Source organism: Stomoxys calcitrans, chromosome 1 (assembly GCF_963082655.1).
Source record: "Stomoxys calcitrans chromosome 1, idStoCalc2.1, whole genome shotgun sequence".
NCBI classification, from domain to species: Eukaryota; Metazoa; Arthropoda; class Insecta; order Diptera; family Muscidae; genus Stomoxys; species Stomoxys calcitrans.
Window position 1 is genome coordinate 99,440,050 of NC_081552.1, and position 144,179 is coordinate 99,584,228.

Below are 144,179 nucleotides of genomic sequence, written 5' to 3' on the forward strand. Positions count from 1 at the left end.
CTAAATATAGTCCGCTCTGAACCATAGCAAGGTCGGATTTTGGGAGGATTAAAACAAAACACTGTTTCATATTTCGGCGAAATAGGGTAATAAATAAAGCTTTTATGGGCTTCAGACAGTTTAAAAACTTAACCTGCGTGCATCAAAAAGACGTATCTGTGTGGCAGCTATATCTAAATATAGTCGGATCTAAACCATACTAAGGTCGTATTTTGGGAGACTTAAGACAGCTTACTGTTTCAAGCCGGGTAATAAATGCAGATTTTATGGGCCTTAGACCCATAACTGGCAGATCGGTCCATATGGCAGCTATATCTGAATATAGTCCTAAAATATAGCCCTAAAACTACTCACTGTTTCAAATTTCAGCGAAATCGGATAAAAAATATAATTTTTATGGGCTTGAGACCTTTTATCGGCAGATCGGTCTTTATAGCAACTATATCCAAGTATGCTTCTATTTGGCCAGTTTAAAAACTTAGCCTGCGTGCATCAAAAAGACGTATCTGTGTCAAATTTTATCTCAATATCTAAATTTTTAAGGCTGTAGAGTGATTACAACAGACGGATGGACAGACAGACCTCGTCGAATCGTCTTAGAATTTTACGACGATCCGAAATAAATATACTTTATAGGGTCCGAAATGGATATTTCGATGTGTGGCAAACGGAATGGCTAAATGAATATATAGGAAACTATGGTGGTGGGTAAAAAACAAAATAACTTAACTTGACTTCTTTAGCAAACAATAAAATCATTTAAAACAAGCAAAGCTACATGAATCGGCTTGAACTGCTTAAATATCAGCATTTAGGATATATAAAGTATTTATTAGATCGCCGTAATATTCTAACTTATTTGTCCGTAGGTAGTAATTATGCCACAGCCTTTAAACATCATAATGTTGGGCTGACATTTTGCACAGACCCATATATTTGTTGTACGCAGTTGAAGTTTAAGTTTGAACGGGCAAAATCGTACCATAATAAGAAAGATCTGACATAAAAACCGCTATTCCGACTTTGGGGCTTAAGCCCATAAAAAGCGCCATTGTTATACGATCTTGCTGAAATCTTGCATTGTAACTTCTATAAGACCTCTCGATGTAGACGCCTAATATTGACCACATCCGGCCATTTGAAAAAAATGGACACAGGACATGATTGATATACGTTTAGTACGTTTTAAACGCTTTTTATATCCTCCACCATAGGATGGGGGGTATACTAATTTCGTCAATCTGTTTCGAAATATTCGTCTGAGACCCCATAAAGTATACATATTCTTGATTGTCGCGACATTTTATGTCGATCTAGCCATGTGCGTCCGTCCGTCTGTCTGTCGAAAGCACGCTAACTTTCGAAGGAATAAAGCTAGCCGCTTGAAATTTTGCACAAATACTTCTTATTAGTGTAGGTCGGTTGATATTGCAAATGGGAAATATCGGTTCATGTTTTGATATAGCTGCCATATAAACCGATCTTGGGTTTTGACTTCTTGAGCCTATAGAGGGCGCAATTCTCATCCGATTTGACTAAAATTTTGCACATACTGTTTTAGTATCACTTCTAACTAATGGGTTATGTATGGTTCAAATCGGTCCATAACCTGGTATAGCTGCCATATAAACCGATCTTGGGTCTTGACTTCTTGAGCTTCTAGAGTGCTCAATTCTTACCCGATTTGGCTGAAATTTAGCATGACGTATTTTGTTATGTAATCCAACAACTGTGCTAAGTATGATTCAATTCGCTTCATAACCTGATATAGCTGCCATATAAACCGATCTGGGATCTTGACCTCTTGAGCCTCTGGAGGTCGAAATTATTATCCGATTTGCCTGAAATTTTGTACAACGGGTCCTCTTATGACCATCAACATACGTGTTTATTATGGTCTGAATCGGTCTATAGCCCGATACAGCTCCCATATAAATCGGACTCTCTATTTTACGTCTTGAGCCCCCAAAGGGCGCAATTCTTATTCGAATTGACTGACATTTTATACGGTCTCCAACATATAATTTAATTGTGGTTTAAACCGGATCATATCTTGATATCGCTCTAATAGCAGAGCAAATCTTTTCTTATATCATTTTTTGCCTAAGAAGAGATGTCGGGAAAAGAACTCGACAAATGCGTTCCATGGTGGAGGGTATATAAGATTCGGCCCGGCCGAACTTAGCACGCTTTTACTTGTTAAAACTGATTTTTGACACACAAAAAAGAAGTTCCATGTATTAAAAAGGCCTGCTCTAATTTATGGACAGTTAGAATTTGTGAGAGTTCGAATTTCCAAAAGTCTACAGTGTATATAAAGTGCAAAACACATAAAATATGCGAATGTGAACTTTTATGGGCCTATAGGTTTTTATAAAAAACAAGTAAAAGCGTGCTAAGTTCGGCTGGGCCGAGTCTTATATACCCTCCACCATGGATCACATTTGCCGAGTTCTATTCCCGGCATCTCTTCTTAGGCAAAAATGGGATATAAGAAAAGATTTGCTCTGCTATTAGAGCGATATCAAGATATGGTCCGGTTTGGACCACAATTAAATTATATGTTGGAGACATGTGTAAAATGTCAGCCAATTCGAATAAGAATTGCGCTCTTTGTGAGCTCAAAAAGTAAAATAGAGAGATCGATTTATATGGGAGCTGTATCGGGCTATGGACCGATTCAGACCATAACAAACACGTATGTTGTTGGTCATGAAAGAATCCGTCGTACAAAATTTCAGGCAAATCGGATAATAATTGGGACTTCTAGAGGCTCAAGAAGTCAAGATCCCAGATCGGTTTATATGGCAGCTATATCAGGTTATGAACCGTCTTGTACTTTATTTGACATAGTTGTTGAAAGTAACAATAAAAAACATCTTGCGAAATTTCAGCCAAATTGGATAAGAATTGCGCCCTCTAGAGGCTCAGGAAGTCAAGACTCAAGATCGGTTTATATGACAGCTATATGAGGTTATAAACCGATTTGAACCATACTTGGCATAGTTGTTGGATATCGTAACAAAACACGTTATGCAAAATTTCATTCCAATCGGATAAGAATTGCGCACTCTAGAGGCTCAAGAAGTCAAGACCCAAGATCGGTTTATATGGCAGCTATATCAGGATATGAACCGATTTAAACTATACTTGGCACAGTTGTTGGATATCATAACAAAACACGTCGTGCAAAATTTCATTCCAATCGGATAAGAATTGCGCACTCTAGAGGATCAAGAAGTCAAGACCCCAGATCGGTTTATATGGCAGCTATATCAGGTTATGAACCGATTTAAACCATACTTGGCATAGTTGTTGGATATTATGACAAAACACGTCGTGCAAAATTTCATTCCAATCGGATAAGAATTGCGCACTCTAGAGGCTAAAGAAGTCAAGACCCAAGATCGGTTTATATGGCAGCTATATCAGGTTATTGACCGATTTGAACCATACTTGGCACAGTTGTTGGATATAATAACAAAACACTTCGTGCAAAATTTCATTTCAATCGGATAAGAATTGCGCACTGTAGAGGCTCAAGGAGTCAAGACCCAAGATCGGTTTATATGGCAGCTATATCAGGTTATAAACCGATTTGAACCATACTTGGCACAGTTGTTGGATATCATAACAAAACACGTCGTGCAAAATTTCATTCCAATCGGATAAGAATTGCGCACTCTAGAGGCTCAAGAAGTCAAGACCCAAGATCGGTTTATATGGCAGCTTTATCAGGTTATAAACCGATTTAAACCATACTTGGCACAGTTGTTGGATATAATAACAAAACAAGTCGTGCAAAATTTCATTCCAATCGGATAAGAATTGCGCGCTCTAGAGGCTCAAGAAGTCAAGACCCAAGATCGGTTTATATGGCAGCTATATCAAAACATGGACCGATATGGCCCATTTACAATACCAACCGACCTACACTAATAAGAAGTATTTGTGCAAAATTTCAAGCGGCTAGCTTTACTCCTGCGGAAGTTAGCGTGCTTTCGACAGACAGACGGACGGACGGACGGACATGGCTAGATCGACATAAAATTTCACGACGATCAAGAATATATATACTTTATGGGGTCTCAGACGAATATTTAGAGTAGTTACAATCAGAATGACGAAGTTAGTATACCCCCCATCTTTTGGTGGAGGGTATAAAACAAGTAAAATTGTGCTAAGTTCGGCCGGGCCGAATCTTTTATACCCTCCACCATGGATCGCATTTGTTGAGTTCCTTTCCCGGCATCTCTTCTTAGGCAAAAAAGGATATAAAACAAGTAAAAGCGTGCTAAGTTCGGCTGTGCCGAGTCTTATATACCCTCCACCATGGATCGCATTTGTCGAGTCCTTGCGACGGTATCTCTTTTTAGGCAAACAAACGATAAAAGAAAAGAATTTCTATGTTATTGGAACAATATCAAGTAGTGGTTCATTTCGGACCATAATTGAACTGAATATTGGAGACCATAGTAGAAGTCATTATGTAAAACTTCAGCCAAATCCGTTAGGAATTGCGCATTTTAGAGGCCGAAGAAGAAAAATAGGCAAATCGGTTTATAGAGCTGTATTAGGTTATAAACCGATTCATGCCATATTCGACACGTATGGTAAAGGATAGAGAGAAGCCGTTGTACAAAATTTTAGACAAATCGGGTAATACTTGCGCCCTCTAGAGGCTCAAGAAGTCAAGATCCCAGATCGGTTTATATGACAGCTATATCAGGTTATGAAGCGATTTGAACCATACTTGGCACAGTTGTTGGATATCGTAGCAAAACACGTCGTGCCAAAATTCATTCAAATCGGATAAGAATTGCGCCCTCTAGAGGCTCAAGGAGTCAAGACCCAAGATCGGTTTATATGACAGCTATATCAGGTTATGAACCGATTTGAACCATTCTTGGCATAGTTGTTGGATATTATGACAAAACACGTCGTGCAAAATTTCATTCCAATCGGACAAGAATTGCACACTCTAGAGGCTCAAGAAGGGCATTGGGGGCATATCTCATCATATATCTAGCGGACCACCTCATCCCAAAACGGTGATCAATTACAATGACCTAACGGGACACTGTGTGATTTAAGTAATGTGTAGGCCGCCATAGCCCCGAAATTATAACATTCAGCGGGAAAGCAGGAGTTGCAAACCTTAACGATAAGGTTGCAACCGTTTTTAGCTCACCGATAGACGAGACCAAACGACATGCTGGGTAACACTTTTTTGTTCAAGAGTTTTACATAATAAGAACTATCGCCACCGCTCCAAATATATAGACTGGCAAAATAGTTTTTTACCACAGAAAATCGTTTAATATGGCAATTTAATATGATTTAAAAACAAGTAAAAAGGCGTTAAGTTTGGCCGGGCTGAACTTTGGATACCAACCACTTCGGGCATATATGTAAGCCACCTTTCATCAAAATTCGGCGAAAATTTCATACCTTCCATAGCAGTTATACCGAAATATGTTCCGATTTGGACCAAATTCTAATAAACACTGGTCATTCAATTGTACATATCAAACGAGTGACCTTTTAAGTAGCTATATCTAAATATAAACCAATCTGAACCATATACGAAACGGATGTCGAAAAACCTAACATAAGTCACTGTGTCAAATTTCAGTGAAATCGTATTATAAATGCGTCTTTTATGGGGCCAGGACTTTAAATCGAGATATCGGTCTACATGGCAGCTATATCCTAATCTGGACCGATTTAAGTCAATTTGCAGAAAAATGTCGAAGGGCCTAACACAAAGCACTGTCCCAAATTTCAGCGACATCGGACAATATGGGCCCAAAACCTTAAATCAAGAAATCGGTCTATATGACAGCTGCATCCTAATCTAAACCGATCAGGGCCAAATTTAAGAAAGATGTCGAAGGTCCTAATACAACTCACTGTCCCAAATTTCATCACAATTGGATAATAAATGTGGCTTTTACGGGCCTAAGACCCCAAATCGGAGGATCGGTCTATATGACAGCTATATCCAAATCTGAACCGATCAGAGCCAAATTTAAGAAAGATGTGGAAGGGCCTAATACAACTCACTGTCTCAAATTTCAGCAAAATCGGATAATAAATGTGGCTTTTACGGGCCTAAGATCCTAAATCGGAGGATCGGTCTATATGGCAGCTATAACTAAATCTGAACCGATCTAAATTAACGAAGAAAGTCGAAGGGCCTGGCACAACTCACTGTCAAAAATTTCAGCAAAATCAGGCTTTTATGGGCCTAAAAACCTAAATTGGCGGATCAGTCTATATGGGGGCTGCATCAAGATATAGTCCGATATAGCCCATCTTGGAACTTAACCTGCTTATGAACAAAAAAGAATCTGTGTAAAGTTTCAACTCAATATCTCTATTTTTAAAGATTGTAGCGTGATTTCAACAGACAGATGGACGGACATGTCTAGATCGTCTTAGATTTTTACGCTGATCAAGAATATATATACTTTATAGGGTCGGAAATGGATAATTTGAGATGTTGCAAACGGAATGACAAAATGAATATACCCCTATCCTTCGGTGGTGGGTATAAAATAAGACTAAATGATGACTATTTAATATGTAGTCATATGGTAAGGTGGTTGTCTATGAATGACTATTCATAGACTAATAATGATCCCGTGGTGAAAATATGGTACAACATTTTTAGAAACGCCCTAATTTTTAGAAACGCCAGTTCTCGGAGATAGGTGGTGCGATTTAAGCGAAATTTCGTGTGCTTTCATATAGTATCCTAAACATAAAAATTTTGTATCCAAATTTCGGATGGGGTACCGATGGGGGACGCCCCACCCAAAAACCTACCAAAAATATATATAGACCAATCACGACAATGTGGGACTCAAATGAAAGGTATTTAAGATTAGAAAACCTATCTGATTTCCAATTGTCGGACCAAGTGTTTGTGGAACCACCCCAACCCCCAAAACACCCCTAAATCGGACATATTAACCAACCATGGCAATATGGGAATCAAATGAAAGGTATTTGCGAGTAGAATACGAATCTGATATCCAAATGTGGGACCACGTTTCTGGGGGTTCACCCCTTCCCCAAAACACCCCCAAACAGGACTTATTTACTGACCATGGGAATATGGGGCTTAAATAAGAGGTATTTGAACGTAGAATACGAATCTGATATCCAAATATGGGACCAAGTGTTTGGGAGGCCGCCTCTACCCAAAGGGGACAAATTTTCGCCCATAGCAACATGGGGCTCAAACGAAAGGTCTTTGGGAGTAAAGGACGAATCTGATATTACTATTCGGGAAAAGTGTCTATGGAGCCACCCCACCCCGAAAAACCACCTAAATAGAGAGTATTTGCTGACTATTGACAATATTAGGCTCAAATAAGAGGGATTTTAGAATAGAACACGAATCCGATATATATTTTCAAGGCCTACTCATTGAGTGACCGCCCATTACACAAAACACCCCCAAGCCGTTCATGTTTACCAACTATGGAAATATGGGGCTCAAATTAAAGGTATTTGGAAGTATACAACGTATTTGATATCAGCATTAGGGACCAACTGTCTAGGGGACGTCCCACCACAATAACAACCCCCAAATAGGACGTATTTGCTCACCAAAACAATTTGGGTCTTAAAGAGAGTGGAACTAAATATTTTTATACCCTCCACCATAAGATGGGGGGTATACTAATTTCGTCATTCTGTTTGTAACTACTCGAAATATTCGTCTGAGACCCCATAAAGTATATATATTCTTGATCGTCGTCACATTTTATGTCGATCTAGCCATGTCCGTCCGTCTGTCCGTCCGTCCGTCCGTCTGTCTGTCGAAAGCACGCTAACTTCCGAAGGAGTAAAGCTAGCCGCTTGAAATTTTGCACAAATACTTCTTATTAGTGTAGGTCGGTTGATGTTGTAAATGGGCCATATCGGTCCATGTTTTGATAAAGCTGCCATATAAACCGATCTTGGGTCTTGAATTCTTGAGCCCCTAGAGTGCGCAATTCTTATCCGATTGGAATGAAATTTTGCACGACGTGGTTTCCTATGATATCCAACAACTGTGTCAAGTATAGTTCAAATCGGTCCATAACCTGATATAGCTGCCATATAAACCGATCTGGGGTCTTGACTTCTTGAGCCTCTAGCGTGCGCAATTCTTATCCGATCAGAATGAAATTTTGCACGACGTGTTTTGTTATGATATCCAACAACTGTTCCAAGTATGGTTCAAATCGGTCCATAACCTAATATAGCTGCCATATAAACCGATCTTGGGTCTTGACTTCTTGAGCCTCTAGAGTGCGCAATTCTTATCGGATTGAAATGAAATTTCGCACGACGTGTTTTGTTATTATATCCAACAACTGTGCTAAGTATGGTTCAAATCGGTCCATAACCTGATATAGCTGCCATATAAACCGATCTTGGGTCTTGACTTCTTCAGCCTCTAGAGTGCGCAATTCTTATCCGATTGAAATGAAATTTTGCAAGACGTATTTTATTTTTACTTTCAACAACTGTGTCAAATAAGGTTCAAATCGGTTCATAACCTGATATAGCTGCCATATAAACCGATCTGGCATCTTGACTTCTTGAGCCTCTAGAGGTCGCTATTATTATCCGATTTGCCTGAAATTTTGTACTACGGATCCTCTCATGACCATCAACATACGTGTTTATTATGGTCTGAATCGGTCTATAGCCCGATACAGCTCCCATATAAATCGATCTCTCTATTTTACTTCGTGAGCCCCAATGGGCGCAATTCTTATAAGAATTGGCTGAAATTTTACACAGGTCTCCAACATATAATTTAATTGTGGTCCGAACCGGACCATATCTTGATATCGTTTTAATAGCAGAGCAACTCTTTTCTTATATCCTTTTTTGTTTTGCCTAAGAAGAGATGCCGGGAAAAGAACTCGACAAATGCGATGGTGGAGGGTATATAAGATTCGGCCCGGCCGAACTTAGCACGCTTTTATTTTTTTTTTTTTAGTTTTACGGCCAATATCCCAAACCCGACACATTTACTGACTTTTGTAATAAGGGGTTTAAATAAGATTAGAAAACGATTTTGATATTCATTTTTGAGGCCAATGGTAAAATGGTTCAAATAAATGATATATAGATATATGAGAATAGAGCACGTTGCTGATATATTTTCAGGGCTTAATGTTGGGGGACCATGTTGGATAATATTGGAGGCCACGGTAGCGCAGAGGTAAGCATGTCCGCCTATGACGCTGAACCAATTTTCTGGGGGTCTACCCCTTTCCCAAAATACCCCGCAAACAGCAATTTTTTACTGACCATCGCAATATGGGGCTCAAATAAAGGTATTTGGGAGTAGAATAAAAATTTGATATCCAAATGTAGGACCATGTATTTAGGGCATCACCCCTTCCCCAAAATACCACCCAAAGGTTAAAAATTTTTCGACCATACCAATATGTGGCTCAAATGATAGGTATTTGAAATTAGAAAACAAATTTGATAACTAATTTCGAGGCAATGAGTTTGGGGGACGCCTCATCTTGTAAACTTCCCTTAAATCAATGGCAATATGGGGTTTAAATAAATGGTATTTGAGAGAAGAGCACGATGCTGATATTTTTTCAGGGCCAAGTATCTGGAGGACCACCTTGCCCTCAAAAACACCCCTAAATCAGATAACATGAGAATATCGGGCTGAAATAAAGTATTTTAAGAATGAAGTACACCTTACATCCAAACTTAGGGATCATATGGGATTCAGGTAAAGGCACTTATATTGTTAAACTGTTAGTCAAGCGATATACTATTTTCGTAGCATGGTATTTCACTAAAAGCTCTTTAATTTTCGAAAAAAAAATATTCCAATTAAAATTTTGTTCCATATAAAGTAAAAGAAGGCGCAGCGGAGCGGTCTAAAACGCAGCTATACCCAAAAAAATTAAAAATGCCACCTATGTGGGGTCCAATTTGCTAATTTAAATGCAATTTTTAAGCCGAAGACCTAAATGATTGATCAATATAGACGCTAATCGAAATACGAAATGAGCTCAAAAATATAATCAGAAAATCAGTCTATATGGAGTCTATACCATAATCGTAACCAACCCATGTGTCTGGGGGCCAAAATTTTTTTAGAAGCAATAAAATTAGCAACATTTTAAGAATCGCATAGTAGGATAGAAATGGAAGAAAATTGTAAAATAGCTGCCATTTAAGAATGGCTGGTCTAACTCCTTGTAGTTCTAACCGGCTAGAGCTGAGGTGTAAACAAGATTATGTGCAAAATTTCAAGGCCCAACTGGTCCGGGCGGCTTTTGGCAGGCTCCTAAATTTATTCATCTCAACAATTCAAAAATCTGTGCCAAAAATCCTTGGAAAAAAATTCGCTATAAACTTTAACCATAAAAAATTTGTGGGTCGGATATAAAATATTTCAATACATTGCAAACGAAATAGGAGTTAATTGAAATAAAACAATTAAAATTGTGCTATGTCGGCCGGGCCGAATCTTAGGAACCCACCACCATGGATTCTGCTAAAAATTTATACAATATAAATTTTGTTGAAGGACAAAATTTTATTCTGCATACCAAACCTCTGTTAAACCAGTAAACATTAAAGCTTCTAGGAACTGAACAAGGATAATCGCTTTACATGGGTGGTCAAGAGACCGGCTCAGGTTATTGACCGATTTGAACCGTACTAGGCACAGTTGTTAGAAGTTATAACAGAACACTTGTAAGGACCCAAGAAGTTAAATCGGGAGATCGGTTTATATGGGAGCTATAACTTAATCTGAACCGATATGACCCATTTTCAATCCCAAACGACATCAATATTTAGTATCTGTGCAAAATTTCAAGCGGCATGCAGTACGCGTTCGACCACTATCGTGATTTTGACAGATGGACGGACATGGCTAGATCGACTCAGAACGTCGAGACGATCAAACATTATGGGGTCTTAAAAGAATATTTCGAGGTGAGGTGTTGCGAATGGAATGACTGGAGAAGTATACCTCCATCCTATGGTGGTTGGTATAAAAATAATGCCGACAATGGTGTCAAGCGTTGCCACTTAAATTTCTTTTTGCCATTTTCCTCACTATAAACGGAGTACCCGTTTTCCTCCAGCGTTTCGCCGACGTTTTTATACCCTTCACCATTGGATGGGGGGTATACTAATTTCGTCATTCTGTTTGTAACTACTCGAAATATTCGTCTGAGACCCCATAAAGTATATATATTCTTGATCGCCGTGACATTTTATGTCGATCTAGCCATGTCCGTCCGTCCGTCCGTCTGTCTGTCGAAAGCACGCTAACTTCCGAAGGAGTAAAGCTAGCCGCATGAACTGTGCCAAGTTTGGTTCACATCGGTCAATAACCTGATATAGCTGCCATATAAACCGATCTTGGGTCTTGACTTCTTGAGCCTCTAGAGTGCCCAATTCTTATCCGATTGGAATGAAATTTTGCTCGACGTGTTTTGTTATGATATCCAACAACTGTGCCAAGTATGGTTCAAATCGGTCCATAACCTGATATAGCTGCCATATAAACCGATCTGCGATCTTGACTTCTTGAGCCTCTAGAGGTCGCAATTATTATCCGATTTGCCTGAAATAATGTAAGACGGATCCTCTCAAGACCATCAACATACGTGTTTATTATGATCTGAATCGGTCTATAGCCCGATACAGCTCCCATATAAATCGATCTCTCTATTTTACTTCTTGAGCCCCCAAAGGGCGCAATTCTTATTCGAATTGGCTGACATTTTACACAGGTCTCCAACATATAATTTAATTGTGGTCCAAACCGAACCATATCTTGATATCGCTCTAATAGCAGAGCAAATCTTTTCTCATATCCTTTTTTGCCTAAGAAGAGATGACGGGAAAAGAACTCGACAAATGCGATCCATGGTGGAGGGTATATAATATTCGGCCCGGCCGAACTTAGCACGATTTTACTTGTTTTATATAGAGTTTGACAACATTCCGCTTGAAACGAACAGAAAATTTGGCAGTGAAGGCCAGAGTACTGCCGTCAATAAACTTGGTTAACCTGAAGCCTTTCTGGTTAATGTAGTCCGAGTTAAGGTCGTGGATAACGAACAAGAGTGTAAGACTGTGGAACAGCGAAACATTCGCTAGGATGACGAAAATCCTATGGGAAGATCCGGATCGGGAGAAGGAGAGGCTATTACTGAAAGGAAGAACGAAGGTCTGTACAGCTTTCGGTATTAAACAGGACACATAGGTCTACGAGCAAAATCGGTGCCGTCTTCAACCGAAAGCTCGCTCTCCAATAGGGCAATGTCCTGATCGCCATTGAAGACATATCCGTCCGGCACATACTCCTTCGCCTCATCTTTGGTTTGTAGTCGCGCCACGCCAGCGCTCTTCCACAGACTTCAGTCACGATCCATGCGGGGGGACTCGATGCCCAACACAAGAAATCCTTCGACTCATTGGCGTAACCGAAAACTTTGAGTTCATTCTTTTAATAGGTTTCGACCAACCGGTATCGTATGTTTTGGGCGTCTTCCTTGTGCTCTAATCGTTAGTGGGAATCATGCCTCCTGAAGAGCCCCTACCCACCCCCTTGGATATATATGTAAACCACCTCTCGTCAAAATCCGGTGCAAAACTCTTACCTTATGCTCCATAGCAGCTATATCAATATATGTTCCGATTTGGACCAAATACTAATAAGTAAAAGTCATTGTTCAATTCTATATAACAAAATATTGGTCGTTTTAGTAGCTATATCTAAAAATAAACCGATCTGAACTATATACGACACGGATGTCGAAAAGCATAACACAAGTCAGTGCAATCGGATTAAAAAAGCGCCTTTTATGGGACCAAGATTTTAAATCGAGAGATCGGTCTATATGGCAGCTATATGCAAATCTTGATCGATCTAGACCAAATTCCAGATATATATGGAGGGGCTTAACTTAACTCTTTGTCCCAAATTTCGGCAACATCGGACAATAAATGCGCTTTTTATGGCCCCAAAACCTAAAACCGAGAGATCGGTCTATATGGCAGCTATATCCAAATCTGGACCATCTGAGCCAAATTGACGGAGGATGTTGAAGGACACAACACAACTCACTGTCCCAAATTTCCGCGAAATTGGATAATGAATGTGGCTTTTATGGGCCTAAGACCCTAAATTGGAGGATCAGTCTATATGCCAGGTATATCCAAATCTGAACCGATCTGAGCCATATTGACGGAGGATGTCGAAGGGCCTAACAAAACTCACTGTCCCAAACTATAGCAAAATCGTATAATAAATGTGGCTTTTATGGACCTAAGACCCTAAATCGGCGTATCGGTCTATATGGCAGCTATATCCAAATCTGGACCGATCTGAGCCAAATTGACGAAGGTTATGGAAGGGCCTAACACAACTCACTGTTCCAAATTTCAGCAAAATCGGATAATAAAGGCAGCTTTTATCGGCCTATGACCCTAAATAGGAGGATCGGTCTATATGGGGGCTATATCAAGATATAGTCCGATATAGCCCATCTTCGAACTTAACCTGCTTATGGACAAAAAAAAAAAAAAAAAGAATCTGTGCAAAGTTTCAGCTCAATATCTCTATCAATTTGGCTCAGATCGGTCAATATTTGGATATAGCTGCCTTATAGACCGATCCTCCGATTTAGGGTCTTAAACCCATAAAAGCCACATTTATTATCCGATTTTGCTGAAATTTGGAACAGTGAGTTGTCTTAGGCCCTTCAATATCCTCCGTTAATATGACTCAGATCGGTTTAGATTTGGATATAGCTGCCATATAGACCGATCCTCCAATTTAGGGTCTTAAACCCATAAGAGCCATATTTATTATCCGATTTTCTGAAATTTGGGACATGAGTTGTGCTAGGCCCTTTAACATCCTCCGTCAATTTGGCTCAGATCGGTCAAGATTTGGATATAGCTGCCATAAAAACCTATCCTCCGATTGGGTTCTTAGGCCCATAAGAGGCGCGTTTATTGTCCGATGTCGCCGAAATTTGGGACATTAAGTTAAGTTAAGCCCCTTGACATACTTCTGCATTATCGCACAGATCGGTCCAGATTTGGATATAGCTGCCATATAGACCGATCTCTCGGTTTTAGGTTTTGGGGCCATAAAAAGCGCATTTATTGTCCGATGTTGCCGAAATTTGGGACAAAGAGTTAAGTTAAGCCCCTCCATATATATCTGGAATTTGGTCTAGATCGATCAAGATTTGCATATATAGGGGCTTAACTTAGCCCCTCCACATATTTCTGCTATGGGACATAAGGTATGAGTTTTGCACCGGATATTGACGAAAGGTGGTTTACATATATACCCGAGGTGGTGGGTATCCAAAGTTCGGCCCGGCCGAACTTAACGCCTTTTTACTTGTTCTAATTACCTTTAAGAAAATACTCTATTTATATTCGCGTAAAATGATTCTTTTTGAACACGTTGTTTGTGTTTCAACTCAATCCTCAATTTGGTACTCCATATTTGTTGGTAGTTCATGTCAGTCATAAACTCTAGAGTTAATTTCGTTGGCGTTGTTATCTGGCACCAGTAGCACAAGCTACAAAGCAACATCATCACTTTGGGGCATAAAAGCTTGATCAAACCTCCCCTCAATACCAGAAAAAGTGAAATTTTGTGGTTATCTGCTTACTAAAGTGTAACCCGAAAATATGCGAGTTTAGGCTAATTAGCTTTCGTGTTTTGTTAACTATAAATAACGTAGTAAAACCACAAATTAGTATCAGTTTTTGAAGCAAATTCAATTGCACTACCAACAGTGCTATCCCCTCTTACAGCGTGGAAATAACAGGAACCACTACCCACAGCAACATGCAGCTTCAAGCTTTCAGTTTTGTTTTATTGGCTACCATTTGTGGTTTGGCGGCAACCATTGAAGCAGCACCAGCAGCAGAGCAAGCCCTACATCACCCACATCGCCAAAATAAACGCAAAGTTCACCACGGAGCCAATGAGGGTAATAATGGCTTCAATTACCATTCTGGTGCGGTTGCTAAATATGCGGAACCAGCTAAACATGAACAACACAACGAGTCCAAGCACCTCAACAAACATTTCGAAATAAGTGGTGCGATGGCAATTGGAAAATTCCATGCTGAAAATAACAGTTTCGAGGACTATCACGACCATGAGGATATTCACCATGATTACCATTCGAGTCCCACATACCAGTTCGAGTACGGAGTTAAGGATCATAAGACTGGCGATGACAAAAACCATTGGGAAGAAAGGGATGGTGACATGGTTAAAGGTAAGTAACCAGAATTTTGAATTGTGAGCATGGACGGGTATGAATCTACATTTCCTCTACAGGGAGTTATACCATCAAAGAAGCCGATGGCACTACTCGTATTGTTGACTATACCGCTGACCATCATAATGGTTATCAGGCTTTAGTTAAGGTTTTGCCACCGGATCATGGACATGACGCCATCAAGGTTTAAGAATTTTGTGAAACTTCAAGAGAGCCAAACCAAAGACCAAAATAGTTAAATTTAAAAAACTCAAATAAACGAAATATAAGCATAAGTAGACAAGATCCAAATCTTATAAATAAAAATAATTAATATCATGTGATTTTATTTCACTTTCAATTTGGAGTTTAAACTTTAACAGCGGTATTAATAAAACTTTATAGGCAGCCACACATCATGATCGTACTCATCGTGTGTACGTGTCGATTAAAGCTTTTGACAAAAACTGTACATCAGTTTTTTCTTTTCTTTGGATTAATTAAATTTTTCATACTTTTCTGTAACATTATTTTGGACAGAATGTATTTTGCAATATGTGTCATGTAATGATTACACATTTCTGTGTAAAAGGTAATCGATAGACGCCAATAATCAAAAAAATCAAAGGAATTTGATTTTTCAGCCATGATTAGTGGTCATGGGTACATGCGACGTATCACCTGTATTTTCACCAGTGCTATTACAATAACCTCGCATCATGATGTGCGATGTAAAGTCCCCATTATGTAGATTTGAAATTGGTTTATTTAACAATTTTTATACCCTCCACCATAAGATGGGGGGTATACTAATTTCGTCATTCTGTTTGTAACTACTCAAAATATTCGTCTGAGACCCCATAAAGTATATATATTCTTGATCGTCGTCACATTTTATGTCGATCTAGCCATGTCCGTCCGTCTGTCCGTCCGTCCGTCCGTCTGTCTGTCGAAAGCACGCTAACTTCCGAAGGAGTAAAGCTAGCCGCTTGAAATTTTGCACAAATACTTCTTATTAGTGTAGGTCGGTTGGTATTGTAAATGGGCCATATCGGTCCATGTTTTGATATAGCTGCCATATAAACCGATCTTGGGTCTTGACTTCTTGAGCCCCTAGAGTGCGCAATTCTTATCCGATTTGAATGAATTTTGGCACTACGTGTTTTGTTATGATATCCAACAACTGTGTCAAGTATGGTTCAAATCGGTCCATAACCTGATATAGCTGCCATATAAACCGATCTTGGGTCTTGACTTCTTGAGCCTCTAGAGGGCGCAATTCTTATCCGATTTGAATGAATTTTGGCACGACGTGTTTTGTTACGATATCCAACAACTTTGCCAAGTATGGTTCAAATCGGTCTATAACCTGATATAGCTGTCATTTAAACCGATCTTGGGTCTTGACTCCTTGAGCCTCTAGAGGGCGCAATTCTTATCCGATTTGAATGAATTTTGGCACTACGTGTTTTGTTATGATATCCAACAACTGTGTCAAGTATGGTTCAAATCGGTCCATAACCTGATATAGCTGCCATATAAACCGATCTTGGGTCTTGACTTCTTGAGCCTCTAGAGTGTGCAATTCTTATCCGATTTGAATGAATTTTGGCACTACGTGTTTTGTTATGATATCCAACAACTTTGCCAAGTATGGTTCAAATCGGTCTATAACCTGATATAGCTGTCATTTAAACCGATCTTGGGTCTTGACTCCTTGAGCCCCTAGAGTGCGCAATTCTTATCCGATTTGAATGAATTTTGGCACTACGTGTTTTGTTATGATATCCAACAACTGTGTCAAGTATGGTTCAAATCGGTCCATAACCTGATATAGCTGCCATATAAACCGATCTTGGGTCTTGACTTCTTGAGCCTCTAGAGGGCGCAATTCTTGTCCGATTGGAATGAAATTTTGCACGACGTGTTTTGTCATAATATCCAACAACTATGCCAAGAATGGTTCAAATCGGTCTATAACCTGATATAGCTGTCATTTAAACCGATCTTGGGTCTTGACTCCTTGAGCCTCTAGAGGGCGCAATTCTTATCCGATTTGAATGAATTTTGGCACGACGTGTTTTGTTACGATATCCAACAACTTTGCCAAGTATGGTTCAAATCGCTTCATAACCTGATATAGCTGTCATAAAAACCGATCTGGGATCTTGACTTCTTGAGCCTCTAGAGGGCGCAAGTATTATCCGATTTGTCTTAAATTTTGTACAACGGCTTCTCTCTATCCTTTACCATACGTGTCGAATATGGCATGAATCGGTTTATAACCTAATACAGCTCCCCTATAAACCGATTTCCCTATTTTTCTTCTTCAGCCTCTAAAATGCGCAATTCCTAACGGATTTGGCTGAAGTTTTACATAATGACTTCTACTATGGTCTCCAATATTCAGTTCAATTATGGTCCGAAATGAACCACTACTTGATATTGTTCCAATAACATAGAAATTCTTTTCTTTTATCGTTTGTTTGCCTTAAAAGAGATACCGTCGCAAGGACTCGACAAATGCGATCCATGGTGGAGGGTATATAAGACTCGGCCCAGCCGAACTTAGCACGCTTTTATTTTTTTTTTTTAGTTTTACGGCCAATACCCCAAACCCGACACATTTACTGACTTTTGTAATAAGGGGTTTAAATAAGATTAGAAAACGATTTTGATATTCATTTTTGAGGCCAATGGCAAAATGGTTCAAATAAATTATATATAGATATATGAGAATAGAGCACGTTGCTGATATATTTTCAGGGCTTAATGTTGGTGGACCATGTTGGATAATATTGGAGGCCACGGTAGCGCAGAGGTAAGCATGTCCGCCTATGACGCTGAACCAATTTTCTGGGGGTCTACCCCTTTCCCAAAATACCCCACAAACAGCAATTTTTTACTGACCATCGCAATATGGGGCTCAAATAAAGGTATTGGGAGTAGAATAAAAATTTGATATCCAAATGTAGGACCATGTATTTAGGGCATCACCCCTTCCCCAAAATATTTTCGACCATACCAATATGTGGCTCAAATGATAGGTATTTGAAATTAGAAAACAAATTTGATAACTAATTTCGAGGCAATGAGTTTGGGGGACGCCTCATCTTGTAAACTTCCCTTAAATCAATGGCAATATGGGGTTTAAATAAATGGTATTTGAGAGAAGAGCACGATGCTGATATTTTTTCAGGGCCAAGTATCTGGAGGACCACCTTGCCCTCAAAACCACCCCTAAATCAGATAACATGAGAATATCGGGCTGAAATCAAGTATTTTAAGAATGAAGTACACCTTACATCCAAACTAAGGGATCATATGGGATTCAGGTAAAGGCACTTATATTGTTAAACTGTTAGTCAAGCGATATACTATTTTCGTAGCATGGTATTTCACTAAAAGCTCTTTAATTTTCGAAAAAAAAAATATTCCAATTAAAATTTTGTTCCATATAAAGTAAAAGAAGGCGCAGCGGAGCGGTCTAAAACGCAGCTATACCCAAAAAAATTAAAAATGCCACCTATGTGGGGTCCAATTTGCTAATTTAAATGCAATTTTTAAGCCGAAGACCTAAATGATTGATCAATATAGACGCTAATCGAAATACGAAATGAGCTCAAAAATATAATCAGAAAATCAGTCTATATGGAGTCTATACCATAATCGTAACCAACCCATGTGTCTGGGGGCCAAAATTTTTTTAGAAGCAATAAAATTAGCAACATTTTAAGAATCGCATAGTAGGATAGAAATGGAAGAAAATTGTAAAATAGCTGCCATTTAAGAATGGCTGGTCTAACTCCTTGTAGTTCTAACCGGCTAGAGCTGAGGTGTAAACAAGATTATGTGCAAAATTTCAAGGCCCAACTGGTCCGGGCGGCTTTTGGCAGGCTCCTAAATTTATTCATCTCAACAATTCAAAAATCTGTGCCAAAAATCCTTGGAAAAAAATTCGCTATAAACTTTAACCATAAAAAATTTGTGGGTCGGATATAAAATATTTCAATACATTGCAAACGAAATAGGAGTTAATTGAAATAAAACAATTAAAATTGTGCTATGTTCGGCCGGGCCGAATCTTAGGAACCCACCACCATGGATTCTGCTAAAAATTTATACAATATAAATTTTGTTGAAGGGCAAAATTTTATTCTGCATACCAAACCTCTGTCAAACCAGTAAACATTAAAGCTTCTAGGAACTGAACAAGGATAATCGCTTTACATGGGTGGTCAAGAGACCGGCTCAGGTTATTGACCGATTTGAAACGTACTAGGCACAGTTGTTAGAAGTTATAACAGAACACTTGTAAGGACCCAAGAAGTTAAATCGGGAGATCGGTTTATATGGGAGCTATAACTTAATCTGAACCGATATGACCCATTTTCAATCCCCAACGACATCAATATTTAGTATCTGTGCAAAATTTCAAGCGGCATGCAGTACGCGTTCGACCACTATCGTGATTTTGACAGATGGACGGACATGGCAAGATCGACTCAGAACGTCGAGACGATCAAAAATACATATACATTATGGGGTCTTAAAAGAATATTTCGAGGTGAGGTGTTGCGAATGGAATGACTGGAGAAGTATACCTCCATCCTATGGTGGTTGGTATAAAAATAATGCCGACAATGGTGTCAAGCGTTGCCACTTAAATTTCTTTTTGCCATTTTCCTCACTATAAACGGAGTACCCGTCTTCCTCCAGCGTTTCGCCGACGTTTTTATACCCTTCACCATTGGATGGGGGGTATACTAATTTCGTCATTCTGTTTGTAACTACTCGAAATATTCGTCTGAGACCCCATAAAGTATATATATTCTAAATCGTCGTGACATTTTATGTCGATCTAGCCATGTCCGTCCGTCCGTCCGTCTGTCTGTCGAAAGCACGCTAACTTCCGAAGGAGTAAAGCTAGCCGCTTGAACTGTACCAAGTTTGGTTCACATCGGTCAATAACCTGATATAGCAGTCATATAACCCGATCTTGGGTCTTGACTTCTTGAGCCTCTAGAGTGCGCAATTCTCATCCGATTGGAATGAAATTTTGCTCGACGTGTTTTGTTATGATATCCAACAACTGTGCCAAGTATGGTTCAAATCGGTCCATAACCTGATATAGCTGCCATATAAACCGATCTACGATCTTGACTTCTTGAGCCTCTAGAGGTCGCAAATATTATCCGATTTGCCTGAAATAATGTAAGACGGATTCTCTCAAGACCATCAACATTATTATGATCTGAATCGGTCTATAGCCCGATACAGATCCCATATAAATCGTTCTCTCTATTTTACTTCGTGAGCCCCAATGGGCGCAATTCTTATACGAATTGGCTGACATTTTACACAGGTCTCCAACATATAATTTAATTGTGGTCCAAACCGAACCATATCTTGATATCGCTCTAATAGCAGAGCAAATCTTTTCTTATATCCTTTTTTGCCTAAGAAGAGATGACGGGAAAAGAACTCGACAAATGCGATCCATGGTGGAGGGTATATAATATTCGGCCCGGCCGAACTTAGCACGATTTTACTTGTTTTTTATAGAATTGTCTAATAAACCTATTTTGAGGCTTCTTCAGGTTTTGTGAATACGGCCGTAATTGTCCAAATCTTATTGCTCAGAATGATCCATACAGCAATGAATTAAAGCCGACCCTGTAGCTAATAACAAAGTTGAAAAAACGCTGGTGAAACGAACTTCCAATACCTCTAGGTTTGCGAAAACTGGAAATATAGTTTACATTCAGAAATAAAATAGTGACTTATTGAAGTAACCGTTAAGTGGAGCGGACGTCTTTCCATTTTCCTCCTCAAAAAATATTTGTATCTCGGAATATGTACTACATATTACGCAAAAATATGAAAGCCTTTCAGGAGTAGGCTCAAAATCGAAAAAAAAAAAACAGCTGTGATAGTGACATCATACCGTAGGATGTTGTCCGGCGCTCCTAAGGTGGTAGTGTCTTGGCACCCGTCGTCGAGAGTAATGCCTCAAGTGCACAACCAGTCATCAGACTAATGAATGAGGAAAAGACGGATAAGCCAGAGGGATGGGAATATGGTCGTTGGAAAAGTTAAGGGCCGCGCTCTTACTCCACAGTGGCAAGGAAGCACAACAGAGAGGAGCTGCTTACGAATTCCTGTTCATTAAAGTAACAAAAATTTTGACCACGGAAATTGAGGTTTGAAAATATCTTTGCTTCTTCATGCACAGAGCGCAAAGGACAACTTCCTGTACTCATTTTGTTCAAGTGCAGTTGGGTATCATTTCACAGTTGGCAGGTTGTATCAAAATTCTTCAAAAACTGTTTATACCGACTACAACCCAATCATGCATCGCATCGAAGAATATGCCGTATTTTTTAAAGATCCTTCAGCAATTATTTTCCACTACATTTAATATGTATCACTATTAAATTAGTTCAGATTAACGCTACGTTCATTTTGTTTAATCGTTTAACATTAGTTCGCTTTATTCAAATATATGAATAATATGGAGCGAAAAACGTTTAAAGTACCTATTACGGATTTATTACACACATATTTTATTTGGGCTTAAAATGGGCAAATTGAGATTAGTTTATATAAAATAGTATGATAATAAAAAGAAAATTTAAAAATCTTTAAAACTTCGTTCTCACTTCTAAGACATTTTAGAAAATAAATAACATAATTGTTTAAAGAAATTTCTAGCAGTGACTCATTTGGTCATATAGATAATTTTTCAGACGAGTGTTTTGTGTACTTTTCCACTGTCTTAATATTTAAATATATATAAAAAATGTCAGTTAATAAAAATAATAAGATGCTTAATACATTTATTTATCGTGAAATGAAGACAATGTCAAAAATAAATTTTAGTTAGTTTCGAAATATTTAAAAAACAAACAAAAAACAGTAAGGAAAGGCAAAAATCCGGCGGAGCCGACTTTATAATACCCTACACCACCGAGTATACATAATACTTTTAATAGATAACACTTATATCAAAATTTAGTCAGACTTTAATTTTGGATACCTATTGAAATATCGCATAGAACCTTATGTGATTTTTCTTATCGATGGGTATAGCACTTCACATTCTTAGCGTTGCAAACAAATGCACAAATCTATAAGACCCAAAAAATTTTATTTCACTTTGATCGCGGATGCAAATGGACGTTAATGTTGCCAATGAAAGTACAAGTGAATAGTTTGACGAATTTGTAAACACTTTGTCATTCGAAATAATAAGAATCAACTGGATATATATAAAATTTTCAGATCAATTCCGTAAGTGATGACTTTCTTCCTATTTCAATCGTTTATGCTTTTCTATCCAAGGACAGAATTAGAAGAAATTTGATATAATGATTATCACTATTTCTCTGTTCATTGACATGGTCCGGTAAGCCTTAAAACTTACAATACGAAGTATTCGCAATTTTAGTTGCTCTTATTAAACTGCGTTTTCAGGTTCTTTGAAACAGAAGTGGGAAAAGATATTTATGACACTGATAGATTATTGTGCTTTTCCAATGGATTTTCTACTAACAATAAAAGTCGAATCATCAATACAATGAACAATGATCATCAATGCGATGACCATCAATACTGTTATCTGTAATTATAAATACAATTGTTACATTTTCGTAAATTGAGCAATTTTGTTAATTAATAGAACGATTGGATTTCATTAATACAATAATCTTATATATATATAATATATATATATATATATATAATAATCTTATATAAAGTTCGACCGGGTCGAATCTTATATGCCCTCCACCAATGGTCGCAAATGTCGAGTTCTTTTTCTGGCATTTCTTCTTAGGCTAAAAAGGATATAAGAAGAGAGTTGCTCTGCTATTAAAACGATATCAAGATATGGTCCGGGTCGGACCACAATTAAATTATATGTTGGCGACCTGTGTAAAATTTCAGCCAATTCGTATAAGAACTGCGCCCATTGGGGCTCACAAAGTAAAATAGAGAGAACGATTTATATGGGAGCTGTATCGGGCTATAGACCGATTCAGATCATAATAAACACGTATGTTGATGGTCATGAGAAGATCCGTCGTACAAAATTCCAGGCAAATCGGATAATAATTGCCACCTCTAGAAGCTCAAGAAGTCAAGATCCCAGATCGGTTTATGTGGCAGCTATATCAGGTTATGAACCGATTTGAACCTTATTTGACACTGTTGTTGGAAGTAAGAATAAAATACGTCATGCAAAATTTCAGCCATATCGGATAGGAATTGCGCCCTCTAGAACCTCAAGAGAGAAGGTCCAAGATCGGTTTATATAACAGCTATATCAGGTTATGAACCGATTTGGCACAGTTGTTGGATATTATAACAAAACACGTCGTGCAAAATTTCATTCCAATCAGATAAGAATTGCGCACTCTAAAGGCTCAAGAAATCAAGACCTAAGATTGGTTTATATGGCAGCTATATCAGGTTATGGACCGATTTCAACCATACTTGGCACAATTGTTAGATATCATAACAAAACACGTCGTGCAAAATTTCATTCCTTCAAGAAGTCAAGATCCAAGATCGGTTTATGTGGCAGCTGTATCAAAACATGGACCGATATGGCCCATTTACAATACCAACCGATCTACACTAATAAGAAGTATTTGTGCAAAATTTCAAGTGGCTAGCTTTATTCTTTCGGAAGTTAGCGTGCTTTCGATAGACAAACGGACGGACGGACATGGCTAGATCGACATAAAATGTCGCGACGATCAAGAATATATATACTTTATGGGGTCTCAGACGAATATTTCGAGTAGTTACAAACAGAATGACGAAGTTAGTATACCCCCCACCCTATGGTGGAGGGTATAAAAATCAATTTGTGTTTGTTTGTGTGTTCCTTATAGAATCAGAAACGGCTAAGGCGAATTTCTTGAAATTTGCACTGGTAGTGAAAATAGGGTACTACATTCTTTGATATGGGGCTTAAAAAAAGGTATTTAAGTGTAGAATTCGAATCTCATATCCAAATATGGGACCAAGTGTTTGGGGGCCGGCTCTCCCTAAAAACACCCCCAGTGGGGACAAATGTAAGACCATAGCAATATGGGGCTCAAATGAAAGGTCTTTGGGAGAAAAGCACGAATTTGATATCAATATTCGGGAAAAGTGTCTATGGGGCTATCTCACCCCCACAACACCACCCAAATAGTAAGTATTTTCTGACTATTGTAATATGAGGCTCAAATAAGAGGGTTTTTAAAGTGGAACATGAATCCGATATATATTTTCAAGGTATTTGGGAGTAGACCACGTATCTGATATCAACATTAGGGACCAACTGTCTAGGGGACATCCACCACCATAACAACCCCCAAATAGGACGTATTTGCCCACCAAGATAATTTGGGTCTTAAAGAGAGTAAAACTGAATATTTATAGTTTTTATGGCCAATACCCCAAACCGGACATATTTGCTGACTTTTGCAATTAGAAAACGAATTTAATATCCAATTTTGAGGCCAATGGCAATATGGAGTTCAAATAAATGGTATACAGATATATGAGAATAGAGTACGTTGCTGATATATTTTCCGGATTTAGTGTTTAGGGGACCACCCCAATACCCAAAACACCCTTAGATCGCGCATATTTACCGACCATGTCAATGTGGGGCTTAAATAAAAGGAATTGGGGGGAGAGCAAGAATTGATACCCACTTTCGGGACCAATTTCCTGGGGGTCTACCCTTTTTCCAAAATACCCCACAAACAGCAATTATTTAGTGACCATAGCAATATGGGGCTCAAATAAAGGTATTTGGGAGTAGAATACGAAATTTATATCCAAATTTAGAACCATGTATTTAGGGAATCACCCCTTCCCCAAAACACCTAGCAAAGGGTAAAAAATTTTCGACCATGCCAATATGTGGTACTTAAAATTAGAAAACGTATTTGATAACCTATTTTGGGGCCATGTGTTTGGGGGACGCCTCATCGCGTAAACTCCCCTAAACCAATGGCAATATGGGGTTTAAATAAATGGTTTTTGAAAGAAGAGCACGATGCTGATATTTTTTCAGGGCCAAGTGCCTGGGGGATCACCTCACCCCCGAAAACACCTCTAAATCAGATATCATGAGAATATCGGGCTTGGATAAAGTATTTTAGGAATGGAACACCTTACATCCAAACTTAAATTCGTAGACCAATAAAGATCATATGGGATTCCGATAAAGGCACTTATATTGTTCAACTTTTAGTCAAGCACCGTCTTGTTGAAACCACATGTCATGCAAGTCAAACTCTTGCATTTTGGGCAAAATAGAGTTGAATATCATCTCACGGTAGCGCTCAGCCCATATCGGGCTTGGATAAAGTATTTTAGGAATGGAACACCTTACATCCAAACTTAAATTCGTAGACCAATAAAGATCATATGGGATTCCGATAAAGGCACTTATATTGTTCAACTTTTAGTCAAGCACCGTCTTGTTGAAACCACATGTCATGCAAGTCAAACTCTTGCATTTTGGGCAAAATAGAGTTGAATATCATCTCACGGTAGCGCTCACCATTCACAGTTACGTTTCATCGTATCATCTTTGAAAAAGCACTGTCCAATCATGCCACCATCCCATAAACCGCACCAAACATTGACTTTTTCTGGATGCATTTGTAGCTCTTGCAATGACTTTGGCTGATTTGCACTCCAAAATCTACTTTTCTGTTTATTTGTGTGCCCACTGAGCCAAATTTCTTAACAGATCACGCATTTTTTGATAATAAAATTCAATAATTTGCAAGCGTTTTTCGTTTGTAAGTTAAATTATAAAACCAAACTGAAGATGTTTGATAGTGAAACAAAATACGAAACATGCGTGAGCTATTTTATGGGAGAATGTTTAGAGGATAGGAGCAGGTCATGCCATCGCTTTATAATCGAGGGGACGATATGAAACCTGGAAGCAATGGAATTGACGGATCTCTGGATCAAAGCCAGAGGACAATGTGAGCCTGAGGGTCTACATTGAGAACCCACGGACTGAGATCTATTTTCCACAGCCTTACCATAATCCCAGTGTAAGCATCCCCTTACTAATGCTGGCTACATCTGTGAGGTATCCTGCCATGCTAAAACTTCTCTACCAAGTGATGACGCTATGCGGCACTCCATTCGGATTCGGGAGTGCACATCTTCAGAGCAATAACAACCAGGACGGTAAGGTCATGAATAGTCTTTAAATGTAAGAAGGGAGTTAACGCCTTCTGTGAGGATGGCATGATCCGCCATTGCCATATGCCATTTTGGACCATACATTGCATGACCGTTGGAGGTCATAACAGAACACTCTCAGCCCTATCGGATAATACTTGCAGCTTCTAGGGGCTCAAGAAGTAAAGTCGAGGGACCAAATCGGAACCGATATGGCCCATCAAATCGGAACCGACCTGCATCATTAAGAAGTATCCGTGCAAAATTACGACCTTCTAGCTTTCCACGTTCGACCGCTATCACCATTTCCACAGACGGAAGGACGCACTACGGGCGAAATGATCGATTTAGCGCCTCAAAATTGGTGGCGCTTAGGGTAGTTTTTTCATACCCTCCACCATAAGATGGGGGGTATACTAATTTCGTCATTCTGTTCGTAACTACTCGAAATATTCGTCTGAGACCCCATAAAGTCTATATATATTCTTGATCGTCGCGACATTTTATGTCGATCTAACCATGTCTGTCCGTCCGTCTGTCTGTCTGTCGAAAGCACGCTAACTTCCGAAGGAGTAAAGCTAGCCGCTTGAAATTTTGCACAAATACTTCTTATTAGTGTAGGTCGGTTGGTATTGTAAATGGGCCATATCGGTCCATGTTTTGATATAGCTCCCATATAAACCGATCTTGGGTCTTGAATTCTTGAGCCATAACCTGATATAGCTGTCATATAAACCGATCTTGGGTCTTGACTTCTTGAGCCTCTACAGTGCGCAATGCTTATCCGATTGAAATGAAATTTTGCACGACGTGTTTTGTGTTGATATCCAACAACTGTGCCAAGTATGGTTCAAATCGGTCCATAACCTGATATAGCTGCCATATAAACCGATCTTGGGTCTTGACTTATTGAGCCTCTAGAGGGCGCAATTCTTATCCGATTGGAATGGAATTTCGCACGACGTGTTTTGTTATTTTACCCAACAACTGTGCCAAGAATGGTTTAAATCGGTTCATAACCTGATATAGCTGCCATAAAAACCGATCTTGGGTCTTGACTTCTTGAGCCTCTAGAGGGCACAATTCTTATCCGATTTGAATGAATTTTTGCACGAAGTATTTCATTATGATATCCAACAACTGTGCCAAGTATTGTTGAAATCGATCCATAACCTGATATAGCTGTCATATAAACAGATCTGGAGACTTGACTTCTTGAGCTTCTAGAGGGCGCAATTTCCATCCGATTTGGCTGAAATTTCGCAAGACGTTTTTTATTGTTACTTTCAACAACTATGTCAAATAAAGTACAATTCGGTTCAGAACCTGATATAGCTGCCATATAAACCGATCTGGGATCTTGATTTCTTGACCCCTAGAGGTCGCAATTATTATCCGATATGCCTGAAATTTTGTACGACGGATCCTCTCATTACCATCAACAAACGTGTTTATTATGGTCTGAATCGGTCTGTAGCCCGATACAGATCCCATATAAATCGTTCTCTCTATTTTACTTCGTGAGCCCCAATGGGCGCAATTCTTATACAAATTGGCTGAAATTTTATACAGGTCTCCAACATATAATTTAATTGTGGTCCGAACCGGACCATATCTTGATATCGTTTTAATAGCAGATCAACTCTTTTCTTATATCTTTTTTTGCCTAAGAAGAGATGCCGGGAAAAAAACTCGACAAATGTGATCCATGGTGGAGGGTATATAAGATTCGACCCGGCCGAACTTAGTACGCTTTTATTTGTTTTGTTTTGCTATTTTTTTTGCTATTTTTTTTTTTTTTTTTTTGATTGAGAATAGATTCAGCTACAATAAAAACTAATCTTTCATATTTTGAAATTTGTTTTAATACATTCCAGCGTAGGTATAAAAGTGTAGTCATTCCGGTTACAACACCTCGAAATATTGGGTTGCCCAAAAAGTAATTGCGGATATTTCATATAGTCAGCGTTAACAAATTTTTTCACTGCTTGTGGCTCTGTAATTGCATTCTTTCTTCTGTCAGTTATCAGGTGTTACTTTTAGCTTGCTTTAGAAAAAAAGTGTAAAAAAAGTATATTTGGTTAAAGAACATTCTAAGTTTTATTAAAAATGCATTTACTTTCTTTTAAAAAATCCGCAGTTACTTTTTGGGCAACCCAATATTAACCTACGACCCTATAAAGAGCATATATTTCGGGATAAGAGAACACAAAAACAAATATTTACCATCGAAAATCGCTTTATTGTTTTTCAAAATATTTCCCATTAAGATCTATACACTTTTGCATGCGTTTCAACTAATCGTCGAAGCACTCTTGCCACTCTGATTTATGTATATCCAAAACATGCAGTCTGAACGCATTAACCGCTTCATCAGGTGTCAAAAAACGTTGACCTCTCATTTTAGTTTTTACGTACAAGAATGAAAAGCAGTCATTCGGTGCCAAGTCAGTTGTTTCGTATCTTTGGAGCATTTCTTTTGACCAATCGACACGAGCCTTTTTTGAGCGATTGACAATCTGTGTGGGATCCAACGCGAACAATTTTTTTTGACGGTCAAATGTTTATGCAACATTGAATGTATGCTGGTCCCACTAATGCTTAAGGTTGTCTCAATCTTACGATAGGTCACATGACGATCTTGCAATATTGGCGCCCAGCATCAATGGTTTTTGGAACAACAAGTGATTTTGGACGACCTTCACGAAATTTGTCTTGGAGTAAACTACGACCTAGGTTAAATACACCATAACATCGATAAACACTGGTCCTTGATGGAGCTTCATCGCCAAAAATGGAATTAAGTTCATCGATGCACAACTTTCATCGAGTTAATCCACGTCGAAAGTTGTAAAATATTATCGCACGAAAATGTTCATGATTTAATTCCATTTCTTCGGCGAGATGAATCTTTTGAGTTACTGTAAACAACACAAATAGCGCTCGTATGCCATTTAGTTATGAGTACGCAAGCTTTACGATAGAGGTGTCAGTTGGTAGACTGCAACCTAAGGGTTGTCCAAACCCGAAATATAAAAGGCAACCCTCGTAGTATTAATATTCTAAGTCAATCTAGCCATGTTCTTCCGTCTGTCAGCCGAAATCACGGTTGAGGTCGAACGAACGGTTATTGGAGATTACAAATGGCCCATCTCGGTTCAGATTTGGATATAGCCCGCATAAGGGGTCTGAAGCCCATAAAAGCTTTATTTATTAGCCGATTTGGCCGAAATTTTAAACAGAGGGTTATCTTAAGCCTCCTAATATCTGATCTAAATATGAATCAAATTGGACTATATTTAGGTATAGCTGCTATATAGACCGATCTGCAGATAAAGTGTCTAAGGCCCATAAAAGCTTTATTTTTAACTGATTTCGCTGAAATTTTTTATGTAAATATATGCATTGGAAAAAGTACAGCTAATAAGCAAGGTTGTCGAGCTTGGTTAATGTGGTAATTGTATCATAGATGCGATTTCGCTATTAATACGATTCAAATACATACATACCAACGCACGGCCCTTGAAGTCATCACACCTAATATGATTGAAAAGTCTTCTAACCAAAGACGAAACGCGTCCCATAGTGGTTGGTGTGTGTTGCTATCTTTGGCTTTCCTTTTCCATTTGCATCTCTGCTCGTCTCGAAGGAGAAACAAACAGAAACTGTAAAATTTAATGATCTCGCCCTAACAGGCAAAAACTTAAAAGATTTGTTATGTACTGAAAATCCGACCTAAATATGGTAAAGATCGCACTGTATTCAAATATAGCTGTCATATAGACCGATGTGCCGATTAAGAGTCTGAAGCTCATAAAAGCTTTATTTATTATCCGATTTTGTTGGAATTTGAAATACAAAATTCAACAGTGACTTACATTTATTAGACCACCCAATATCCGTGTCAAATTTGTGCATAAGTTATCCAATTTTCACCGAATTGTGACGAAAGGGGGTTTTCTTATATACCCCATGTGGTGAGTATTCAAAGATCTGCCCGGCCGAACTTAATGCCTTTTACTTGTTTTTTTTTTGCAGTTTGGTTATAAAACCATGTTCAACTGGGAGCAAATCTAGATTTGAGTTTTGCAACCATATGCATATATGCAACACTGCGTTTGTATTGACTACCGGTCATTATCGGTAGTTGTAGGCAGCACTGTTTCTTAACATCTGACAATCTGTTATTGAAATTAAAAAATGTTGAAAAAAAAAGTTTCACCAATTTAATTGCTGAACATAATTATCAAGCTGAACACAATAAAAATGCAGATCAAAATAAAAATGCTGTCAAACACATCCATGTTGACAAAAGAAAATCACTTGATTCGTAATGTAAACGGGTTTGGGAGATAACTCCAAATCAAGTGGAATTAGGCTCTAGTTTAATTATGATTTAAGCTACTTTAACATAATTTTGTTTTCTTATGAGATACTTGCTGACCCGAGCCCGCTCCGCTTCTTTATATGGAATACAATTTTCCTTGGAATATTTAATTTCGACAAAGAGCTTTTAGTGGAATACCATGCTACGCAAATAGTATATCGCTTGACTTACAGTGTAGCAAAATAAGTGCCTTTATCTGAATCCCATATGATCTTTATTGGACTACGAATTTAATTTGAGATGTAAGGTGTACTCCATTCCTAAAATACTTTATTCCAGCCCGATATTCTCATGATATCTGATTTAGGGATGTTTTCGGGGGTGAGGTGATCCCCCAGACACTTGGCCCTGAAAAAATATCGGCATCGTATTCTTCTCTGAAATACCATTTATTTAAACTCCCTTTTGCCATTGGCTTAGGGAAGTTTACACGATGAGACGTCCCCCAAACACATGGCCTCAAATAGGTTATCAAATTCGTTTTCTAATCTCAAATACCTTTCATTTGAGCCACATTTTCCCATGGTCGAAAAATTGTTACCCTTTGGGGGGTGTATTGGGAATGGGGTGATGCCCTAACTTCATGGTCCTACATTTGGATATCAAATTCGTATTCTACTCCTGCATACCTTTATTTGAGCCCATATTGCGATGGTCAGTAAAAATTGCTGTTTGTGGGGTATTTTGGGAAAGGAATAGACCCCCAGGAAATTGGTCCCGAAAGTGGGTATCAATTCTTGCTCTCCCCCCAATTCCTTTTATTTAAGCCCCACATTGACATGGTCGGTAAATATGCGCGATCTAAGGGTGTTTTGGGTATTGGGGTGGTCCCCTAAACACTAAATCCGGAAAATATATCAGCAACGTACTCTATTCTCATATATCTGTATACCATTTATTTGAACCCCATATTGCCATTGGTCTTAAAATTGGATATCAAATTCGTTTTCTAATTTCATTTAAACTCCTTATTGTAAAAGTCAGCAAAAATGTCTGGTTTGGGGTATTGGCCTTAAAAACTATGAATATTTAGCTCCACTCTCTTTAGGAAATTGTCTTGGTGAGCAAATACGTCCTATTTGGGGGTTGTTATTGTGGTGGGACGTCCGCTAGACAGTTGGCCCCTAATGTTGATATCAGATACGAGGTCTTCTCCCAAATACCTTTAATTTGAGCCCCATATTTCCATAGTCGGCAAAAATGACCGGCTTGGAGGGTGTTTTGGGGGATAGGCGGCCACTCAGTGAGTTGGCCTTGAAAATATATATCGGATTCGTGTACCATTTTAAAACAAGTAAAAACGTGCTAAGTTCGGCCGGGCCGAATCTTATATACCCTCCTCCATGGATCGCATTTGTCGAGTTCTTTTCCCGGCATCTCTTCTTAGGCAAAAAAGGATATAAGAAAAGAGTTACTCTGCTATTAAAACGATATCAAGATATGGTCCGGTTCGGACCACAATTAAATTATATGTTGGAGACTGTGTAAAATTTCAGCCAATTCGTATAAGAATTGCGCCCATTGGGGCTCACGAAATAAAGTAGAGAGATCGATTTATATGGGATCCGTATCGGGCTATAGACCGATTCAGACCATAATAAACACGTTTGTTGATGGTCATGAGAGGATCCGTCGTACAAAATTTCAGGCATATCGGATAATAATTGCGACTTCTAGGGGTCAAGAAGTCAAGATCCCAGATCGGTTTATATGGCAGCTATATCAGGTTATGAACCGATTTGAACCTTATTTGACACAGTTGTTGAAAGTAAAAATAAAATACGTCATGCAAAATTTCAGCCAAATCGGATAGGAATTGCGCCCTCTAGAGGCTCAATAAGTCAAGAACCAAGATCGATTTATATGGCAGCTATATCAGGTTATGGACCGATTTCAACCATACTTGGCACAGTTGTTGGATATCATGACAAAACACGTCGTGCAAAATTTCATTCTGATCGGTTAAGAATTGCGCCCTCTAGATGCTCAAGAAGTCAAGACCCAAGATCGGTTTATATGGCAGCTATATCAGGTTATGGACCGATTTGAACTATACTTGACACAGTTGTTGGATATTATAACAAAACACGTCGTGCAAAATTTCATTCCAATCGGATAAGAATTGCGCACTCTAGAGGCTCAAGAAGTCAAGACCCAAGATCGGTTTATATGGCAGCTATATCAAAACATGTCCCGATATGGCCCATTTACAATACCAACCGACCTACACTAATAAGAAGTATTTGTGCAAAATTTCAAGCGGCTAGCTTTACTCCTTCGGAAGATAGCGTGCTTTCGACAGACAGACGGACGGACGGACGGACGGACATGGCTAGATCGACACAAAATTTCACGACGATCAAGAATATATATAGTTTATGGGGTCTCAGACGAATATTTCGAGTAGTTACAAACAGAATGACGAAATTAGTATACCCCCCATCTTATGGTGGAGGGTATAAAAAACCTCTTATTTGAGCCTCATATTGCAATAGTAAGAAAATACTTACGAATATTAATATCAAAGTCGTGCTTTACTCCCAAAGGCCTTTCATTTGACCTCCATATTGCTATGGTCGTAAATTTGTCCCCTTTGGGGGATGTTTTTGGTGAGAGACGGCCCCCAAAACACTTGGTATCATATTTGGATATCAGATTCAAATTCTACATTCAAATACCTTTTATTTAAGCCCCATTTACCCATGGTCAGCAAATAAGTCCAGTTTGGGTGGTGTTTTGGGGAAGGTGTGGACTCCCCGTGGTGCCCCATTTGGATATCAGATTTGTATTCTACTCGCAAATACCTTTCATTTGAGTCCCATATTAACATGGTCGGTAAATATGTCCGATTTAGGGGTGTTTTGGGGCTTGGGGTGGTCCCCCTAGCACTTGGTCCTGCAATTGGATATCAGATACGTTTTCTTATCCTAAATACCTTTCATTTGAGTCCCACATTGTCGTGATTGGCCTAAATATATATTTGGTAGGTTTTAGGTTGGGGCAGCCCCCCTAGGTACCCCATCCGAAATTTGGATACCAAATTTTTATTTTGAGGATACTACAATATATGAGAGCACACAAAATTTGGCTCAAATCGCACCACCCATTTCCGAGTTCAGGCGTTTCTGAAAATTAGGGTAAGGGGGATGTATGATATGATCTCTATTGGTCTACGAATTTTAGTTTGGATGTAAGGTGTACTCCATTCTTAAAATACTTCATTTCAGACCGATATTCTCAAGATGTCTGATTAAGTGGTGCTTTCGGGGGAGAGGTGGTCCCCCAGATACTTGGCCCTGAAAAATATCAGCATCGTGCTCTTCCTTCAAATATCATTTATTTAAACCCCATATTGCCATTGGTTTAGGGGAGTTTACACGATGAGGCGTCTCCCAAACACCTGGCCCCAAAATAAGATTTCAAATTCGTTTTCTAATCTGAAATACCTTTCATTTGAGCCACATATTGGCATGGTCGAAAAATTTTTACACTTTGGGGGGTGTTTTGGGGAAGGGGTGATGACCTAACTACATGGTCCTATATTTGGATATCAAATTCGTATTCTACTGCCAAATACCTTTATTTTAGCCCCATATTGCGATGGTTAATAAAAAATTGCTGTTTGTGGGGTATTTTGGGAAAGGTTTAGACCCCCAGAAAATTGGTCCCGAAAGTGGGTATCAATTCTTGCTCTACCCCCCAATACCTTCCATTTAAGCTCCACATTGACATGGTCGGTAAATATGCCTAATTTAGGGGTGTTTTGGGGATTGGGGTGGTCCCCCAAACACTAATCCCGGAAAATATATCAGAAACGTTCTCCATTCTCATCTTATATATAAAAATCAATTTGTATTTGTTTGTTTGAAACGGTTGATACGATTTTCTTGAAATTTTCGCAGATGGTGCATAATGACCCCGTGGTGAAAATAGGGTACTACATTTTTTGATATCTGAAAGGGGGACGGACACTCCCCCTTACCCTAATTTTCAGAAACGCCAGATCTCGGAGATGGGTGTTGCGATTTAAGCGAAATTTTGTGTGCTCTCATAAAGTACCCTAAAAATAAAAATTTGGTATCCACATTTTGGATGGGGTACCTAGGAGGCTGCCCCACCCTAAAACCTACCAAACATATATTTAGACCAATCACGACAATATGGGACTACAACAAGTAAAAAGGCGTTAAGTTCGGCCGGGCAGAACTTTGGATACCCACCACCTCGGGTATATATGTAAACCACATTTCATCAAAATTCGGTGAAAATTTCATACCTTATACTCATATACCTCATACCGATCTGAACTATATACGACACGATGTCGAAAAGCCTAACATAAGTCACTGTGTCAAATTTCAGTGAAATCGGATTATAAATGCGCCTTTTATGGGGCCAAGACTTTAAATCGAGATATCGGTCTACATGGCAGCTATATCCAAATCTGGACCGATTTGGGCCAAGTTGCATAAACATGTCGAAAAGCCTAACACAAAGCACTGTCCCAAATTTCGGCGAAATCGGACAATAAATGCCTCTTTTATGGGCCCTAAACCTTAAATCGAGAGATCGGTCTATATGGCAGCTATATGCAAATCTGGACCGATCTGGGCAAAATTAAAGAAGGACGTCGAAGAGCCCAACCAATCTCACTGTGCCAAATTTCAGCGACATCGGAAAATAAATGCGTCTTTTATCGCCCCAACACCTAAAACCTAGATATCGGTCTATATGGCAGCTATATCCAAATCTGGACCGATCTGTGCGATATAGCAGAAGTATGTCAAGGGGCTTAACTAAACTCACTGTTCCAAATTTCGGCGATATCAGACAATAAATGAGCCCAAAATCATATATCAAGAAATCGGTCTATGTGGTAGCTATATCCAAATCTGAACCGATCTGGACCAAATTGAAGAAATATGTCAAATATGTCACTGTCCCAAATTTCAGCAAAATCGGATAATGAATGTGGCTTTTATGGGCCTTACACCATAAATCGGAGGATCGATCTATATGGCAGCTATATCCAAATTTGGACCGATTTGAGCCAAATTAACGAAGGATGTCGATGGGCCTAACACAACTCACTGTCCCGAATTTCATCAAAATCGGATAATAAATGTGGCTTTTGTGGGCCTAAGACCCTTAACCGGAGGATCGGTCTATATGGCAGCTATATCCAAATCTGAACTGATCTGGGCCAATTTAACGAAATAAGTCGAAGAGCCTAAGACAACTCACTGTCCCAAATTTCAGCGAAATCGGATAATAAATGTGGCTTTTATGGGCCTTAGACCCTGAATCTGAGGATCGCTCTATATGGCAGCTATATCCAAATCTGGACCGATCTGAGCCAAATTGACGAAGGATGTCGAAGGGCCTAATATAACTCACTGCCTCAAATTTCAAGAAAATCGGATAATAAATGTGGCTTTTAATGGCCTAAGACCCTAAATCGGCGGATCGGTCTATATGGGAGCTATATCAAGATATAGTCAGATATAGCCCATCTTCGAACTTAACCTGCTTATGGAGAAAAAAAGAATCTGTGCAAAATTTCAGCTCAATATATCTATTTTTAAAGACTGTAGCGTGATTTCAACAGACAGACGGACAGACGGACGGACATGTCTAGATCGTCTTAGATTTTTACGCTGATCAAGAATATATATACTTTATAGGGTCGGAAATGGATATTTCGATGTGTTGCAAACGGAATGACAAAATGAATATACCCCCATCCTTCGGTGGTGGGTATAAAAATGAATGTTATTTAGGATAAGAAAACTTATCTGATATCTACTCCCAAATTTCCATTTCGGACTTGTGGAGGTCTAAACCTTTCCCAAAATACCCCACAAAAAGCAATTTTTTATAAACCATCGCAATATGGGGCTAAAATAAAGGTATTTGGCAGTAGAATACGAATTTGATATCCAAATATAGGACCATGTAGTTAGGTCATCACCCCTTCCCCAAAACACCCCCCAAAGTGTAAAAATTTTTCGACCATGCCAATATGTGGCTCATATGAAAGGTATTTCAGATTAGAAAACGAATTTGATATCTTATTTTGGGGCCAGGTATTTGGGAGACGCCTCATCGTGTAAACTCCCCTAAACCAATGGCAATATGGGGTTTAAATAAATGCTATTTGAAGGAAGAGCACGATGCTGATATTTTTCAGGGCCAAGTATCTGGGGGACCACCTCTCCCCCGAAAGCACCACTTAATCAGACATCTTGAGAATATCGGTCTGAAATGAAGTATTTTAAGAATGGAGTACACCTTACATCCAAACTAAAATTCGTAGACCAATAGAGATCATATCATACATCCCCCTTACCCTAATTTTCAGAAACGCCTGAACTCGGAAATGGGTGGTGCGATTTAAGCCAAATTATGTGTGCTCTCATATATTGTAAAAAATAAAAAATAGTAAAAATTTGGTATCCAAATTTCGGATGGGGTACCTAGGGGGGCTGCCCCAACCTAAAACCTACCAAACATATATTTAGGCCAATCACGACAATGTGGGACTCAAATGAAAGGTATTTAGGATAAGAAAATGTATCTGATATCCAATTGCAGGACAATGTGCTAGGGGGACCACCCCAAGCCCCAAAACACCCCTAAATCGGACATATTTACCGACCATGTTAATATGGGACTCAAATGAAAGGTATTTGCGAGTAGAATACAAATCTGATATCCAAATGGGGCACCACGGGGAGTCCACACCTTCCCCAAAACACCACCCAAACTGGACTTATTTGCTGACCGTGGGAATATGGGGCTTAAATAAAAGGGATTTGAATGTAGAATTTGAATCTGATATCCAAATATGATACCAAGTGTTTTGGGGGCCGTCTCTCACCAAAAACATCCCCCAAAGGGTCAAATTTACGACCATAGCAATATGGAGGTCAAATGAAAGGCCTTTGGGAGTAAAGTACGACTTTGATATCAATATTCGTAAGTATTTTCTTACTATTGCAATATGAGGCTCAAATAAGAGGTTTTTTTTTAAGTGGAACACGAATCCGATATATATTTTCAAGGCCAACTCACTGAGTGGCCGCCTATCCCCAAAACACCCCCCAAGCCGGTCATTTTTGCCGGCTATGGAAATATGGGGCTCAAATTAAAGGTATCTGGGAGTAGACCTCGTATCTGATATAAACATTAGGGGCCAACTGTCTAGCGGACGTCCCACACAACCCACAAATAGGACGTATTTGCTCACCAAGACAAATTCCTAAAAAAAGTGGAGCTAAATATTCATAGTTTTTATATATTTATATATATAAAGTAAATTTTCATTCACTTAGGATGAAATATATAATATAAATGTGAGTGTATATATATATATATATATATATATATATATATATATATATATATATATATATATATATATATATATATATATATATATATATATATATATATAAGTTACACCTGAACTGCAAATCGGATGAGAATTGCGCCCTCTAGAGGCTCAAGAAGTCAAGACTCAAGATCGGTTTATATGGCAGCTATATCAAAACATGGACCGATGTGGCCCATTTACAATACCAACCGACCTGCACTAATAAGAAGTATTTGTGCAGAATATCAAACGGCTAGCTTTACCCCTTTGGAAGTTGGCGTGCTTTCGACAGACAGACGGACGGACGGATGGACGGACGGACGGACGGACGGACAGACGGACAGACGGACGGACATGGCTAGATCGACATAAAATGTCGCGACGATCAAGAATATATATACTTAATAGGGTCTCAGACGAATATTTCGAGTAGTTACAAAACAGAATGACGAAATTAGTATACCCCCCATCCTATGGGGAAGGGTATAAAAATACTATATAACATATGCTGTGTGAGCGTCCCGCACTGGAAGGCAGATGGAGTTCCACTTTAGGTTCTCATTTCATTAAGAATTTGTTTTTAAAACGATCCTTCTCCTGCTCCCGTGATATTACAAACGGATAAAATGTCTGTGTTAGTCTGATGGCAGACTGCCACTTAAACCTAACCTAACCTCGCAATTGGTAAGAGGACTATATGGTCCAGGCATATAGTCCTCTTGTTATTTTAGATTTCGGAGAGGCCTGACTGAACCAACCTATCAACGATGAAAATCCCCGGTTTGCCTGGTTTCCTCCTTATCGGTCTTGTGTATTGGCTTCGTTTTCTGTCGTTTCTGTTGTTTTGCACCCTGGTGTGGCGTACCAGAATCCCGCACTTTCCTATCTCTACCTGTGTTTATCCAAATTCTCTTTCTATTCTACCTTCAACTTAGGCGAACACAATCAAGCCGAGTGAAGCAGCTGGTTACTGAGGTTGCTTGTCCGTACCCTCCAATACGACCTAACTTAAGGCTCATCCAAATATATATCACGAACTGAATTTAGTCACCTCACGGCTGATACATTTCACTGAAACAAGGTTTACCATAAAAATTTTTAAATGCAGAAAAAATGCAATTATCAGTCAATTAAACATCTAACAATTTGACGGCTATAATTCATGCCATTGAATGATAAACTCCATACAGCTAATTTTAACGCTTATCTCTACCACAATTTAACCACTCAGCCAAAGCAATTTCCAAAACTCGCATGCACTGCTGCTGCTGGCTGCAACAGCAAATTGGCGGCGCTTAGCTTCCCTTCTCTTTCATTATGGCACATTGCCACAGGTGTGAGTTTGTTCAGTGAGTGTAGAATAAATCAGAGCTTAAACCAAAGCAGGTATACATTTAGTAAAATGTCCATGGCAAATTAATAAAGCCAAAAGAAAAAAAAAAAAAAAACAAAACAAAGAACACAAACCATGTCTAGCACCAATTTGGGTGGCTGGCTACTTTCAACAAGGTGCTAAGAACACAGATTATCACACCTATTCGAATAACCACCATTATTAACATTAAACTAAGATATCCAAAGAGACTGGCTAAGATGGAAAAGTCAACAACGGCATATGCGCATGCGCAACACACATCTCTCATGCGTACATTCCAATGACCAACCGAAAATAGTTTTTAAAACTCTTGGGGCGATCAACAAATTAAGTAATTAGCTACTGCCATCCATCCATCTATCCAGCGGGCTTGGTTCAACCAAAACTGGCCGTCAGACCCACAGCAAAAAATGATTCTGGCTCACACGAAAGTGCTCAGTGATATCAGTGCTGGGTATTGTATAATAATAGTCATAACTAAGACAATTTACAACAGCAAAAACAAACATTGCAAGCAACAATTTAATGGGGTAATTGTTGCTAATACATACTATTCAAACCCATGAAACAAATTCCGAAAACCAAAGGCGTATTAATATACTGTAACGGCCGCCCGTTCATTCGTCCGTCCTCAACCTCTGTCTGCTGTACTAAATCTCCAAATGCGGAGGAAACTAGTGCGAAAAGAAACACCCTATTAAATTCACAAAACATAATCGTTGTTTTAACCATGGATTTGCGAGCTTGTCTTTTTATTTTAATAATTGTTAACTTTTATTTGGTTTGCTTGCTTAAAAGTTTTTGCTCTTAAGTTACACCTGAACTGCAACGAAATCCAAAGTATGGTGATGGATGGTTTTTTGCTTCAGCACTTGGGTTTAAATTGCTCCACATAACCTACGAACCCAATGAAGCATAGTAAAGAAACAGCAATAAATATAAATAGAATAATCAAAAAACAAGTAAAAGCGTGCAAAGTTCGGCCGGGCCGAATCTTGTATACCCTCCACCATGGAACGCATTTGTCGAGTTCCTTTCCCGGCATCTCTTCTTAGGCAAAAAAGGATTTGCTTTGCTATTAGAGCGATAGCAAGATATAGTCCGGCTTTGACCACAATTAAATTATATGTTGGAGACCTGTGTAAAATGTCAGCTAATTCGATTAAGAAGTGCGTCCTTTGGGGGTTCAAGAAGAAAAATAGAAAGATCGATTTTTATGAGAGCTGTATCGGGCTATAGACCGATTCAGACCATAATAAATACGTATGTTGATGGTCGTAAGAGGATCCGTCGCACAAAACTTCAGGCAAATCGGATAATAATTGCGACCTCTAGAGGCTCAAGAAGTCAAGATCCCAAATCGGTTTATATGGCAGCTTTATCAGGTTAGGAACCGATTTGAACCTTATTTGACACAGTTGTTGAAAAAAAATGTCAGCCAAATCGGATAGGAATTGCGCCCTCTAGAAGCTCAAGAAGTAAAGACCCCAGGTCTGTTTATATGACAGCTATATCAGGTTATGAACCGATTTGAATCATACTTGTCACAGTTGTTGGATATCATAATAAACTACTTCATGCAAAAATTCAGTCCAATCCGATAAGAATTGCGCACTCTAGAGGCTCAAGAAGTCAAGACCCAAGATCGGTTTATATGACAGCTATATCAGGTTATAGACCGATTTGAACCATACTCGGCACAGTTGTTGAATACTACAACAAAACACGTCGTGCAAAAATTCATTCCAATCGGATAAGAAATGCGCCCTCTAGAGGCTCAAGAAGTCAAGACCCAAGATCGGTTTATATGACAGCTATATCAGGTTATGAACCGATTTGAACCATACTTGGCACAGCTTTTGGATATCATAACAAAACACGTCGAGCAAAAATTCATTCCAATCGGATAAGAAATGCGCACTCTAAAGGCTCAAGAAGTCAAGACCCAAGATCGATTATATGGCGGCTATATCAGGTTATGGACCCATTTGAACCATACTAGGCACATTTGTTGAATATTGTAACAAAACACGTCGTGCAAAATTTCATTCCAATCGGATAAGAATTGCGCACTCTAGAGGCTCAAGAAGTCAAGACCCAAGATCGGTTTATATGGCAGCTATATTAAAACAAGGACCGATATAGCCCATTTACAATGCCAACTGACCTATACTAATAAGAAGTATTTGTGCAAAATTTCAAGCGGGTAGCTTTACTCCTTCGAAAGTTAGCGTGCTTTCGACAGACAGACAGATCAAGAATATATATACTTTATGGGGTCTCAGACGAATATTTCGAGTAGTTACAAACAGAATGACGAAAGTAGTATACCCCCCATCCTATGGTGGAGGGTATAACAAGTAAAAGCGTGGTAAGTTCGGCAGGGCCGAATCTTACATTCCCTTCACCATTGATCGAATTTGTCGAGTTCTATGCTCGGTATCTCTTTTTAGACAAGCATAGAATATTGAATAAGAACTGTTATGGTGTTGGAGCTATATCAAGTTGTAGTCCGATTCGGACCATAAATGAATGCAGAACATTGTAGAAGTCACTGTGTAGTATTTCAGATCATTCGTATGAGAATAGCGCCTTGTAGGGGCTCAAGAAGCAAAATCGAGAGATAAGTTTATATGGGAACTGTATCAAGCTATTGATCGATTCCGACCATATTAGACACATATGTTGGAAGTCATGAGAGAAGCAGTTGTACAAAATCTCAGCTAAATCGGATGAGAATGCCGCCGTCAAGAGGCTCAAGAAGTCAAGATCCCAGATCGGTTTATGTGGCAGCTTTATCAGGTTAGGAACCGATTTGAACCTTATTTGACACAGTTGTTGAAAAAAATTTCAGCCAAATCGGATAGGAATTGCGCCCTCTAGAAGCTCAAGAAGTAAAGACCACAGGTCTGTTTATATGACAGTTATATCAGGTTATGAACCGATTTTAATCATACTTGGCATAGTTGTTGGTAGTGATATCAAAACGCTACGTGCAGTAGTGTTAAATCGGACGAGAATTGCGCCCTCTAGAGGCTCAAGAAGTCAAGATCCAAGATCGGTTTATATTTCAGCTATATCTGGTTATGAACCGTACATGGCACAGCTGTTGGAAGTGATACCAAAACACCACGTGTAAAATTTCATTCAAATCGGACGAGAATTGCGCCCTCTAGAGGTTAAAGAAGTCAAGACCTCCGATCGGTTTATGTGGCAGCTATATCAAAACATAGACCGATTTAAACCATACTTTGCGCAGTTGTTGGAAGTGAAACCAACACACCACGTGCAGTCAAATCGGATAAGAGTTGCGCCGTCTAGAGGCTCAAGAAGTCAAGACCCAATATCGGTTTGTATGGCAGCTATATCAAAACATCGACCGATTTAAACCATACTAAGCGCAGTTGTTGGAAGTGCTACCAAAACACTACGTTCAAAATTTCAATAAAATCGAATAAGAAATGCGCCGTCTAGAGATTCAAGACGTCAAGACCCAAGATCGGTTTATATGTCAGCTATGTCAAAACATGGACCGATTTGGCCCATTTACAATCCCAACCGACCTACACTAATAAAATGTATTTGTGCAAAATTTCAAGCGGCTAGCTTTACTGCTTCGAAAGTTAGCGTGCTTTCGACAGACGGACGGACCGACGGACGGACATGGATAGATGGACTTAAAATGACATGACGATCAAGAATATATACACGTTATGGGGTCTTAGACACATATTTCGAAGTGCTGCAAACAGAATGACGAAATTAGTATACCCCCATCCTATGATGGAGGTTATAAAAAGTAAGAGCGTGCCGGGCCGAGTCTTATATGCCCTCCACCAAGGTCGCATCTGTCGAGGTCGTTGTGCAGTATTAATTTTAGACACACAAAGAAAAATGAATAAGGACGGAGGGGGAGCTATATCAAGTTATAGTCCGATTCGGGACCCAAGAAGCAAAATCGGAAGATCGGTTTATATGGGAGCTGTATCAAGGTAAAGACCGATTCTGACCATATTGCACACGTATGTTGAAGACCATAGGGGGAGACATTGTACAAAATTTGTGCCAAATCGGATGAGAAGTGCGCTCTCTAGAGGCTCAAGAAGTCGAGATCCCAGATCGGTTTGTATGGCAGCTATATCAGGTTATGGACTGCTTCGGACCATACTTCGTACAGTTGTTGGAAGTGAAATCAAAACACTATGTGCAAAATTTCGTCAAATCGGACGAGAATTGCGCCCTCTAGAGGCACAAAAAGTCAAGGCCCAAGATCGGTTTATGTGGCAGCTATATCAGGTTATGAACCGATTTGGACCATACGTAGCACAGTTGTTGGAAGTGATATCAAAACACTATGTGCAAAATTTCAGTCAAATCGTACGAGAAGTGCGCCCTCTAGAGGCTCAAGAAGTCAAGACCCAAGATCGGTTTATAGGTCAGCTATATCAAAATATGGACCGATTTGGCCCATTTCAATCCCAACCGACCTACACCAATAAGAAGTATTTGTGCAAAATTTCAAGCGGCTAGCTCTACTTATTCAAAAGTTAGCGTGCTTTCGACATACAGACGGACGGACAAGGCTAATTCGACTTAAAATGTCACGACGATCAAGAATATATGCACTTTATGGGGTCTTAGACGCTTATTTTGAGGTGTTAAAAACAGAATGACGAAATTAGTATATCCCCATCCTATGGTGGAGGGTATAAAAATATTAAACAAAATTATTGAGAGTTGAAGCATACGAACGACAAGAGATGTATCATTGATTGGCTTGCATTTACAGGAATTATGTTGCTTTTGTATTATACTAGGACTTGCTGAAACGGACCCGCTCCGCTGCCCCTTCTTTTGCTTTATATGGAACAAGATTAGCCTTTGAATATTTATTTGCGAAAAGAAAGAGCTTTTAATAATGATATCCCATGCTATAAAAATAATATTGGGTTGCCTAAAAAGTAATTACGGATTTTTTAAAAGAAAGTAAATGCATTTTTAATAAAACTTAGAATGAACTTTAATCAAATATATAATTGTCATTTTGTTCGATAACCTTTTGCCATCTTCCGGGCAAAATTAGTATTCCACGCTCAAAGAACTTCTGGACTTTATCTGCAAAAAACTGAACCAAGTGCGATTTTATAGCCTCATCATTGCCAAAAATTTTACCATTTAAGGAGTTCTGCAAAGATCGAAATAAATGGTAGTCTGATGGTGCAAGGTCAGGGCTATATGGTGGATGCATCAAAAGTTCCCAGCCAAGCTCACTCAGTTTTTGGCGAGTGACCAAAGATGTGTGCGGTCTAGCGTTGTCCTGGTGGAATATGACTCCTTTACGATTGACCAATTCTGGTCGCTTCTCCTTGATGGCTGTATTCAATTTGTCCAATTGTTGACAGCAAACATCCGAATTAATCGTTTGGTTCCTTGGAAGCAGCTTAAAATATACCACACTCTTCCAATCCAACCAAACAGACAGCATAACTTTCTTTTGGTGGATATCAGCCTTTGAAGTGGTTTGAGCTGGTTCACCATGCTTGGACCATGATCGTTTTCGACTAACGTTGTTGTAAACAATCCATTTTTCATCTCCAGTTATGATTCGTTTTAAAAACGGATCGAATTCATTGCGTTTAAGGTGCATATCACAAGCGTTGATTCGGTTTGTTAAATGAATTTCTTTCAATATATGTGGTACCCATATTAAAAATTTCGCGCACTTTTTTTCTAAAGCAAGCTAAAAGTAACAGCTGATAACTGACAGAAGAAAGAATGCAATTACAGAGTCACAAGCCGTTGAAAAAATTTGTCAACGCCGACTATATTACTACTATATTACCGACAATTACTTTTTGCGCAACCCAATATATGTATACCGCAGAAGCATAACAATATAAATGCCTTTATCTGAATCCCATATGATCTTCACTGGTCTATGAATTCGCTCGCAGGGTTTAGGGTCATTAACGTATGGGTGCTAGATATACTCCATTTTTAAAAGTCTTTATTTCAGCTCCATATTGTCATGATGTCCGGTTTAGGGGTGTTTTGGGGTGAGGTGGTCCCTTAGACTCTTGGCCCAGAAAAAAATACCAGCATCGTGCTGTTCTCTCAAATACCATTTATTTGAGCCCCATATTGCTATTGGTTTCAGGAAAGTTTATGGGATAAGGAGTCCTCAAACGTTTGTCCCCAAAATATGTACTCTTTTGATAACAGATTCGTTTTCTACTCCCAAACACCTTATTTTTGCGCCCCATATTGCGATGGTCAGTAAATAATTGTTATTTGCGGGGTGTTTTTAGGAAGGGGTAAATATGCCCATTTACGGGTGTTTTGGGGACTGGAATGGTCCCCCACATACCTTGCCCTGAAAATAAAGGGTGATTTTTTTGAGGTTAGGATTTTCATGCATTAGTATTTGACAGATCACGTGGGATTTCAGACATGGTGTCAAAGAGAAAGATGCTCAGTATGCTTTGACATTTCATCATGAATAGACTTACTAACGAGCAACGCTTGCAAATCATTGAATTTTATTACCAAAATCAGTGTTCGGTTCGAAATGTGTTCATTCACCGTAACGTTGCGTCCAACAGCATCTTTGAAAAAATACGGTCCAATGATTCCACCAGCGTACAAACCACACCAAACAGTGCATTTTTCGGGATGCATGGGCAGTTCTTGAACGGCTTCTGGTTGCTCTTCACTCCAAATGCGGCAATTTTGCTTATTTACGTAGCCATTCAACCAGAAATGAGCCTCATCACTGAACAAAATTTGTCATAATTTGAACAGATTTCGAACCGAACACTTATTTTGGTAATAAAATTCAATGATTTGCAAGCGTTGCTCCTTAGTAAGTCTATTCATGATGAAATGTCAAAGCATACTGAGCATCTTTCTCTTTGACACCATGTCTGAAATCTTACGTGATCTGTCAAATACTAATGCATGAAAATCCTAACCTCAAAAAAATCACCCTTTATATCAACATCAAATTCGTTTTCTAATCTCAAATACCTTTCATTTAAACCCCTTATTGCAGAAGTCAGCAAATATGTCCGATCTAGGGTATGGGCCCTAAAAACTATCCATATCGAGATCCACTCCTTTCAAGACCCAGAATTGTAATGGTGAGCAAATACGTCGTATTTGGGCGTTGTTATGGGGGTGATTCCACAAGATTTTTATTGGACCACGAAGTCGCTCGGAGGGTTTAATGTCATTCTAGAAAGACTTTATTTCCGCCCGATATTCTCATGATGTCCGATTTAGGAGTTTTTACGGTGTGAGGAGTCAGCAAATATGTCCGTTTTGGGGTATGGGCCCCAAAAATTATTAATATCGAGCTCCACTGTCTTGAAGACTCAAATTGTCTTGGTGAGCATAGTCGGCAAACATGACCGGTTTGGGGAATGGGGCGGCCACTTAGTGACTCGGCCTTAAAAATATATCAGATTCGTGTCCTACTCTAAAATACATTTCATTTGATTTTATTTATTATTGCAATGGTCAACAAATACTTCCTATTTGGGGGTTACTATAAGAGAGCACACAAAATTTCACTTAAATCGTACCACCCATCTCCGAGATCTGGCGTTTCTAGGGTAAGGGGAGAGTCCGCTCCCCCTTCAGATATCAAAAAATGTAGTACATGATTTTCTTCACGGGATCATTATGCACCATCTGCGAAAATTTTGCTTCAGCCGTTTTTGAGTCTATAAGGAACACACAAACAAACAAGCAAATTGATTTTTATATATAAGACTAGCTGAGACCGGCCCGTTCCGCTGCGCCCGATAATGCTATGTTGGAAAGGAGTACTCTGAATTTGGAAATATCTGCCTAATTTCAGTTGAAAATGTATTCCAATTTTCCTTTGGATTTTTCTACCCTCAAATACCTCTTATTTAAACCTCATACTGCAATGGTCAGTAAAATTTGGACCCCTAAAGACTTGGTCCCAAAAATGAAAGTCAATTTCGTGCTGTACTTCCATAGAACTTTCTATTAAGATCCATATTGCCATGGTCGGTAAAAATGTCCGATATGAGGGGTATTTTGGGGGTATGCAGACCCACGAAACATTTAGTCCCACAGTTGGATATCAGCTTCGTTTCTACTCCCAAATACTATAAATTTGATTCCCATATTGTGTTTTTGAAAGTTAGTCACATATCAAAAAATTAAGTACCCAATTTTCACCACGGGTCATAATGCACCATCTGTAAAAATTTCATGAAAATCTTATTCTTACTCTATAATTTTGACAACACTTGAACTAACAAGATTTGTCTCCAAAATTCTTTTTTCTGTAGACATTTTTTGTATGTATATCTATTTTGTTCTATGGCAAAGATTGACACTAAAACTACCTAAAACACCATTTTGGGTGGGAGAGTTAAAAAATGATACCGCAAACAACCGCAACGAAATTCCTATATTCCATTTTTATACCCTCCACCATAAGATGGGGGTTGAAATTTTGCACAAATACTTCTTATTAGTGTAGGTCGGTTGGTATTGTAAGCCATATCGGTCCATGTTTTGATATAGCTGCAATATAAACCGATCTTGGGTCTTGACTTCTTGAGCTCCTAGAGAGCGCAATTCTTATCCGATTGGAATGAAATTTTGCACCACCTGATATAACTGCCACATAATAACCTGATATAACTGCCATATAAACCGATCTGGGATCTTGACTTCTTGAGCCTCTAGAGGACGCAATTATTATCCGATTTGCCTGAAATTTTGTACGACGGATCCTCTCATGACCATCAGCATACGTGACTATTATGGTCTTAATCGGTCTATAGCCCGATACAGCTCCCATATAAATCGATCTCTCTCTTTTTTTTCTTCTTGAGCCCCCAAAGGACGCAACTCTTATTCGAATTAGCTGATATTTTACACAGGTCTCCAACATATAATTTAATTGTGGTCTAAACCGGATCATATCTTGATATCGTTCTAATAGCAGAGCAAATCTTTTCTTATATCAGTTTTTGCCTAAGAAGAGATGCCGGGAAAAGAACTCGACAAATGCGATTCATGGTGGAGGGTATAAAAGATTCGGTCCGGCCGGACTTAGCACGCTTTTACTTGTTCTTCATTCAAAGGACCGATAGGTTGTCATAACAAAGATAATTGCAACCATTCTGCCCTCTATCTGTTCATGTTGGCTTGTCCAAATGAGTGCCATCTGTTTTCAATTGGATCAAATAAATCCAATTGGATCAACCGAATCCAGTAGATGGGCTAATTTAAATGTTAGTGCTCCTCGCTTGGAGTGGATCATCATGTGGTGGTTGTCTGTAATTCACTATATGACTACCTATTAAATAGTCATCATGTAGTTTTTTTATACCCTCCACCATATATTATTAACATGCGATGTGTTGAGGTTGGTATTCATTATGATTTATTACAATAAAAAAATTGTTTATACCCACCATAGGATGGGGGAATATTAATGATCCTCTCGAAGTTCTGAGTCGATCGAGTCGAACCGCTCGAAATTTTGCACAGACACCAAATATCGATGTAGGTTATTGGGGATTGCAAATTGGCAATATGGGTTCATATTTAGATATAGCTCCCACATAAATCGACTTGACTTCTTGAGCCCTTGGAAGACGCAATTTTTGTCCTATTTAGCTGAATTTGTGCCATGTACGGTCCAAATCGGGTTTTAAATTGACGTAGCTCCCATATAAACCGATCTCCCGATTTGAGTTCATAATCCCTTACAAGCCGCAATTTTTGTCTGATTTGGATGAAATTTTATATGCGATGTTCTGTTAAGACTTCCAACAACTGTGCCTAACACGGTTCTATAACCTGATATAGCTCCCATATAAACCGATCTCCCGATTTAAATTCTTGAGCCTCTGGAAGCCGCAATTTTTGTCCGATTTGGCTGAAATTGAGCGTGTATTGTTTTGTTATAACTTCTAGCAACTGTGTGAAGTACAGTCCAAATCAGTCTATAACCTGATATAGCTCCCATATAAACCGATCTCCTGATTTGACTTCTTAGGTTGTTGTTGTTGTTGTTGTTGTAGTAGTTTATTATGTTCTATCTTTCGTCTGCTTGAATCTGTTGAGTGTCAAGACCTTGGAACTTTGCGACAAAGATGGGGTGCGTCCACAGGGATCTAGGTCTGGCCGGGCACTTAAACTGGTGACGTGTATCGTGCGGTTCCTGGTTACAATCGGGACATCTTGCACGTCGGCATCAATCCTAGCTCTGTGGGAATTGAGGCGGCTGCATCTGCCGGAATGTAATTGAGCCAGAACAACTCTGGTTTGCCGTTGGAGGTCGATTTCTTCAGGTGCAATGGGTGGCGGTCGTTCTCCAAGGACTACATTCACCCGGTAGCCAATTACCGTATCTGCTACCGTGCCTGCATAAATGTTGTTTAGACCTGCTTGATATCCCGCTTGATCTAGAGGTTCTCTCTTGTAGCGCTGAACCTCACGCTCTAGATCATGTAAATTTACCTTAAGGCTTCTGGGAGGTGGATATCTATCCACAAGATGATGATGTGAATGGTCGCTGCGATAACAGCCAAAAAGCTATTGCTTAGACAGCATTTAGTTATGTCTTCGCACTAGTAGGATCTTTGTCTCCTGATGGAGGTGGTCTACATGAGAACTGAGGAGACAGCCCGTGGCAGTTCGGAGGGCGGCATTCCGACAGATCTGAATATTATTTCACTACGTGTCACAAAATTGACGAGACCACACTGGTGCTGCATAACTTACCACAGACCGGCCACTTGCTTTGTACGTGGCCAACAAGGTTTCCTTGTCTGCACCCAAAGTGCTGCCAGCAAGTGACTTGAGGACCTTGTTTCTACTTTTGACTTTATCGCAGATTGCTGTGGCATGTGGGGAGAATGTGTAAGAGCTGTCAAATGTGACACCAAGTATTTTGGGACACTTTGGGACACAGTCAGCTCAGTATTCACCTCACGCGTATTTGAAGTGAACAATGTAGCTGAAGATTTTGTGGCGGATATTTTCAGATTTCTTGCGGCGAAATATGAGGCAAGTTGGTTGAGGTAGACGTTCAACCTATCGCAGATGTCAACAATGGGTGGGGGGGCTGATGCCATGATCGTACAATCATCCGCATATGATACGATCTCTATGCCGTCTGGAGGGGGTGGAATGGAGGATAGGTAGAGCTTAAACAGTGTCGGAGATATCACACCACCTTGGGGAACTCCCTGTTTCAATCTACGGTGTTTCGACTTCTTATCCCTTAATTCCATAAATGACTGGCGACCACACAGATAATTTGCGACTCATCGTTTCAGGCCTGGCTAGAGGGACGTGTTGGCGATATCCTCATATAATTTGGCATGGATGACCGTGTCGAATGCCTTCGATAGGTCCAGTGCCACGAGGACCGTTCTATCACATAGCCTGGGCTGATTGAAGCCACGGCAAATGTGTGCGGTGATGGCATGCAAAGCTGTTGTTGTGCTGTGCAGTCTTCGAAATCCATGTTGATGCTTGGCGAATGGAAATTCTCCTACGGCGCTTTGGTAATGTTATGTAATGCCTCAAGCGTCTTTGCCTTTGGTGAGAGAAGGGAGATCGGTCTGTACGACTCCCCCGAACTCGGGTCTTTTCCAGGCTTCAGTAGCGAGATCACTCTGCCCATTTTTCAGACATCGGGAACTACATGAGTGTTCAAAGACAGGTTGAGGACAGTGGTAAGGTACTCAACTCTAGGTGAATCCAGATTCTTCAACATCAATGTAGAGATTCCGTCGGGGCCCAACACCTTAGATGATTTGGCGCCACGGATGACATTCGTAACTTCGCCCACGGTAAATTGTGATGGCTGTTCATCGGCTCGGAGAACATGAATACGGCGAATGGCTCTCCTCTTTCCCTGTCTCTCTCGGGATGCACAATAAATTGACGGTTGAACAACCTGGCGCATCTCTTCGGATCAGTTACGGTTATTTCGCCAAAAGTAAATGAGGTCCTGTCATCCCGTCTACCGGGGTTCGAGTAGACCACAGTAGACCACAGTTTGCCTACACCGGTGCCTAAGTTACATTGCTCCAAGTGTTCCAGCCACAAATTCCGCTTATGTTCGTTGACTACCCTGTTTATTTCCAGATTCAGCTCACTGATTCTGGGGTTAGCGGGGTCCATAGCACGAATCCCATCACCCTCATCTGCGAGTACCACTACTTGCGCCGGGAAATTGGGCCGCACTTGGGGTATTCGACCGGCTGGTATAAAGCTAGCGGCAGCTGCGTTAATTCAATTCAATTCAATGTTCTTTATTTCATATAACGTTACAAAAATTATTTCAATCTGCAGTATAATAATACTATATTAATAAAGAATGTCACAGCGTGGTTTATGTATAAACCGTCTGCTGGAAGAATGAGTATAATAGTTTTGATTAATAATTAAATTCCTCTATTAAAGTTTTTCTGTAAGCAAACGCTTTCTTCAAATAATTGCATAAAGTAAGCCAGCAAAAATCTTCACACCCGTTCAGTATATATATTAAGTCATTTCGTTCCAATGATGATTGGTTGAAATATTTTATTCGTATCCCGTTTAGTACTGGGCATCTGCATATAAAGTGATCTAAAGACTCAACTTCCCCTGAATTACACAATTAGCATCGTTGGTCGACATCCGGCCCATATTTATTTCCATTTAGAGGGAAAAGGTCACCTCTTGCTTTCATTATAAGTGAAATTTGTTCCAAGGTAAATTTTTCATTGCAGTAGTAAACCCCTATATTAAAATCAAGGTATTTGTATCCACGCCGTTCGCTTTCTTGAGCTTTTTGGATATGTGAGTTATAGGCATTTTCTGTAATTTTGTAAAGGAGTTCTTGACTTACACCATGCCAACATGTCTGGTCAAGCATAATGTTTCTATTATCAATGTTATAGGATGAAAGTTGGACTCTATAATCTTTAAACCAGGCTAGGTTTTTTTCGGATAGTTTTAATGCAAGGATGTGTGGAAGTCTGTAATCTTCAAGCTTAAACAGCAACTTTGATAAATATGATAAATGTAAAGAATACGTGTGTATGTATCCGGGTTCGTATCCGGTTTCCAAAGCTACTATATAATTCGGTGTACATTCCGGTAGTCTCAATACACGTTTGATAAAATAACGATAAAGTTTGTCCACATCCTCAAAGTATGAGTTTCCCCAGACTTCGGCTCCATAACTATGAATGCAGCGGCAAACCGAAAGGAACATTTTCCATTTTGCTTTCAAAGATACGGCGGGTTTTGAAATAAAATTTTTCCATGTTGAGTTAATCGACACTTTAGCCGCTACTTCTTTTTGAGATAAGTGCTTTGAAAATGATAGTTTCGGGGTCAACGTTAAACCAAGGTATTTATATTCGTTTACAACTCGTATTATCTCATCATTGTATAACCATTTTTCGCTTGCGGCAAGGCGCCCTCCATTCCTGAACACCATAATCTCCGATTTGACTTGGTTTACTTCCATACCCCATTTTTTACAGTACATTTCCAGCCTTTTTATCATTCTTTGCAGAGTGTTTGGATCATCAGCCAATATAACAATGTCGTCCGCGTACATTAGGACGCGGAAATTTATATCGTCCACAAAAAGGCCTCCTTCGAGATAATCGTGTAGATCATTTAGGTACATTGAGAAGAGCATAGGCGATAGTAAACACCCTTGTTTTACTCCAGTAGTAGTGCTGCGTTAATGATGTCTCGGAATATCTTCTCGGCCACAAGCACATCAGAGGGGAGTGGCAGTTCACTGAAGCAGCGATTGGTATACTCTCTGAAGCCAGTCCAATCGGCCTTCTTATGATTGATAAACGTCCGGCCCTCAGAGGTTATGAGGTCGGGTGGTCACCATTGAGAATTATGGGGAGGTGGTCTGACCGCAAAAAGATGGCGGCTTGCCAGAATACGTCACTCAGGAGATCAGGGGATGCAATGGAGATGTCTGGTGAGCTGGTGCACCTCCACGTAATCCTAGTGGGGGCATCCTCATTCACCGTGCAAAACGTGGAGCTTTCAATCTGCTCTGCCAAAGCTATGCCGTGCTGGTCGTTACCTAGGGGAGAATGCCATGAAGTGTAATGCACATTAAAGTCCCCTTGAACCAGACGATTATGGCCAGATAGTAACCCACTTATGTCGGGGTTGTAAGCATGACCATTAATCGGGACACAGCTACCAACCGGCGGTATGTATACGTTGTATAGCTCTATCTCGGCAGTACCGGACCTGTCTGCTATCCCCATGCATTCCATTTAGGGGTCACTAGCGCCATGCGCAGGCGAGATTGGTCTATATTGCACGGAATGGTGTATTACGAAGGCCAATCCCCCACCTCCATTCCTTTAGTTAGAAGGCTACAAGGAAGGAAATACCTAATCGAGCGAAGAAAGCCAACTACCTGTACACATTTTTCTTTCAATAACTATGGTTTGAAGCATTTTCAAAAAAGATATTGGGTTGCCTAAAAAGTAATTGCGGATTTTTTAAAAGAAAGTAAATGCATTTTTAATAAAACTTAGAATGAACTTTAATCAAATATATAATTGCCATTTTGTTCGATAAACTTTTGCCATCTTCCTGGCAAATTTAGTATTCCACGCTCATAGAACTTCTGGCCTTTATCTGCAAAAAACTGAACCAAGTGCGATTTTATAGCCTCATCATTGCCGAAAGTTTTACCATTTAAGGAGTTCTGCAAAGATCGAAATAAATGGTAGTCTGATGGTGCAAGGTCAGGGCTATATGGTGGATGCATCAAAAGTTCCCAGCCAAGCGCACTCAGTTTTTGGCGAGTGACCAAAGATGTGTGCGGTCTAGCGTTGTCCTGGTGGAATATGACACCTTTACGATTGACCAATTCTGGTCGCTTCTCCTTGATGGCTGTATTCAATTTGTCCAATTGTTGACAGTAAACATCCGAATTAATCGTTTGGTTCCTTGGAAGCAGCTCAAAATATACCACACCCTTCCAATCCCACCAAACACACAGCATAACCTTCTTTGGGTGGATATCAGCCTTTGAAGTGGTTTGAGCTGGTTCACCATGCTTGGACCATGATCGTTTTCGACTAACGTTGTTGTAAACAATCCATTTTTCATCTCCAGTTATGATTCGTTTTAAAAACGGATCGAATTCATTGCGTTTAAGGTGCATATCACAAGCGTTGACTCGGTTTGTTAAATGAATTTCTTTCAATATATGTGGTACCCATATTAAAATTGACTCCAAACAAACAAATGTAAACAAAATTTCGCTCACTTTTTTTCTAAAGCAAGCTAAAAGTAACAGCTGATAACTGACAGAAGAAAGAATGCAATTACAGAGTCACAAGCCGTTGAAAAAATTTGTCAACGCCGACTATATTACCGACAATTACTTTTTGGGCAACCCAATACTATGCGATTCTTAAAATTTTGCTAATTTTATTGCTTCTAAAAAAATATTATAGACAGCAGTAAAACAAAAGGCGATCACTTTTGAAAAAATCTTTATTTATTTATTTTGAAAAAAATAAAATAAAATGACACTATTTTAATGCAATGCAAGTATATAATTTCTTATACACAATTAATCATCTGAGGTAAACAATTTTTTATTTATGGAAAAAAATCAATTGTTTGTTTTTATAAAGGCAGTCAAATATTTTGTTTTGAAAAATAAATTGGTTAATGGAGTTGATAACCGCTTTAATCGAATTATACAGATTGTCATAAATCCAATCTGTTGCAAATGAAAATTTGCCCATGAACATTCCATTAAGGAACAGAGGCAAACTTCTCACATATCAATGAGTGCCTTTTTTTTATAGCCGAGTCCGAACGGCGTGCCGCAGGACGACATCTCCATGGGGAGAAGTTTTTACATGGCTGCCATCACCACAGAAAATGGTTTTAATTTATAAAAATACTTTTAACAAAGTGATTAATTGCGTTGATAATAATAGACATTGAAATTCTATTTGCCATTGAATCATAACATGTAATTGTTTAAAAGACTAATGTTTAAAAAATTTTTAACTGAACATACATGCAGTGAAATTGCAAACGGGCCAAATATATATTTCTTGCCTCTCTCCCAATCCGCAATCATATTTTCGTTTTGTGCATTCCTAATGTAATTCAATAGAAGATAGCTATTAACGTGGCTATACAAAAATAAAATTTGGCAAAAAAAACATATAGCACATAGAAATATTTTTACCACTTCATAAAACTCGATAATTTTTAATAAAATTAATTTATAGTGTGAATTGGAAAAGAGCTAAACAGAAAAATCGAGAAGGTGAAGGTGAAGGTAAAGTATATATTTATGCACATTAATATTAAGCCTATTGTATTGGAATATTTAAATATCCATGTATAAATTAGGCATCTTAATATTGACCAACAGAAAATTCCTCTTTATACAAATTGCAGAGATGCCCATGCCGATGAATATTCTGTGAGACGTAAAGTTAATACCCAAGTGAACGATGTACAGCCCAAGCCCTGTGCTAATATTCCATTTACCTGAACATAATATGGCTCTTTTAATGACTTCGGGTTGAAGCCTCATTGACAGTAGTAAACAAGTAAAAGTGTTAATTTCGGCCGGGCCGAAAAGTTGTGCAAAATAAAGTTAGTTGAAGGCCATAATTTTACTTCACAAACCAAACTTCTGTCAAACCAGCAAAACTTAAAACTTCTAGGAGCCGAACAATGAGAATCGAGAGACCGGTTTTTATGGTAGCCAGGGACGTAGACAGGGGGAGGGGGCCTCGGGCCCGAGACTCCCAAAAATGATTTTGTATAAAGAAAAATATTTAAATTAAATTTAAAATTACAGAATTTCATATTTATAATATTCTACAAAGACAACATGTTGCTGAGGCCAGGGCCGCCTTAAAATTATTTTTCTTAAGGACAAAATTGTTATTAAATTTTAAGTAAAAACAAAAATGTAATAAAATGTTTTCTAGACAAATTTAAATAATTTCCTAAAGACTAAATTTTCATGAAACATTCTCTATTGACAAAACTTCAGCACGGGCCGGACCTCCTCGAAATTATTTTTTAAAGACAAAATTTCTTTAAACTTCTTTTTACCCCTGTGGTAAATGCCAGCCAAAAATAACTGATCTTGAACGCATAGACAACAAAAAGAATTATGAAAAACAAGTAAAAGCGTGCTAAGTTCGGCCGGGCCGAATCTTATATACCCTGGATCGCATATGTCGAGTTCTTTTCCCGGCATCTCTTCTTAGGCTAAAAAGGATATAAGAAAAGAGTTGCTCTGCTATTTAAACGATATCAAGATATGGTCCGGTTCGGACCACAATTAAATGATATGTTGATGACCTGTGTAAAATTTCAGCCAATTCGTATAAGATTTGGGGCTCACGAAGTAAAATAGAGAGAACGATTTATATGGGATCTGTATCGGGCTATAGACCGATTCAGAACATAATAAACACGTTTGTTGATGGTCATGAGAGGATCCGTCGCACAAAACTTCAGGCATATCGGATAATAATTGCGTCCTCTAGGGACGAAGTCAAGATCCCAGATCGGTTTATATGGCAGCTATATCAGGTTATGAACCGATTTGAACCTTATTTGACACAATTGTTGAAAGTAAAACTAAAAAACGTCATGCAAAATTTCATCCAAATCGGAAAGCTCTAGAAGCTCAAGAAGTCAAATCCCCAGATCTGTTTATATGACAGCTATATCAGGTTATGGACCGATTTGAACCATACTTGGCACAGTTGTTGGATATCATAACAAAACACGTCGTGCACAATTCCATTCCAATCGGATAAGAATTGCGCACTCTAGAGGCTCATGAAGTCAAGACCCAAGATCGGTTTATATGGCCGCTATATCAGGTTATGGACCGATTTGAACCATATTTGGCACAGTTGTTGGATATCGTAACAAAATACTACGTGCCAAAATTCATTCAAATTGGATAAGAATTGCGCCCTCCAGAGGCTCAAGAAGTCAAGACCCAAGAACGGTTTATATGGCAGCTATATACGGTTATGGACCGATTTGCGCACTCTAGAGGCTCAAGAAGTCAAGTCCCCAGATCGGTTTATATGGCAGCAATATCAGGTTATGAACCGATTTGAACCATACTTGGCACAGTTATTGGATATCATAACAAAACACGTAGTGCCAAAATTCATTCAAATTGGATAAGAATTGCGACCTCTAGAGGCTCAAGAAGTCAAGACCCAAGATCGGTTTATATGACAGATATATCAGGTTATGGACCGATTTGAACCATACTTGGCACAGTTGTTGGATATCGTAACAAAACACGTCGTGCCAAAATTCCGTGCCAAAATTCATTCAAATTGGATAAGAATTGCGCCCTCCAGAGGCTCAAGAAGTCAAGACCCAAGAACGGTTTATATGGCAGCTATATCCGGGTGTGGACCGATTTGCGCACTCTAGAGGCTCAAGAAGTCAAGTCCCCAGATCGGTTTATATGGCAGCAATATCAGGTTATGAACCGATTTGAACCATACTTGGCACAGTTATTGGATATCATAACAAAACACGTAGTGCCAAAATTCATTCAAATTGGATAAGAATTGCGACCTCTAGAGGCTCAAGAAGTCAAGACCCAAGATCGGTTTATATGACAGATATATCAGGTTATGGACCGATTTGAACCATATTTGGCACAGTTGTTGGATATCATAATAAAACACGTCATGCAAAATTTCATCCCAATCGGATACGAATTGCGCACTCTAAAGGCTCAAGAAGTCAAGACCCAAGATCGGTTTATATGGCAGCTATATCAAAACATGGACCGATATGGCCCATTTACAATACAAACTGACCTACACTAATAAGAAGTATTTGTGCAAAATTTAAAGCGGCTAGCTTTACTCCTTCGGAAGTTAGCGTGCTTTCGACAGGCAGACGGACGGACGGACAGACGGACGGACATGGCTAGATCGACATAAAATTTCACGACGATCAAGAATATATATACTTTATGGGGTCTCAGACGAATATTTCGAGTAGTTACAATCAGAATGACGAAATTAGTATACCCCCCCTCTTATGGTGGAGGGTATAAAAAAGAAAATTTAGCTGTCTTTACCAATTTCACAGTAACAGAAGAATTGTTACTGTGAATATTGAAAAATTTTCGATTTTAAAAAAATGTTAGGTGGGCCCCCAAAACTAAAATCCTGGCTACGGCCCTGGTGGGAGCTATAGCAGGTTATAGCCCGATTTGAACCGTACTTGGCGTACATAATTGGAAGTCATAACAGAACCCTATGTGCAAGATTGTAACTAAATCGGACGAAAATTGCGGCTTCCAGGAACTAAAGATGTCAAATCGTGAGATCGGGATTTATGGTAGTATACCCCTATTCCATGGTAGTGGGTATAAAAAATACAATCACGGTTGAAAAAATGAATTGGATTTTTTACATAGTGCCCACACAACAGTTAATAAACTAAAAGATTTTGTTAACAAAAGAGATCCGTATACCAGTGGGACCAGCATACATTCAATACTGCTTGAAAATATGACCGTCAAAAAAATTTGTTCGCGTTGAATCCCACACAATTTGTCAATCACTCAAAAAAAAGGCATGTATCGATTGGTCGAAAGAAAGGCTCAAATACGATAGCGTTGCTTCGATACACGTCTATGACATCGTGACAGGTGATGAATCGTGGATTTACGCGTATGAGGCCGAAGGTAAACAGCAGTCGATTGTATGGGTGTTTCAAGATGAGCCAAATCCAAATCCAGACCTCTCAATGTCCGTGCCGAATTTGGTGCAAATCGGACCATATTCCGATACAGCTGCTATGGGGGCATTAATCATGCATTTCACCGGATTATGTCGAAAGTGGATTACATGTATACCCGAGGTGGTGTGTATCAAAAGTTCGGCCCGGCCGAACTTAACGCCTTTTTACTTGTTTAAATCCTAAATTACCCACGACGATAGAATGAACCTACCTGTGCAAAACCATTTCAACCGTTTTCAGATTAGGAGAAGATGTTGCTATTAACAATTTGTAATAATCAAAAGGAAGAAAGACAGACCCATTGATAAGTGTACCGATCGATTCAGAATCACTTTCTGATTCGATTTAGCTCTATCCGCCTGCCTGTCTATTTTAAACGGACTATGCCTTCCACTATACGGATTTTGATCGAAATCGGTTCAGATTTGTAAATGTGTTCGTCGTATTTAAGGTAATATGGCAATAATGTGGTAATTTCAACCGATCCTAACGAAATTGGCACATATCAATATCTAGAAACGGTTGAAATTTTTCGCTTCCGATTAATATGAAGCTCCCATAATTATTCATCACCCGATATACACTTACAGAGCCGTAGTTGTTACACTTTTGAAGAGACTTGCACTAAATTTGGTGCCGATTGTTTTATCACTCATCAGAAAAGCAAGGCCTAAGCCCATAAAAATCAGTTCAGAAAGAACGTATAGTGGTATAGCCCAGTGTCTAGTATAGGTGTAGAGTATTATATAGTTGGCACCGCCGAATTCTGCCTTTCATTGCTTGTTTAAATATGATCCAACAGCAGAAAGCTTAATTTGGAAGTTCATTTCAAACATTCTAAACAGGTCAATAATTTGTTATACCTCACGCCATAATAAATGACTAATTATAACTGTGGTCAAATGTTTGCCGTCAATAAATGATTTTGAGTTTTATTCACGAACAAGTAAAAAGGCATTAGGTTCGGCCGGGTCGAACTTTGGATACCCACCAAAATATTTTTTTTGGCAGATTTATCCAATTATAAACCGATCTGAACCATATTAAGGTCGGATATCGTGAGGCTCAGTAAAACTCACTGTTTCAACTTTCAGCGAAATCGGGTAATAATTAAAACTTTGGGCTTCAGTCCCATTATTAGCATATCGGACTATATGGCAGCTATATCTAAATATAGTCCGATCTGAACCATAATTGGGTTCTATATTAGGATGCGTAAAACTATTCAATGCTTCAAATTTCAGGGAAATCGGCTAAAAATAAAGCTTTTATGGGCTTTAGACCCTTTTTCGGGAGATTGGTATATACACGGACATCGTTAAAGCGTCTTGGAATTTTACGACGATCCGAAATGTATACACAAACTGTATGACTAAATGAATATACCCCCTATCTTACGGTGGTAGGTATAAAAAGCACAAAGGGGTGTGTCGACAACGCACATTAGTTATTCTTATAATACTCCACATTGACCTTGAGACGAACACCCAGTCAGTGGAACAGTAGCAAAAATCCAACGACCATAGCACGAATTCCATATGGCTTTCAAAAGTAAGACGGAACCATGAGCACCACTAACAAACCACATAAAAACACTAAGTTAATGTTGGCTCACTTACTTGGTTGTTAGCTAGAATTTGGCTATAATCACGAAATAAAAGGTCCAATGATTTGTACTTCCATTGCCTTGTTTTTAAATTGTGAGTATGTTTTAGCTTGATGAAAAATTAATTAGTTTTTTTGTATGGTCACTTTATAGTTGTTGTTTTATTGTTTATCTCCTACCCAAACTGAACGGGTCTGCACACTTTGTCAGATGGTCTACTTTAATTAGACTCCATCATTATTAAACACATTTTGACAAATTATTACACATTATTAAACTAATTTCGTCATTTTGTTCATAACACATGTATCTGGCCCATATCTACCTATATCCAATACAGCAACTGATTTTCTTAAGGCTGTAGTTCTCAGAGGTTACCATATCCACCTATGACGCTGAACGCGTAGATTCGTATCGTGGCGAAAACATTAGCAAAATTATCAGCGTTGGTTATCCCCCTATAAAACTGTGAACATTTGTGAGGTACTATGCTATGTAAAAACTTCTCCCCAAAGATGTGTCGCACTGCGTAACGCCGCTCGGACTCGGCTAAAAGAAGGAAGTCCCGTATCATTGAGCTTAAACTTGGATCGGCAAGCACTCATTCATTCCTCTGTAGTTGGAACATACTGTGTTGTCTTCTTTCTTGTGTATGGGAGAAAGTACGCTAAGGTGCCTTTTATGAGGCTAAGACTCTAAATCGAGAGATCGGTCGATATGGCAGCTATATCCAAATCTAGACCGATCTAAGCCAAATTGAAAAGGGATGTCGAAGGGCCTAGCATAACTCACTATCCAAAATTCGGCGAAATCGGGCAATAAATGCGCTCTTTATGAGCCCAAAGCAATAAATCAAGAGATTGGTCTATATAGCAGCTATATCCAAATCATGACCGATTCCAAAAAGCTGTCATGGGGTCTAACACAACTCACTGTCTTAAATTTCGTCGACATCGGACAAAAAATAGGCCAAAGACCTTAAAGAGATCGGTCTACATGGCAGCTTTATCCAAATCTGGACCGATCGGGGCCAAATTGAAGATCGATGTCGAGTGGCCAAAAACGGATAATAAATGTGGATTTTATGGGAATAAGATCCTAAACCGACGGATCGGTCTATATGGGAGCTATATCAAGATATAGTCCGATATAGCCCATCTTCGAACTTAACCTGCTTAGCTCATATCTCTATTTTTAAAGACTAGCGTGATTTCAACAGACAGACGGACGGACATGGCTAGATCGCCTTAAATTTTTACGGCGATCAAGAATATATACTTTATAGGTTCGGAAATGGATATATCGATGTATTGCATGAATGACAGAATGAATATACCACCATTTTTCTGTGTTGGGTATAAAAAGAAGAAAAATAATTACAAAGGCATTATGTTCGGCTGGGCAGAACTTTGGATACCCACCACCTCTTATATACATACATATGTTAACCACCTTTCGCCATAATACAGTGAAAAATGCATCATTTATGCACCCATAGCAGCTATGTCTAAATATGGTCCGATCTCCACCATATTCAAGAAGGCTATGTAAGGGTCTAACACAACTCATAGTACCACATTCATCGAATAAAAAATTCAACTTTTATGGATCTAAGAATTTAAATCGGGAGATTGGTATATGTATATAACAGCAACATCCAAATATAGACCGATCTGAACCATTTTTAACACAGAGATAAAAATCATTTTCAAAATCAACAACTGTGTTCGAAAAACAGATACGACAGTTGTTAATTTTCCTGCAACAATTTATTGAAGAGATTCACGACCCAAAATTTGTTGTTGAAAGGTACTTTTTGCAAGCCAACATATAACAAAAACAACAATATGTTCATAAGCAAGACAAAAACCATCTACCAGCCCGCCGCATATGCTTTGCTTATCGTTCCTTTTACTGCTCTCGGGTTTTTCTCTGTTACTTTCTCTACTATTAAACATAAACAAATTTTAATAACAGAGGACTGAACTTATGATCTCATGCTTGGTAGTCTTGCACGCATTATTTAGCTTACCTACATATCTTCTTTATGATGAAATAACTAAATAATTACTACTGCGCGGTAATAAATGTGTCTTAACTAATTAGATTTAATAAAAACAAGAAAAAGAGTGCTATGTTCGGCCGGGCCGAATCTTAGGAACCCACAACTATGGATTCTGCTAAAAATTTACACAAAATAAATTTAGTTGAGTTGGGCTTAAGTTTATTCTACATACAAAAATTCTGTCAAACCAGCAAAAATAAAAGCTTTTAGGAACCGAACAATGATGATCGACAGACAGGTTTGCATGAGAGCTATTTCAGATTATAGACCGATTCGGCCCGCACTTGGCACAGTTGTTGGAAATCATTACAGAACACTACACTCAAAATGTCAGCTAAATCGGAGCTCAAGAGGTCGAACCGCGAGATTAGTTTATACAGGAGCTATATCAGGTTATAGTACGACTTGGACGGTACTAAGCATAATTGTTGGAAGTCGCAGCAGAACGCTACGTGCAAAATTTCCCCCAAATCGTACAAAAATTGCGGCTTCCAGGCACTCAAGAAGACAAATCGGGAGATCGACTTATATGGGAGCTATATACAAATCTGAGCCCATATGGCTCATTTGCAATCCCCAACGATCTACATTAATATTAAGTAACTGTGCAAATTGTCAAGCGGCTAGCTTTACGCGTTCGACCGCTAAACTGATTTCGACAGACGGACGGACGGACATGGCTAGATCGACTTAGAACGTCGAGACGATCAAGTATATATATACATTATGGGGTCTTAGACGAATATGTCGATAAGGCATCAGCTTATCTGCGCAATCTGACTAGAAGAACGCATACCCGATGATTGAAACCTCAGCATACTATGTCCCGTACACAAGAAAGGAGAGAAGAATGTGCCAACTACAGATAAATAAGTCTCCGCCCCATCGCATACAAGATACTCTCGAGCGTACTGTATGAAAGATTAAAACCTTAAATCCATGAGATAATTGGGCCCTATCAATGCGGCTTTAGACCAGGTAAATCCACCCTAGACCAGATATTCACACTGCGCCAAATCCTGGAAAAGACCCGAGAACGACAAATTAACACCTACCATCTCTTTGTTGACTACAAAGCAGCCTTCGATACTCCTTTACTAAAGGTATTTCAAGCCATGTCTGAGTTTGGTATCCCTGCAAAATTAATAAAACTCTGCAGGATGACACTTGCTGATACGCGTTCCTCAGTAAGAATAGGAAAGAATCTCTCCGAACCATTTAATATCAAATGAGGTTTCAGACAAGGAGACAGCGTATCGTGTGATCTCTTTAATATACTGCTTGAGAAGATTATACGAGATGAAGATGTGAATAGATATGGCACACTAATCACAAGATAGCACATGCTACTCGCTTATGCCGACGATATCGATATCATAGGTCGGTCACCGGAAGTAGTAACTGCAGCCTTTGGAAGAATCGAAAGAGAGTCAGTGAAAATGGGCCTGGCAGTAAATGGAGATATGACGAAATGGATGGTTTCAACTCCCAAAAAGCCTTGCACAACCGAGCAGACAAGGAACATGGAGAAAGTTGGGAACCACAACTTTGAGATAGTCAGTAACTTTATCTACCTCGGCACCGCCGTAACCGAAACGAAAGACAGCAGTTTTGAGATAAAGCGAAGAATAATACTGGCAAACAGATGCTACTTTGGACTAAGTAAGCAGTTTAGAAACTAGGCCACCACTCGACAGACGAAGATTACACTTTACAACACACTGATACTACCCGTGCTGTTATATGGTTCTGAAGCATGGGTACTTGTGAAAGCAGATGAGGCAGTGCTTGGAGTATTTGAGAGAAAGATTCTTCGTAAAATATATGGACCAGTTTGCGTTAATGGAGAATATAGGCAACGTATGAACCACGAGCTGTATGAGCTGTATGACGACGATAGCATAGTTACACGCATCAAAACACAACGGCTGCGTTGGCTAGGTCATGTTGTCAGAATGGATGAAGAAGCTCCAGCAAAGAAGTCTTTGTAATGTACACGAACGAAATTCGATTAGAATGCATATTCTGAAAAAATATCGTGGCATTCAGGGACTTGGGAAGAGGTAGGACTATGGGAGCCTTTTATATCCTAGCTTCAGTCGGGTGGGGGGTTCGTGTCCTTCTCATACCCAAACCATGTTCTCATTACATCCTTATTATAGACTCCCCTGTTTATTTAATAAATGAAATCAAAACCAAAATGGACCAGAAAGATAAATTACATAAAAAAATACCCCACAAAACAAAATACCAAGATTTTATTATATAAGTGACTGACATTAGTCGTTGCCTGATTTAGTTGTATACTCTCCGATGATGTTGAGAGTATATGCCTCAGAACCCACGCCTACCTATATTCTACTGGCATTATAACATCAAAGTAGAAACCCTGTAACCTGATCACTCCAGATCAGCTAACCCATTTTTTGCAAGAATACGTCTAGAAGATTTAGAATTTCATCATAAATTGATTATAATTACTTTTTTTATTTAAGACATATTCCATATAAAATAAATTCAGAAAAAAAACTGATAGATTAACTTAAATTTTAGAAAATAATATTATGCCTATCCAATGTATTCGCCAATATAAAAAAATAAATTTAATGTTTGCGCTTTGAAAATCTTTCATGACGACAAAGCAAATGGATATAAATTTAATTTAGATAAGAAAATTTTCAAATACATAATTCAATAATATGACCCACCACGGGTTAATTTAACATTTATCAATCAAAAGGTACGGTTCAAAGTTATGAATGAATGTATGTAGGCAAACGAATAGGAAAAAAAACAATCTCACTGAGATATCATAAAGACATTGGATGATTGCATTGCAGTGGGGAAAAAAAAAAAAAAAACATCAAATAAATAGACTCAACACATTACAAGAGCAAGAGCAACAAAAACCCAGTTGGCTCTTTATAGCAAGAGAAATGAATATGTAAATCAATGCAATCGCCCACGCATTATAAAATCTCTGTAAATAAGAGAGCAAAGCAAAACAAAATTGAAAGAAAGAATAAAATAAAGAGTTTTATTTTTGTGGTTTTTGCTTACCCCCTTACTCCGGTCATGATGAAGGCCTCCAAACACAAACTGGATCAGGTGATGTTTTCTCTTCTTAGTGAGAGACTTGTAGAGAGCTAGCTGTGAGAGTAGGAATTAAATTTGGTTTTGCTTTTTTTGATACGCTACTAGAACTTCATTATAATTTCTTTGATAGAAAATTTAAAAGATTTTACGATCGAATCTTATAGGTATCCATGGATACATGTAGGGGAAGTATACCGTACCAAAACATTTGGTTACCTCTACAAATTGATTTATGTTTTTTTCTTGTTTAATCAAAACGCAACAATAACAAAAATATAAATTGGAATTTAAAGATTTTAACAAAAAAAAATATATGACAAAGCAAATGAAAATCTTGGTTTCATTTGCATGCACTGCGAATATCATGAGGGTTCAGTTTAAAGTATTTTAACACAATTTCTTTAGTTAATTAACAAGAGCTTTGTGGGCAAACCCCATATCTCTCTTTAAATGCGAACAAATTTTATGTAGCGATCTTGTTTAAGCAAATGTAAATGTTTTCACATAAATCCCAATAAAGCACTTTGGGTTGGTTGTTTCACAAAGGGGGCACTTTTGCTGGTACTTGAATATCTGCTTGGTTCGCTGGAACGTCCAGGCTGTCAGTAAGCTTTGGAAGGCACCTCTGGACATATAATGGGGTCGCTACAGCAAAAAGCTGCTATCAGGGTGTAATGTCCCCAGCCTTCAATTACAGGGACGAGGGTCTGCCAAGTTGGAGCGGATTCCAAGAAAATCTGGCCAGGAGAGGAAACGAATAGCGCAATTGGGTCAATTCCTCTAAGAACGCTCAATAAATCGCCCTTTATCTGCAATATTTGGTGGTATATCCACAAAAACCCAGCGTTTGAAAGGCTTGTACTTTCCGATAAAAATGTACCACGTTTTGCCTGTCAATCGAAGGTTTTTATTGTAATTAAAATTAATGAAAAAACATTAATAGATTTCATGATGAAACTCACCGCTGGAAAATTTAATTCTAGGTATGGACCGATGGCTAGGAAAAATTTTAATTATTTCCAAAGAAATTTAATGTCTTTCCACTTCGAAGGTTAGAACAAGAAGGAAGTTGCAATGTTCAGCTGGGGATATTCCTACCTAATATTGGCGTAGGAAGCGACATGTAGAAAATAAAATGTCAAATCTGCTAGACTTTTGTCCAAATGCAGAAATCGATATTTTGTTACCAATTTTGGTACGATTTCTCATATAATTGCTTCATAGCAGAAATAGTAAATTACACTGCCGCCTTTAAAATCATTGCCCTCTTAATACGATAAACGTCATTATTTTGTTTTATCTAACCCGAATTATATATAATTATTCAATCAAAATTTAAATCGAAATTGGCAATGCAATCTCAACAAGAACCTCACCACTATGGGTACTGTACAAACCAGTTGAATGACGTCAAAGGGAGTCAATAAAATGGATTGACAGTGATCAAAACAGAACAAAATAAAAACAATGTCATGAGGCCTAACTGGACACATTGCAATAAAAAGAATTGACACCAACAAAAAAAAATAGAAGGTTCGCCGTATGTTCTGGTGAGTTTTAAGTCTATTTTAGATCGTTATTGAAATTTGTCCATTTCAATTGTTTTCAAAGGGGTGCCACGGAAAGGGCTTATGGATATGAAGCTAATGGACACAGAAATTTATCATTTCGGAAAAGATTAAGTTGGCCTGACGTTGGTAAGTATATTTTCTCTTCGTTTAAAAAGGAAACTAATGACCCATAATAATTCACAGGTTCTAAGAGGAGAAAATAAAGCTAAAATTATAAAATGGAATGCCAATATTCTAAATTGAAGCAGAATTCAACCAAATAAGTGGAATTACTTAGGTCCAGCCAATGTCACCAAAAGTTAAATGGAAATTTTTGCAATAAAAGTGCGGTGGCAAATAAAATTCATGCAAATGTGTGTGCTAATTTCCTTATGTCATTGAAAGTTCTGAGAAAACGTCCACTACAAACCTGATAATTCATGACAGCCTGGAAATGAATTAGACGGAACCAGGACGTCAGATCAGGTCCTTATGTCCTTAGCGTGGTAAGTTCCTGTATGTCCACCATCGTCGTCTTCCAAGACGTAATAGTGGTTGCCTAACTTTTCCCTCACCTTGGCCTTGATAAACACAGGAGACAATTTTGCGTTGAAACTTTTCTCAAAATTGCTTTGAGCAAAATTTCGACGGAATACAGTCTGTCCAACGTCAAACACCCTGGGTCTTGTTCGAAGATTGTACGCACCCTGATTCTTCTCGTAGGCCTCCTTAATGTGCCTGCGCAAATCTTGGCGGATAATCTGAAGTTGGTCATCCCGGTGGAGTTTCATACTGGGTTCGTCCAACAGACTCAGCTTCCTCATCAGCTCGTACGACGATGCGTGGGTAACCATATCGAACCCGTAAAGTGCGTGATAGGGGGAACATTTGATCGACTGGTGGAAAGTGTTACGTAGGGCACAACTAATGGCGGTCAAGTTCAGATCCCATTGTTTGTGATCTTTCTTAAGATACGCTCGAATGCCTGCAATCAGTGAACGATTTACACGCTCAGAGGCATTCGATTGAGGTGAGTATAATGCGGTGTAAATATGCCTTATCCCAAAAAACGTAAAAAAGGCGTTGAGTTCGTTCGAACGGAACTGACTTCCGTTGTCACTCACTATAATTTCGGGGACACCATAGACATGGAATATGTGTTTCTGCAGATAGTCCTGGATGGCAGAGGCTGTAAATTTGCGCAAGGGACAAATCCAATGGAACTTGGATAAATGATCCAAAACGATCAACAGCCCTATATGTCCTGACTTGCTTCTAGGATATGGACCTAAAATGTCAATATAGAGGCGCTGGAATGGACGAGATGTTTGGACTAAACTACCCATTGGAGGCTTCAACACAACGTTCGGGGCTTTCGTCGTCTTACAGGTTTCGCAGTTACGAATATAGTCGCGGACATCACGTACCATACCAGGCCAATAAAATGTCCGTCTTAGCAATTCAAGGGTTTTGGCCATTCCGCCGTGTGCAGCCACGGGTACATCATGGGCCCTTGCGATGGTGTCAGCCTGAAGCTTTGATGGAACCCAAAGTTTCCAGGACTGATTTTCTTGGGCCTCATCCCCTGAATAATGCTCTGTACGAAAGTACACAAACCTATCCATAACAGTTATATCAGGATACTTCTCTTCTTCTTGCCTCACACGTCTCTTCAAGTCTTGATATTCCTCGTCGTCATCAAAATGTGGAGATGCTAGGTCAATGCCAGGTTCAGTGATCTCCAGAGCACAGACTTCCTCTTCGGGAATGCGGGACAAGGCGTCGGGGACCACATGATCCCTCCCCTTTCTATGACTGATGGAAAACTTATAAGGCTGAAGTTTGAACACCCAGCGGGCCAGCCGTCCGCTCAAGTCGGGCTGCCTCATTAGCCATAACAAACTGGAGTGGTCAGTGACCACCTCGAATTCCTGCAGTTCCAAATAGCATCGGAACTTTTTAATTGCTTCTATGGCTGCTAAACATTCTCTTTCTGTAACACTATAGTTACGTTGAGAACTGTTTAGTTTGCGGCTCATAAAAGCAATTGGCCTTTCATTGCCATCCTCGTCATGCTGCACCAAGACTGCGCCAATCCCGAAGTCACTCGCATCGCAATGAAGATAAAATTTCTTCGAGAAATCGGGGTTGGTCAGCACTGGGGCTGAAGTCAACAAGGTTTTCACCCTATCAAATGCAACCTGGGCCTCTGGGGTCCATTGGAACTTCTTTTTCGTCGAAAGCACCTCGGTGATAGCAAACGTCTCTGATGAGAAGTTCTGTAAAAATCGGCGATACCAGCCGGCTAAGCCGAGAAACCCGCGAACTTGTTTCAAGTTCCTTGGTACTGGCCAATTCATAATTGCAGAAATCTTCTCAGGATCCGTGGTAATACCACCATTACCAATAATGTATCCCAAGTAATTCACGCTTGTAACGCAGAATTTACTCTTGGATATATTAAGAGTAAGGTTGGCCTTGCGGAATTGAAAAGATATGCGCTTGAGCACCTCCAGATGTGCCGCAAAATCTTCGGATACTATAATCAGGTCATCCAAGTAACCGAAAACTGAATGTCGAAGGTCTGGTGGAATAAGTTCGTCCATCAAGCGACACATCGTCTGTGGGGCATTGCACAGCCCAAAAGGCATAACTACAAATTGATATAGCGGCCTTCCTGGGACTGTGAATGCCGTCAACGGTTTCGACTCGTCGTCCAAACCAACCTGCCAGAATGCATCTTTCAGGTCCAGTTTCGAAATTATATTGGCCTTAGGAAGCCTGGACAGAATTCCCTCGACATTGGGAAGTGGGTAGGCGTCTTTCCTTGTCACGGCGTTCAGCCTACGAGCATCCAAGCAAAGTCGAACTTTGTTTGGCTTTACCACAAGTCTCATAGGAGAACTCCAAGCACTTGTGGATGGCTCAATAACGCCTAACTCCAGCATCCTGTCTATCTCCGTGAACATCAACCGTTCTACCGCGGGTGAAACCGGGTAAAATCGTTGCTTTATGGGCGCCGCATTGCCTACATCGATAGAATGTTTTATTAAGTCTGTTCTCCCTAGACCTTGTACTTCAAAATTGGGAAACAACTTAATAACAGCATCTAGCTGTTGTCTCTCATGGGCCGACAATCGAAAAAATATATCATTCGAGGAGTCCTTAACCTCCTCGTCACTTGAAATATCGACGGCCGACAGATTTGGGGAACTTGGGCCATTATCATTCAAAGCGATAATGTCAGACGTACAAATCAAGTTTCGAATAAGATCGAAAGATTTCCAAAAATCGATACCGAGGATCAGATTTTGGGTAATAGATGGAATTATTAAAAATCTAAGGCATCTGGTGCTACCTCTAAATGTCACCTCTACGTCGATCCACCCTAACACATTTTGGGTACTACCATCTGCTGTTCTAGCGTGTGATCGAGCGGCTCTAAAATTCGAATATTTCGAAAAATCTTTCTGAGCAAGGTTGCCTCCAATGCAACTAATATTCGCCCCAGTATCTAGCAATCCGTACTCTTCAAAATCCAGGAAGGATACTTTCGCGTAGTAACGCATATCCTTTGGGTTGGAAACGATCGTAGAGACACGAATATTACGACAAAGTTTCCTAACTTTGAAAAAATTTCGTAGACGAACAGTTGACCTCTTAGGCCTGGAAAGATGACAAATCGATGAAACATTAAATATTTCATTCCTTTTCCGTATATATATCTCCCACCTTTTATGGAAAGGCAGTCTGGGATGCACAATACGAGACGAATCTACGCCCAAATCCTTCGAAAAAGTTCTGGGTCTTTGAAGAATGGTAATCGGGGTCTCCTTGTCATCACCCGTAATAGTAGGTGCAGGACATGACACATCAGAGTATTTGTATTGAAAGTCAGGGTTAAATTGAAAATCTGTTTGAGAGCCAACATTTAAGCAGGGTCCTTGTAAGGACCTATTGGTCTCCCGTTTTTTGAAGCGTTCTGGCTTCTAGACAAACAAGATGCACACTGCGGTTTATATGTGGCCTTGGCACCACAACCATAACAGAATACCGTCCTATCTTCGAGGCAATCATGCCAATGGTGGCCAACTTTATCACAATTCCAACATCTCGGGTCTGGTTTGTGTAATGCCTCGACTAAAGGACTAGATGCACGATCAAAATTCTCAGGTTCGTCACCCTCAAGTGGAGCGACGTACCTACGAGGTACAGTAGCAGGGTTAATGTTGCGCGTGGCAAGGTTCCGGCGGACGTACTCGTCACTTAGAAAGTTTTCCCTCATCTGAACCAACTTCCTCAGATGAGACAAAGAACGAATCGGAACATATAAAAGGTCTTGGCGAATTTCGGGGCGTAAATTCCTTGCTATTATTTCTATCAGTTCATCCTCACACATAGGAGTAGAAAGTCGATCAGCTATTAGGGAGAGGGCGTCAAAGAAGGAATCATACGATTCCCCTGGCTTTTGCTTCCTACTTCGCATTTCCTCTCTTAAATCAAACGATGACTTGAGCTGTTTATACTGATTAAGTATGGCTTCACAAAACGAGTCCCAGGTAATCGAACTAACCTGTTTGTGGTATCGCCAGTACCACTCACGGGCTTTCCCTGTCAACAAAGTGTTTAAATTACTACAAATGACCGTAAAGTCATTGTTAAAAGTATCTCTAGTCAGGGTCTTTACTCGGTACAAAAATTCTTCAATGGTTAACCCTTTGGGAGAACCATCAAACTTCAAGTTCCAGTTGTTGATTATGGAGGTTATCTTTTCCGCATGCATATTGTTGTAATTGGAAGAAAAATTGGTGTTTGGCGACATATTAAACGCACGAAAATTAGAAGAAGTATGATTACTCTGCGAAGGAGCCTGGAAATTATTGTTATAGGGGTTTCTATAACCCATATTTGGCATTTCATTCGATTGATGGAAATTGACATTAAAATTGGAATGCGGCGGCAAATTATTTCGTTGGCTGGGGTTACCATTTAAATTAGAATGTGGAGGAATATTATTCGGTTGGTTTACATCTCTCCCTGAAGTATTAGAAGTTGCATTCTGATTATCACTATTTGGAAGACGCCGAAAAATCTCGCTATTCTGAAGCAAGCGCGTTAGTGTCGTCTCAATGATATGACCGACTTGATTATAGTCAATGGCATTAGCAGCCGAAGGCGGATTTGCAGCATTTGTCATATTTGGTGAAGGAGATAAACCAAAACTCACTCGGTCGGCTATGGATTCATTTCGATTTGGAGTATGTAGAAAATCTCTGTTTGGACCAGAGCTCCCATTAAGTGGCGGATTTAAAGCCTCATGGAATAAAGCACGGGCTTGACTACGTGTATTATAAGACTTACACATAGCTCCCCTGCCTCTTGTTCCCTTATTGGTAACCTTATTGCCTTGGTTCTGCTTTCGAACAAAATTCACCGCACGTAGTTCGCTAAGTTGACAAGACCGATTACATGTTGGACATGCTGAAGATGTAGCTAAATATGTCTCAATACACGATCTGTGAAATGAATGAGAACATTCGCTTATGACAAGGCAATCATGACCCTCGTCCATTGATTCATTGCAAATACGACAAAGTGTGGGCGAATTATCGGTTGTAGCAGCCATAGCTGGCTCCTCCGGTTGTGGAGACTGATTAGACTCAGCCATGACAAAGGTATGAAATAAATAAAACTATCCAAATTCAACCGTAAAGCAGATGCCTAAATTTCGAATCCTACAATAGGTATTGTCAAATCAGAACCTTATCGTAACCTTTGCGAAAATTTGAAAAAAAAATTATATCCGAGTTGGAATTCCCAAACACGATCTAAAAACTATCAACGCGGAATCTAGATTCCGAGTGCGATTCAAGGGAAACAAAAAAAAGTTATAAGCAGTACAAAAAATAATAATTTGCAGAATTACTCAATGCAAACCACGGTTTAATGTTTCACAATAAATTAGATAAATGACGTTTCTTGCTAAATTATGGGTATCACTGAAGAGGAGTTTCAGGCAAATATCGACTAACAAAGATTTCAAAACAGGGCTATGGAGTTCAGAGTAAAATTCAAAAATTCTTAGGGAATTGGACACACCAGCCAGGAGAAACTATTTCCTTGTCCTCAACTGTAGATCAGTGGTCTTTATTTCGCAATTGCGGAAAAAAAAAAAGATGTCCTGAAAGATCACAGGCGCTGATACCTGAGTCTACAACTACCTAAAAAATACAAAATTGCACTCAAAACTATACAAGAATCCAAATTTCCATTATAACATTCTAAAGGATAATGAAAGAGTTAACAGAAGGCAAACGGTCGGCCAGAGCGAGGTAAACCCCAATCTGCTGAAATTCCAGTAAGATCTTGACAACTATTCATACATCCTATATCCTGCCATAAGGGAACTTTGAGACCTCTCATGAAAAATGAACTCTAAAAATGGTGAAATAAAAATAGAGCCAAAAAAGACCAGGTCAGTACTTTTTCGGCCCCACGTTGGGCGCCAAATTCTGTAATGTACACGAACGAAATTCGATTAGAATGCATATTCTGAAAAAATATCGTGGCATTCAGGGACTTGGGAAGAGGTAGGACTATGGGAGCCTTTTATATCCTAGCTTCAGTCGGGTGGGGGGTTCGTGTCCTTCTCATACCCAAACCATGTTCTCATTACATCCTTATTATAGACTCCCCTGTTTATTTAATAAATGAAATCAAAACCAAAATGGACCAGAAAGATAAATTACATAAAAAAATACCCCACAAAACAAAATACCAAGATTTTATTATATAAGTGACTGACATTAGTCGTTGCCTGATTTAGTTGTATACTCTCCGATGATGTTGAGAGTATATGCCTCAGAACCCACGCCTACCTATATTCTACTGGCATTATAACATCAAAGTAGAAACCCTGTAACCTGATCACTCCAGATCAGCTAACCCATTTTTTGCAAGAATACGTCTAGAAGATTTAGAATTTCATCATAAATTGATTATAATTACTTTTTTTATTTAAGACATATTCCATATAAAATAAATTCAGAAAAAAAACTGATAGATTAACTTAAATTTTAGAAAATAATATTATGCCTATCCAATGTATTCGCCAATATAAAAAAATAAATTTAATGTTTGCGCTTTGAAAATCTTTCATGACGACAAAGCAAATGGATATAAATTTAATTTAGATAAGAAAATTTTCAAATACATAATTCAATAATATGACCCACCACGGGTTAATTTAACATTTATCAATCAAAAGGTACGGTTCAAAGTTATGAATGAATGTATGTAGGCAAACGAATAGGAAAAAAAACAATCTCACTGAGATATCATAAAGACATTGGATGATTGCATTGCAGTGGGGAAAAAAAAAAAAAAAACATCAAATAAATAGACTCAACACATTACAAGAGCAAGAGCAACAAAAACCCAGTTGGCTCTTTATAGCAAGAGAAATGAATATGTAAATCAATGCAATCGCCCACGCATTATAAAATCTCTGTAAATAAGAGAGCAAAGCAAAACAAAATTGAAAGAAAGAATAAAATAAAGAGTTTTATTTTTGTGGTTTTTGCTTACCCCCTTACTCCGGTCATGATGAAGGCCTCCAAACACAAACTGGATCAGGTGATGTTTTCTCTTCTTAGTGAGAGACTTGTAGAGAGCTAGCTGTGAGAGTAGGAATTAAATTTGGTTTTGCTTTTTTTGATACGCTACTAGAACTTCATTATAATTTCTTTGATAGAAAATTTAAAAGATTTTACGATCGAATCTTATAGGTATCCATGGATACATGTAGGGGAAGTATACCGTACCAAAACATTTGGTTACCTCTACAAATTGATTTATGTTTTTTTCTTGTTTAATCAAAACGCAACAATAACAAAAATATAAATTGGAATTTAAAGATTTTAACAAAAAAAAATATATGACAAAGCAAATGAAAATCTTGGTTTCATTTGCATGCACTGCGAATATCATGAGGGTTCAGTTTAAAGTATTTTAACACAATTTCTTTAGTTAATTAACAAGAGCTTTGTGGGCAAACCCCATATCTCTCTTTAAATGCGAACAAATTTTATGTAGCGATCTTGTTTAAGCAAATGTAAATGTTTTCACATAAATCCCAATAAAGCACTTTGGGTTGGTTGTTTCACAAAGGGGGCACTTTTGCTGGTACTTGAATATCTGCTTGGTTCGCTGGAACGTCCAGGCTGTCAGTAAGCTTTGGAAGGCACCTCTGGACATATAATGGGGTCGCTACAGCAAAAAGCTGCTATCAGGGTGTAATGTCCCCAGCCTTCAATTACAGGGACGAGGGTCTGCCAAGTTGGAGCGGATTCCAAGAAAATCTGGCCAGGAGAGGAAACGAATAGCGCAATTGGGTCAATTCCTCTAAGAACGCTCAATAAATCGCCCTTTATCTGCAATATTTGGTGGTATATCCACAAAAACCCAGCGTTTGAAAGGCTTGTACTTTCCGATAAAAATGTACCACGTTTTGCCTGTCAATCGAAGGTTTTTATTGTAATTAAAATTAATGAAAAAACATTAATAGATTTCATGATGAAACTCACCGCTGGAAAATTTAATTCTAGGTATGGACCGATGGCTAGGAAAAATTTTAATTATTTCCAAAGAAATTTAATGTCTTTCCACTTCGAAGGTTAGAACAAGAAGGAAGTTGCAATGTTCAGCTGGGGATATTCCTACCTAATATTGGCGTAGGAAGCGACATGTAGAAAATAAAATGTCAAATCTGCTAGACTTTTGTCCAAATGCAGAAATCGATATTTTGTTACCAATTTTGGTACGATTTCTCATATAATTGCTTCATAGCAGAAATAGTAAATTACACTGCCGCCTTTAAAATCATTGCCCTCTTAATACGATAAACGTCATTATTTTGTTTTATCTAACCCGAATTATATATAATTATTCAATCAAAATTTAAATCGAAATTGGCAATGCAATCTCAACAAGAACCTCACCACTATGGGTACTGTACAAACCAGTTGAATGACGTCAAAGGGAGTCAATAAAATGGATTGACAGTGATCAAAACAGAACAAAATAAAAACAATGTCATGAGGCCTAACTGGACACATTGCAATAAAAAGAATTGACACCAACAAAAAAAAATAGAAGGTTCGCCGTATGTTCTGGTGAGTTTTAAGTCTATTTTAGATCGTTATTGAAATTTGTCCATTTCAATTGTTTTCAAAGGGGTGCCACGGAAAGGGCTTATGGATATGAAGCTAATGGACACAGAAATTTATCATTTCGGAAAAGATTAAGTTGGCCTGACGTTGGTAAGTATATTTTCTCTTCGTTTAAAAAGGAAACTAATGACCCATAATAATTCACAGGTTCTAAGAGGAGAAAATAAAGCTAAAATTATAAAATGGAATGCCAATATTCTAAATTGAAGCAGAATTCAACCAAATAAGTGGAATTACTTAGGTCCAGCCAATGTCACCAAAAGTTAAATGGAAATTTTTGCAATAAAAGTGCGGTGGCAAATAAAATTCATGCAAATGTGTGTGCTAATTTCCTTATGTCATTGAAAGTTCTGAGAAAACGTCCACTACATCTTTTGAAGGCAAACACGGTGGTACACGCAAACCGGGAAGACCAAAAGCCCGATGGAAAGATCAAGTTGTGGGAGACACCTCGAAACTTGGTGTCAGAGATTTTAGAATGAACGCAGAAGATCGAGGCGCTTGGAACGCTATTCTACGTTCGGCTAGTGGAACAAATATTCTGTCATAGCCAATTAAAGTAAAGTAAAATTAGACGAATATGTAGAGGTGTAACAAACGGAATGACTAGATAAGTAATCCCGCGAAATTCATATTTTTTATGCCGAATTTTCTAAAAGAAGTTTAATGATAAAAATAATTTTTTTTGACCGACCGGGGGACTAGTACCAGGATTTGCAAGTCATTTGAGTTTTGTGCGCTACGCGGTAGTTCGCCTATTGACGTGGAGCCTAACACTTCCCATCGGGTATGTGCCGCCTGTATGGTATAGTATGGGCGCATACCGCACACCCATTATTGCACACTACACCCATACCACAACTCCTAACGCAGCCCACTGTGTCACATTTCAGCGAAATCGATTATTAAATGGCAACTACATCCAAATAAAGCCTGATCTTGACCATACGAATGTCGAAGGGCCTAATAGAACTCATTATGCTAAGTTTCAGCACTATCGGTTAATAAATTCAATTTTTATGGGTCTAAAACCTTAAATCGGTTTTTTATGGCTCTTAAACCTTAAATCGGGAGATCTGTCTATATGGCAGCTATATCAAAATTTGGACCGATCTGGGCCGTATTGAACATGGATGTCGAAGGGCCTAACAACTCACTTTCCCAAATTTCAGCGAAATCATAAAGTAAATTTGGCTTTTATGGACCTAAGACCGTAAATCGGTCTATATGGGGCTATATCAAGGTATAGTCCGATTAAGCCCATCTTCGAACATGACTTGCCTATGCACAAAAACAGAATCTGTGCAAAGTTTTAGCTCAATATCTCTATTTTTAAAGAGTGTAGCGTGATTTCGACAGACAGACGGACGGACATGGCCAGATTTCGATGTCTTGCAAACGGAATGACTTTTTCCAAAGGTAGAGACAGTACCAAGCATTGTTACTTAGAGTCAGTGCATGCATGACAGCATATTGAAAATCTCATCGCTGATGCTGGAAAAATGTTGTTTCCATATCCCATGACAACTATATGTATCAGTTTGTCTCTGCAAGACGATGTACCTGCACAAAGACTGGTTTTTATAATTCTTTACGATTTGCTCACGGCTTTCCATTTATTTCTTCCTCCTTCCTTTGACGCGTTGCTACTGACTGCAGGGTTGCTCTATAGGCCGTACTCTTGGCTTCAGTAGCGTTTCGGCTCTTCAGGGTTCTGATAGCGAAGTACAGACTTCGGAGCAATTTCAGTGGAGTGGGTAATCGTTTTCCATTCCGCTGCTTTGTTATCGGGACATCCAAATGCTTTCATAAAGCATTCGAGTGAATTGATTCAATTTGATTTTTCTCTTTTTGATCACTTATTGATGAATATCACGATGCTGAAATATGGAACTGCTAACTCTGTTACCATGTTCAGACGTTCTTTTGTCCTTCGTTTTATCAAAAATATTCCTATCCTTTCCTATCTTGGCAATAAATTCTCCCAGCATCATTTCAATGTCACGTGCAAGACAGCGTTCACATGTTATCTCTAAGCGCTCATAAAATACATTCTTGGTCTGTTCGTCCTTCTCTTTTGCCGGGGCATGGACACAAATAAGACTGATGTCAAAGAATTTGGCTCTTATGCTGTTTGTGGCTATTCAGAGTAAATCTAAACATAATGGAGGCAATGCACATTCAAACCAAATATGGTCTAAGTCGGTCCATAACCTCATATATCTGCCATATACCCGATTTGGATGCCATTGTGCACAATAGCATCTACCATAGTCTCCAACATCCAATCCAAGTATTTTTAGCAAGGGCGGGTTGCTAACTCAATACCTCAACTATGTTTTTATTAAACAATTATAAACGATGCACCGATTTAGTTTCTTAAGCTTCCATAAGCCTCCATTTGTATCCAATTTTGCTGAAATTTGGTACGTGAAGCATGTTAGTTCTACCCAACACCCACACCAAATTACGTTCTAAACTCCGATCCTTTCCAAAGTGAACATCTGCTTTGACTTCAGATATTTATTTGGCGAATGACACAAATAATCCCCCTCATTCCGGTTGGCGATGGCGCAGTCGAATTTCGAAAATTTTACAAAATGGTTTAACGTCGAAGACGAAAAATCTTTTTCATTTGTGGTATCGTGTAAATCGAATTGGACTGTCAATCGATATAAAAGCTAGTTGCATTCTTAACAACATCATGGCTGCTTGTTATTTACCACAATATATTTCTATTACCAAATATATGCGAAAAGATACAATACTTTCCTCCCAATCATAACGTCCCCGTTTGTTATTATTGGAAGGAGATTATTGACAATTTGAGTACTCACGAACGTAATGTTTTTTGTAGCAGTGCAAATAACTCGCAATTCCATGATCTTTATTCTTGCTTACAATACAGTCAAATCCCTTCTTGTACTGCAGATCTATCTGCATATGCAACAGGTTTGATTATAAAAGCTAGAGGTGGCCTGCTTGACTTGAATGCCAAACATTTCACTGGAAGAAATAACTCAAATGTATTTTGTTCAATTTGTAATTTAAACCAGCCCGAAGACACATTACATTTTATTGGAGCTTGCCCTATTTTAGCAGAATACAGAACAATATTTTTTGGCAAGCGTGTTCTTGAAGAGAGTGAAGTTATTCAGATACTAAATGGCACGAATTTTCTTTCACTGTACAAATATATTATTGCAAGTTGTAAATATAGAAAATTAATTCTAAATGAATACAATATCTAATCACATTTGAATTCTTTTTATTGTATAACTTAATATGAGAAAATGGCAAACAGCAAATCGCTAAGCCAAACATAGATGTAGAATACGAATCATTTATATATAATTTATCGAGGAAGTAACATAAGCAATTTGTAAACTCATCTATTAATTAAATAAAAAAAAAAAAAAAATATTTCTATTACCAAACTGTTTAAGTTACGAATTAGTTACAAACTACCGCGAAATGTGAAATTCGCCGCCGACAACGACTGCTGTCAATTTTCACCGGACTAGGGGTGAATATTAATGTTAAGAGTTAGGAAAGGTCATGAAATCTTTATTTGAATCGATGGAACGGTCCAAATAATGTAATGTTTGAAAATTGTTTCATGCAAATGTAGGCTGTGGCTGCGTCTTTAAAGGTCCATCCGCTTAGTCCAATTTTGGGATACTCTTTTCAACATTTCGGCCGGTATCTCACGAATAAATGCTTCTATGTTGTCTTCCAATGCGTCAATGGTAGCAGGCTTGTGTGTATAGACATGAGCTTTAACCACAAAAATGGTATAAAGGCGTTAAATCGCACGATCTAGGCGGCCAATTGACTAGACCCAACGTGAAATAAAATGTTAGCCGAACTCGCCTCAACATGCTGTGTGGCATGTGGCACCGTCTTGTTGAAACCACATGTCATGCAAGTGAAGCTCTTGCATTTTGGGCAAAAAAGTTGGATATCATCTCACGGTAGCGCTCACAATTCATAGTAACGTTACGATTCATCTTTCAAGCGATATTTTCTTCAGTTCGCACTCTATGTAAGCGTGTTGTCCAACAATGTAAATTTGGTGCAAAATTTAATCACAATAGCCTAAATAGCCGCTTTAGCGGGTCGATTAAACTGACGATAAAATGGACTCATCGATTAGTTGACTTTTTGGGTAAAAAATCGAAGTAGATTTTCAATGATTAAAAAGTCGAATAATCGATTTTGAAGTCGAAGAAGACTGGACTCCAGATTTAAGATCATTAGATCCTAAAGTTTGGAAAAAATTGTTAGCTTGATTATGTTGTCAGAAGCTCCAGCAAAGATGTCTTATGAAGGCGAACATAAAAGAAATCGCAAAAGGGGAAGACAAAATCTCCAATGGAGTGACCAACTGGAGAGCGATATCTCGAAACTGGGCGTCAGAAATTGGAGAAGACGCGCAGAAGATCGATGCTCTGGGGCATCTACTCTACGTTCGGCTAGAAGAATAAATTTTCTGCAATGGCCAATTAAAGTAAAGTAAAGCTATATACTCATCCTAGTCCATATTTTGAGGTAGCTCCCATGTATAGCTATAAAATGCGAATACATGGAATATGGTCTATATCGGTCCAACTTTGGGTGAAATTTTGTAAGCAACTCTTTCACGGCCTTGCGAAACTATAATCCATAGACAAATCGACCAATATTTTACAGTAGCTCCTATATAAGGGTACATTTCACAAATAGAGATTTTTGCACCGAGTTCAGCGAAATCTAGATGAAATTTATAATTTATAGACTCCGATTTGCGGAGTCGGTCTTTTTTCATGTCGAATGGTGACGACAACAACACAATTTGGAAAATTCTATATTTTTGAAGAATGGTCCTTGATAATGCGGGATACATAAAATCGAATAGAATGGAGATATTTTAGTGTTTCTTTTTGGGTTTTATAGAGAACGCGATAGAGAATAAAAGTTCGTTATTCATATTTGCAATAAAATGTGATGTTCTATTGGAATTTAACATTCAGAGTAACACTAGTTGAATGTCGAAAAATTGCAAATGTTGCCCATATGAAGGAACAGGGGCAATCTTCCCATATATCAATGAGTGCAGTCTGATTCAAGTTTAAGCTCAATGATAAGGGGCCTCCTTTTTATAGCCGAGTACGAACGGCGTGCCGCAGTGCGACACCTCTTTGGAGAGAAGTTTTACATGGCATAGTACCTTACAAATGTTGCCAGCATTACGAGGGGAAAACCACCGCTGAATATTTTTTTTGATGGTCTCGCCAGGATTCGAACCCAGGCGACCATTTCAAGCTTTATTTCGTATACAAAAAAGGGGAAAAATAAGCGGGAATGTGATACCTTTTGAAATTTTGTAAAAAATATTAGCCATATTGGCTTTAAGATAGCGGGGAGGTTTGATATGAAGTCGAGCCAATTTTGAATTTAAAAATTATCTTAATATTTCCCGTTTATGAAACTTCAAAGAAATGATCATATCTTGATGGCAAAAGCTTAAAAATAATAGAAGTATTTTATTTGGAAAATTTTGCAAATTTTTGACAAATAGTCGAAACGTTTACTTTTTGCAAAAGTCCACTTTTTGATAAAGTCGAAAAGTCGAATTTTTTTCATAGAAAAGTCGAAAAGTCTAAAAGTCGACTTTAGCCATTTTGATAGAAGGCGAAAAGTCGACCTTTCGCCCCAACTTCGGATACCTACGATGAATTTTCTTAACAGAGCACGAATTCAATAGTTTGCTAGCGTTGTTCATTTGTAAGATGATTCATTGTTAAATTATAGACCAAACTGAAGATGTCTGACAGTGAAACAAAACACGAAACGTGCGTGAGCTGTTTAAAACAGTGTTGCTTAAAAGATTATAGCTAAAAAATCACCCTCAACAAAGAAATCGTAAAGACGTCTTATCTAACGAGATCCCTGGTGGAGGGTATATAAGATTCAGCCAGGCTTTAGCTAATGCGTTTTGCGTTTTTACTCGTTACACATTTTTATGTTTTGTTCTTTTGAATTTCATTTGGACAAAATCAATTTTGTGTTTTATTCAACAATAAACCAATTTTAATTAAATTGCAAACAAAAAAATATTGTTGCAAGTTGATCGATTTTACCTGCTTATTAATTGCACAGTTTTGACACGCGGGTTACAGAAATTAACTAACATGACGACATGCAATGTTTAAAATTTGCAACAGTGAAACTCATTAAATGTTGGTAATATTGGCAGTATTAACAACCATGATAGAAAACATTGAAGAAACCATTGCATTGAATTGTAATTAAAGAATCTTTTGTGAAATTAATGTAGAACTATAAATAGTGGGTAATAAATTGATTTCGATATCAGTTGCGTTTTAAGTGCTCCAGATCGTCTTTATCAAATAGCGAATCAAAAACAAAAATTAGAAAAATCGAATTTTTGGAATTAAATTCGTTAATAAAATGCTGTGTCTAAGAGTAGTTCTATTTGTCTTGGCCATCTCCGGCACGACGTTTGCAGGATATTCCCACGGAGGTACAAGCTACACGGTGGTAACAAAACATGATGCGCCCCATTATTCCGTTAAATATGGCGGTGGTCTTGGCCAAGGCCATTATGACTTGGGTCATTATGGTATCCATTTAAATCATGGATATGGTCATGGTGCTCATATTGATCATCACCACAAACATGATTACTACAAATATCCCAAATACCAATTCGACTATGGTGTGAAGGACCTGAAAACGGGTGATATTAAGAACCAATGGGAACATAGAGATGGAGGCTTGGTTAAGGGTAAGTGTTAAAATCTGAACTATTTTTTTTTTTTCTAATTTTATTAAGACTTTTCAGGTGGTTACTCTTTGAAAGAAGCCGATGGCACAACCAGAGTAGTAGAGTATCATGCTGATGATCACAATGGCTTTAATGCCATCGTAAAAAAGATAGGTCATGCCCATCATCCAGATTTATATGCAAAGTCCCATCACTATGGCGCTGATAATGGTTATGGTTATGCTACAAATGGCTTGGATTATGGCTATAATCATGGTGGATATGGTTACGGTCTTGGCCATGAACAAGGCCACGGACATGCCAGTAGCTATGTGAATGTCAAGCAATTGTAATATTGTATGAACTTATGTGATTCCGCAAAACAACATTGAATCCTGACTGTAAAGCTTTTACCATAATCCGATTGTTTCACCTCCAGAAATAGACGACCAAATAATAGTATGTATATAAAAATATAAAAAAATAAATGAGAAACATTGTACTTGCAAAGAATGCAGAAAAATCATAAAATTGTAGAGAATTTTTATTTAAACGAGCGAGAGAAAACAGCTTCCATACGTTATATTTCGGCACAGTCTTGGATTGATGGAACTCTGGTGTTGTCATTTGAAAGATCATGCAAGACAGATGAAACAAATCTAGAGGACAGAGTTGCCTGAAGTCAAAATTGAGAACCCAGTGACTAAGATCTGTGTTCGACTGCCTGACCATACGATCATACAGGCGGAGATCCGGGCGATCACGGAATGTGTGAGGTGGTGTTCACGCGAAGGCGTCTAGTGTAAACATCTTTACGGAAAGTAATCTGGCCATCAGGGCAATAACAATCAAGGCGGTAAGGTCTCGAACAGTCTTGGAGTGTAAGAAGGAGATTAACGCCTTCTCTAAGGATGGCATGATCCGCACCGTTTGGTTGCCGGACCATGGCGGAAGCGAAGCCTTTCGCGTTGACTTAGTCCGAGTTAAGGGCGTGGACGAGGTAAATCATATGGGGAGATCCGGTTCTTGAGAAGACGAGGCTATTACTGAAAGGAAGTAAAAAGGAGGTCAGTATAGCCTTCGGTGTCCTAACGGGACACATTGAACTACGAGCTCAATTATCCAAAATAAGTGCGTCAATTGATAGCATTTGTATGTCATGTGAGGAAGATGATGCGACGTTGGAGCATTTTGTACGTCATTCCCCGACACCGTCACTTAGGTGGGGCATATTAATAAGTAGCCGTTGAGTGGAGCGGACTTGTTTTCATTTCGCTTCTCAAAGAAAAATATCCATACCTCGGAATAGGTACCATCTTTTACGAAAAAAATTTGAAAGCCTTTTTGGAGTAGGCTCAAAATGGACTCCAAAGGCTCAACAGCAGCGGCTGAACCGTTTGTCCCTAGCCTTTAAGTAAAGGTGTTTTTTCCGACTTGGATTCAGACAGCAACAAGTCATCGCAGTCATCGCAGCCAATCCTGCAAGGGATAGAACTGACAATCCAAGCACCTCTACATAAGCTGGAAAGAGAATCTCCTGAAGAGTATAACACTGCTAAAATGCTGTAGAAGAAAAGAGCTTCCTGCTCTCAAGCACTCTTGAAATATCAAACCAGCCCTCTCGCAATGGGACTCCAGACAGGGTCCTGCGGAGGGAGACAAAGACAGATCAGGAACGAAGAAAGCGCGTACGGCCCCTGAGTCTTTATGGAGGGCTGTGACTTCCAAAAGGAGGCCACAGCCATCACGGAAGGGGAAGATGGTCGCTGAGAATGGCAAGGAGCCACCCTCTTACGCCAAAGTGGCAAGAAAGCAAAACAGAGATGAATTGACTTATGCAGTCATAAATATCTGCAGTGCATCCGATAGGATTCCACCAGATCATCGGTCCCTAGTGGAGGATCTGGTTAACGAGCGGATTTTCGAATGTGGGGAAATATGTAGAGGGTCCAAACGATGCGCTGCGAGTATTGATGACGTCAAAAAGATCGTAGGAGGTATCCACGTTCCCTGGTGCTTAAGCTCGACCTGGTGAGAAAGATGAACATCCCCCAGCTCAATGAGGAAACGGTCTTCACCAAGGGATGGGGTAGCAAATTCGTGACGGAAAGCAAGTTGGGATTCTTGGGCAAGCAAAACCAAGCTTTGGTGGCAGAGAAGTGAGAGGTCTTCCACAGGTAGGAGACGGAGAAAGGAACTCTCCTTGTGATGTGCATTGATCAAGTCTCCGTGATAAGTTTGGTTAAGATTAAAGGCATGGCGGAGTACGGAAGCAAGGCTGTCCTTTTCAAGATTGGAAAGACTACAATATGCAGAAATTCTCATGTTGAGACATCAGGCCGTGCAGCGGCATTTGACTCAATACCACCAAACAAACAGGGGGCTTACGACGAGACCATCACCGATTGTCCAAATAATGGAAGGAATAGGAAAATCAAAGATCCTAACCATAAAACATCAGGCAGTCAGGGTCGAGAGACTCAACGCAGCCTAACGAACAGGGACCCGACGATGGAACCATTACCTACTTTAACAAGATTAGAAAGACTAGGACTAGGAAAGAAACAACTACTGAAATATATGGCAGTACAGTGCCGGGAAAGTCAATGCAACCTTAAGAACAGGGAGCGGACGATGAAACCATTACCTTCTCCCAAGAAGCCCATTTAGAATACAAGGATAGGCTTACTTTGATTTACGTAGTACTAACATGACATAGCGAACGCAGCCGTTGTATTTTGATACGTGCAACTATGATATTGTCGTCATACAGCTCGTGGTTCATACAATTCTCAATTAACGCAAACTGGACCATATATTTTAAAAGAATCTTTTTCCCAAACACTCCAACCACTGCCCCGTCTGCTTTCACAAGTACCCATGCCTCAGAATCATTTAGCAATACCGGTAGTATCAGTGTCTTGTAGAGTGCAAAGATCCTAATATTGGAATATCAGGCAGTGCAGGGACGGGAAACTCAATACAGCACAACGAACAGGGACCGGACGTTGAGACCATCACCCACTCCCAAGAAACCCATTTAATGGAGGACCAATGATTGAGGTCATCCAAATAAACCAACAAAAATCAACTTAAGCGTCAAAACAAATAAACAGAGAGTAACAATAGCAAATCCAGGGATCTCTCTAACTCCCTCTCCCAAACAACAGAATAGCAACATCAAAAAAGATGTTTGCGGCATCAAATCACCTAGCTGCTGCTCCACTGAGAACAAAAGAGTTATGAAGGAATTTCTGCTACACAACGCGCCAATAAAACCGCGTACCTCTCTTTTTGTATCACCAACTAGTATTATAAACATAATATAATCAAGTAAAAAGGAGTTAAGTGTGGCCATGCCGAACTTTGGATACCCACACCTCGTGTAAACCACCTTTCGTCATAAATCAGTGCAAAATCTGAATCAATCTTAGCCAAATTGCATAAAGTTATCGAAGGGCTTAAAACAACTCATTGTCCTAAATTTCGGCGAAATCGGAAAATAAATGCGCCTTTTACGTGCCCAAAGCCTTAAATCGATAGATCAGTCTATATGCAGCTATATCCAAATATAGACCGATCTAAGCCAAATTGAAGAAGAATGTTGAAGGGCCTAACACAACTCACTGTCCCAAATTTCAGCGAAATCGGACAATAAATGTGAATTTTATGGGTCCAAAACCATAATCGAGAGATCGGTCTATATGGCAGCTATATCCAAATCTGAACCGATCTATGACATATTGCAAAAAGATGTTGAGTGGCCTAACTTAACTTACTGTCTTAAATTTGGGCGAAATTGGACAAAAAATGCGCCATTTATGGGCCCGAAACCTTAAATCGAGAGATCGGTCTATATGGCAGCCAAATTGAAGATGTATGTAGACTGGTCTAACACATCTCACTGTCTCAAATTTCAGCAAAATCGGATAATAAATGTCGCTTTTATGGGCCTAAGACCATAAAGCGGCGGATCGATCTATATGGGGGATATATCAAGATATAGTCCGTTAGTTTTATAGCCTATTTTCGAACTTAACCTGCTTATGGACAAAAAAAAAAAGAATCTGTGCAAAGTTTCTGCTCAATATTGCAATCCATGAAAAAATAAATAAGTAAAAATTTGGCTGACATTTCGAATGTAGTGTTTTAATATGACTTCCAACAACTGTGATAATTACGGTCCAAATCGGTCTATAACCTTATATAGCTAAACCGATCTCTCGATTTGACTTCTAGAGTCATTACAATCCGCAATTTTTATCCGATTTGGCTGAAATTTTGCAAGCGGTGTTCTGTTACGATTTCCAACAACTGTAACGATTACGGTCCAAATCAGTCTATAACCTGATTTAGCCCCCACGTGAACAGGTCTTTCGATCATCCTTGTTTGGTTGCTAGAAGCTTTATTTTTCGCTGGTTTGACAGAAGTTTGGTATGTAGAATAAAATTGTGCTCTCAACTAAATTTAATTTGTATAAATTTTTAACAGAATCCATTGTGGTGGTTTCCCAAATTCGGCCCGGCCGAACTTAGCACGCTTTTACTTGTTACTAAAATTCCAATCTATTATTTAAATTTAATATTAGAGATTTCCAAAAATAATTTCAGGTCAAAATGACAAAATTTTTTTATTCTGTCAGAATCTCTATCAAAAGGAAAATAATTCACTCAGTAGAATGCCTTAATATCATTTATTTGAACCCCATATTGCCATTGGCATCCAAATTGAATATCAAATTCGTTTTCTAATCTCAAATACCTTTCACTTAAACCCCTTATTGCAAAAGTCAGCAAATATGTCCGATTTTAGGGTATGTACCCTAAAAATTTCCAATATCGAAATCCACTCCCTTTAAGACCCAAAATTTTCATGGTCAGCAAATACGTCATATTTGGACTTTGTTTTGGGGTGGGACGTCCCCCAGGTGATTGGTCCCGAATGTTGATATCAGATTCGTGATCTACTCGTAAATATGTTTCATTTGAGCCTAATATTTTCATGGGGCGGCCGTTCAGTGATGACCCTGAAAGTATATATTAGATTCGTGTTCAACTCGAAAATATTACTTATTACAGCCCCATATTGGAATGGTCAGCAAATACGTCCTATATGAGTGATTCAAAGGAAAATTTTGTTCCATATAAAGTAAAAGAAGGTGCAGCAGAGCGTTCAGCTTGTCTTATATATTAAAATCAATTTGTGTTTGTTTGTAGATTTGTGTGTTTGTTTGTTTGTTCATTTGTTTGTTTGTTTGTATGTTTGTGTGTTCCTTATGGACTCAGAAACGGCTGAACCGATTTTCTTGAAATTTCACAGATGGTGCATAATGACCCCGTGGTGAAAATAGGGTACCACATTCTTTGATATTTAAAGGGGGGGGGGGGGGCGGACCCTCCCCCTTACCCTAATTTTCAGAAACGCCAGATCTCGGAGATGGGTAATGCGATTTAAGTGAAATTTTGTGTGCTCTCATCAAGTACCCTGAAAATTAAAATTTGGCATCCAAATTTCGGATGGGGTACCTAGGGGGGCTGCCCCACCTTAAAACCTACCAAACATATATTTAGGCCAATCACGACAATATGCGACTCAAATGAAAGGTATTTAGGATAAGAAAACGTATCTGATATCCAATTGTCGGACCAAGTGTTAGGGGGACCACCTCAAGCCCAAAAACACCCTTAAATCGTCCAAATTTACCGACCATGTTAATATGGAGCTTAAATGAAAGGTATTGGGGGGAAGAGCAAGAACAGATACCCACTTTCGGAACCAATTTTCTGGGGGTCAACCCCTTTCCCAAAATACCCCACAAACAGCAATTTTTTAGTGACCATCTCAGTATGGGGCTCAAATAAAGTTATTTGGGAGTAGAATACGAATTTGATATCCTAATGAAGGACCATATATTTAGGGCATCACTCCTTTCCCAAGAAGACCAATATTTAGGTATTTGCGATTAGAAAACGAATTTGATAACTTATTTTGGGGTCATGTTTTTGGGGGACACCTCATCGTCTAAACTCCCCTAAGCCAATGTCAATGTTGGGTTTAAATAAACGGTATTTGAAAGAAGAGCACGATGCTGATATTTTTTCAAGGCCAGTGTCTGGGGGATCACCTCACCCCGAAAACACTCCTTAATCAGATATCATGAGAATATCGGGCTGAAATAAAGTATTTTAGGAATGGAGTACACCTTGCATCCAAACTTAAATTCGTAGACCAATTAAGATCATATGGGATTCAGATGAAGGCACTTATATTGCTTAACTTTTTAGCCAAGCGATATACTATTTTCGTAGCATGGTATTTCACTAAAAGCTCTTTAATTGTCGAAAATAAATATTCCAAGGAAGCTTTTGTTCCATGCGCAGCGGAGCGGGCCCGGGTCAGCAAATATAATCGGATATTATCCGGCTGCAGGCCACAGGATTATCTGTTTGTATTACAAATAGAAAACAAAAAACCCTTTTTTTAGTTAGGTTGGTTTCCTAGATCGCGATTTCGTTTGGCACCACCCAAGCTCGTCAGTACACTAAGAAAAAAGTGGTTCACAATATTAATTAAAAAACTAATTCAGTTAATTTAATCAATTTTAGTATAATTTGGTTAAATTTAGCATAAAACACACAAAAATTGCAACTGATAAATACATGTTGCACATGTGTAGTTAGTTGCAAAAAATTCATAAACTTGAATTTGATAGGTAATTTTACTAAACCAAATTTCTATTTAACAAGTAAAATGTTACTTTTGCTGGACAACGCTTTTATGAACTCATGATAAAAGTTTCGTTGTTTTCAGTTTATCGATCCGTAAAATCGACGTTCTTTAAGTAGAATATACATTTGTACAAATTTAGTTCGAAAAATTTCCTAAATTTGAATAGGTTTGCGTAAATTAAAGTACGCACAAGTTTTGACTTAAAATTTTAATAAAACGTGACTGTTTTGAAGGATTTTTAACTTTGAAGGATCACTAACTTTCTAGGATTTGTAATTTCAAATTACTTAATTAAATGGTCATATGCAATTAAATTTTTTTTTCTAATTTTTATACCCTCCACCATAGGATGGGGGGTGTCATTCTGTTTGTAACTACTCGAAATATTCGTCTGAGACCCCATAAAGTATATATATTCTTGATCGTCGCGATATTTTATATCGATCTAGCCTTGTTCGTCCATCTGTCCGTCCATCCGTCTGTCTGTTGAAAGCACGCTAACTTCCGAAGGAGTAAAGCTAGCCGCTTGAAATTTTGTATTGGTATTGTAAATGGGCCATATCGGTCTATGTTTTGATATAGCTGTCATATAAACCGATCTTGGGTCTTGACTTCTAGAGCCTCTAGAGTGCGCAATTCTTATCCAATTGGGATGAAATTTTGCACGACATGTTTTGTTATGGTATCCAAAAACTGTGCCAAGTATGGTCCAAATCGGTCCATAACCTGATATAGCTGCCATATAAACCGATCTTGGGTCTTGACTTCTTGAGCCTCAAGAGTGCGCAATTCTTATCCGATTGGAATAAAATTTTGCACGCCGTGTTTTGTTATGATATCCAACAACTGTGCCAAGTATGGTTCAAATCTCTCAATAACCTGATATAGCTGTTATATAAACCGATCTTCGGTCTTGACTTCTTGAGCCTCTAGGGTGCGCAATTCTTATTCGATTGGAATGAAATTTTGCACGTAGTGTTTTGTTATGATATCCAACAACTGTGCCAAACGTGATCAACTTTTGTTATGATACCCAACAACTGTGCCAAGCATGGTTAAAATTGTTTCCTAACCTGATATAGCTGTCATATAAACACATCTGGGGACTTGAATCATGAGTTTCTAGAGGGCGCAATTCCTATCCCATTTGGCTGAACTTTTGCAAGACGTATTTTATTCTTACTTTCAACAACTGTGTCAAATAAGTTTCAAATCGGTTCATAACCTGATGTAGCTGCCATATATATAAACCGACCTAGTATCTTCAATTCTTGAGCCTCTAGACGACGCAATTATTATCCGATTTGCTTGAAATTTTGTACGACGGATCCTCTCATGACCATCATCATTTGTGTTTATTATGGTCAAAATCGGTCTTTAGCCCGATACAGCTGCCATATAAATCGATCTCTCTATTTTACTTCTTGAGCCCCCAAAGGGCGCAATTCTTATTCGAATTGGCTGACAGTTTACACAGGTCTCCTACATATAATTTAATTGTGGTCCAAACTGGACCATATCTTGATATCGCTCTAGTAGCAGAGCAAATCGTTTCTTATATCCATTTTTTGCCTAAGAAGAGATGCCGGAAAAAGAACTTGACAGATGCGATCCATGGTGGAGGGTATATATTGGGTTGCCCAAAAAGTAATTGTAATATTATAGTAGTAATATAGTCGGCGTTGACAAATTTTTGCAACGGCTTGTGACTCTGTAATTGCATTCTTTCTTCTGTCAGTTATAAGCTGTTACTTTTAGCTTGCTTTAGAAAAGAAGTGCGCGAAATTTTGTTTACATTTGTTTGTTTGGCGTCAATTTTAATATGGGTACCACATGTATTGAAAGAAATTCATTTAACAAACCGAATCAACGCTTTAACAAACCGAATCAACACTGAATCAAGGTGCTTAACGCAATGAATTCGATCCGTTTTTAAATCGAATCATAACTGGAGATGAAAAATGGATTGTTTACAACAACGTTAGTCGAAAACGATAATGGTCCAATCATGGTGAACCAGCTCGAATCACTTCAAAGGCTGATATCCATCAAAAGAAGGTTATGCTGTCTGTTTGGTGGGATTGGAAGGGTGTGGTATATTTTGAGCTGCTTCCAGGGAACCAAACGATTAATTCGGATCTTTACTGTCAACAATTTGACAAATTGAATACAGCCATCATGGAGAAGCGACCAGAATTGGTCAATCGTAAAGGTGTCATATTCCACCAGGACAACGCTAGACCGCACACATCTTTGGTCACTCGCCAAAAACTGAGTGAGCTTGGCTGGGAACTTTTGATGCATCCACCATATAGCCCTGACCTTGCACCATCAGACTACCATTTATTTCGATCTTTGCAGAACTCCTTAAATGGTAAAACTTTCGGCAATGATGAGGCTATAAAATCGCACTTGGTTCAGTTTTTTGCAGATAAAGGCCAGAAGTTCTATGAGCGTGGAATACTAAATTTGCCAGGAAGATGGCAAAAGGTTATCGAACAAAATGGCAATTATATATTTGATTAAAGTTCAGGGAGATGGTAAAAGGTTATCGAACAAAATGGCAATTATATATTTGATTAAAGTTCATTCTAAGTTTTATTAAAAATGCATTTACTTTCTTTTAAAAAATCCGCAATTACTTTTTAGGCAACCCAATAAGATTCGGCCTGGCCGAACTTAGCATGCTTTTACTTGTTTAAGCTCAATTTGTTTCCAAAATGTCATTTAGTACAGTGACCCACATAAATATTTGTTTTTTTATTTTCTTAAAATATATTAGATTTCTTGTAAAGCTATGACCATTTTTGTAAAACTTTCAAAAGGCGCAAAATGCGCATATACCAAAAGCGAACTGTGCCAAAAAAAATTAAACAAATAGTTTATTGTATTATTCCTAAGAATTAATAGAAAAAACAAGTAAAAGCGATCTAAATTCGGCCAGGCCGAATCTTATATACACCACCATGGATCGCATTTGTCAAGCTCTTTCCACGGTATCTCGTTTTAGGCAAACAAAGGATAAAAGAATATTGACTATTGACTATTGGAGACCATAGTAGAAGTCATTGCGTAAAATTTCAGCCAAATCTAGTAAGAATTGCGCACTTAAGGGGCTGAAGATGTGAAATAGGGAGATCGGTTTATAGGGGAGCTATATTAGGCTATAAACCGATTCATACCATATTCGACACGTATGTTAAAGGTCATGAGAGAAGCCGTTGTTTCAGTCAAATCGGATAACACTTGCGCCTTTTAGAGGCTCAAGAAGTCATAATCCCATATCGGTTTATATGGCAGCTATACCAGGTTATGGACCGATTTGAACTATTCTTAGCACAATTGTTGAAAGTAGTGACAAAACACTTCGTGCAAAATTTCAGCCAAATCGGATAGGAATTGCGCACTCTAGATGCTCAAGAAGTCAAGACCCCATATAGGTTTATATAACAGCTATATCAGATTATGGACAGATTTCAACCATACTCAGCACAGTTGTTTGAAGTCATAACAAAACACCTCATGCAAAATTTCAGCCAAATCGGATAAATATTGTGCCTTTAGCGGCTCAAGAAGTCATTATCCCAAATCGGTTTATATGGCAGCTAATATCAAAACGTGGACCGATATAACCCATTTACAATCCCAACCGACCTACACTATTAAGAAGTATTTGGGCAAAATTTCAAGCGGATAGCTTTACTCCTTCGAAAGTTAGCGTGCATTCGACAGACAGACTGACGGACATGGCTAGTTCGACTTCAAATGTCATGACGATCAAGAATATATATTCTTCATGGGGTCTTAGACGAATATTTCGAGAAGTTACAAACAGAATGAAGAAATAAGTATACCCCCATCCTATGGTGGAGGGTATAAAAATATTGCTCAAAAATGTATTCGTCGGTAAATTTATCACAAAGTTTGGACAATGTGTTGATTTCATTTAGTAATTGGTATGGTAATCGTTATTGGTACGGTTGGCCTCTATTCTTCTTGGCATCGATTTTCCGATTTAATCCGTACTTGGCACAGTTGTTGGATGTCATAACAAAACACTATGTGTAAAATATCAGCCAAATCGGACAAAAAATTGCGGTTTGTAAGGGCTTACGAAGTCAAATCAGGAAATCGGTTTATATGGGAGCTATATCCAAATCTGAACCGATATGACCCATTTTCAATTCCCATTGACCTACATCAATAATAAAATATCTTTGCCCAATTTCAAGTGGCTAGCTCTACGCGTTCGACCCCTATCGTAATTTCAACAGACGGACGGACATGACTAAATCGACTCAGAATGTCGAGATGACTTCTACAATGTTTAGCATTTAATTCATTTATGGTCCGAAGAGGACCATAACTTGATAAAGCTCCAATAGCATAACAGTTCTTAATTATTATTCTTTGTTTGCCTAAAAAGAGAAACCGCGCAAAGAATTCGACAAATGCGATCCATGGTGGAGGGTATATAAGATTCGGCCCGGCCGAACTTTTACTTGTCTTTAAATAAATACACACTTATACCCACCACCATATGATGGGGGTATACTAACCTAGTCATTCCATTTGTAACACCTCGAAATATTCATCTGCGACCCCATAAAAAGTACATATTCTGGATGGTCTCGACATTCTGATTCCACGTCCGTCCGTCCGTCTGTCGAAATCACGATAGTGGTCGAACGCGTAAATCTAGCCGCTTGAAATTTAGCATAGATCTTAATATTGATATAAGTGGGTGGACAATTGGGAATTACAAGTGGACAATATCGGTTCGGATTTAGATATAGTTCCCATATAAACCGATCACAATTTTCGTCCGATTTGGCTGGTATAGTGCACATAGTTGTTGTTGTTGTAGCAGTTTGTTGTGTTCTATCTTTCGTCTGCTTGATTCTGTTGAGTGTCAAAACCCAGGAACTCTGCGACTAAAATGGGGTGCATCCACAGGGATCTGGGTCTGAGTAGAGTTGGTCTGGCGTGGCAGTTAAAGAGGTGACGTTATTGTGCGGTTCCTGGTTACAATCGGGACATACATCTTGCACGTCGTCATCAATCCTTGCTCTGTAGGAGTTGTGGCGGCTGCATCTGCCGGATCCTAATTGAGCCAGAACTACTCTGGTTTGCCGGGGGAGGTCAATTTCTTCATGTGCAATGGGAGGCGGTCGTTCTCCAAGGACTATATTCACTCGGTAGCCATTTACCGCATCTGCTACCGTGTCTACATGAATGTTGTCTAAACCTGCTTGACACGCAGCTTGATCTAGAGGTATTCTTTTGTAGCGCTCAACCTCATGCTCTAGATCATGTAGATCTAACTTAAGGCTTCTGGGCTGTGGATATCTATCCACAAGTAGATGATTCGGATGGTCTCTGCGATAACAGCCAAAAAGGTATTGCTTAGACAGCATGTAGTTATGTCTTCGCACTGGTAGGATCTTTGTCTCCTGATGGAGGTGGTCTACATAAGAACTGAGATGACATCCCGTCGCAGTTCGGAGGGCCACACTAGCGCTGCATAACTTACCACAGACCGGCCAATTGCTTCGTACGTGATCAACAAGGTTTCTTTGTCTTCACCTCAAGTGCTGCCAGCAAGTGACTTGATTAACTTCTTTCTACTTTTGACTTGATCGCAAATTGCTGTGGCATGTGGTGACGGCAAATTGCTGTCAAATGTGACGCCAAGTATTTTGGGACATTTGATGGTCGGAATCATTTCTCCATCGACCATCACAGTCAGCTCAGTATTCACCTCACGCGTATTTGTAGTGAACAATGTGGCTGAAGATTTGGCGGCAGATATCTACATATTTCTTGGAGTGAAATATGAGGCAAGTTGGTTGAGGTAGACGTTCAACCTATCGCAGATGTCAACAATGGGTGGGGGGCCTGATGCCATGATCGTACAATCATCCGCATATGATACGATCTCTATGCCGTCTGGTGGGGGTGGAATGGAGGATAGGTAGAGGTTAAACATTGCTGGAGATATCACCTCACCTTGGGGAACTCCTTATTTCACTCTACGGTGTTTCGACTTCTTATCCCTAAATTCCACAAATGACTGTCGACCACACAGATAATTCGCGGCCCAGGGTTTCAGGCCTGGATGGAGGGACGTGTTGGCGATATCCTCAAATAATTTCGTATGGCTGACCGTGTCGAATGCCTTCGATAGGTCCAGTGCCACAAGGACCGTCCTATCACATGGCCTGGTCTGATTGAAGCCACGGCAAATGTGTGCGGTGATGGCATGCAAAGCTGTTGTTGTGCTGTGCAGTCTTCGAAATCCACATTGATGCTTGGCGAATGGAAATTCTCCTACGAGGCTTGGGAGGAGTAATGCCTCAAGCGTCTTTGCCTTTGGTGAGAGAAGGGAGATCGGTCTGTACGACTCCCCCGAATTCGGGTCTTTTCCAGGCTTCAGCAGCGAGATCACTCTGCCCATTTTTCAGACATCGGGAACTACATGAGTGTTCAAAGACAGGTTGAGGACAGTGGTAAGGTACTCAACTCCAGGTGAATCCAAATTCTTCAACATCAATGAAGAGATTCGTCGGGGCCCAATGCCTTAGATGATTTGGCGCCACGGATAACATTCGTAACTTCGCCCACGGTAAATTGTAATGGCTGTTCATCGGCTCGGAGAACACGAATACGGCGAATGGCTCTCCTCCTTCCCTGTCTCTCTCGGGATGCCCAATAAATTGACGGTTAAACAACCTGGCGCATCTCTTCGGATCAGTTACGGTTATTTCGCCAAAAGTAACTGAGGTCTTGTCATCCCGTCTACCGGGGTTCGAGAGTGACTTAACAGTAGACCACAGTTTGCCTACACCGGTGCCTAAGTTACATTGCTCCAAGTGTTCCAGCCACAAATTCCGCTTATGTTCGTTGACTACCCTGTTTATTTCCAGATTCAGCTCACTGATTCTGGGGTTAGCGGGGTCCATAGCACGAATCCCATCACCCTCATCTGCGAGTACCACTACTTGCGCCGGGAAATTGGGCCGCACTTGGGGTATTCGACCGGCTGGTATAAAGCTAGCGGCTGCTGCGTTAATGATGTCTCGGAATATCTTCTCGGCCACAAGCACATCAGAGGGGAGTGGCAGTTCACTGAAGCAGCGATTGGTATACTCTCTGAAGCCAGTCCAATCGGCCTTCTTATGATTGATAAACGTTCGGCCCTCAGAGGTTATGAGGTCGGGTGGTCTGACCCCAAAGAAATGACGGCTTGCCAGGATACGTCACTCAGGAGATCAGGCGATGCAATGGAAATGTTTGGCAAGCTGCTGCACCTCCTCGTAATCTTATTGGGGGCATCCTCATTCACCGTGCAAAACGTCGAGCCTTCAATCTGCTCTGCCAAAGCTATGCCACGTTGGTCTGTACCTAGGGGAGAATGTCATTAAGTGCATGCGCATAAAAGTCCCCTAGAACCAGACGATTATGGCCAGATAGTAACCCACTTATGTCGGGGTTGTAAGCTTGGCCATTAATCGGGACACAGTTACCAAACGGCGGTATGTACACGTTGTATAGCTCCACTTCGGCAGTACTGGACTTGACTACTATCCCCATGCACTCCATGTAGGGGTCACTAGCGCCAGACGCAGGCGAGATTGGTCTATATTGCACGGAATGGTGTATCACGAACGCCAATCCCCCACCTCCATTCCTTGAGCGATCCTTACGTAGCACATTGTATCCGTCACAACTGTGCAAGCTGCAGGTGTTGGTCAGCTTTGTCTACTTAATCGCTGCTACCAATATATCTTTCCAACTCATGAACTCCACGATCTTATCGATCTTGCCACGGATACCGTTGCAGTTTAGTTGCAAAAATGATACATTTCCCGGCACTGGCCTGGCAATATTGGGGCTGTGATGCTGCCGTTGCGTATATTGCCGTACGAAAGAGGTCGGGGAGTCACATAGTCCGACGACGAGGATGCAGAAGACGACGACGACGCATTGGACACACAGCACCTTGCGACATATCCAGTATGACTATACTCCCGTAGTGAAGTGAGGCCAGAGCCTACTTCTACTTCTTTTCAATCCTGGCACGGACCAGAAGCGTGTGGAGAAGGCACTCCAGGATGTGCCTCTCCCATAACGAAAAAAGAGGAACACGTATACTGAGGCGGCAGCCCTTGCCGATTAGGGGTTCCATCGGGTCAATCCGGTGCGAACAACCGGCTGCCATGAGATTGGCAGTCGGTGGTAAACAAAGTCTTTTGTTATGACTTCCAACAACTGTGCGGTTTAAATAGGTCTATAACGTGATATAGCTCCCATATAAATTGATCTCCCGATTTGACTTCTTAAGCTCCTGGAAGCCACAAATTTTGCCCAATTTGGGTGAAATTTTGCACATAGAGTTCTCTTATGACTTCCAACAATTGTAGAAAATACGGTCCTTTAATCTGATATAGCTCCCTGGAAGCCACAAATTTCGTCCGATTTGGCTGAAATTTTGCACGAAGTGTTCTGTTGAGACTTCCAACAACTGTGTGAAGTACGGTTCAAATCGTTCTATAACCTGATATAGCTCCCATATAAACCGATCGTCGTTTTTGAGTCTATACGGAACAAACAAACAAAAATTCAATTTTATATATAAGATACAAGCTGAGCCCGGCCCGCTCCACTGCGCCGGATAATGCTATCTCGGAAAGGAGTACTCTCAATGTGGAAATTTTTAACTAATTTCACCTGAAAAAGTATTCCAATTTTCCTGTGGATTTTTCTACTCTCAATACCTCTTATTTAAACCCCATACTGCAATGGTCAGTAAAATTTGGACCCCTAGAGTCTTGGTCCCAAAAATTAAAGTCAATTTCGTACTCTACTTCCAAAGACCTTTCATTTAAGATCCATATTGTCATGGTCGGTAAATATGTCCGATTTGCGAGGGTGGGATGACCCACAAAACACTTAGTCCCATAATTGGGTATCAGATTCGTTTCTACTCCCAAATACCTTTAATTTGATTCCCATATTGTAGTGATTGGTCTAAAACTCCGTTTGGCGGGTTTTGGGATTGGGTTGCTGTAAGTGTGCAAACAAAATTTCGCTTAAATCGCCACACCCATCTACAATATCTGGTGTTTTTAAAAATTAGGGAAAATCGGTTCAGCCGTTTTTGAGCTTATATGAAACACACAAACAAAAAAATCGAAAAACAAACAAAAATTTATTTTTGTATACATAGATGGCTTAGCCCGGCCCGCATCGCTGTACCTTAATTTTCACCACGCGAAAAATAAGTTTCTTATTTGGACAACATTTTAACTAATAAGATTTTTCTGGAAATTTTTTTATACCCACTACCGAACGATGGGGCTATATTAATTTTTTCACTCCGTTTGTCGCCGAAATTTGGGACAGTAGTTGAGTTAGGCTCTTCGACATTTTTCTGCAACTTGACCCAAATCGGTCCAGATTTGGATATAGCTGCAATATAGACCGATATCTGGATTTAAAGTCTTGGCCCCATTAAAGGCGCATTTATAATCGGATTTCCCACAATGCCACTTGAGCACAGAAATTTGACACAGTGACTTATGTTAGGTTTTTCTACATCCGTGTCGTATATGGTATGCATTTTTCTCCAGATTTTGACGAAAGGTGGTTTACGTATACACCCGAGGTTGTGGGTATCCTAAGTTCCGCCCGGCCGAACTTAACGCCTTTTTCTATTTTTTTCATATCTATTTTTTCTATGGTAAAGATTGGCAACTAAACAACCTTAAACATCGTCTTGGGTGGAAAAGTTAAAAAACAATACCGCAAACAACAGCAATGAAATTTCTATATTTTATTTTTATAACCGTCACCATAAGATGGGGGGTATACTAATTTCGTCATTCTGTTTGTAACTACTCGAAATATTCGTCTGAGACCCCATAAAGTATATATATTCTTGATCGTCGCGACATTTTATGTCGATCTAGCCTAGTCCGTCGGTCCGTCTGTCTGTCGAAAGCACGCTAACTTCCGAAGGAGTAAAGCTAGCCGCTTGAAATTTTACACAAATACTTCTTATTAGTGTAGGTCGGTTGGTATTGTAAATGGGCCATATCGGTCCATGTTTTGATATTGCTGCCATATAAACCGTTCTTGGGTCTTGACTTCTTGAGCCTCTAACGTGCCCAATTCTTATCCGATCAGAATGAAATTTGGCACGACGTGTTTTGCTATGATATCCAACAACTGTGCCAAGTATGGTTGAAATCGGTCCATAACCTGATATAGCTGCCATATAAACCGATCTTGGGTCTTGACTTCTTGAGCCTCTAGAGTGCGCAATTCTTATCCGATTGAAATGAAATTTTACATGACGTGTTTTGTTATTATATACAACAACTGTGCCAAGTATGGTTCAAATCGGTCCATAACCTGATGTAGCTGCCATATAAACCGATCTTGGGTCTTGACTTCTTGAGCCTCTAGAGGGCACAATTTTTATCCGATTTGAATGAATTTTTGCACGAAGTATTTCGTTATGATATCCAACAACTGTGCCAAGTATGGTTGAAATCGGTTCATAACCTGATATAGCTCTCATATAAACATATCTGGGGATTTGACTTCTTGAGCTTCTAGAGGGAGCAATTCCTATTCGATTTGGCTGAAATTTTGCATGACGTATTTTATTTTTACTTTCAACAACTGTGTCAAATAAGATTCAAATCGGTTCATAACCTGATATAGCTGCCATATAAACCGATCTGGGATCTTGACTTCTTGACCCCTAGAGGTCGCACTTATTATCCGATATGCCTGAAATTTTGTACGATCCTCTCATGACCATCAACAAACATGTTTATTATGGTCTGAATCGGTCTATAGCCCGATACAGATCCCATATAAATCGTTCTCTCTATTTTACTTCGTGAGCCCCCAATGGGCGCAATTCTTATACGAATTGGCTGAAATTTTACACAGGTTTCCAACATATAATTTAATTGTGGTTCAAACCGGACCATATCTTGATATCGCTCTAATAGCAGAGCAAATCTTTTCTTATATCCTTTTTTGCCTAAGAAGAGATGTCGGGAAAATAACTCGACAAATGCGATCCATGGTGGAGGGTATATAAGATTCGGCCTGGCCGAACTTAGCACGCTTTTACTTGTTAATATGAAATTCGTAGTCTACTCCTGAATACCTTTCATTTGAATCCCATATTGTCCCGATCGGTTCACTTTTATTTGGAGGTCGTACTTTTAGGGTATGGGGTAGGGTCCGACCCCTACCGATATCAATAAATGGTATAGTCTATTGCTCCTTTCGGCTCATTCCCCACAAACTGTGAAAATTTTAAAGAAATCGGTTCAGCCGTTTTTGTGTCTATACGGAACAAACAAATTTGCAAACCCACAAACAAAATACAAACAAACAAGCAAGCAAACAAACAAAAATTCATTTTTATATATAAAGATAACTATCTGATCCCGGCCCGCATCGCTGTGACTTCATTTTCACCACGCGAAAAATATGTTTCTTATTCTTACTCTAAAATTTTGACAATTTAATTATTAAGATTTTCCTGCAATTTTTTTTTTTTTTCTATAGACATTTTTTGTATTTATATCTATTTTTTGTATGGGAAAAATTGGCAATTAAACTTACTTAAACACCGTCTTGGGTGGAAAAGTTAAAAAATAATACCGCAAACAACCGCAATGAAATTCCTATATTTTATTTAGCATCTTTTACTGGCTGTATTCAATTGGATCAACTAAATCCAAATGAATCAAGAAAATCCAATTGAAGACAGCTAGATGGCACTAATTTAAATGTTATTGCTACTCTCTTATAGTGGTGTTTTTCTAAGAATAGTCATTCATAGACAACCTCCATACCATATGACTACCTATTAAATAGTCATAATTTAGACTTATTTTATCAAATCAAATTGCCATATTAAATGATTTTTTTGTGGTAAAGAACTAATTTGCCAGTCTATATATTTTGTGAAGTGGCGAAAGTTCTTACTTTTAAACAATGTAAAACTTTTGAACAAAGAAGTGTTGCCCAGCAACACGTCGTTGGGTCTTGTCTATCGATGAGCTAAAAACGGTTGCAACCTTAACATTAAGGTTTGCAACTCCTGTTATCACGCTGAACGTCACAATTACGGGGCTATGCCGGTCTCCATTTATTTGTGTCTCCACACATTAATTAAATCATACAGTCTCCCTTTAGGCCATTATAATTGATCGACTGTTTTGGGGTGAGGTGGTCCGCTAGATATTTGAGCAGAATAATGAGATCAGATTCGCAGTTCACAACCGTATACCTTTAATTTAACCTCATATTGTCATGATTGGTATATACAGCCGTTTGGTGGAGAGCGTCTATATGAGAATTGTGCGCCACACTACCACTTGAGCACAAATTTGAATGGCGCAAGTTAATAGGTCAAATAACCTATTGGATGCGATTTATGCCGATCTAGATTCATGGACACAAAGTTTAATGTCTTATTTGTAATCTGCTCTCAAATGCCTTTCATTTGACTCTTATATAACTATGATCGAGTAAAATTCCCACAAATACTTAGATATCATTTTTTATGTCGTATTCGCAATTAACGCCCGAATACATTTCATATGAGTCCCATATTTATATGTATGTCCAATATGTTTGTTTGGGGAACTTTTGGGCTTGGAGTGGCCTCTGGGTTCTTGGATCCAACTTCTTATACCACATTCGTATTTTACTCCCCAGTACCTTTCATTTGATACTCATATTGTCCCTATCCGTTCGCTTTTGATTGTAAGTGGTGTTTTTTGGGGTAACGGGGGAGGGTCCGCCCCCCTCCAATATCAACAAACTAAACAACCTTTCCCTCTTTCTGACCATTTTCATAATTTGAGTCTATACGGAACAAACAAATTTACAAACCCACAAACAAACATACAAACATACAAACAAACACAAATGCATTTATATATATATATATATATATATATATATATATATATATATATATATATATATATATATATATATATATATATATATATATATATATATATATATATATATATATATATATATATATATATATATATATATATATATATATATATATATATATATATATATATATATATATATATATATATATATATATATATATATATTTATATATATATATGCATGTGTACCGTGACTTTTGGGGACCAAAAAATTTTCGGAGTTTTGACCGATTAAAAATTATCTCGCGACTTTTTAAGCCTTTCTATATAAAAAAAACGTTTTTGCCCTATTTGGGGCCTATTTATCGCAGATTTAGTACCTACCGGTAATTTTGAGTACATTACTTTATGTATCGTTACTTTCGAGGACGCGTCCTTGAATATCACGCTGCACAGTGGGCCAAATGGCAAAAAAATTGGAAATAAGTCTACAACTTTTTATCTGTTGATTTTAGCCATACAAAATGTTCTAGACATTTGTAGAGGAGGACATAGGCTTTCAGAAAAGTGCTGTTGTTGGTCCATATCTTTAATACAGGGTGAGCTACAGGGTGTCAAAGTTGACCACTTTTGACTTCTCCAAGCTTCTGGGGGCCATAACTTTTGATCTACTCAACCGATTTACATGATTTAGGACTCTAGAGAAAGAGCTTGACAAGATCTAAAAAACTTATGCATAAAGTACCATGCCATCGTGTACTGTTAAGGAGTTATGAATTGTTTAATTTTAAAATATGAAAATTTGGCCTTGGTTTTTTTCAGTGTTTTTTTAATAACTCCGTCAATTTTAAAGCTATAAACTTCATACTTCACACAAATTATGCCAGCATATGTGTGCATAAAATACAAAAGGAATCACGTGAATATCTTTGGCGGTTTAAAAATGGCATCGTTTTCAATATGAAAAATATTTTTTTTGTCAAAAAATTGCAAAATTTTTCAAAAAAGATACTCCCATTTCCTTTAAGTTTTCGCAAACTTTGGCCGTCAAAGCATTATCATTTCTTTCCATTTTCACAAAGTCGAGGTATTAAGAAAAGTTTTAAGTGCTAATTTGGCTAATTTCGATATCAAACAACACCGTTATCTTAAGACCAAAATGGCCAATTTTTTTACTAAACTTCAAAAGTTTCTCACTGGAAAAAAAGTTCCACGGGGATTTTTTCGCTTTTTTTGAACTTAAATGAAAGCTTAAAATGTTCCCAACATTTTAAGGTATGTCTCGCCATATCCTAGCCATAAATGAGATCGTAGCGATCAAAATACTGAAAAAAGTCAATTTTCAAGTAGTGCTATATTCATTGCTAAAAAACAAGTATTACGTCACATTTTATTGCAAAGATGTTAAATAAACTTTTATTTGGTAACACTTCTTCTACAAAACACAAAAAGAATCATGGAAATATCTCTATTCTATTCCATTTTATGGAACCGGCAATAAAAAAGTCAATTTTTCAAAAAAGTCGAATTTCCCAAATTTTGTTTTTGTTGTCCTAATTGCACATGACACACTATAGCCATATTTACGCAACATACCTTATCGTAAAGGAAATTTTCATACCTTTCCAACGATGTATAAAACATTTCTCAACTCGGATTCTATCTACTCTAAAATTCATTTACACTTCATTAAACTCTATATAAAAATGTCTATTTGTGAAATGGAACCTTATATGGGGCCTACACTAAAACATTGATAGATTTGCCCAGGGTTTACAATACAAATGTGTTAGAATAAAAAAAGGTCTCCTGCCAAAGTTTAAAAAAATTGGAATAAAAATATGTGTTTTAGAGCGAAAACACTTCGCATCGGCGTGCGTTTGTATAGTACCTACATCTATTTTTAATGTAAGCTGATGATTTTTGAATAAAAAGTAACCTAGAAATATACCTGCATATATATATATATTTGTGTTAAGATTTGATGCAGACAAATGTTACCTGTTTCGCTATGTCGAATTCCCAGGAAATCCACCGTATCAATGAATGTGAAAAAACCTACCCATAAAAAATTCATTGTCATTTTTTTTAACCAAATTCGAGTCCAGGTAAATAATTATAGAAGAGTAAGTAAAAAGAGGCACTTTGGACCCCTTTTTACGATTGCGTCTGATACCTGAAATGGGTCATTAATTGTGAATATATTGCATAAATATTTGAACAAAATCCAAATTTTCTTCATTATATTTTGTAGAGGCGTAAAGGACATTTATAAGTTATGGAAGTCATACTGAAGTATTCCACTCTTTCGAAAATTGTATGGGACATCAAAAATGATTCCAAATCATACACGGAGTCATTTAAGGAACTTGTTTACACTTTGGACCACATATATGGAATAAGGCTAAATAAAGACGCTTTAGACAAACTTGAAAAATTCTACAAATCATTTGAGAGAAGGTTGCCAGAATGTTCATTCGCAAAAATCAAGTTTTTCAAAATGTATGAGAAGTGGCTGAAATCGGATCTACTTATTGAAATTAAACCGCTGATTCCCGGCCGGCCTAGCAAAGCATACGACGAAGTTACGGAGAAAACCAAAAAGAAAAAACAAGAGGAACTATTGGCGGCACATCCGCCAAATTTAATAAAAGATACGTTCAAAACAGCATTGTTAAAAACACAACCAAAAAATGTTGGACGAATTGTCGATGTTTTACCATTAGCATCTCCGAAAAGGGTAAAGAGAATGGTAGAAAGTATTCCAACTCCAAAATCGACTACAGAATTCACGGAGGAAGATGCACTGGCCCTGATTTTGAACCTAGGCCTCTCAAGAAACAAATACTCAACAATGAGGAAGGCTCTTCGTGAAAAAGGATGGGGTTGTTTACCCTCAAAACATAAATTGTACAACACCAGGACGAAAATGGTGCCATCAAATATATACGTGGACGAATTAAAAGCAAGAGTGAAACTTGCTGATCTTGTTGAAAATACAGCTGTTAGAATTATTTCTAATTTTACTGAAGAACAGTTGAACACATGTAATAATTCCGAAGTGGTTTTGATCAGCAAATGGGGATGTGATGGATCATCTGGATTTTCCGAATATAAGCAACAAACAGAAATAGATACCAACTTCGCATCAATTTTCATGGCATCATTAGTACCATTGAGAATGAGATTGTACAAGGACCAATCTTCATCATCGAAAGAAAATGCATTTCAAGATATATGGATAAATAGAACACCTGGGTCAAAATATTTATGTCGCCCAATTCGGTTTGAGTATACAAAGGAAGACCGGAACACAACACGATCTTTGGTGAACGAAATAAAGGAAGAAATTGCTGCATTACCCATGATTGTTATAAACCAATTGGGAAGAAATATAAAAGTTTCGTTTCAACTACAACTCACTATGATCGATGGAAAGGTGGCAAACGCATTAACTGGCGTTATGTCCAATTGGAGATGCAATATTTGTGGCAAGAAGAATGGGCAATTCGAGGACAAGTCTGATGAAAATTTAGTAAACGAAAATGCGCTCAATTTCGGTATTTCGCCCCTGCACTGTAGAATTCGATTCATGGAGTATTGTTTGCATTTATCGTATGACCTTAAATATCGGACTAGCCCTGGAAACCGCGATGTCTCTGCTAGAAACAACCAAGATCTTCACAAAATGAGGCAGGAAGAGAAGAATCGAATCCAGTTGGAGTTTAAACAAAAGGGACTTATAATAGATAAACCTCTTTACGGATACGGAAGCACAAATGATGGCAACTCGGCAAGGCGGTTTTTTGAGGACCCCGTATCGACATCTAAAATAACCGGTCTTGATGAACACTTGCTAAGACGATTCAAAGTGATTTTGGCTGTAATCAATAGCAAAAAGATGATAAATTCAACCAAATTTGAAGCTTATAGTAATGACACAAAAAACATTTTATCTGATTTATATTCGTGGAAAGCTTTAACACCGACAGTACATAAAGTCTTACATCATGGCAAGGAAATTGTGGAATACAACATACTTCCGTTAGGAGAACTTACAGAAGAAGCTCAGGAATCCCGTAATAGAGATGTTAAACAGTTCCGGCTTTTCAATACCCGAAAGAGCACCAAATTTAACCAAAATTATGATTTACTTCAATATTTATTGTTATCGTCTGATCCGGTACTATACAGCATCAGAACTAAATGGCTACCAAAAATATGTGACGATATAGATAAGGACGATCCCGATGCCATTCAAATTAAAGAGCTTTTAAATTTTGATACCTTAGATTATTTGGTAGAGAATAAAATCAAATAATACAAAACTAAAATGCTTTTTTATTTTGGGAGTAGCTAATATACATATAAACGCACGCCGATGCGAAGTGTTTTCGCTCTAAAACACATATTTTTATTCCAATTTTTTTAAACTTTGGCAGGAGACCTTTTTTTATTCTAACACATTTGTATTGTAAACCCTGGGCAAATCTATCAATGTTTTAGTGTAGGCCCCATATAAGGTTCCATTTCACAAATAGACATTTTTATATAGAGTTTAATGAAGTGTAAATGAATTTTAGAGTAGATAGAATCCGAGTTGAGAAATGTTTTATACATCGTTGGAAAGGTATGAAAATTTCCTTTACGATAAGGTATGTTGCGTAAATATGGCTATAGTGTGTCATGTGCAATTAGGACAACAAAAACAAAATTTGGGAAATTCGACTTTTTTGAAAAATTGACTTTTTTATTGCCGGTTCCATAAAATGGAATAGAATAGAGATATTTCCATGATTCTTTTTGTGTTTTGTAGAAGAAGTGTTACCAAATAAAAGTTTATTTAACATCTTTGCAATAAAATGTGACGTAATACTTGTTTTTTAGCAATGAATATAGCACTACTTGAAAATTGACTTTTTTCAGTATTTTGATCGCTACGATCTCATTTATGGCTAGGATATGGCGAGACATACCTTAAAATGTTGGGAACATTTTAAGCTTTCATTTAAGTTCAAAAAAAGCGAAAAAATCCCCGTGGAACTTTTTTTCCAGTGAGAAACTTTTGAAGTTTAGTAAAAAAATTGGCCATTTTGGTCTTAAGATAACGGTGTTGTTTGATATCGAAATTAGCCAAATTAGCACTTAAAACTTTTCTTAATACCTCGACTTTGTGAAAATGGAAAGAAATGATAATGCTTTGACGGCCAAAGTTTGCGAAAACTTAAAGGAAATGGGAGTATCTTTTTTGAAAAATTTTGCAATTTTTTGACAAAAAAAATATTTTTCATATTGAAAACGATGCCATTTTTAAACCGCCAAAGATATTCACGTGATTCCTTTTGTATTTTATGCACACATATGCTGGCATAATTTGTGTGAAGTATGAAGTTTATAGCTTTAAAATTGACGGAGTTATTAAAAAAACACTGAAAAAAACCAAGGCCAAATTTTCATATTTTAAAATTAAACAATTCATAACTCCTTAACAGTACACGATGGCATGGTACTTTATGCATAAGTTTTTTAGATCTTGTCAAGCTCTTTCTCTAGAGTCCTAAATCATGTAAATCGGTTGAGTAGATCAAAAGTTATGGCCCCCAGAAGCTTGGAGAAGTCAAAAGTGGTCAACTTTGACACCCTGTAGCTCACCCTGTATTAAAGATATGGACCAACAACAGCACTTTTCTGAAAGCCTATGTCCTCCTCTACAAATGTCTAGAACATTTTGTATGGCTAAAATCAACAGATAAAAAGTTGTAGACTTATTTCCAATTTTTTTGCCATTTGGCCCACTGTGCGCTGTATATAAGTAAAACAGGATTGCCAACGCTGCTTAATTTATTTTCAATTTCTACGCATCGCCGTTGTTTTAGGACAACCGACTTTGACTACTTTTCGAGGACAACAGCTAACTGCATATTACTGTCCAGAATTTTAATATTGTGATGAAATTTTGCCTCATAACAAATATAAAAAAGAAATAAGAAAACATATTGAATATTGGAAGTAAATGTGATTTTGAATGATTTATTTTGTGAAGTTGATTTAAATATATATTGTGAATAAATTCACAAATATGTGAATATGTGCATTCATGTCAGTCTTCTTGCCTATATGTCTGACCACCTTAAAATTAAAAACACATTTTGACCTGAAAATAAAACCTCGTGAATATGTTGTTCTAGTTTTGAATGTTTTGAGCACTCCCCAAAGGATCCCCAAAGTCTTTAGATGAGTCATAAATAAATAACATGACATGTTGGAGATCAAAACAGGATATCAAATGCAAAAAACACTAACCAAAAAGAAAAAAGGCACTTAAAAAGCAGGGCCGAACTTTGGATGTCCGCCACGTCGGATACATTTTGTCGCTATTTGGTGAAAGATGCATAACATGTGAACCTATGGCTGTATCAAAATATGGTCCCATTTGGATTCGACACCGACGTCGAGCAATCTAATACAATTCACCGTTCAAAATGGTAAAACAGAATATTGGTCTATGTGGTAGTTATATCTAAATATAGTCTGATCTCTACCATTTTCAGGACGATATGTGAAGGTGTACTACAGCCCAATGTACCCAACTTCAGAATAATCGGCAACAAAATACAGCTTTTATGGGCCCAAAAACTTAAATCGGGTGATCGGTCTCTATGGCCGCTATATCCAAATATAGACCGATCTAAACTATATAGAGCCCTCATGTCGAAAAGCCTGGCATAGCACACTGTAGCGAATTCCAGCGAAATGGGTTAAAAAATACGACTTTTAGGACCCAATACCCCAAATTGGGATATTGGTCTATATAGCAGCATTGTCGAAATATAGACTGATCTGAGCCATATAGAAAACGGATGTCGAAGAGACTAACAAAGCTCACTGTGCAAACTTCCAGCGAAATAGGGCAATAAACTCTGCTTTTATCCGAGAGATCAGTATAAATGGCAGCTATATTCAAAATAATGGAGGCCACCGTAGCTCAGGTTAGCATGTCCGCCTTTGACGCTGAACGCATGGGTTCAAATCCCGGCGTCGACATCCCAAAAAATTTTCAGCGGTGGTTTTCACCTCCTAATGCTGGCAACATTTGTGAGGTTCTTTGCCATGAAAAAACTTCTCCCGAAAGAGGTGTCGCACTGAGGCACGACGTTCGGACTCGGCTATAAAAAGGAGGTGCCTTATCATTGAGATTAAACTTGAATCGGACTGCACTCATTGATATGTGATAAGTTTGTCCCTGTTCCTTAATGGAATGTTCATGGGCAAATTTGCAATTTGCATTTGCATCTTAGCCATACTCGATAGGAATATAGAAAGGCCAACTCAATTGCAATTTTGCCCATGAACATTCCATTAAGGAACAGGGGCAAACTTCTCACATATCAATTGGTGCTGTCCGATTCAAGTTTAAGCTCAATGATAAAGAGCCTCCTTTTTATAGCCGAATGCGACCCGATACAGACAGCTATAACTTAAATATACCGATGTTTACATATTTGGCATGGATCGTTTCAACTAATTTTTTCAATTTTTATAGCCTGCATAAATAAAACAAGTAAAAAGGCATTAAGTTCGGCCGGGCTGAACTTTGGATACCAGCCACCTCAGGTATATATGTAAACCACCTTTCGTCATAATCCGATAAAAGATGCATATTTTGTGCAACCATAGCAGCTATGTACGATTTGGACCAAACCCGGCACGGACATTGATTGGTGTAATAAATAAAAGTCAATGTTCAATTTTGAATAACAAAATATTGATTTTGTTGGCAGCTATAACCAGATATATGCCGATCTGAACCATATAACCCCTGGATGTCGAAAAGCCAAACATAAATCACTTCGTCAAATTAGAGCGAAATCAGATAGTAAATGGGGCCCAAGACCTTAGATCGAGAGATCGGTCATATGGCAGCTATATCCTAATCTGAACCGATCTGGGCAAAATTGAAATTGAAAAGATATTGAGGGACCCAACACAACTCACTGTCCCAAATTTCAACGAAATCGGACAATAAATGCGCCTTTTATGTGCCCAAAACCTAAAATAGAGAGATCGGTTTTTATGGCAGCTCTATTTAAATCTAGAGCGGTCTAAGCCAAATTGGAAACAGATTTTGAAGTGCTTAACACAATTCATTGTCCCAAATTTCAGCGAAATTAGATTATAAATTCGCCTTTCATGTGCACAAGACCTCAAATCAAGAGATCGGTCTATATAGCAGCTATATACAAATCTGGACTGGTATTGGCCAAATTGAAGAAAGATATTGAGTGACCTAACACAACTCACTGCCCTAAATTTCAGCGAAATCGAACAATAAATGCCACTTTTTGGATTATAAGACCTTAAATCGAGAGATTAGTCTATAAAGCAGCTATATCCAAATCTGAACCAATCTGGTCCAAATTTAAAAAATATGTCGAAGAGCTTAATACAACTTGCTGTCCCAAATTTCAGCGAAATCGGACAATAAACGAGCCTTTTATGGGCCCAAGACCTTAAGTCGAGAAATCGGTCTATATGGCAGCTATATCGAAATCTAAACCGATCTTGTCCAAATTAAACAAGGATGTCTAGTGACCGAAAACAACTCTGTCTCAAATTTCTGCAAAATCGGGTAATAAATGCGGCTTTTATGGGCCTAAGACCTTAAATCGGCAGATCGTTTTATATGGGGTCTACACCAAGATATAGTCCGATATAGCCCACTTCACTTGCCTATGGATAAAAACAGAAAATGTGCAAAGTTACAGCTAAATATCTTTATTTTTAAAGACTGTAGCCTGATTTCAACAGACAGATGGACGGACATGGCTGGGTCGTCTTATACTTTTACGACGATCAAGAATATATATGTATATTTTATAGGGTCGGATATTGATATTTGGTGATGGGTATAAAAAGATTGTCTGCGAAGTTTCAGCTCAATATCGTTAAGCTGTGCCGTGATTTCAACAGACAGAAGAATAGAGAAACATGGCTATATCGTCATAAAGTTTAACGCGGAATAATAATATTACACTTTGTAGTGAAAGAAATAGATATGTGATGCGAATGAAATTACATAATTGAGCATACAAACGAATAAAGTATAGATGAGCCAAATTTTGGATATATCATGTTTGTTATCCTATACAATACGAGCAACTATATTACATATAAGGAAATATTTAAACAATTTTGGATTGTACTTGAAATGCGCATCGAATGATCCACTACATTTTATTTCAAACTTCAGAGATACCAATAATATATACTTGTGTAGACTCGCGGCCTTACATCTGAAGATCAGTCTATTTTGCAGCTGCATATATCCATATATGACCCCATCCAATGTGTAGTCTCATACAAGACTATGTACAAATTTCAGAGTAGTAAGATAAGAGATGTGCCCTTTATGAACTCAAGACCTTAAATGGTAGAAGTGTTTATATTATCCGAACATCTCAATTGTATTTTCGGTAATGTCCAATAAAACTCACTGAATCCTTCTAAGATATCTTGACAATAAAAAAATCGATTAAGAAAAACATGATACATTTGCATAACACTTTATTAAATTATCACACTTTATTTAATTTTGACACTTAATTAAAATTAACATTATAATATCAAAATACATATTTTTAAGGCGTTACGCTGCATGAATAATGTGGTATTTCATAATTAAACAAAATATTGTGCTGAGGCTTTGCCTTTTCTGACCACCTTTTGTTACGATCGATGCAGATCGCCCTTATGCAATACACTTTCCTTCATTGCATAGCAAATTTGATGTGGCATTTAGAGAGATGTTCACCTTTTAAAACTCTCACTTAATATAAGCTGCAATGCTATTTTAATTTTCCTTGGGCTAGCGCACGAGTTTTCTTATGTTTATTACATTACAAATTGCCATTGATTTGTTTTTTTCATTGTCTAGTTACTCACTCCACCACAGTTGAGTACTTGGTACTTTGATTAATTTGCTTTAAACTTAATGGGTCGTTCATACTTAATAATTATGTATGTTGTTTTTATTCGATCTTCACATGTTATAAATAATCGGTATGAAATATAGTATAAAATTGTTTTATATATATTTCTTCCAATGCAAATAATCTGAAAACAAGATTGGCGAATGACAGAATTTCGTAGAAATTTTTTTGTTGAATCATTTCGTGCTTTGTAACCGGCCATGAGTAATAGTAGCTTTGTTCTATTTAGCCATTAAGCGGATTTTCCCCGCTTAGTTTGTATGGCGAAAAATGCTATCCCCGATTAGCTAAGTGGCCAATCTTATCGCCGCTTATCAAAACTTATGGTGTCATCATTCAATCTGAATGACAAAACTAAAAGAGGCAGAACGCAACATATTTATTCAATGATTAAACATTCTGGAATTCAAAAATTGCTTAAACCCCGTTTACATTCGCCACTAAATCCGGATTTAATGGCTCGATCACCTGTTTTCCCTTTAGAAAATCAGCTGACGTGAGCCTTAAATCCTGATTTAGCGGCCAATGTAAACGGGGCTTTAGAACTTTAATGAAATCGCAATTATAAACCCCGAGAAACATTTATATAAAATTAAAATGACTTAGTCACATTTGTATGTGGAGGTTGGTGGCGATTCTCGTCAAGCTCCTTTAGGTAAGCAAGCTCGTTCCGTTCCCAAGGACCGATCGCCGCCAGAACATGATGGCCATTGGTTATTTAAAGGCACCAATAACTCGTCTTGTCATATCTAGCATCATTGCAGGCAAATGCAACTCTGCACACAAATCCCCAAAAAAAAAAAAAAAAAAAAAAACCGGTAAAGTTATATTTTTTTTGCCACATGTAGATATTGTTTTTAGTCGTCAAAGATAACAAGTTTTGCGTGTTGATTTTTTGGCATTTGTTTACAGTGTTGCATTTTTGCAACGCGACACTCAAAAATGTTGGATATTTATTCCAAAATCCATTTGTCATATTACACTTTTCGTACATATCACACCTGAATTCACTAAAAGAAGGTTAGGCCACTTTCGAAAACATAAAGTGGATAGGCCCTATGAAGATCATTAAGGAAGGTGCAGGATAAAAATGAGACAAATAGGAGAAAATCTAAATAAAGAATGAATGTACAAAGAGAAAAAGTTGACATCCTCAATGCCGAGTATTGTCAAAACTCACAAATTGTATGTCGGCTGATTGCTTATGATATGTACAACCAAGACATATTTATTTACAGGTAGTGGCAGTTGCCCAACAACAAAATTTTGAGTACACTATCTGTCAAAATCAGTGATTAGTGCAACCCTGATTTTGAGCATGTTACTAGTTCGCTCCATTTTTCATTGTTTGTTTGTGCTATGGTTCTTAACTATAATACACACACACACTCGTTGATAGATTGTGTACTTCGCGAGAAAAAATTGTACTCAGCTGTTTACAGTACGCTACCTGGTGATTATATCATGTGTACAACATTCAGAGTAGCTATTTTTGAAATAACCTATGACATGTCTGCTCGTCTAAAGGCATCTTAAGTAATTATGTTAAACAAAAAATTTTGTTTTTTCACAACGAATCCGAAAGCTGAATAAAATACTCTGCTTTAGCATTAGTTGCCAATCTGGATTGATGTCATTTTCATACATATTTCATTGCAATGCACCATATAGTACATACTTAAATAATACACAGCCATTATGTAAAACGACCCATAATATTTGAAACCAAATGATTCAAAGTACAAAGTACCGAAACTCATATACCGGATTAAAAGGTACCCAAATTTTAAACCGCATTAAAAATAGCGGAAACAAGTGAAGTTTGTTGAAGCAATGATTTCAATGCATTCCCGAATGCAACAATGGGAAAGATCAAAATTTTGCTTTAAAAATGCAACCCTGTCAATTTCAACAAATTATGAAGGGAAGTTCACAACTAATGCCCATATTCACAAAACTTAAAATAGTGTTAAACTATGCTTATTTGACAGATTTCCTTTATAGAACTGTCAAATAAACCCATTATAAAGCTGTTTTAAGTTTTGTGAATACGAGTGTAAAAGTTTTTTTGTTTAGAGTAGGTATTTTAAAAACTTTTAACTAAAGCCTCCATTGACGAGCCGACAAGTCATATGTAATTTCAAAAATAGCCACGCTGAAAATTGTACACATCGTGTGATACGTAAGAAAAATTTAATATGACAAATGGATTTTGGAATAAATATGCAACTTTTTCGATTAAATCGAGCTTCTATTTCATCGAACATACATGTAGACACATGTCTATAAAAAAAAGTGCAATACATACGACAATACATGGCGATTAGAGAGCGCTCTATTCGTATTTGACTTACATAAGACAAGTCTTATGATTACAGAAAGTGACATGTCGTATGACTTGTCGGCTCGTCTAATTGGGGCTTTAACTTGCTTGAGTTTAAGCTTTCCAATTGTTTCGATTTACTGTCGTGCAGTATCTGCATTAACTCGCTTTGCTTTGGAAAACATCTGAACCCTTCACACTTGTTGTTTTTAAACCCATCACCATAGGACAGGGGCAGGATTCACCAATAGAAGGTTAGGTCATTTTCGAAAACATAAAGTGGATAGGCCCCATTAACATCATTAAGGATGTCATATGTGCCGAATGAAAATGACAAAAATAGGAGAAAATCTAAACAAAGAATTAATTTACAAAGAGAACAAGTTGACATTCTCAATGCCAGGGTTCACTGAATAAGGTTAAGCTAAAGGCTCATTTAGACGGCATGTATTTGTCTAACATGTCAAATTTAGCACATGCAGAGTTGTACATGCCGTGTGATACAAACAAAACTAATATACGAGAATCACTTTTCAAAATAGCCCATGTAATTTCTTTCGATTAGAGCGCCCCCTATTCCTTCTGACAAAAACATAAAGAAATCAGCGGTTTTTGATATCAGTCGAATGAAAGTAACTCAAAATTAAATTGTTTTCGCAATTTTATAAATTAACCAGCTTTTCCACAACTTTAACAATTTTTACGCATAAAAAAATCAGCTTGTGATCAAATTTTTAGGTTATGTCATACGGACATAAAATGCAGGTGTGATAGCAAAAATTATGAATCATATGTAAATTCACAAATTTTGACAGACATTTTCAATTACATGTGAGTACAAAAAGTGACAGGTCATAAGACATTTACATTCCGTGTAAAAGCGGCTTAAGCTATCAGCCGACATAAAATTTTTTTTTTTTTGAATTTTTGACAATACTTGGCATCGAATCGACCCAGATACGCAAAGTATTTAACTTAGAAACAAAACAAGACGATATTTTAGCTCAAGATATATGTGTAATCTAATTTTGTTTATATATAAAAGCACGTTTACATAGGACACTAAATCCGGATTTAATGGCTCGATCACCTGTTTTCCCTTAAATCCGGATTTAGTGGCCAATGTAAACGTACTTTTAAAAGCATTTTTGTATTTAATGGTAACGCTATTTGATTTGTTTTTGAACAAACAAAATGTGTCTAATATCAATGCAAAATCAAGAATTTTCGAATTTGACATATTTTGGGCATAAATAACAAAACAAGATGGATCAAATATTTGATAAATTTGAACGTACCTTAACGCTATTTGATTCGTTTTTGAACAAACAAAATGTGTTAAATAAATGTGTCTAAAAGCACGTTTACATTGGCCACTAAATCCGGATTTAGTGGCTCGATCACCTGTTTTCCCTTAATAAAATCAGCTGATGAGAGCCTTAAATCCGGATTTAGTGACCATGGTAAACGTACTTTAATATAAATGCAAAAGCAAGAATTATCGAATTTGACATATTTTGGGCATAAATAACAAAACAAGATGCAAGATGGATCAAAAATTTGATCAATCTGAACGTACCTTTAGGCACACTGTGAAAATATTGGCCAGATGAGGCGCCAGATAGTCAGCCTCCTTCTGTATTAACACCGCAAATATTCCATCAGGTCCGGGTGATTTAAATGGTTTAAAGCTCCTCAGGGATTTCTTTACCATAAATTTTGTGATGATGATCCTTCGATCACTCTCAGTATACTGTGGAAAATGGGTTTTCACCAAAAGCCTCAAAATATACTCCGTTGTCTCTGCTCTCACTTCCATGTCATCTACCAACGTTTCAGTATAGACATAGGTTTTTGAAATAAACTTTTTCATTTTGAAGGCATCATTAACGTTATCGATCTGTTCGCAGAAAAGCTTCTAGGAGGCACGCTTTGCCTTGACACGCGGACAATTTGTATCTCCAGCTGAAAAGAACTACTTCTGTCTACACGGATTTACGCCTAGACCACAGTCACGGGGTAAAGTTAAAATTTTTTAAAATTTGGCGCTTGAAAATGGTCATCATTTATTGCTGGCACACGTGAAGTAGTGTTTGTAGTCGTCAATGTTAAAAATTGTTCAACTTTTGTGAGTAGATTTTTTGAAATTTTTTTGCAGCGTTGCATTTTTGCAACGCGACACTCAAAATAATACTCATTGCGCTCATTCTGTTTCGGTCTTCATTCTGTTTTGCCATTGAGTTTGTCCAAAAACTGTTAAAGCTCCCATTAGCGATATAATTTTGGCAAAAAATTGGGGTACATTGTTATGAGACCAAATCGACCTATAAATCGATTATTCCACTTTTTAATCAGTGATAGTGAACCTCGATTTTTTTACACAAAGTCAACTTATCGATTAGGCGAAAGTCGATATCGAAATAAACATTTAGAATCATCCAAGGCGTATTTATCAGATGGTCTCATCAACCCAGATGATAAAATTTTATGTCAATTAGTTTTTGAATTCGCCTTACAAAAATGTAAACTTCAAAATAAACATTTTATAAATTGATGTTTGTGTTCACTGCTGTTATGGTTATTAATCTTATGTTATACAATGACACCTGTAGAACAAGCTCAATGGCTATCTGCTTTACTCTGGGAACTTAGGTCCATTGTGTCCGAAGAAAGATGAGGCAATGAGAAAGAACACAAAACAATGAGAAAACGCATTAAGTTCGGCCGGGCCGAACTTTGGATACCCACCACCTCGAGTATATAACTAAACCACCTTTCGTAATAGTCCGGTGAAAAATTCATAATTCATTTTTAGAACAAAATGGGTCTTTTTGGAAGCAAAATCCAGATATGGACCGATAAAAGGATGTCGAAAGGCTAAAATTAAATTTAAATTAATTAAATTAAACTAAATTTCAGCGAAATCGAACAATAAATGCGCCTTTTATGGGGCCAAGACCTCAAACTGAGAGATCGATCTATTTGTATTCCCGCGGCGATTGATCCTTTGGACCGGAACGAGCTTGCTCATCTTGAAAGAGCTTGACGAGGATCGCCACCCATCTCCACATGCAAATGTGGCTACTACAACAACAACATCGATCATTTGGCAGCTATATCCAAATCCAGACCGATCTATGCCAAATTGCACAATGATGTCATGATACCTAACACAACTTGTTGTTTCAAATTTCAGCGAAATCGGACTATGAATGCGCCTATTATGGGTCCAGGATCTTAAATCGAGAGATCGGTCTATAAGGCAGCTATATCCAAATCTAGACCGATCTGACAGATTAAAAACAGATACTAAATGGCCTAAGACTACTCACTGTCCAGATTTTCAGTAAAATCGAACAATAAATGCGCTTTTTATGGGCCCAAGACCTTAAATCGGAAGATCGGTCTATATGGCAGCTATATCCAAATCTGAACCGATCTAAGCCAAATTAAACAAGGATATCAACTGACTTAACACAACTCACTGTTTCAAATTTCAGCGAAATCGGACAATAATTGCGCCTTTTATGGGCCCAAGACCTTAAATCAGCAGTAAATCGGGAGATCGGTCTAGATGACAGCTGTACCCAAATCCTGACCGATCTGAGCCAAACTAAAACAGAATATCCAAAGGCTAAACGTTACTGTTTCAAATTTCAGTGAAATCAGACAATAAATGCGCCTGTTATGGGCTTTAGACCCAAAATCGGCAGATCGGTCTATATGGCAGCTACATATATGTAAATATAGACCGATATGCACCATATTCAGACCGAATGCCAAAGTTCTTAGTACAACTCATTGCTTCAAATTTCAGCGAAATCGGACAAAAATTGAGGCTTTTATGGGCTGAAGACCATAAAGAAGACCCTAGGCAAATATAGGCAGAACGAGGAACTGTAACGTAGTTACAAGAAAAAATATTCAAAAGTTACTAAACTTGAGAAATTACAACCATAAAGTTGCAGAATTGCATACGGTTTCGCAAATTCTTGTGGAAAATGCTGTGAAATGGATCCTCAAATTAGAAACTTGCGTCAAGAAACCGAAAATTATGAGGCGGAATGTTGAACTTTTAGAACAAAAAACTGTTTACATCGTCTAAACAAAAAAAAAAAAAACTTTGGTAATTGTAAAAGTTGTTACTTAAATTCTTCGAAAAACTCTAATTTCTTAAAAGTTTATGAATAAAAATGACGCCTATGTTGTCAAAATAGATTACTCAACAAAGGTTGATATATTGGATATATCAAATATGATATTTTCAACTCGCCACAAAAAGGATGGCGCAATATTTTTTGGTTGATAAATAAAAATTATTTTGAATAGCCTAAATAGGGGATAATATCATGTAATGAGACCGGCTCAAGCCTCTGCAAACCCCAAGTACACCGTTTAAACTATCAAATATCTCGGTAGAATTATCGTGGTTAGGGGAATGTTTCTATACAATAAAGTGGACCTCTTGTATTGTATATAGGATATCGTTATATCTACAAATTATTTTGAAAATTTACAGAATTGTGTCCTTGGATTATCTGAAGACTGTAGGCAAGTCGGATAAATTTTCCAACCGGATAAGAGCCTTAAGCACACTTCTTAATATAGACAACCTAGGTATAGAAGCAATAAAATGTCTGTTCTGTGTGGCCCCCAAAGTATCCGAATCTAAATTCGATTGAAAATGTTTGGTATATCATTAAAACTCATATAAGGGGAATACTTCCTTTCAATTCCCATGAATTTTGGTTAACCATTTTACCTCCGTAGTTAATTATTGGAGGCCACCGTAGCGCAGAGGTAAGCATGTCCGCCTAAGACGCTGAACGCCCGGGTTCGAATCCTGGCGTGACCATCATAAAATTTTCAGCGGTGGTTATCCCCTCCTAATGCTGGCGACATTTGTGAGGTACTTAGCCATGAAAAACTTCTCATCAAAAGAGGTGTCGCACTGCGGCACGCCGTTCGGACTCGGCTATAAAAAGGAGGTCCCTTATCATTGAGCTTAAACTTGAATCAGACTGCACTCATTGATATGTGAGAAGTTTGCCCCTGTTCCTCAATGGAGTGTTCATGGGCAAAATTTGCATTTGCAGTTAATTATATCAGTTTCGGTTCGCCTGAACTGAACCGACTCTATGCCCAGGATGGTCCAAGCCTTTATTAAGCACAAGAGATTGTTAAGTTACAACAACGCTGTTAGAACACAATTTGGCTGCACTTGTAACTCAAAACTTGCCTTCCTATTTTCTAGTTTTGTGATTTTAGTTTTAAAACCCGAAGTGTTCCTATTATTTTCGACAACTAAAAATTGGACTGCTTGTAGCAATAGAGCTTTCTTGTTAAATATCAGTACATGTTTGACATTTTCGTAACTAAAATCGTTTTTGCAATGGCGGTGCATTAAAAAAATTCTATAAAGAATCGATTTAGCTGTCGTTTTACTCGCTTTGGAATCCTTTATTTGTCCGTCTATCTGTTGTCCCTATTTTTTTGCACATAACTGTATATAAGGCCACTCAAAATCCTAGCCTAATTTGACCCAGATCGGTGCAGATTTCGGTATAGCCCCCTATAGACGAAAAGAAACTGATGGGATTTCGGATATTGAGAAAAGACAATGAAACTTCTTTGTCAAATTAGAAATATTTAAAAAGGGGGTTGAAATCGAGATGTTCCCAAAAGAAACTGTGAAAATACAAGCAAAAATTGCAGTGAAAAATGAAAAGACTACTAAAAAGTGATTTGCAATTAAAAAAATTGAAATCGCTTCGACATTTGGGTATGTTTTAGTCGGAATTTGTTTCTAAAGGTGCGTATTAACTTCAGTTTTCACAGTGAAACTCCATATAAAAAACAAGTAAAAAGTCGTTAAGTTCGGCCGGGCCGAACTTTGGATACCCACCACCTCGGGTATATATGTAAACCACCTTTCATCAAAATTCGGTGAAAATTTTATACCTTATATCCCATATGAGTTATATCCAAATATGTTCCGATTTGGACCAAATACTAATAAGTACATTAGCTATATCTAAAAAGAAACCGATCTGAACTATATACGACACGGATTTCGAATGTCAATGTGCCAAATTTCAGTAAAATCGGATTATAAATGCGCCTTTTATGGGGCCAAGACATTAAATCGAGATATCGGTCTACATGGCAGCTATATCCAAATCGGGACCGATTTGGGTCAAGTTGCATAAAAATGTCGAAGAGCCTAACACAAAGCACTGTCCCAAATTTCAGCGAAATCGGACTATTAATGTCGCTTTTATGGGCCCAAAACCTTAAGTCGAGAGATCGGTCTATATGGCAGCTATATTCAAATCTGGACCGATCTGGGCAAAATTAAGGAAGGACGTCGAAGAGCCTAACCAAACTCACTGTCTCAAATTTCAGCGACATCGGACAATAAATGCGTATTTTATGGCCCCAAAACCTAAAACCTAGATATCGGTCTATATGGCAGCTATATCTAAATCTGGACCGATCTGTGCGATATTGCAGAAGTATGTCAAGGAGCTTAACTTAACTCACTGTCCCAAATTTCGGCGACATCGGACAATAAATGAGCATTTTATGGGCCCAAAACCATAAATCAAGAAATCGGTGTATATGACAGCTATATCCAAATCTGAACCGATCTGGACCAAATTGAAGAAAGATGTCTAAGTGCCTAACACAACTCACTGTTCCAAATTTCAGCAAAATCGGACAATAAATGTGCCTTTTATGGGCCTAGCACCTTAAATCGTAGGATCGGTCTATATGGCAGCTATATCCAAATCTGAACCGATCTAAGCCAAATTATTGATGAATATCGACGGGCCTTACACAACTCACTGTCCTGAATTTCAGCGAAATCGGATAAAAAATGTGGCTTTTATGGGCCTTAGACCCTAAATCGGAGGATCGGTCTACATGGCAGCTATATCCAAATCTGGACCGATCTGAGCTAAAATGACGAAGGATGTCAAAGGGCCTAACACAACTCACTGCCCCAAATTTCAACAAAATCGGATAATAAATGTGGCTTTTATGGGCCTAAGACCCTAAATCGGCGGATCGGTCTATATGGGGGCTATATCAAGATATAGTGCGATATAGCCCATCTTCGAACTTAACCTGCTTATGGACAAAAAAAGAATCTGTGCGAAATTTCAGCTCAATATCTTTTTTTTGAAAGACTGTAGCGTGATTTCAACAGACAGACGGACAGACGGACGGACATGTCTAGATCGTCTTAGATTTTTACGCTGATCAAGAATATATATACTTTATAGGGTCGGAAATGGATATTTCGATGTGTTGCAAACGGAATGACAAAATGAATATACCCCCATCCTTCGGTGGTGGGTATAAAAATAGTGAAAAAAATCTGTGAAAACATTTTCATTTGTGGTACTAAGTTCTTTATTGAGTTAAAAACTAGCTTTCTCTAAAAGCGTGGACGAAGCGTTTTTCAACATGGGCCAACATGATAACAAAAGAGTTTTAGTCGCTTTTTCGATCATTGTCGTTTCAATAAACAGTTGTTGTTGGCAAATATAGCTCTTACATTTTTATTTTTTATAATATAACTACACAAACAATACAGTTTAGCAAAGTAAATTTTGGTGGTGGATCATATGTTTGACGTTGTTTTCATATGAGATCAAAAATGAGAGTAGACTTCATTGAGGTTCAACAAATAGTGAAACAACGTTTTGTGAAAAATTTCCCTGGTGAACGAAGTTAATACCCACCTTAAAACCAAAATTTTTTCCACAACACAATTTAGTTAAGTAAGGGATTCTTAAATAATATCCATGACAAAGCAATTTTAAGTATACATATTAAAATATTTAAGCCCCACACCACAACCGTGGAACAGAGTATTATAACTTAGTGCTTTTATTTGCAAAGCTAAAAAAATACCATTAAGCATACCGATTGGCTTGAACTACTTTCTGATTCGATTTAACTATGTGCGTTTGTCTGTTTATCCATGTTTTCTTGTAATCAAGGTACAGGTCGCATTCATTCTTCTGCAAATATTACTGAAACAATACGCGAACTGACCTATAGTGACCTACCAATATTGAAAAGTACGCGAACACACTTATAGTGTTCTATTTGTCTATTCTTTCAAGAATGCATTTTTTACAAACACAAATAGAAATGTTAATATGTTTAATTAGCTGTGTCTTTATAACCATAATCGTTTCCTCTAAAATCGACCACTAAGTAAATGAGTAGAACATTGTCGTCCATGTCACAATTAATATTTATGAATACATATTTATATATATGTACTCCGTTACAATCGGGGACATTTTTCCTTGCAATGTATCGGGTATTATGAGGACACTTGAGTACAAAGCCACATGAAATGTTTGTAGTTCAACGGCGTTGTACCCGTGATAATTAGTAACGAGGATGGCAACCCTGGGTTGAGAAAAATAATTTTAAAATGGGAAAAAAGGATGGAAATAGCGTGTACATATGAAAAAAAATAAAAATTTTATAATTAATAATAATAGAGCTTTCAAACGAACCAATAAACAATTTTTTTTTTAAATTGTCCTCGAAAGTCCCGTGTCCCCGAAAGTCACGGTACATGACAAAACTTTTGAGGACTGTCCCCAAAAAGCCAAAATGTTCTCAAAAGTACCGGTAGATAGGAAAAGTGTCGCCAAAAGTCTCAGTACACATACATATATATATATATATATATTGGGTTGCCCAAAAAGTAATTGCGGATTTTTTAAAAGAGAGTAAATGCATTTTTAATAAAACTTAGAATGAACTTTAATCAAATATACTTTTTTTCTAAAGCAAGCTAACAGTAACAACTGATAACTGACAGAAGAAAGAATGCAATTACAGAGTCACAAGCTGTGAAAAAATTTGTCAACGCCGACTATATGAAAAATCCGCAATTACTTTTTGGGCAACCCAATATATAGAATGCAGAATCCATGGTGGTGGGATCCCAAGATTCAACTCACTGCTTAATTTTCAAAACATGCTTTAGAGTTTGTAAACTTAAAAAATTTGCCGTCCACTGCAATATCATCTCGGAAACCAACTAACGGGGTAGCAAAACAGACCGGGCGTACGTTAGTTTAAGAGTAAAACAGCTAAAAACGCATTAAGCTTGGCTGGTCCGAACTTTGAATACTCACCACCTCGGCTATATATGTAAACCACCTTTCATCATCATCCGGTGAAAAATGCATTATTTATGCACCCATTGCAGTTATATCCAAATATGGTCCGATTTTGACCAAATTCGGCTCGGACATTGAGTGGTCTAATAAATACATGTCACTGTTCAATTTATGTATTGGTCTTTTTGGCAGCAACCTGATGGAACAACGAAACGGTCGGTAGGACGGGGAAAATCCTATGGGGGGATCCAGATCGTGAGAAGACGAGGCTATTACTGAAAGGAAGGAAGAAGGAGGTCAGTATAGCTATTGGTATCATAACGGGACACATAGGACTACAAGCTCACTTATGTAAAATCGGTGCGGCAAGTATGCTATCACTTGCATGCGAGGAAGATGATGAGACGTTGGAGCATTTCCTTTGTCATTGCCCGGCTTCCGCGTCCAACAGATACCGATACTTAGGTGAAGACACAATACCAGGCATGAACCAACTTAGGGAAGTGGCATTGAAAACAATTAAGGATTTTGTAAGTAGCACGGAATTCCTAACTTAAAATTTTCTTTTTAGAGGTTACTTTATAGTTTTTAAAGCGCACAACAAGCCGATTAATGGCTTATGTGTATGTCCATAGTGGTATGGGGCGGATTAATATCTGCACCCTCTTTCAACCTAACCTAAACTTCTGTTTAACCAGCAAAATAAAAAGCTTCTGGGAACCAAACAAGGATGACCGAGAGACCGGTTTATATGGGAGCTATATCGGGTTATAGACTGATTTAGACCGTAATTGTCACAGTTGTAACAGATCACTGCCTGCAAGATTTAAGCCAAATATCTAAATCTGAACCGATTTGGCCTATTTGCAATCTCCAATGACCCACATCAATGTTAATTATCTGCGAAATTTCAAAATTTTACGCGTTCGACCGCTATCGTGTTTTCCACAGTCGGATGGACAGAGATGGCTAGATCGACTCCAAACGTGGAGACATTCAAATATATATACTTTATGGGGTCTTAGGCGAATATTTCGAGGTGTTACAAACGGAATGTCGAGATTAGTATACCCCTATCCAATGGAAGTGGCTATAAAAAAATCTTCTAGTTGTCCGACAAATTCTGCGAAGATCGCCAAAGTTAGAGTGCTGTCGACAGACGAACAGACAGGCAGACAGATGAACGGACTTTCTTAATCGACAAAAATGTCAAGACGATCAAAAATATATATAGTTTGGTGGGTCTCAAATCAATATTTCGATGTGTTACAAACGGTATTGCGAAATTATTATAGCCTCCATCTAATGGTGGAGGGTATAAAAACATGTACTTTGATCATAAACAAAGTCCAACGTGTTTTGCAAAAAGGTTTACTTGTTAAAAATTTCCTTCATATGAAACTATTTTTGTTTGCGTGCAGGTAGCGTAATAGGCTGCACTGAGAAAGGGTAGCGACGCACAAGCTGCTGAACTAACCAATTGATCGTATGCAACAATAAGGGAAGTACGCTCACCCACGCAGATCAACATGCATGCGTAGGTGCTACATTAACTAGAACATAAGACAAACTCATTGCTAATTATGTTTTTGTATTAATGACAAAAATGATTTTAATCGTGATAATGACGTTTAATGCGCTAGCGGTGATTTGGAGTAGCCGACGGAAAAATATATATGGAAAGAAATAGAAGAAGAAAAATATGATAAAATTATTAAAGTTTTTATACCCTCCACCATAAGATGGGGGGTATACTAATTTCGTCATTCTGATTGTAACTACTCAAAACATTCGTCCGAGACCCCATAAAGTATATATATTCTTGATCGTCGTGAAATATTATGTCGATGTAGCCATGTCCGTCCGTCCGTCTGTCTGTCGAAAGCACGCTAACTTCCGAAGGAGTAAAGCTAGCCGCTTGAAATTTTGCACAAATACTTCTTATTAGTGTAGGTCGGTTGGTATTGTAAATGGGCCATATCGGTCCATGTTTTGATATAGCTGCCATATAAACCGATCTTGGGTCTTGACTTCTTGAGCCTCTAGAGTGCGCAATTCTTATCCGATTGGAATGAAATTTTGCACGACTTGTTTTGTTATGATATCCAACAACTGTGCCAAGTATGGTTCAAATCGTTCTGTAACCTGATATAGCTGCCATATAAACCGATCTCGGGTCTTGACTTCTTGAGCCTCTAGAGTGCGCAATTCTTATCCGATTGGAATGAAATTTTGCACGACGTGTTTTATTATGATATCCAACAACTGTGTCAAGTATGGTTCAAATCGGTCCATAACCTTATATAGCTGTCATATAAACCGATCTTGGGTCTTGACTTCTTGAGCCTCTAGAGGGCGCAATTCTTATCCAATTTGAATGAATTTTGGCACGTAGTATTTTGTTATGATATCCAACAACTGTGCCAAATATGGTTCAAATCGGTTCATAACCTGATATAGCTGTCATATAAACAGATATGGGGACTTGACTTCTTCAGCCTCTAGAGGTCGCAGTTATTATCCGATTTGCCTGAAATTTTGTACGACGGATTCTCTCATGACCATCAACATACGTGTTTATTATGGTCTGAATCGGTCTATAGCCCGATACAGCTCCCATATAAATCGATCTCTCTATTTTTCTTCTTGAGCCCCCAAAGAGCGCAATTCTTATTCGAATTGGCTGACATTTTACACAGGTCTCCCACATGTAATTTAATTGTGGTCCAAACCGGACCATATCTTGATAACGCTCTAATAGCAGAGCAAATCTTTTCTTATATCCTTTTTTGCCTAAGAAGAGATGCCAGGAAAAGAACTCGACAAATGCGATCTATGGTGGAGGGTATATAAGCTTCGGCCCGGCCGAACTTAGCACGCTTTCACTTGTTTTTTTGTAAATTATTAAAGATTATGGTGGAGAAGGCGATAACGCATTTGTAGATGATGGCCTTCTAAATGGTTGAGGGATGTGGATATTTCCGTCAACACCTAAATTCGAGATGTTTTGCACCACTTGTTCTCTCCATCGGAGTTTATGTCGTCCCGGTTTGCGTATACCTCAGTGGTCGGCTTAAAAAGACTTATTCGCTAGAGATGTTAGTTATGGTTCAAACACATTTTTCCTGTGAACGGTGAAAATCTTTTAAAATATATACTCGTATGTAATTTACGTTTAAAGATGTGGCTTTCCCTTTCTTCTGTAATTCAAGGTATTTAAGATAAGAAGGTTTTTACGAACACAGATTGAAGTCTTAACAAGAAGGGTAATATTCATTTTATTTATGGAAATACACTAAAACCTATAACCAAATCGTCGTCTATCAAAGTTCGGTCACCTTTAACACATTCAAAACTTCAAATTTGGAACATACCCTCATTGAAACCAATATAGTATAACATCTGACTAAGCTTTTCTTATAATGACATATTTTTAAATGACTAGCCATCTGCGAAATAAAAGCTCCTTAAATATTCAGAATAACCATATTCCAGGATTAAAAAACAACTTTCATTTTATTAAGACTGTTATAATTCAATGACTCATTCAATGTCAAATTTAACCAAAGAGAAAAAAAAACCATTTTGATGTAACTGTTGATAAGAAATGACGGCACATTTCATTACAAAAAAATAACAAACAAAAACTTGCTTTATCTCGCAGTTCGATGAATGGAGTCCTTCTCTGGCTAAGACCAGTCAAGCAATTGGAAAATGTAACAGCCATGGAAAATCTTACAAAATAACTGACTTTTACTTTTCATTAATGCAACCACAGATAGAAGGTGGAAGAAAACACGGGCTGGTAGGAGATGGACATATTGCGAATTTCTTGTACCACCATTCAAGTTTAAAAAAAAAAATTAAAAACAAGTTGGAACTAAATCATGCAGATAATAAAAGTGGAATGGCAAATGTATTCAAATTAAACTGAAATTACTAAATAAATCAAAGTGAAAACTTGACTTTGCGAAATTATGTGAGCTTTAATTAACATTCAGCAATAAAATCCAGGGGAAAATTCGGGAAGCTTCCCAACCTTAGCGTGCAATCATGGTAACATTTAAATTGTTGGTTTAATATTCGTTATATATAGTTTATATACAAACTTTCCGCGAAAGAAAACAAATTGGGAACTAAACTTTTTATTATTCTTTACACGGCTGTCTAAGAGAAGAAAACAGATTTCAATTTGTAATGACGGAATAGTTAAGGCAGCTTATTTCTACTCCATTTAAATGCCTCAACCATTTTGATGTGAGGGAGTAAGAAAAAATCATGGGGTACAAAATCTGGTCTGGACATTTCGACATTGGAAGTAAAATTGTTCATTGTTTCCACAGCTTTCTACGAAAACTGAACTAATCAGAATTGATGCTCCTACTTTTCACTCAGAACAATGTGGCTACATAACCGACTATACCGAAAAAAGCTATCAAACGATGTAAAGGTAGTGAATTGACAATTTTATAGTTCCCAAACTACGTCAACATGGTTGAGGCACTATTTAGAAGAAAAAGAGAAAGAGAGGCAGAGATTTCCGAACCTCCACTTGGAATAGCCAAGCTCTTTACATTGAATGTATTCGAAAAGTACAATACCAAGTCGGAGACTGAAACACATTGTCTTCATTCACAACGTTGGATAAGAGACTACGCAGAAAAAATTAAAATCTTGGTGTAATTAAGCAATTAGCCATATATTCCGGTACAAATTTTGCAGAAATCGGTCCTAAAGAAATTTGTATTGTTATTAAACAATTTTGTAATTTGCATTTATGACAAACTGAATAATTCAAATAAAGCGGTTATCAACTCAATAAACCATTTATTGGAAATCCATAAATAGACAATTGTTTATTTCAACCTATTAATTGACAATGAAAAATTAAATGTGTTGCACTAAAATATACTGTCTTTTTAGCTAAACTATCAACAGGAATACTACGTGTGTTACAGGTAGTACAATAGTCATTACATACAACATTCGATAAAGCTCTAGAATAAGCACTTATATTATAATAATAGAAAAAATCATTGTTATAACGTTGATAATGATAAAAGTGACATTAAGAAACTGCGGGCAAAATTATCTCATACCCATGCGTGGTGTCCGTTACAAGTTTAAGCTCAATGATAAGGGACCTACATTTTATTATCGAGTCCGAATGCCTTGCCGCAAAGCGACGCCCCTTAGTAGCACTAGGAGGTAAATACTGTGGCATTATTAATATAAACAAGTAAAAGCGTGCTAAGTTCGGCCGGGCCGAATCTTATATACCCTCCACCATGGATCGCATTTGTCGAGTTCTTTTCCCGGCATCTCTTCTTAGGCAAAAAAGGATATAAGAAAAGAGTTGCTCTGCTATTAAAACGATATCAAGATATGGTCCGGTTCGGACCACAATTAAATTATATGTTGGAGACCTGTGTAAAATTTCAGCCAATTCGTATAAGAATTGAGCCCATTGGGGCTCACGAAGTAAAATAGAGAGAACGATTTATATGGGATCTGTATCGGGCTATAGACCGATTCAGACCATAATAAACACGTTTGTTGATGGTCATGAGAGGATCCATCGTACAAAATTTCAGGCATATCGGATAATAATTGCGACCTCTAGGGGTCAAGAAGTCAAGATCCCATATCGGTTTATATGGCAGCTATATCAGGTTATGAACCGATTTGAACCGTTGTTGAAAGTAAAAATAAAATACGTCATGCAAAATTTCAGCCAAATCGGATAGGAATTGCGCCCTCTAGAAGCTCAAGAAGTCAAATCCCCAGATCTGTTTATATGACAGCTATATCAGGTTATGGACCGATTTCAACCATACTTGGCACAGTTGTTGGATATCATAACGAAATACCTCGTGCAAAAATTCATTCAAATCGGATAAGAATTGTGCCCTCTAGAGGCTCAAGAAGTCAAGACCCAAGATCGGTTTATATGACAGATATATCAGGTTATGGACCGATTTAAACCATACTTGGTACAGTTTTTGGGTATAATAACAAAACACGTCGTGCAAAATTCCATTCCAATCGGATAACAATTGCGTACTCTAGAGGCTCAAGAAGTCAAGACCCAAGATCGGTTTATATGGCAGCTGAATCAGGTTATGGACCGATTTGAACCATACTTGGCACAGTTGTTAGATATAATAACAAAACACGGCGTGCAAAATTTCATTTCAATCGGATAAGAATTGCGCACGCTAGAGGCTCAAGAAGTCAAGACCCCAGATCGGTTTATATGGCAGCTATATCAGGTTATGGACCGATTTGAAACATACTTTGCACAGTTGTTGGATACCATAAGGAAACACGTCGTGCAAAATTTCATTCAGATCGGATAAGAATTGCGCACGCTAGACGCTCAAGAAGTCAAGACCCAAGATCGGTTTATATGGCAGCTATATCAGGTTATGGACCGATTTGAACCATACTTGGCACAGTTGTTGGATATCATAGCAAAACACGTCGTGCAAAATTTCATTCCAATCGAATAAGAATAGCGCTCTCTAGAGGCTCAAGAAGTCAAGACCCAAGATCGGTTTATATGGCAGCTATGTCAAAACATGGACCGATATGGCCCTTTTACAATACCAACCGACCTACACTAATAAGAAGTATTTGTGCGAAATTTCAAGCGGCTAGCTTTACTCCTTCGAAAGTTAGCGTGCTTTCGACAGACAGACAGACGGACGGACGGACGGACGGATGGACAGACGGACGGACATGGCTAGATCGGCATAAAATTTCACGACGATCAAGAATATATATACTATAGACGAATATTTCGAGTAGTTACAATCAGAATGACGAAATTAGTATACCCCCCATCTTATGGTGGAGGGTATAAAAAGGATATAAGAAAAGATTTGCTCTACTATTAGAGCGATATTAAGATATGGTCCGGTTTGGAACACAATTAAATGATTTGTTGGAGACCTGTGTAAAATTACAGTCAATTCGAATAAGAATTGCGCCCTTTGTGGGCTCAAAAAGTAAAAAAGAGAGATCGATTTATATGGGAGCTATATCAGTCTTTAAACCGATTCAGACCATAATAAACACGTATGTTAATGGTCATGAGAGAATCCGTCGTACAAAATTTCAAGCAAATCGGATAATAATTGCGACCTCTAGAGGCTCAAGAAGTCAAGATCCCAGATCGGTTTATATGGCAGCTATATCAGGTTATGAACCGATTTGAACGATATTTGGCACAGTTGTTGAATATTATAACAAAATACTACGTGCCAAAATTCATTCAAATTGGATAAGAATTGCGCACTCTAGAGGCTCATGAATTCAAAACCCCAGATCGGTGTGTATGGCAACTATATCAGGATATGGACCGATTTGAACCATACTTGGCACAGTTGTTGGATATCGTAACAAAACACGTCGTGCAAAATTTCATCCCAATCGGATTAGAATTGCGCACTCTAGAGGCTCAAGAAATCAAGACCCAAGGTCGGTTTATATGGCAGCTATATCAAAACATGGACCGATATGGTCCATTTACAATATTAACCGACCTACACTAATAAGAAGAATTTGTGCAAAATTTCAAGCGGCTAGCTTTACTCCTTCGGAAGTTAGCGTGCTTTCGACAGACAGACGGACGGACGGACGGACGGACAGACGGACGGACATGACTAGATCGACATAAAATTTCACGACGATTAAGAATATATATACTTTATGGGGTCTCAGACGAATATTTCGAGTAGTTACAATCAGAATGGCGAAATTAGTATACCCTCCATCTTATGGTGGAGGGTATAAAAATAAAATATAGAAATTTCATTGCGGTTGTTTGCGATATTATTTTTTAACTTTTCCACCCAAGACGATGTTTAAGGTAGTTTAGTTGCCAATCCTTACCATAGAAAAAAATGATATGAATACAAAAATTTTCTATAGAAACAAATAAAAAAGCGTTAAGTTCGGCCAGGCGGAACTTTGAATACCCACCTCCAGGGGTGTATACGTAAACCTCCTTTCGTCACGCATGTCGAAAAGCCTAACTTAAGTCACTGTGTCAAATTTCAGGGAAATCGGATTATAAATGCGCCTTTTATGGGGCCAAGACTTTGAATCGAGATTTCGGTCTATATGGCAGCTATATTCAATAAATAATAAATGTGGCTTTTATGGGCCTAAGGCCCTAAATCGGCTAATCGGTCTATATGGCAGCATAACTCCTTGTCCCAAATTTACGCGACATCGGACAATAAATGCGCCTTTTATGGCCCCAAAACTTTAAATCGGGAGATCGGTCTATATTGTAGCTACATTCAAATATCAACCGATCTGGGCCAAATCGAAGAATGAAGTCGAAGGGCCTAATTCAACTCATTGTCCAAAATTTCGGCGACATCGGACAATAAATGAGCCTTTTATGGGCCCAAAACCTTAAATCGAGAGATCGGTCAATATGGCAGTTATATCCAAATCTGGACCAATCTGTGCCATATTGCAGAAGTATGTCGAGGGGCTTAACACAACTTACTGTCCCAAATTTCGGGGACATCGGACAATAAATGCGGCTTTTAGGGGCCCAGAACCTCAAATCGAGAGATCGGTCTATATGGCAGCTATATCCAAATCTGAATCGATCTGGGCCGAATTGCAGAAAGATGTCGAAGGGCCTTTCACAACTCACTGTCCCAAATTTTGGCAAAATTGTTTAAAAATTTGGGGTGGGTGGCCGCCAAATCACAAAACCCGCCAAACGGATTTTTAGACCAATCACTACAATATGGGAATCAAATTATAGGTATTTGGGAGTAGAAATTGAATCTGATATCTGCAATTTCATTTGATACCCATTTTGTGACGTTGGACATTCATGCCAATTTTGTGGGCTTCTAAGTTTGGGGAGGAGGTAGACACCTTGGATGGTGCCTCAGACACCAAATAAATTTTTATGTCTGATTTGTACTATTCTTTTAAATATCTTTCATTTGACAACCATATTGCCCAAAGCGGTGAAAGTGTCTTGTTGAGGGGTTTTTGGGTGTTGGGGGCTAAGGGTGAAATTGGTATACAATTTTCGTACTCTACTCTAAAATACCTTTCATACCTTTGATATACACATTATACCAATCGGTATACATGTCCGTTCGGGTGGGTTTTGGGATGGGGCGTACCCCCAGGTTATTTGACCCCAATATTTAAACTAATAACGTGTATTGGGGTACCATAAAGTGGCATTCCAAATTTCGCTTAAATTAGTGCCCCCATCTCTGAGATCTGCTTTTTTGCAAATTGGGATATGGCTCACTCTTCGGATATCAAAAAATTTAGTACCCTTTTTTCACCCGGGGCTCAAACTCTACCATCTTTGAAAATTTAATGAAAAAATCGGTTCTAACAAACCAAGCGTAATAATTTCATTTGTATATAATAGATTAGCTGGCAGGGCCCGCTCCGCTGCGCCTTCTCTTACTCTCTTATCTTATTACTACTGTACTGGCAGGGTCACGAAAATCCTGTTTGGGGTTACTGGTACGGCCTTTCAGCTATTTCACCCCAATGGGGATATCATACTAGTGCTCTACTCCCAAATAACTTTCATTTGAGCCTTATTTTGCTATGGTGGGTAAATAAGTCTGGTATGGGGGTATATTTGGGGGTGAGGTGGACCGCCATAAATCAGATACGTTCTCTGGTCTCAAATACCTTTAATTTGAGCCCAATATTGTCATTATTGGTTTGTATTTCCATTTAGAGTTCCTTGGAGGGATACCAAATTTCTCTTTTTGAGTTATTATAAACAAAATAAACTTTAAATTGCCCCACCCATCTCCGAGATCTGGAGTTTTTTTAAAAAAAGGTAAGGGCTGAGTCCGCCTATTATAGTTTGGATGTTAGATCCACTTCATTCTCTCGGTTTTGATATCCCCGAAAGTGGATATCACTTTCATACTCTACTCTCAAAAATCACATTTGAGCTACATATTGCTATAGTAGTATAAATGTGTGGGCGGCCACCCACGCACTAAGCCCTGAAAGAATATCAGCATCGTGCTCTACTATCAAATTATCTTTATTTGAGCCCCATATTGCCATTGTCCTCAAACTTGGTTTAGGGGGAGTTAATGGGGTGAGACGCCCCCCAAACATTCGAACTCAAAATTGAATATCAAATTTGTTTTATACAATCCAACACCTATTATTTATTGCCATAGTAGGCAAACATAGTTTAGGGGGCGTACCCTGAAATAATATCAGCAACGTGCTAGAGCACGATTTTGTTTGGCCCTATACATTATAGGCCATTTTTAAGTTGGCTATCAAGATATTCAGGGCTACGGTTCTCGTTCAGATCCACAGTAATTAATGTTTTTCTGTTTTGGTTATCTACGTTCAAAATCATATTTCAAAGCTACCACTTGGGATACTACATTTTAAAAGATCCGCAGGTCCTCCTGCGTCTATCAGAATTTGAGGGTAAAAAGTGTACTATACTACCAAAGACCTTTTATTGCTGTTCTATTCTATCCTGATTGGCCTTTACATATTATTTTTAATTCCGTTTTTTGGTTAGGATAGGGGGAGAGGGATTGTGCTCTGACACATCCTTTGATTTGAGTAGAATATATAATCGGTCGTCCTTCATGACAGTTTGGTGTTGTTTTTATTGGGAGGAGATGGACGCTCCTCCCGACGCTAAGACCCAATAGATAATTAATTTCAGTTCTTTATAATCAGGATATACATGTCCTACTGAACGACAGGACGGCTGGACGTCACCCAGATTCGAAACCTACTGACACAGACCTTTCTTTTTATTCACATATTATTCCACTCGAACTACACGTCCTATTGAAGGGTTCTTAGTGGGTGGGTCGGCCCAGACTCTATCCCAAATATGTATACTAGATACTTAGTCAACTCACAAAGACCTTTCATTTGATACCCAATTTGTTGATGTTGGACATTCATGCCCGATTAAGGGGTTATTGGCGTTGGGGAGGCCCCGTTGATGTCTTGGACCACATTCATATAACAGATGAGTACTCAACTTCCAAACACCTTTCATTTGATATCCATATTGTCCCGATTTGTAAATAAGCCTTGCTGAGGGTTTTGGGGGTGGGGAGGCGCCTCAGATACACAGGAAAAAATTTTGTATCAGATTCTTACCATACCTTTTGTTTGATACCCTTATTGTCCTAATCGGTACACATATCCGTGAGGGGGGTTTTGGGATGGGGAGTCCCCCCCGGTTATTTGACACAAAATGTGTATATCGAAATCAAAATTTCGCTTAAATCAGTGCACGCATTACCGAGATCTGGCGTTTTTGAAAATTGTGGTATGGGGGAGGGTCCGCCCGCTTTCGGATATCAAAAAATGTAGTACCCTATCTTCACATGGGGCCCACGCTGTACCATCTGTGAACATTTCATGAAAATCGGTTCAGCTGTTTTTGAGTCTATACGGCGCAGACAAACTAACAAACAATCAAATTTATAAACAAAAAGCGCGCAACGATTTCATTTTTATACCCTCCACCATAGGATGGAGGGTATACTAATTTCGTCATTCTGTTTGTAACTACTCGAAATATTCGTCTGAGACCCCACATAGTATATATATTCTTGATCGTCGCGACATTTTATGTCGATCTAGCCATGTCCGTCCGTCTATCCGTCCGTCCGTCCGTCAAAAGCACGCAAACTTTTGAAGGAGTAGAGCTAGCCGCTTGAAATTTTGCACAAATACTTCTTATTAGTGTAGGTCGGTTGGGATTGTAAATGGGCCAAATCGGTCCATGTTTCGATATAGCTGCTATATGAACCGATCTTGGGTCTTGACTTCTTAAGCCTACAGAGAGCGCAATTCTCTTCTGATTTGACTGAAATTTTGGTGTTTTGGTATCACTTCTAACAACTGTGCTAAGTATGGTTCAAATCGGTTCATAACCTGGTATAGCTGCCATATAAACCGATCTTGGGTCTTGACTTCTTGAGCTTTTAAAATGCGGAATTCTTATCCGATTTGACTGAATATCAGCACATAGTGTTTTGATATCACTTCCAACAACTGTGCGAAGTATGGTCCAAATCGGTCCATACCCTGATATAGCTGCCATATAAAACCGATCTGGGATCTTGAGTTCTTGGCCCTCTAGAGTGCGCAATTCTCATCCGATTTGGCACACAGTTTGTACAACGGCTTCTCCCATGGCCTTGAACATACGTGTACAATATGGTCTGAATCGATCTATAGCTTTACACAGCTCCCATATAAACCGATCTCCCGATTTTTTTATCCTCCACCATAAGATGGGGGGTATACTAATTTCGTCATTCTGTTTGTAACTACTCGAAATATTGGTCTGAGACCCCATAAAGGACGGCTGGACGTCACCCAGATTCGAAACCTACTGACACAGACCTTTCTTTTTATTCACATATTATTCCACTCGAACTACACGTCCTATTGAAGGGTTCTTAGTGGGTGGGTCGGCCCAGACTCTATCCCAAATATGTATACTAGATACTTAGTCAACTCACAAAGACCTTTCATTTGATACCCAATTTGTTGATGTTGGACATTCATGCCCGATTAAGGGGTTATTGGCGTTGGGGAGGCCCCGTTGACGTCTTGGACCACATTCATATAACAGATGAGTACTCAACTTCCAAACACCTTTCATTTGATATCCATATTGTCCCGATTTGTAAATAAGCCTTGCTGAGGGTTTTGGGGGTGGGGAGGCGCCTCAGATACACAGGAAAAAATTTTGTATCAGATTCTTACCATACCTTTTGTTTGATACCCTTATTGTCCTAATCGGTACACATATCCGTGAGGGGGGTTTTGGGATGGGGAGTCCCCCCCGGTTATTTGACACAAAATGTGTATATCGAAATCAAAATTTCGCTTAAATCAGTGCACGCATTACCGAGATCTGGCGTTTTTGAAAATTGTGGTATGGGGGAGGGTCCGCCCGCTTTCGGATATCAAAAAATGTAGTACCCTATCTTCACATGGGGCCCACGCTGTACCATCTGTGAACATTTCATGAAAATCGGTTCAGCTGTTTTTGAGTCTATACGGCGCAGACAAACTAACAAACAATCAAATTTATAAACAACAAGTAAAAGCGTGCTAAGTTCGGCCGGGCCGAATCTTATATACCCTCCACCATGGATCGCATTTGTCGAGTTCTTTTCCGGGCATCTCTTCTTTGGGAAAAAAGGATATAAGAAAAGATTTCCTCTGCTATTAGAGCGATATCAAGATATGGTCCGGTTTGGACCACAATTAAATTATATGTTAAAGGCCTGTGTAAAATGTCAGCTAATTCGAATAAGAATTGCGCCCTTTGTGGGCTCAAGAAGTAAAATAGAGAGATCGATTTATATGAGAGCTGTATCGGCCTATAGACCGATTCAGACCATAACAAACACGTATGTTGAAGGTCATAAGAGAATCCGTCGCACAAAATTTCAGGCAAATCGGATAATAATTGCGACCTCTAGAGGCTCAAGAAGTCAAGATCCCAGATCGGTTTAATGACAGCTATATCAGGTTATGGACCGATTTGAACCATTCTTGGCATAGTTGTTGGATATCATGACAAAACACGTCGTGCAAAATTCCATTCCAATCGGACGAGAATTGCGCTCTCTAGAGGCTCTAGAAGTCAAGACCCAAGATCGGTTTATATGGCAGCTATATAAGGTTATGGACCGATTTGAACCATACTTGGCACAGTTGTTGGATATCATAACAAAACACGTCGTGCCAAAATTCATTCAAATTGGATAAGAATTGCGCCCACTAGAGGCTCAAGAAGTCAAGACCCAAGATCGATTTATATGGCAGCTATATCAGGTTATGGACCGATTTGAACCATACTTGGCACAGTTGTTGGATATCATAACAAAACACGTAGTGCCAAAATTCATTAAAATCGGATAAGAATTGCGCCCACTAGAGGCTCAAGAAGTCAAGACTTAAGATCGGTTTATATGACAGCTATATCAAAACATGGACCGATATAGCCCATTTACAATACCAACCGACCTACACTAATAAGAAGTATTTGTGCAAAATTTCAAGCGGCTAGCTTTACTCCTTCGGAAGTTAGCGTGTTTTCGACAGACAGACGGACGGACGGACGGACGGACGGACGGACGGACGGACAGACGGACGGACATGGCTAGATCGACATAAAATATCACGACGATCAAGAATATATATACTTTATGGGGTCTCAGACGAATATTTCGAGTAGTTACAAACAGAATGACGAAATTAGTATACCCCCCATCTTATGGTGGAGGGTATAAAAAGCGCGCAACGATTTCATTTTTATACCCTCCACCATAGGATGGAGGGTATACTAATTTCGTCATTCTGTTTGTAACTACTCGAAATATTCGTCTGAGACCCCACATAGTATATATATTCTTGATCGTCGCGACATTTTATGTCGATCTAGCCATGTCCGTCCGTCTATCCGTCCGTCCGTCCGTCAAAAGCACGCAAACTTTTGAAGGAGTAGAGCTAGCCGCTTGAAATTTTGCACAAATACTTCTTATTAGTGTAGGTCGGTTGGGATTGTAAATGGGCCAAATCGGTCCATGTTTCGATATAGCTGCTATATGAACCGATCTTGGGTCTTGACTTCTTAAGCCTACAGAGAGCGCAATTCTCTTCTGATTTGACTGAAATTTTGGTGTTTTGGTATCACTTCTAACAACTGTGCTAAGTATGGTTCAAATCGGTTCATAACCTGGTATAGCTGCCATATAAACCGATCTTGGGTCTTGACTTCTTGAGCTTTTAAAATGCGGAATTCTTATCCGATTTGACTGAATATCAGCACATAGTGTTTTGATATCACTTCCAACAACTGTGCGAAGTATGGTCCAAATCGGTCCATACCCTGATATAGCTGCCATATAAACCGATCTGGGATCTTGAGTTCTTGGCCCTCTAGAGTGCGCAATTCTCATCCGATTTGGCACACAGTTTGTACAACGGCTTCTCCCATGGCCTTGAACATACGTGTACAATATGGTCTGAATCGATCTATAGCTTTACACAGCTCCCATATAAACCGATCTCCCGATTTTTTTATCCTCCACCATAAGATGGGGGGTATACTAATTTCGTCATTCTGTTTGTAACTACTCGAAATATTGGTCTGAGACCCCATAAAGCATATATATTTTTTATCGTCGTGACATTTTATGTCGATCTAGCCATGTCCGTCCGTCTGTCTGTCGAAAGCACGCTAACTTCCGAAGGAGTAAGGCTAGCCGCTTGAAATTTTGCACAAATACTTCTTATTAGTGTAGGTCGGTTGGTATTGTAAATGGGTCATATCGGTCCATGTTTTGATATAGCTGCCATATAAACCGATCTTGGGTCTTGACTTCTTGAGCCTCTAGAGGCAGCAATTCTTATTCGATTGGAATGAAATTTTGCACGACGTGTTTTGTTATGATATCCAACAACTGTGGCAAGTATGGTTCAAATCGGTTCATAACCTGATATAGCTGTCATATAAACAGATCTGGGGACTTGACTTCTTGAGCTTCTAGAGGGCGTAATTCCTATCCGATTTGGCTGAAATTTTGCAAGACGTTTTTATTGTTACTTTCAACAACTATGTCAAATAAAGTACAAGTCGGTTCACAACCTGATATAGCTGTCATATAAACCGATCTGGAATCTTGACTTCTTGAGCCTCTAGAGGTCGCAATTATTATCAGATTTGCCTGAAATTTTGTACGACGGATCCTCTCATGACCATTAACATACGTGTTTATTATGGTCTGAATCGGTCTATAGCCCGATACAGCTCCCATATAAATCGATCTCTCTATTTTACTTCTTGAGGCCACAAAGGGCGCAATTCTTATTCGAATTAGCTGACATTTTACACAGGTCTCCAACATATAATTTAATTGTGGTCCAAACCGGACCATATCTTGATATCGCTCTAATGGCAGAGCAAATCTTTTCTTATATCATTTTTTTGCCTAAAAAGAGATGCCGGGAAAAGAACTCGACAAATGCGATCCATGGTGGAGGGTATATAAGATTCGGCCCGGCCGAACTTAGCGCGCTTTTACTTGTTCTTCTTAAGCTCCGAATCGGACTATAACTTGATATAGCTCCTCATCCTCCTCCGTCCATATTCATTATTCTTTGTTTGCCTAAAAAGAGATACTGCGTAAAGAACACGACAGATGCGATCCATGGTGGAGGGTATATAAGATTCGGCCCGGCCGAACTTACCACTCGCTCGCTTGTTCTTTTTTCAAAGAACCGATGGGTTGTCATAACAAAGTCCAATTTTGACTGCTCTGCCTCTATCTGTACGTGTAGGAGTCTCCATTCAGTTGATCCAATTGTCAATATATGGCGTTCATTTAAATTTTAGTGTTGCTCACTTGGAGTGGCTTAACGCCTATGACATTGATCATCATGTGGAAGTTGTCTTACCTACTAAGTAGTCATCACTTAGTCTTTTTATACCCTCCACCATAGGATAGGCGATAACTAACTTTGGCATTTCATTTACAACACAGCGAAATACTGATCTAAGACTCAATAAAGCATATATATTCTTCATCGCCATGACATATCCGTTCAACCGTCTGTGTGTCTGTGGAAAGCGCGCAAACTTCCTAAGAAGTAAAGCTAAGTTCATGTTTTGATATAGCTGCGATATAAACCGATCTCGGATCTTAATTTTTTGAGCCTCTAGATGGCGCAAATCTTATCCGATTTGGTTGAAATTGTGTATGATATGTTTTGTATGGCTTCCAACAACTTTGTTAATATGGTCGAAATCGGTTCATAACCTGGCTGAAATGATCTCTCGATTATATTTCTTAAGCCTATAGAATGCACAATATTTATCCGATTTTGCTGAAATTTTTAGAACAACTTCTTCCTATGACCTTCAATAAGCGTGTAGTCCGAATCGGTCTATAATTTGATATAGCTCCCATATGAACCGATCTCCGGATATTACTTCTTGAGTCCCTATAGGTCGCAAATCCTATCCGATTTGGCTGACATTTTGACAAACCAAGCATGGCTGGAAACAGTTCATAATCTGGTATGGCTCCAATAGCATGACAATTTTTATCCATTTGTTTGCCTATAAGGAGATACTGGACAAGGACTTGACAAATAAACTTTTACTTGTTTTTAATCAAATTGCCGTAATAAACGATTTTCTCTTTAATATTTTCTAAGTTTCCAGTCTACATATTTGATGCGGTGGCCCCAGTTCGTAGTAATTAAACCATGCAAAACTTTTGAACAAAACAGTTGCCCAGCAGCACGTCGTTTCGACTTGTCTATCGATGAGCTAAAAATCGATTTTATTGATGAGCTAAAAATGGGGGGGCCTTGACGTTAGGGTTTGCATCCCCTCCTATCACTCTGAACGAATCGTCATAATTTTGGGGGTGGGGCGACCAAAACAAACAACAAATTTTGTCCACTAAGGAACAGGGATAAACTTCTCACAAATCAATGAGTGCAGTCCGATTCAAGTTTTTAAGCCCAATGATAAGGGACCTCCTTTTTATAGCCTTTTTATATATGGAGAGAAGTTTTACATGGAATAATACCTCACAAATGTTGCCCGCATTAGGAGGAGAAAACCACCGCTGAAATTTTTCTCTGATGGTCGCACCAGGATTCGAATCCAGGCGTTCAGCGTCGTAGGCGGACATGCTAACCTCTGTGCTACGGTGGCCTCCTGGGTAGAGCTACCTACATTTATTTATGTCCCTAAATTAATTAAATCACTCAGTGTTAGGTAGGTCATTATGGGCCTGTTTTGAGGTTTGGTGGTCCCCTAGATATATTACCAGAATAACGAGATCAAATTCACAGGCCCCAACCTCATATGATATTTTTAATCCCATATTGTCGTGAAAGGTCTATGCAGGCATTTGGTGGGGGCGTCTATAGGAAGGTTGTGCGCAACATCTCTCCTGTCACTTGAGCACAAATGAGAATATCGCACTCCACTCAAAAATATCTATCGCATGGTCCCCCATTGTCTTAATAGGTCAATTAACCTATTTGAAGCGTTTAGAACATAAAGCGCTACCTGGATACTAAAACACAAATGTTAGTGTCATACTCGTAATATACTCTCAAATACCTTTCTTTTGAATCCCACATAGTCATAATAGGTTAGTATACCCATTTGGGGGACTTTTAAGGAGGGAAGGATCCCCAATTACTTGGACCCCATTTTTATGTCATATTCGTAATCGACTCCCTTTCATTTGAGTCTCATACTGATATGTACGTCTAATATGTCTGTTTGGGGGAGTTTTGGGGACAAGGCGGTCCCCTGATTATTTGAACCCCGTTTTTATACCCTCCACCATAGGATGGGGGGTATACTAATTTCGTCATTCTGTTTGTAACTACTCGAAATATTCGTCTGAGACCCCATAAAGTATATATATTCTTGATAGTCGCAATATTTTATGTCGATCTAGCCGTGTCCGTCCGTCTGTCCGTCCGTCCGTCTGTCTGTCGAAAGCACGCGAACTTCCGAAGAAGTAAAGCTAGCAGCTTGAAATTTTGCACGAATACTTTTTATTAGTGTAGGTCGGTTGGTATTGTAAATGGGCCATATCGGTCCATGTTTTCATATAGCTGCCATATAAACCGATCTTTGGTCTTGACTTCTTCAACCTCTAGAGGCCGCAATTCTTATTCGATTGGAATGAAATTTTGCACGACGTGTTTTGTTATGATATCCAACAACTGTGCCAAGTATGATTCTAATCAGTTCATAACCTGATATAGCTGTCATATAAACCGATCTTGGATCTTGTCTTGAGCCGTGAGAGGGCGGAATTCTGATCCGATTTGGCTGAAATTTTGTACGACGGATCCTCTCATGACCATCAACATACGTGTTTATTATGGTCTGAATCGGTCTATAGCCCGATACAACTCCCATATTTATCGATCTCTCTATTTCATATCTTGAGCCCCCAAAGGACGCAATTCTTATTCGAATTGGCTGACATTTTACACAGGTTTCCAACGAATAATTTAATTGTGGTCTAAACCGGATCATATCTTGATATCGCTCTAATAGCAGAGCAAACCTTTTCTTATATCATTTTTTGCCTAAGAAGAGATGCCGGGAAAAGAACTCGACAAATGCGCTCCATGGTGGAGGGTATATAAGATGCCCGGCCGAACTTTGCA

The 144,179-nt window shown here is 38.5% G+C and overlaps 1 protein-coding gene and 2 long non-coding RNA genes across 3 annotated transcripts; all 3 read left to right on the plus strand.

The window, feature by feature from the left end:
• Window positions 1-14,500: 14,500 nt before the first annotated feature.
• Window positions 14,501-84,192, plus strand: LOC106095205 (uncharacterized). The gene is made up of 4 exons (XM_059366266.1): window positions 14,501-15,317; window positions 15,380-15,504; window positions 83,436-83,808; window positions 83,866-84,192. The coding sequence occupies exons 1-4, from the start codon at window positions 14,879-14,881 to the stop codon at window positions 84,138-84,140; spliced, it is 1,212 nt and encodes a 403-aa protein (XP_059222249.1). The 5' UTR covers window positions 14,501-14,878; the 3' UTR covers window positions 84,141-84,192.
• On the plus strand, window positions 67,382-68,155 carry LOC131998575 (uncharacterized). Its single transcript, XR_009398810.1, has 3 exons — window positions 67,382-67,788; window positions 67,850-67,935; window positions 67,993-68,155. It is a non-coding gene; the product is annotated as an uncharacterized LOC131998575 (long non-coding RNA).
• Window positions 76,555-77,328, plus strand: LOC131998574 (uncharacterized). The gene is made up of 3 exons (XR_009398809.1): window positions 76,555-76,961; window positions 77,023-77,108; window positions 77,166-77,328. It is a non-coding gene; the product is annotated as an uncharacterized LOC131998574 (long non-coding RNA).
• Window positions 84,193-144,179: the final 59,987 nt, after the last annotated feature.

Bases quoted from the DNA above. Each gene is read 5' to 3' on its own strand.
- LOC106095205 (XM_059366266.1), top strand. From the start codon at position 14,879: ATGCAGCTTCAAGCTTTCAGTTTTGTTTTATTGGCTACCATTTGTGGT. The intron at 15,505-83,435 runs GTTTAAGAATTT...AACAAAAATTAG, and splicing joins ATGGACATGACGCCATCAAG to AAAAATCGAATTTTTGGAAT. The intron at 83,809-83,865 runs GTAAGTGTTAAA...AAGACTTTTCAG, and splicing joins AGATGGAGGCTTGGTTAAGG to GTGGTTACTCTTTGAAAGAA.